This window comes from Amphiura filiformis, chromosome 11 (assembly GCF_039555335.1).
Source record: "Amphiura filiformis chromosome 11, Afil_fr2py, whole genome shotgun sequence".
Taxonomy (NCBI): Eukaryota; Metazoa; Echinodermata; class Ophiuroidea; order Amphilepidida; family Amphiuridae; genus Amphiura; species Amphiura filiformis.
The window spans coordinates 24,461,130-24,590,354 of NC_092638.1; the positions used below are offsets into that span (position 1 = coordinate 24,461,130).

Sequence of the window (129,225 nt, forward strand, 5' to 3'; positions counted from 1 at the left end):
TAATCCTTAAGTTTCCATACCACATCCGCGCCATAACAACTAAGAAAACTGCTGATTATGATCAACAGGGGATGTCAGACATTTTGAGAGTTTCAATTTTGATTATTTCAATCTCAATTTTCAGATAATTGACTTTTTTTATGAAAATAATGAAAGTTTTGGTCAAATTGAAAAGGTGATGAGGGTGGGTGACGATAAAACAAAATGTATGTTTAGGATGACAAGCTTCTTATCTCTGCTGACAAGACCACAAACTTTTACAAACTCCATCCTGATCAATATAACAAATTGATGGAAGACAACATCACCAAATCATATAAGAAAACAACCGAACATACTGAAAAGAATATCACCTCTACTGACAGAAAGATTGCCTCAGACTTAGACCTGGATGACCGCATTGAAATTACCGCTCATAAGCAAGCCTTTGTTACTTTAAAGGATCATAAACCGAACTTCTCTAACAAACCTACATGTCGTCTAATCAACCCTACAAAATCTGAATTAGGGAAAATCAGCAAGAAAATCCTCGATGATATTAATTGCGAGATTCTCAACAAATGTCCTTTCAACCAATGGAAAAACACGGATGCCGTTATTAAGTGGTTTAATGCTATTGATGAGAAACCCTCCAAATCATTCATCGTGTTTGACATATGCGATTTTTATCCATCAATTTCTAAGGAATTAATGCTTGATGCCATCAAATTTGCTTCGTCTTATGTCAACATTTCCCAACAGGACATTGATATAATTCTTCATGCTAAACAATCACTGCTCTATGATAATGACATATCTTGGCGTAAACGTTCTAAATCAAACTTTGACGTAGCTATGGGGAGCTTTGATGGAGCGGAAACCTGTGAATTAGTTGGACTGTACCTACTTTCTCAGCTACAGCAAGTCGGTATTAACATCGGACTATATAGGACGATGGTCTTGCTGTTTGTTCTAAATCTCCCAGACAGGTCGAGCAAATTAAGAAAAACATATGCAAAATCTTCTCAAACAATGGACTCAAAATCACCATTGACGCGAACAAAAAATCAGTGAACTATCTTGATATCAACATGGACCTGAGTGATGGCACATATAAACCATACATGAAGCCGAATAATACACTTCAGTATGTACATAATCAAAGCAACCACCCGCCTTCTATTCTTAAGAACATACCGGAAAGTATAAACATCAGACTATCCAAAATTTCGTCTAATGAGGAAATATTCAACAATGCAGCTCCCGCCTATCAAGATGCACTTAGTAAAAGCGGTTATGATTATAAGCTGAAGTACAGCCCTAAACCTATCAATCATCAACCAGACAAACGCAACAGGAAGCGTAATATCACTTGGTTCAATCCGCCATTCAGTGATACAGTTGAAACTAATGTCGGCCAGAAATTCCTCTCACTCTTGGATAGGTGCTTTCCTCCTGAACATCAACTTCACAAAATCCTCAACAGAAATACCATAAAAATCAGCTACAGTTGCATGCCTAACATGCATCAGATCATTTCTGGACATAACAAATCCATTCAGGCTAATCTCAATGTTTCTTCAACGGATTCTTCTAGACCATGTAACTGTAGGCGCAAATCCGCATGCCCCATGGATGGCAATTGTCTTACACCATCAGTCATTTATCAGGCTTCTGTAACTCGGGATGATACTCAAACAAAGGAATCTTATGTTGGACTAACGGAAGGACCATTCAAAACTAGATTCAACTGCCATACCAGCTCATTCAAGAATGAAAAACAACGTAACGCCACCACTCTCAGCCAATATATATGGTCTTTAAAGGACAAGAATATTAATTACTCAATTGCATGGAGAATAATCACACGTGCCAAAGCCTACTCTCCAAATACAAAGAGATGTAATTTGTGCTTGACTGAAAAATATTATATCATTTGTAAACCACTTATTTCAACTCTTAATAATAGAAATGAACTTGTGAGTGCTTGCAGACATAAGAAGAAGTACTTATTGTGTAACATTTGATACCTTGACTTTTACCAAGGCCTATGCCTTTTTATTGGCACTTTATCATTGACTTTTATAGTCGCTCATAATGTATGTCAAACTTTTTATAGACACTTTAATTAGCTCAATGCTGTGTTTTTGGCCCACCCAGCCAGGTCATGGCCAGGTATATTTTGCTTGTGCTCTCATTCAACTGAGGAGTGTAGGTGTGACAACACCTATACGAAACAGTTCTGTATTGAATGATGATGTAAATAATAAATTCACTACATTTAAAAATATATGTATGTTTAATATATCAATTATTTCAATGAGAATATTGGCCACTGAGACACAATGAGAGAATTTTCATATGCCAGTTTGCTCGAGCCCCAATCACGCCATTTAAATTATAATTTCTCGAGCTTGCATCATTTATTTCTGATCCTCGCATAATTAATTTGTGTTTCGCATTGTCTTACGCCCTGCTAAGGTGAAGCATATAGGGCGCCTCCTTCTTCATTAAGAAATATATTTGGAAGAAATAATAGTCGCGCATGTCCAGTTTCCTCAGGATTTTTGGCCAAAATGAGAATTTTTTTTTAAAAATTTCAAAAATAAAAATCGATATTTGTGAGCAAGGATGTGTGCTTGATTAATTTTGCAAGGGGTCAAATGTCACAAACAAAAAAACCTTGCCCATATACAGTGAAGATCAATTTTTCTGATTTTTTTTTCTTCATGGAATGTAATACTTGCCCCAAATGCGGGGTAACTTTGGTCAGGCTATTTTGAACCCCTTGGGCACCCTTGCGAAATTATTAAAAAATCTTTTTCAACTTCAAGGTGTAGCTAGAAGGGAACCCTAATGTCATAAAAAAGAGTTAATTTGAAATATAATTGGTTTTGTTTGGAAGCAGTGATTTAAAAACTCTGAAAAGTGCCCAAAGTTACCCCGTGACGGTAGGCCTTACATGAGGAAAGTAGTAAATTTACAAAGAAAGTATATGGGAAAATAAAACTATATGATGTGTTTTGTGATAACTATAAAGCTACATAAAGTAAGTTCTTTTCATGTGACATTAAACAAGCTGTGCAACCCGGCTATAAAAAAAAGTCCACTTTTTCAAAACCCGCCCCCCCCGGTCCAAAAAGGTCCAAATTCATTAAGGAATAGGTCACATTTACAAGGAAAAATACATTTACGTGTGTTCTTTTTGCTTGAATGCTTGAAAGGGACAACATTTTTATGTGATAGGCCTACGTAAGTTTTAAAGAAATAATTGATTTTCCAAATATATCAGGTAACAAGACCTTTGTAAATGGTAAATCGCAATCCGGAATGTTGTTGTTGATATGATCTTGCGATGACGTCACGGCGAGCCCCTGCCACACCTACGGAATAGTCTACTTTTAAAAAGGGTACTAAGATCTTATTTTATAATATACTTTAGACTTTACAAGATATGAAAGCTTATCATTTTGATCATTTTAAATAAGTATTTGTTTAATTTTGAGGTAAAATTAATGACCAAGAACAGAAATGCTACTCTGCAACAATACTGTGGGGTGTATAAAATATCTTACCTCGTAATATAATGAGGTTATCCAATCCTGACCTCTGACGTAGAAAATAATGAATGAAATTTGCATACGATAACAGCCGTGGACGCGGTCATGTGGACGAAAACATCCACTCATTATAAAATGCTGCATTGATCTGGTTTAGACCGAATTTCAGCGCGTGTACCGCATTGTAAAATTACCGCAAAATGGCAGGAATTTGCCGTGTTTTAACCCAAAACTTGTCTAGAAACGCAAGGATTGTATCAAACTTGAACTATCCGATTGGAATGAGAACTAAAAGTGCTGCAGCGCAGCCGAATATTGTTGTAGAAAACGAGGAAAAAGATGTGACGTCGACGGGCGGGAATGATCACGTAAGCTCCAGGGCGAAGATTGTTGTATCATCTCCGCCAAATATACACGACATACAGAAACTTGGTGGACATGGACAACCTAATACGATTCAACTTGAATTTATTGACGCTAAAGAAGCCTATAGAAGTAAAACAACATGGGAGATATTTCGTGCAATTGTTGTACTTAGAATGTGTCAATTTGATGCACTGGTTACGTATAATAAGGAGGTAAGAGGGTAAGACATGTAAGAAGATGTTTACGAAATTGTTGTTTCTCCTGCATGCCCGAGTGATTTTCAAACTCAGTCAAAGAGATTATTTTTATTTATATGTAAAGCTATGTAGTAAAATAACATAGGAGTCATCCAGACTGTCTCAAAACTTACTGAAGGAGGCCCTTATTATTTGTTACACATTTACTACTCATTTCTATGTAAAATTGCACGAGTTTGCAAAGGCTTAATTAAAAAATGTCAATGTGGGTCGGGGAGGAGCTACATTATACTAAAAAAAATATATATTTTTGTTTAATATTGCCCCAAAGCTCTACCCCTAGCTTGAATAAGGCTAATGAAACTTGATGTTGAGTTTAGCGTACCATTTTTTCCAGCTCATAATGAGGCAACTATTTCATTATTCATTATTCATTATTTTCCAGATTTCATTATATTCATAATAAAGCCTTTTTCTCAATGATATCCTTATGCGCTTCTGTTCATTCTATTTGGGTATCTTGGGTCCCAATATAATGTCAATAACACATATAACATTCATAAAAATATATCTTGCTTTTTGTTTTTCCAAACTTTAAATCAAGTCTCCTATTTCCACTGACCTCTCCGTATACATTTGAGGATGGAAGGAAATGGGGGGTGACTCATTTATATAATAATAACAAAATCATTGTCACCAATTTGTTAAAAATATAGGGCCTACATGGCTTTCAATAGTATCTTCTAGTTAAATTATTTATAACATAAATCCATCTGGTGAACATAGGTGTAGATCCCGGGGATGGGGGGATAAATCCCCAATATTCTGCTAGGGGATGGTCCATACAATCATCCCCCAATGTTGAAGCCTGTATGTGAGTTTCTGACGAAATTAACCTCATATTTGGCCATTTTATCCTAAAAACCTTTATTCCACTTTTGTACCATATTTCATTGACCAATTTAGCTTCAATATGCCAAAAACATTTGCATGCTAAGAAAATTTTCCAACCCCATCCCCTGCCCCCCCCATGTCAAAAAGAAATCTATGCCACTGCTGGTGAAAACATTTGGCCAGGTTCGGTTCAAATCTAGTCCACCCTGGTATCCCAAAGGTATAATTGAAATAATTGGATAGAGCAAGGGTCAAAGATTGGTATATTTTCAATGCTCAAATATTTAGATGAATTCTTCTAATAAGTAATAGTTTTTGAAGGCTTAAAATACAAAAGAAAGAGGTTTTAAAAATTTTCAGAACAAATTTTCTTGCTGGTTTAGTAGCAATTTTGCACAATAATGAATTATTTTCAGATTTTACATCTCAAACGCGGCACAAAATTCATAACGCGGGCGGGGGACGCTAAACTCAGAATCAAGTTTCAAGTGCCTAAAGTGTTTGCAATGCATTTGTGTTTTATGCGTGATGATGTAAATAAACTTTTTAACATCACAACAATAATTAAATTGAAAATCTCCATTAATTGGGGCCTCCATCTTGGCCTGGTGAGAGCCCGGGGGGTTCACTCGCATACCAAAGTGGTATGCATGCTCGTCCCAGCGCCTCAAAAATGGCCCCTAAATGGCATAATCAGTGCAGAAAAATTTCACTCCTTATTGGCGTACGGCTCTGTAAATCTTATTTTTACCCCTAAAATATGGCGTAATTTGGTCGTAAGAAACTAAAATGGACCTCTAAACGTAAACTCTAAAACAAATTCATTGAAGTTGAAAAAAGATTCCCTAAATGTCGAAACTTTACCTGAAAAGCACCCTTTCTTCTAAAAATGTTGGTGCCGCCACAAGGGTCAAGGCCAAAAATCAACCCTTTTTGATGGGTTCTCCGTATACTTGGAGTCAGGGGTAGCGTTAACCCCCGATCGGGGGTGAATGACCCCCTAAATTTAATATAAATTTTTCACCCTCCATATATTGGGAATGTGCAAGCTCGGGGTGAACTCTGACCCTCTACTTTTGGACCTTTGGACCCCTGACTACACTGCAAAATATTTTTTCACCCCAAGATTTAATTTTCACCCCATGTATTTGGATTTTCTGCAAGCTCGGGAGCGAAAAACACGGAAAAACAACCCCCAACTTTCGGGCCTTAATGCTACCCCTGCTTGGAGTGGTGGCTGAGGATTGCAGTTGATGGTCATGTACTCAGTTTTGGGAACACTGATGATGAGACCCAGGCTTTCTGCTGCAGCCGCTGTTCTGGTCAGCTGTGCCTGTGCCCATGCGGGATGGAAGATTCAAGCAAGGCAATATCATCAGCGAAATCCAAGTCGTTCAAAACCTTGGCAGGATAACGCCTGGAGCGGCGCGGTGTGTTTCAACACCGCTGTTATTCCCCTCGGTAGCCATCGTCATCAAATAATCGATGAGAACAATGAATAGGAATGGGGCCAGAACATCCCCTGCAATACTCCAGTAGTCACTAGGAAGGGATCCGAGATGTTGCCATCTACCAATGTCGGCACTTTGCGAATTAGTATACAGTACACGGTACACCGTACACGTATTGCCTTTACGATGCTCTCAGGGATACCATAGTGCCGCACAACAGAAAACATCATCTTCCTGTTGATTGAATCAAAGGCTTTCTTGAAGTCAATGAATGTTATAGTTAGTGGAAGTTGGTAACTATGGAAAGCCTCCATGATTCTCGGAGGATATGCATTATGATACCACTTTGGTATGCAAGTGACACCCCGGGGGTGAGAGGCACTAGCTACTTCCATAATTTTATATGCCAAAATAATAATTTAGAATTTATTTACATGTAGATCATTATTTTTTCATTTTCTTACCAATTAAAGGGGCATTTCGTGACAGACCACAGCCTCATCGGTCATCCCCCCACTTTTCCCCAAAAAGTTTTTTACACCACTGGATACCTCCCCTTACCAAAGGTCGAGGCCTTATCTAAGCCTCGACTTAGCCTCAGAAAATAAGCCTCATGAATAGCCTCATATCCTTAGCCTCGTCTTAGCCTTACCTTAGCCTCACCTTAGCCTGAAAATTAGCCTAATTATGCAAATTAGATAAGCCTCAAATAATTAGCCTCAAATAATTAGCCTCAAATCATTAGCCTCAAATCATTAGCCTCGCATTATTAGCCTCGTAATATTAGCCTCGTAAATAACTAGCCTCGTCTTAGCCTTACCTTAGCCTCACCTTAGCCTGAAAATTAGCCTAATTATGCAAATTAGATAAGCCTCAAATAATTAGCCTCAAATAATTAGCCTCGTAATATTAGCCTCGTAAATAACTAGCCTCGTCTTAGCCTTATCTTAGCCTCGTCTTAGCCTGAAAATTAGCCTAATTATTTAAATTAGTTAAGCCTCGCAATATTTAGAGGCTAAGCTAAGACAAGGCTAATAATTTGAGGCTATTTTACGAGGCTAAACATTACATGCATGCAGGGACGGTTGGGCTATTTATTGATCCAGCTAGGTGATAAGTGTTACTGATATTTTTGGGGTGTTATGAAGTGGGGGTAGGGTTATTTGGTGAGTTGCATTTGGAGAGTTCCAATATGGTGAGTTGTCAATTGGAAAATCCAACTATGGTGAGTTGTCATTTGGTAAGAGTTCCAATATGGTGCAAGTTGTCACCTTGAGCATACTAGTATTGGAAAGTTTTATTTGTAAAGTTGGGATACGGTGTGCTGTCAATGTTACGGACAGTTGTATTTTGAAGTGGGGGGGGTAATTTGTAGAGTTGTCACCTTTAGCGTATTGGAAGAGTTTATCTTTATGACACGTACACCATATCCCAATGTCACCAAACAACTCTTTTAATATGCTGAAGGTGACAACTCACCATAAGAACTCTCAAAATGACCATCCCCACTTAAAAGTACAAACATCCCCATATACCACATGTCCACATCTCAACTTTTACCAAATAGAACTCCCATATAACTCTTTCAAATCGGGTGTAGGTGAAAACTCACCACACTTGAACTCTCCAGATGACCCTCCCCCACTTCAAAGTAGAAACATCTCCAATACATTGACATATATTGCATGCACACCACTTCATCCCATCTTAACATAACACTTCCAATATATGACAACCTATCATTATTTGAACTTTCCCAACAACATTAACTCACCATATTTTAACTCTCTAAATAACCCACCCCCAATTTAAAGTACAAACATCCCCAAACATCAATTAACATAACACCCTAACAACATCAGTGCAGTAACACGTTTTCACCAGGGTCAGCCAGCATCAAACTGCATGCAGTATACATGTCTGCAGACTACAATACATGCATGTCTGCTGAATTCGACAACCTCAAAAAGGCCATATTTCCTTTATGAAGACAAGCAATAAAATACATACTTTGAAACTTCTGAAAAGCTGATTTTTCTTCCAGAGACATGGTTGCCATGCTCCCCATGAACTAGGCACCAGTAAAAAGCCTAAAATACCCTTTAAACTGTTAATTTTTTCAAAATTTTTGGCAATTCTGAGCAGCATACAGTAGTCTGCTCCCTGACAGTTGGTGACCTCTGACCTATCATGTGACCATATTTTTGAGGCTAATAATAGCCTCAAAAAGTTGAGGTTAATTTTAGCCTCAAAATTAAAGCAGGCCAAGACGAAGTTAATTTTTTAGCCTCAAAAACATTTCAGGCTAAGACGAGGTTAATTTCTTAGCCTTGTCACCGATAAGGTTAATTTCTTAGCCTCGATGGCTAAGTTGAGGTTAATTTTTAGCCTCAAAAGATATCGAGGCCAAGTTGAGGCTAAGGTAAGGCTTATTTAGCCTCGACTTATGGTAAGGGTCTGGCTACATAATGTTTATGTACCAAATATTTCTTGCAGATTAATTCGTTTAGCAAAAATATCGCCAAATTTGAATTTCGTTGGTGCACCAGAATGAAATTGCAACACATTGTCTATGGAGCAGTGTAATACACATAATCATGCATAACTCATAAACGCAAAATCGGAATCAACTGAAATTTTGGAAATAAGCTTTTTTCGTGGATATCTACTGAAAAATATCATAAAAAGAGGATGCTCACGAAATCCTCCTTTAAGGGTAGACGAGGTATTGTTGGTCGAAGCAACCTAAAAATCGATTTTCATTATGTAGATCAATATATTATTGAAAATTAACATCTTGATGTTTTGCAAAAGTTCATTCTACAAATCGTATGCTCTGCAAACTTGCTTAATTTATTGTTGTTAATTAGTTATGTACGTTTTACAAAAGTGTTGTTGTTGTTTCAGCCCTCTTCACAACGTAACTCAAGAACCGCAGCACCTATAAAAGTATATCTGTGATATTTTAATTCTTCTACACGCTCGCTATGAATTGAGCAATGCAGTTTTTGCCAAAGCTCACTACCATTCGTAAAATGCTGTGAACTACCAAATCACAACAGTTTAAAATAATTAATAACCTTAATATAATTGATCAATTTATATTTTTGTTATTTATTTCTTCACAGATAATGAAATTTGCCCAAACTATTTTGGGAAAGAGACTTTTTGAGCGTATCATGAAAGCATCTTTCTACAGCCACTTTATCGCTGGTGAGAATCAAGTCCGCATTCAGCCTACAATAGATAGACTGTCCAAATATGGAGTGGGAGCCATCTTGGATTACAGTGTTGAGGAAGACATATCACACAACAAAGCCGTGGAAGCAGAAATGGAGTAGGTATTAATGGTTTTAGAGAGTGCCTAAATCTGTAATCCTTGCTCAGTTTTTAATTTTTGTGACTTAAAATATAAATCTGTTCAACAGGAGGTCGATCACTGAATCAGGATGTTTTGTTTGCTTTTTTGGCTTATAACCCTAAGACATCTCAGAAAGGCTTGTAATATCGGAAGGAAAAAATTAAATACCGTAATTAAAAAACATTTTGATTTAAGGGGTACTACACCCTGCCCAATTGTGTGCCTATTTTTGCATTTTTCTCAAAAATTATAGAGCATTGGTGACAAGTAAGACATGTATATTATAGGGGCAAGGACTACAACTGCTGCACTGGAAATGTTATTTCAACACAGACAACAGTTGTGGAGTTACAGTCAAAAATGAGGGAAAACCAATATTTGATCAATAAATCAATAACTACTTGCCCTGAGTTGCTGAATTTCAGTGCAGTAGTTGTAGTCCTTACCCCTATAATATACATATCTTACTTGTCACCAATGCGCTATAATTTGTGAGAAAAATGCAAAAAATAGGCACAAAATTAGCCAGGGGTGTAGTACCCCCTTAAAAAAACAAATCAAGTCAAAATCAATCCACAATTCATGCGCAACCAAAAAAACTCAATATTCTTTCTCGAATAAGATTTGACAAAAGCGAAAATTTCTCTTGGGTAGGTATTGCTGGTACAGTAAATTTACATGGCTTGGTTGTTACCAGTAGTGTGACAGGGTCTGACTATGACAGACCCAAAGTCTGTTTACAATGAGACCTGCATCATTTCTCATACTCATAGCACATGCAAATTAAAAAGCATACTTGCAGCATAGATCCTGGGCTTGCAGTCACACTCCAAGAAATAAAGTTGCCTAAATCTGTTATATTAATTATTGTAAATTATTTTCACTTGCTTCATGTATATATTATATTCTACATTTAATGTGATGTGGGTACCTATGTTCTGTGCTTTGTAGGGGTTATTCTTTTCTGTGCCAGCTCAATCAATCATTTCCGAAATGGGTAATTGCACAGGAAATTGTATTTATATAATTCATGCAACATCTGCTTAAGACAGCGTTCAAGATTTGACTTACATTTGGCGGACACGCGTGTGAAAAAAGTATTTAGGGGTGAAAAGAACCAAAATTCTTGAATGTTATATGTTTCCATGGGTAAAATGTCATCTAGTTTCAGATTTTGGCACTTCAAACTCCCTATCTTTTATAGATTTTGAGAAAAAATTATATTTTGGTCCGATTTTGGCCGAAAATGGCCATTTTGGGGTGACAAAATTTTGACTTGCAGATTTCCTGTGAGTATATGAACATAAAACTATCAAATAGTGCCTAATTTTCTATTCTAATTGTGTAACAAGGGTGCAATTGTGATATTAAAAGCATTGAATGGGATCCATATATTTCTTTATTTTTGTAGCAGGGGTAGAAACTTGAGGGTTCGGGTGACAATTGATTTAGAAAAATATACAATATTAGCATCATTTTCAATTTGAAAACGCCATATATCTCCACAATGGTATGAGCTATAGGGATGCTTTAAGTGTTTATTTGCTCAGTATTTCATTAGCTAAATGGTGATATAACAAACAAGTAAGCTAGATCTACAGAAAATAAAATAACTTGCAAAAGTGCTACCCCCACCCCTAAGGATTTTGAGGGCATGAAAAAAGTCACAGATTTTGCAAAAAAAATAAGTCCTTCAAAATTGGGAGGTTTGAGGCTAAACAAAAGACATGTTGCCCTTACCAATGCCTCCCTCTAGAGCAACATGTTTTTGTTTAGCCCTGAGTATCCCCATTTTGAAGGACTTATTTTTTTGCTCCAATTTGGGGACTTCGGGCAGAAATATGCCTGTACAGTGCTATGGGGAAAATTTTCAAGTTGATAATTATGCATTTTTATGTCAGATTCAGTTTCTACACAAAATTTCACCCTAGAAAATGTTCCTTAAAGTAGGATATCTTTCACTTTAAGTTGCACCATTCTGTCCGCCAAACGCAAGTCAAAGCTTGAACGCTGTCTTAAGTTATAGTCAACAGTCAATCATGTTAGTGTGTGCGAGTATAAAATGATTTGAAAAAATCAAAATATGACCAAACATTTCAATTTTTGTAACAAAACATGTTTCACCCAAAACCGAAAGTTTTTTTATGGTAAGTCAGTGTAACTGAAAATATTTTTACAGATTAAAAAAGTGTACAAACATTGACGAAATACTGAAATAGATGAATATTGTGGTGTGATCAAGCAAAATCAGTTGGAAGACAGTAAATTTTTAAATTATCAGTTTCTTTTAAGAATACTACACCTGCCCAATTTGTGCCTATTTTTGCATTTTCTCAAAAATTATAGCGCATTGGTGACAAGTAAGATATGTATATTATAGGGGCAAGGACTACAACTACTGCACTGGAAATTTTTATTTCAGCACAGACAACAGTTGTGGAGTTACAGTCAAAAATGAGGGAAAACCAATATTTGATCAATAAATCAATAACTACTTGCCTTGAGTTGCTGAATTTTCAGTGCAGTAGTTATGTAGTCCTTGCCCCTATAATATACATGTCTTACTTGTCACCAATGCGCTATAATTTTTGAGAAAAATTCAAAAATAGGCACAAAATTGGCCAGGGGTGTAGTACCCCCTTAAACAGGTTTGTAAACAGCAATTTACGAAGCTGCATTTTGCTGAAAACCCCATTGAAATTGAACAACCAATTCATTCAAAAGATATTCATGAGTGAGTATGCCGAGTAAAGAGTTTCCAAAACAACAGGAATCTCTCAAAATCATATGAAATTATATAATCATATTTTTCTTGATCACACCACAATTAAAGAAAGCGCAGTTTTGACATGATCGAAGGCCAAGCACTAAATAAGAATGTCTGGACACTGGACAGTGAATAATTTTGGTATAAATTATGTGATGCATGTTATGTGATGTATACTGGTGCATGACAACATAAATAAAATTTGTTTTCATGTATAATCTTTTGTACAGGGGAATGGGCCATCACAGTCAACAGAGGTACACGTAATATAGGCCTATTGTTGATACTGCATGTTTACTATGTATTCACTTTTTGCGTCACTATGAACATTTTTGTGCTTTGCAAATTTTGGTTCGTTTCACTGGTTTTTTTTATTGGTTTTTTTATTTTAAGTTGACAATTCTGGATCCAACACCTTCACCTCTAATTTTTGCCGTATTTGCTTGGAACATACATGTTTTCATAGTAGCGCAAAAAGTTCCATTATATCTAGGGCCTATAGTATTATTTTTTATTAACCTGGTGCAGGGTGGTGCAATATACAATGCACCTGGGTACTAGCTATAATACTATACCATTTTTCACCCTGTTGCATTTCATTGAGCACAGCTTCTAATTGCTAGCATTCGCACAAATCGCTGGTGTTCACATGCTTTTAAATACGCTGTAGCATGTCAACAGCTACCTCAATGTAAATATTTAAAATGCCATCAGGGTTAAAAATGGTATAATAATAGCTGAGGAAAAATTGCTAACATAATTTTTACCCAATTTGACAGTTTGCTTTTAAAATAAATGAATTAGGCTTGATTTCAGCAATGTATAATTGACAAAGTTTCCCACCAACATTTGTCAACCAAGCTCCACATACTGTTATGGAATCTCTGTTATATGTATGGTGTTCCCCAGGGATGTGAGTGTGGTCCAGCTTTATTTTCTTGCTCTACATCAATGACATCCAAGAAATTAACCATTCAAACATCTGCATTTTCACTGATGACAGCTCATCGTGTACAAAGAAATTTATTACACACCAGATGATCACAAAATTCTGCAACAAGATCTTCAGGCTCTTGCCGATATTTGGCCGTTATGTGTGGCTCATGATTGATGAAATTTAACACCAAGAAATGTGCCATCCTGAGTATCATTCACAAGATGATCCAAGCAACTACCAATTTACAGAATGGTTCTTGGCAGAGTCAACCAACATGATCAGAGGTGTAAGTCTTCCGGGAATTCCGGAAATGTGGCCAAAATAAAAAAAAATTCGAAATGTAAAAAAAAAAGGAAATTTGGCGAGGTGCTCGCCTTTGGCTCGCATGTTTTTCAGGGAGTGGATAGTTACCTCGCTTACACCTCTGCCTGATAAATAGGTGTCAGCATATCCCATCATCTCAACTGGAGCGGTCATTCTCATCAAATCATCAATTTTAAAGCAAACCAAACATTGGGCATTCTTAGAACACTTGCACCATGCCACAAAGATGTGAAGGTTAGAGCCTAGGAGTCATTGCATTGGTATGTTCTCACTTGAAATACACTGCTGAAGTCGGAATCATTACAACTGAAGTGGATTGACTGGAGCAAGTAGTGAGCAGCTGCAAGGTTTGTGCATGCAGACTACTGGTCATAGGACAGTTCCTGTTACACCTCTCCTTAATAACATCGGATGGGATTCCCTTGACACTGGTTGGCTCATTGCACAGACTATCATGTTCTTCAAGATTCACAACCACCTTATCAAAATCAGTTTTCTTCCATTGACTGGCTACCTATCCTACCTATACCTATAGCAAGGCAAGATCTCCTGTTTTTAAGTTTGATCATCCCAATTGCCACAATTGATACTCCTAGCTACTACCCAACATGCCCAAGAAGCACCTAGATGTACAACCAATTATTTATTTATTTATTTATTTATAACATTCGGCCGAAGCCAGGCTAAACCCAATAGTAGTAATAGTGCTCAGAGGCTACTAAATTCAAGGGATGCCTCCAGATATGACGGGACAGGGATATGGGAAGAGGTCCGATTTTAGAAGCAGGAGGAAAACCGAGCACCGGAGAAAAACCTGCGAGGGCGACGAGCATGGATCGGCAACCAAACTCACATGTGGCACCGCTGAGGAATTGAACCCGGGCCACAGTGGTGAGAAGCGAGTGAGAAGACCACTACACTAACCCGCCCTACCAACTAAACTACTACTTTCACTGCCACCTTCAGGGTCTCAGCTCTATATACCTACCATCTGGATTAAGCTTAAGCCCAACCAGCTCCTTGTACCTGTATATTTAATTAATCTTTGGTTTGTTTAGATTTGTTGCTCCTTCACTCTTTTCTTTTTTTGCACCAGCACTGGCTTTGATGTGACTTCACAGCCATTCCAAGTTATTTTTGAGCTCCTAGGAATGTGGTTATTTAAAATGTGGTTTGACATACACCGGTAATAGGGCCTATAAATAATATACTACATGTTTTCTAATTTTAACCGGGTGCAGGGTGGTGCAATATATAGGGCCTATACACATACCGTATTTATAATGTGACCAGGGTGGTGCAGTTATGTACAATGCAAATACTACAACTTTGCAATCCGCTTTTTTTTTTTTTTTTAGAAATTAAGCTTGATGTGTTGATGTTGTTTGCCTAGTTCAATAATGACTAGCAACTACATTTACTAACTTAAAGGAGGATGACTACTAACTTATAAGGAGGATGACTACTAACTTAAAAGGGGATGGTCCAATTTCATCACATACTGACTCATTGCTTGAAGATGTTTCTGAACTTTCTTCTGCCATCGCTATATATTTTAATGCTTTTGTTTCATGTGTAATCTAAGGTAGCTTAGGCTAATGAAAGTTGATTCATTTGTTCCTGTTTCCCACCTGCAGGCATAAACGGTACCGGTATTGAAAAACCAAAATCGATAAGCTATAGTTTGATCCTGAGCTCTTATATATAGGCAGGAAATGTTAGGCTTTGACCACTCTGCCGAAAAAGTAACCGTCTGGCCTATATTTTGTGTGTTTTAAGAAAGTAGACAAAGTACAGGACTTCAATTACCGTAATAATTTGTGATGCTACTGGTGAGATGTCACAAGACAATTCTCAAAATAAAATATTTTAATATTAATCAGTGATATTATAAGGCCCTTCGATTACAAGCTGATCAAAGTATAAGTAAATAAGAAAAATTGTTTTTAGGACAAAATGGATTTTTTGTTTTGTTTTTCGGGAAAATGTCAGTTTCGGTATTGATTTCAAACCGATATAAACACATTATTTTAAAAACTCAACCCCTGAATGAATGAAATACAAATTGTAAGTCTTCAGAATCTATGATGTAAGTCACCTCGTCCAGACGTCCGAGATACAAAAATGTGAAACGGGAACCAAGATCAACTAATTAGCTTCATTCTGTAGTTGGAAGATATTTGTAGAACTTTGTTTACAAGTTTGTGCAGCGCATGTACATTTTTTGCCTCACAATTAATCCAAACAAAACATCTTTAATAGCCCTCTGCTATACCAGGACACTGGAACATCCTGTTCCAGTATGCTGTAATTTCTCAGTGTCAGTTCTAGGGGTGGTGCAATAATCATGTGTACCCCCATGGGTGGTGAATTGTAGCGGGAGGTAAAGATACTTTTGCAGGCCAAAAGGGGAGGGCAAACATTTTTTGGCAGGTCGAAAGGGGACAGGTGAGTTGTGGCAGGTCGAATGGAAGGAGGGGCAAACAATTTTTGGTACAGATGTTTTAGATACCGGGGTACTGTTCAATATTATACCCTAAAAGCTGTAGGAAAACATTAGGAACACGTTCAAATTTATGCAACATTTTCTGCTCGCTGCGCTCAAATTATACGATATGACAATTTAAGGTTTTTAATTGTCGCTCCCAAATATCTTGCATGCGTAAAGGGGAGGCCAAAGATTTTTTTGGCACATTGAAAGGGGGGGTCAAAGTTTTTTTGGCACATCGAAAGGGGGGATTGCAAAAAATTAATGACACGGCCAGAAGGTGAACAAATTTTTGGCAGACCATTTTGAGAATTTGCCACCCCTGGGTGCACATAATTATTACACCACTTAGAAAATATGGGCTTTTTTACTATTTTGATACCAAAATCTCAATTTTGATGAAACTGAAACTTGGGGATGAGGTTGTATATTACATGTAGACCATCCTCCTTTAACTAACATGATAGCATTTTACTAATTGGTAAACTAATATTCTAGTTTCTGTTTGTATACTTTTCAGGTCCTGTATATCAAATGAAGCAAACCCAGAAGAAGGTAAGTTTCAAGGTTGGGTGAACTCATAAATTTTAATGCACTGTGGTAGGGATGCACCGATCCACCCTTTATCATCTGAATCTGCTGATGATTTTGGTTTTTCTAAATCGAATGATCATCGGATACCGATCACGATCAGTACTATATATTCAAGGCATTAGCCAGAGGGGTGCCCAGGTGTCATTTCAATGTGTCATTTCCAGGTGCCATTTCAATTTGGACACCCTAAAATTCTGATTTTTATAATGGAGTGAATAGGAAGTGGACACCCTTGGTAGAAAAAGGTATTTTTGACCATTTTGGACACCCTAAAGACACCCCTCTGGCAATTATGCCTTGATTGTACATACCCAAAGTCCTTGATCAATTAATTAAGGCACCCTCTATCTGGGATCACCAAGTGTAACTAATGGCAAACAGCATGTTTCTACTGAGTACTGAGGGTCCAATTCCATGCCGTGCCGGATAATGGCGGGTTACAAGCCCAGTAGAAACGACACACTGGGTATCAGATGCCAGGTCATGTGCACGCCTTTGTGATCCACCTCTTGAGTTGGACCGTGCTGGTTCAAAGGCGTGTAATCTAGTTGTGTGATCGGTTGCTGGGTAAGGATCCGAGGTCATGCGTGATGGCTAAATTAATTTTATGTTCTACATAATAGCTAGGAATAAATACCAGACCCATCTCAAGCGGAGGTCACTTTAAATCATCCTCAATTAAGTCCCATCCATAATTAAGGAATGTTCTCTGAATATTCCCAAACTATGTGACTTGGGGATGATTTGAAGTGACCTCCACTTAGGAGATTTCTTCCTAGCTATTATGTGAAATGAGACACATGTAGCACCCGACAAGTGCATCGTTTTGATATGGATGTACACATATGACAGTCAATTACTATCCACTTGTAGAATAATGCAATCTTACAGTGAATTTAAGGAAAACAGTAAATTGTGCTTACGCCAGCTGCCATGCTTGGATATTTAAGTTTAGGATAGAACAGTTGATGCCTTGCGCTCATTGAATCTGTTTTCTGTACTTCCGGTTTACAGGAAAAAATGCTGTGCATCGTAAATGCGAGACACAGCTTTTTGGTCTGAGTAGAAACATGCTGCGTAACGGCGGATCAGATTATGATCGGTATTTTATAACCCAAAAAAAAAACAGATCAAAAAGCTTCATGCTCCTTTTTCTAAACATGCTGAAAGAAACTTACCTACCTCTGATAAATGCCTTCAGTAACTTTTTTCAGGATTGATTCTTGCAAACAATTTTAAAATCATGCCTATATCTTCATTCTTGCAATTATGAGTTCAGGAGCATCAATTTTAATTCATGCAAAGTTTGATGATATTGCATCTCTGGGGGTCAAAAATCAGAAAATATTATAATTTACCTAAAATTTTTGGTCAAAATAATAGAAATTTTCAGTGATTTTTTATGTTGGATTTACCAGGGCTATAAAAGTCTGAAGTTGAAGTCATAAATTTTCTCCTAGATATCTCTTGATTCCATCTATCCAGAGTTCTGAAAAATTTAAATTTAATTATTTGAATATTTCTTTCACCAGATGAAGGTCATCTGAAGCAGTACAAGGCGTACCCAGAGTTTGGTGATCGCCGCGAGAATGTTTCCAGTGCCAGGACGTACTTCTACACAGACGAAGCAAAATGCGACCAGAATCTGCGGACTTTGCTCCAATGTGTGGATGCTGCAGGTAATGAGAGTAATATTATGATGATAATAATTTGAAATAAGTTTTGCCATAGAGCATGAGAAAAAATAGAGAGCTTGTGATTTCTAAACTTACATATTCCCGGACGCTCGTAGATCTATTCAAAATCCTGTCACATAAGAGTGATTTTGAATAGATGCACGGGCATATGATATGTACATTTCGAAATCACAACTTATCTATTGTTCTAAACAATGGAAACCAGATGGAACTGGCGCGACTGTCAAGTTTTGATTTCATTTTACATTGGTTTCAAAAACTTTTGTAAAATTAACATTCATGGGTATTTCAATTTTCTAAATTGATCGATTTCACAATGTATTTCAATTTTGTTGGGCAAAGTTAGTGTCTTTTGTTGGAAAATGGATTATATTGTATTATATTGAAAAGTGTATTTTCAGACATTGAGTTGAGTCAGATTCAAAAGTATCATCATAGATGACATGTTTCTATACATGTCTTTTCAGTAACTTTTTCTTCCCTTCATTTTTAACGCCCTGTTGTAAGGGATAACTTCAATTTTTACGGTTTCACAGGCTATATGTAGGTTCAGTGATCATCTAAAACTACTGCACATATGCATATGTGACGTGTCATGTCAAAAGGAGACACTTTTGGGCAGGTTATCAATTTTGAGGTTTTTAAGTATCTTTAATATTGAGATATTTTACTCCACAACACCATTTTTCCCAATGTAATCGGACATTCCTAAGCGAAGATATAGAGTTCGTAATTTATGGTATTATAAAATTGGAAATTGAGATATCGGCCTTTAAAAATATTATTGATAAAGTTGAGAGTAGAAATTACCTTGAAAAATGTCTCAAAAATACAAGATGTCAGTTATATTTTAAACATTAATAACATCACAAATTCGCAACAAACAAAAATTGTAAAAAAATCACCCCGGGCAGATTTTTGGCTATTTCTCCATTTACGATCCTGCCCAAAAGTGTCGACTTTTGACATGACACGTCACATATATTTCATACCTTGGTTTTCAAAATACTGGGATATAGGCCTAGGATACACATAATAGACTCTTAAAAACCTTGAATGGTGGGCATTGTAAAGATGGAGAAAAGTGTGTGAAAAGACTGTTTTTCTTTAAATGGTCATTTTTAAAGCACCATACACATGTAGATGGTAATCAGTCTTTAAGATGCTTGTAGGCTATAAATGTTTGTGCATTTCTGTATGTAGCTCGTACATGTTTGCATACCCCAGTTTTGGTGTAGTAAAATTTCAGGGACTTTTCAAGAAAAGGCGGGTTTTATAATATCATATTATTTCTATTTACAAATCAGTGGCTCTCTAATAAACAAGTTCACATTGTTGTTGGCCATGGATGTCTAGACATACTCCTATTTCTCAGTAATCTATTCTGCACATTTTGTCCTTTCATTAATTGACAATAAAAATATGAACAAAGATGTACCGAAATAATCAACTAATAATGTGCAAATATTTATAGAGCAGCACTTGAAGGACCATTAAACCATGATATCCAACAGCTTGCTTGCACTGTTAACTCAATGACATTTTGACCATTAGCACCCACATGCTTTGCATTGCATTCAAATATCACAGCAAACAAATTCATGTACCCATGCCAGGGAAGCATTTTACAAGGCACCTATGCATAATACAATGCCTTTGTATAAGTCATAGGTAACATAATTATGTGACCAGATCTGATCAATCAGGATAAAGTCGGCAAAAATGAAACTAGGTTAGGCAAAAAGTGAAAAGAAAAAAACCCAATAAAAAACATAAGAAAATGGAGATCTAAAAGGTTCAAAACTTTGCAACCAAGTATTCAAGAGACCTGGGGATTTAACATTGATCAGTTTAGTGCACATTGTCAGTTCTGAGCATTGAGCAAGTTAGTAATTTGGTAGTAACTCAATTTTCACCATTTCAGACTTTGGGCTTAGTGGATCAGATCAGGTCAGGTCACATATGTTTGCTCCATGAACATATTAAATGCTCATAGAGTTGGATTACAAATTCTATGAAGTACAGTGTACTATACATGTAGTGGGGCGAAGTACAGTTTACAAATTCTTTGAGGTGAAGGGACAACTAAAAGAAACAAACATTAGGGATAATTGCATGCAGATAGTTTTAGATGAGTCACAGATATCATCACATGTAATTTTGCATGAATACAACTGACGCTGGGTTTAGTTCTGTGCATGTCCATATTTATTATTAAATGCTGCAAAATAAATTTAAAAAAATACTTGTCAGCAAATCCGATTTTATGCATTCTCTGTTATTCCTCGAACTCCCATGACCTAAAGAATCCTGATTTTCATATTATTGCAAGAGATAATTTCAGGTTACAAATTAAAATTACCAAACAGATGAAAATTGACCTTGTTTTTGTATTAGTTACAGCCAACCTCCTTATTTGGACCTTCAATATATGTCTCTTTCTGCGTTCTAACCAAATGATCTGCAAAGAAAAGCATATATTTTAATTCCATGTCGTCTTGGAATGACAACTCTTTATGTACCAGTACACTACTTTTACATATATTTTAGAGTGTTATATCACCAAAAGTAATGTCTGAGATCTCTATTTTAATATTTTGGATATATTCAATGCAGAATTACACACAATTCCCTTATCCAGAATGTTTCTCACCGTATCCGGCCAATACTTTGCCCCATCATGGCTTGACAAAAGAGGAGGTTGGACTTTGTTATTACCTGTACAGGCTGTATCAAAATGATCGTTCTCCAAGCAATTTTTGGTGTTTTTGAACCAAATGCACCAAATGCACCATTTGATTCACAGGAATTGACCAGACTTTAATCCTTATACTTATTTAGAAGTCTGATCCTTTTTGAGTTGATCCAATGGTGCATTTGCAAGAGGCAGGCATGTCAAAAACACCAAAATTAGATAGTGAACAGATACAGAACAATCTTTTTGATACAGCCTGTACATACATTTGATGGAAACACTCTGTAATGAAAAGGTTCAGTTTTGTCATTTGCAGGAATGAGATTCTCACCATGTACCAGTGAATCAAATGAGATTTGATAAGGCCCTTCATACTTGATTCTGAGTTTCCCATCACCTGCATTTAAAATCATTATTGCAACTTTTGAAGGGAAAAAATAACAAGTGTGTTTAAAAAAAAAATGTGTTTTTGCATTTTTTTTACTCTGAATTCGCTTCACCTAAATATGAATTGAACTAAATTTCTTTCCTTTATTGGGAAGTCTGTATTTAATTCCTCATTTTGAATGATAATGAAACTTGGAAAAATGATGAATAATAAAAAGGTAACAGTACCTCATTTATTTTCTGAAAATATGCGACGCTAAACTCGGGATCAAGCGTGAAGGGCCAAAGAATCTCCAAGTTGGTATTCATACATGTAGAACAGGACTTCCTTAGTCCTGGACGACAATTTTAAGCTTTTATTTGATCGCCGTATGAGTGCCTACGTATATATGTGAGAATGAGTTCTTGTCACCTTACCTCCCTTCTTCAAAGAAAAAACAAGATTATTAACCATTCTATTGCCTACTTTTTGTCTTCCTTCCATTATCCACAATATCTTGCTAGGTGCTACATCTACCGATGGCTTTGCGGCTGTCAAACTTACTGCCCTGGGTAGACCCCAGATGTTGGTAGGTAACCCTGGACATACACACACATAAAGGATATCCTAACACACACCACAAGACCTTATTGCTTTTTTGTTTTTCTTTGCTTTATGCTTTCTCCTGCACTTTTTCAGATCATCAGCAAAGAAAAGTTGATGTCAGAAAGATTTTTTTCCAGGTTTTCAGATTATTATATTTCTTGTTTCAGAATATTAGCAAATTTGTTGCATAATCAACTGTCATCCACTACTTCAGACTCATAAAAGGTTTAAATATAAAAAGAACCAAATTTTTGTGAGTGAGTTGTTACCGGTACTTATTTGGCAATTATTTAACGTGGAAATTTAAAAGATCACATCATTTTTTAAGTCACATTTTGTGGACAAGTGACGGTCTACCACAAATGAGACATGTTCTCACAAAATGAGCGGAAAGTTGGCAGAGAAGAAAAGTAGATTATAATATGGTTCATCGAGTATGTCACAAAACAATAGAAAACAAAAACAAATCTTCATTGAAATATTTACTTTTGAACCCTAAGTCTGAGGGAACAACCTTGGCAAGATATATCACTCTAAAGCTTATTATTTAAGAGATTATGAATATGGCGATAACTCAAAAACATGATTTTTAACTTTCCTCTGATTTTGTGGAAATTTTTGAGATATTGGACTGGCAACCTTTCTTCAAAATAAGCTTTATATTGAATGTCACAAAGTTTGGAAATCCTTTGTATTTCAGAGGGTCATGGGTATTGGACCATATCTCAAAACAAGCTCTGCCAACATTACAACCCATTCGTGGTGAATGTCGCATATAATTATTCAAATTAGGCCTAATATGTCACATGCATACCAATTTCTGAGTAATAGGACAAACTGCTATTCATAAATTTGCTATTTACACACATTCAGAGGTTGTTGAAACTTGAATTTCTCCAATTATAGTGTTGTAGGTTTGATGTTAAACCAACAATCAAATAAACAGCAACCTTTGAGTTTCTGTAAATAGTTGAGGTAAAAGGATTTCCGTAATCCATACAAAAACAAGTTTCAGTTTCAATGTTTGAATTGGCTGAAACAAAGATCCCCCCTTCACTCACTCACAATAAATCTTGAAGTTGATAAGACTAAAAGAGAAAGGGCTTTTTTATGTTTTTGAGTAAATGTAAGTTTATATGGGGATAAAAAGGATACAATTGGATGGAAACTTGACTTGTTTCTGAATAAAATTTATGCACCAATAAAATGACAGTGTTTCTTTTTGTTGTTGTTGTTGTTTTTGGGAGGGCCTAATATAAAATAAGTACATCTCGCGCCTCGCGTTAATATTCATGTACAATTTGTAATATTTGGCCGTGCACAGGGAAAAAAATCCAGAATTTAGATGTTATTTGGGAAGTATTTCAATCCAACAGAATAGTATTGAGCAAAAATTGGGGGTGGAGGATGATTTTGTTATCTTATAGTTTGGTGTAGTGGATCACAGTTGACCAAATTATACAATGACATCAACATTAATTGTTACCCAAATTGATCAACACTTTATTATGTTATTATTTTTGTGATAGAATGTACATAATTATATATTGTATGTAGTTATAATGTTGGTGGTGGGGACTGGTGGCACTACTTAAAATTTTACATGGTATTTTTTTCAAAGAAGTATATGTCAAGGGCTTTATAGCTAAAACTGCACGGTTATACAAACGACCACTTTAAAGGCCATATTGTTTCACATACCGTATTTCGTCGAATAAACGCCCCCGGGGGCGTTCCATTTTCCCAAGGGGGGGGCATTTATTAGAGGTCATTTTTAGCACGAAAATTCCCGTTAAAATCATTAGGTAAGCTTAAAAGTCACGCTAAAATGACGAACTATGACCTTTTGACACTGACTTTTGGTTCACTTCCGGGTTCGGATGCAGATTTTCGCCATTTATTGCTGCTACTCGCGAAAAAGTGAAAAAAGTGGTGGGGGGCGTTTATTTGAGGGGGGGGCGACTATTTGACGAAATACGGTATTTTCACACTCGCTATAAGCGTCCAGTCGTGGCTAGCAATATAATGACGCAGTGGCGTTTTCAGACTCGCTACCAGCGTTTAGTCGCAGCTAGCAACATACAACAAAGTTGCCTTTTCAAGTCAACCGGTTGCGATTTGATGCTGGCGCATGCTACCGACTTATGGGTCAGATATGGGCAATTACTTTTCCAATTAAGCAACGAAAAAAGAAAACGCTGTTCTACGGACCCGACCGACCCAGATTTTGAAGAAATTGGGAAACAGATTTTTCCTGTACAAATGAATGCCAACCCAAATTTCAAAAATTTCAGGAACAACATTTTTTTAAAGTATTTTCCCAAATTGCATCATATTTACAGATTTTGGTGTTTTTTTGGGTCATGTCCGAAAAGAAAAAGAAAGCCCAACAAACCGACCCTACTTGAAAGGTCCGTCAACCCGAAGAACAGGGTGGGTTTTTTTGTCCCCTAAGGGATGGAAGTTTTTGACATTTAAGCCCTTGATGTAATTCTAGTAGTATGGGTATATATATGTAGTGGTACCGTACTATATTGAAATGTGTGAGGATGTTGTGTGATCAGTATGTTGACATGTTCAAATGCAAACATTACATTGTCATGAATACAACAATGGGAAGAATTTTCCTTATATACCTGGTACTAAAATTATTGCAATTTCATTCCAGTAAATTGACCACTAAGATATGTACGTATAATGTAACTTGGCATTTATTCATCAAAAGGAAAAGGAAGTTACAGATGAACATACATTCATGATAGGATTTGTTTTGGCTACATAACATTGTGTTATGATGACAAGAAGATGTCAATGTACTTTTGCTGACATACATGTTCATCATGACTGGTCACATGTATCATCCTCTGCTTAAAGCAGGCAATTACTTCACAACCATTTTACAATTACCCAACCACTGGTGTACTAAATTACACATATGATTGTTATGTTAAACCATGATTATGGTTGAAAAGACATCTGTCTATATATATCTCTTCCTGAATATTTAAAACCAAACTGTCATATATTTACATCACATGTGAATTACAAACTTGCGTGTTGTCCGTTTTCTGTGTTTTATCTTTATAATCAATTTATTTACATCAGGAATAACATTATGTCTTTTTTTTAATAAATTACTCGGAACAAAGATATAAAATTGTGTTGACATATCCTATAATCAGTATGTATTCAAATGTCACACACCCCTACATCGCCCCTGACACAAACATGGGAGTGTTGCACATCTGGTTCATGAGCAGATTCAGGGGGTGGTGGAGGAGGAGGAGGGGTACGACTAGTATCCCCCTTCACATCTATAAATCATGCAAAATCTATTCCATGGTTCACATTTACATGTATTTTATACTTACTAAATGCCAATTAGCACAGCTCATCTCCCCCTACACCTCTCTATCTCTTTTCCCCTTCCAGTATTTTAATCATTTCATAAATATGTAACCAAAAAACACAGAGTCCACCCATTTATAACTTTGGTACTGAAAAAGCCAATATTTCTAACCTCTCATCCCTGTGGTAATTTTTAGCATTTTTCAAATCCAAATCTGCACCTATATGACACTATAATTGTCATTACACTTTAAAGTGTAATTGCACCTGGTCACAATTGACCATTAATACACCCAGTATCACTGATTACTAAGAATGTGTGTTGTTTGTTTGTACTTTTTAGATAAGCAATACTAGATATAAAGCAATAATGCTTCAGCTGCAGATGTGTAGGCTGGTGCAAATGGTTGCCTGGGAGTGGCTCGCAATATAAAGTGGGCAATTAAGGGGTGGTGCAATAATTATGTGTACCCCGGGGTGAATTATAGGGGGGGGCAAAGATTTTTTGGCACATACCAAATCAATTTACCATGTCTGGAATCTAAAATGGAGACACACACTTTTTGTCAGTCTTATTTATAATCAATGAACAGAATTTTTACATATTTCTTAACTGTTTGCTGAAAAATTGGTGAAATTAACATCTTGCATCATTGAGATACATTTTAGGTAAAATTAGTCAAAATAAAACTTGACCAGGAAATGGAAATTATGCATGCCTGATCCTAATATTTTGAAATTACTAAGGCTCTCACCAATTCCCGGGTACCCGGGTTCCCGCCCGTTCTTGGCCTACCCGGGTCCGAATTCACGGGTCAGTACCGGAAAAAAAAAAATTAAATTTTTTTTTTTTTTTTTTTTTTTTTTTTTTTAAATAATTTTTTCGGCGACTTTAGAGAAACCACTGGACCTATTCTGAAGTGCTAGGATCACTTACAGGTAATTTGAAAAAAATTTGAAAAAAAATTACGAAAAAATTACAGTTTGTTAACCTTGCTATGCAAAACCACCAACTAATATTTACCTCTTCATATATTACATATTATAAATGCATGGAAAACCAATGCATTTATAATATGTGATAGATGAAGAGGTAAATATTAGTTAGTGGTTTACATAGCAAGGTTAACAAACTGTAATTTTTTCGTAATTTTTTTTTAATTTTTTTAAGAATTAACTGTGAATGATCCTTATTATCAGCACTTCAGAATAGGTCCAGTGGTTCTTCAAAGTCGCCAAAACTTTTTTTTTTTTTTTTTTTTGATTTTTTTTTTTTTCGTATTTTCGGGTAGGGTAAATACGCCTATTCTCGGTCACTTAAGAAACAACCCGCTCTATTTCTTGTGTAAATAATTATAAAAGTTAGCTATATGGGCGTGCATTCCCCACAACATCCGGTTTAACATACCCTGCATGACATCTTCCATTGAACTTGTATTGGAAGTACAAGGTCAAAAGTTCAAAGTTGACGACAACGCCTATTCTCGGTCACTAAACTCCTATTCTCGGTCACCGTATAGTTTTTCTATACCTATTCTCGGTCATTCTCTTTGGAAGCCTGGTTGATCGGTATGATGCGGTTTTGATAACTTAAACGCATAATAAAAATACGCGTGCAGTATTCTCAGATATATTGACAAGGAGCGATCCTTTCAAAACGGTTTTTTGGCAAAAATTATCGTACCATCCGATCGGGGTCCGAGGTGGTCCTATTTTGTGGGAGCGCACAGCGGAATGCGGTGGCACGCCCGACTAGTCCAGGAGCAAGATCACACAGGGCCCTAAATAAGGAGTTCATTCACCCCCACTACATACAAGGTTTGACACCATAGGTAGTTAGTATGGACCCTCTAGATCACTGCTATAGGTAGGCAGTGGTCTCAAATTGTAGTAACACTTTTTTACAGGTCATTTTATATATGGACGTATAATCACATAAAATCACAAAAAATAGGGCAAAATTAAGGGGTAGGGGAGATATAAATCCCATAACTCAACTGTTACTCATAATAATGAATTTATTTTGGTATGACTATGTAGCTAATTGATTGTTCTAACTTTCTAGTATTATTTGAAAGCAAACCTAGGTTTCATTAGATCATGACTGGAAGTGGCCAGTCCATACACTAGTGGAAAATCAGATTTTTCACAACAATGCGTAGGGTGGGTGTTTTTATGGCACTGGCTTCAAATTTTACTATTGTGCCAATTTCTATTTTCAAAATTAATTAAGCTCCATTTTTTAATTTTGTTTTTAATATCAAGCATATCTATCATGTCTAGGCAAACATTGATGTTCTGGTTCAAATATTTATATAAGTGCATGTTTGCGTGCATGTTGGTTTGTGTTGTGTAGGTTTGGGGTAGGTGGGGTGTGTATGTGGGTGAGGGTGTGTATAGGGTTCGGGTTGGGGTGTTTTACGTGTCTTTTAAGACACGTAAAACACCCCAACATATTAAAATATGTCACTCAGCTGAACTATATAAGTTCCATTAACAAAATTTGTTTGGTAAGTTACCATTCATATAATATTTTGAATATTTATATGTGCGGGTGAGATCAACCACTGCTTGTCAGGAAAATGTAAAAAATAGTTACTTTTCCACATGTAGCAGCGTGTGTAACAATATTAAGGGGTAGGGGAAATATAAACCATCATAACTCAACTTCAACTCATGATAATGAATTCATTTTGGAATTAATATGTAGCTAATTGATTGTTCAAATGTTTTAGTATTATTTTAAAGCAAAACAAACATTATTTGTCAGGTAGATAGACATACAATGTGAGAAAATGTTATTTTTTCATGTATAACCATGTCAAATATGGTATTATTAAGGGTTAGGGGAAATAAAAACCACCATAACTCAACCTTTACTCATAATAATGAATTCATTTTGGTATCAACATGTAGCTAATTGATTGTTTTAACTTTCCAGTATTAAAAAAAAAAAAAAAACCATCAGGTCTACATAAAGTGTGAACAAATGTTAATTTTCCAATGTGTAACAGTGTAAAATATGACAATATTAAAGGGTAGGGACATACAATCCAACATAACTCGATGTTTATTCATTATAATTTATTCATTTTGGCATCAATACATAGCTATTTGGTTCTTGTAATCTTTTAAAGCAAAATGACCATTAGTTGTTAGCTGTATAGACTTAAAAATGTAAAAAAATATCCATTTTTCAAGTGTAGAAGCGTAAAATATGACAATATTAAGGGGTAGGGGACATACAAATCACCAAAACACAGGTCTTACTGATGAAAATGAATTCATACTTTAGGGGCGCCAAATTTACCAATTTAGCATCCAAGCGATGAAAGTCAAAATTTTTGTCAAAAACAGCGCCCTCACAAATTTCAGCCGACAATTTTGCCTCCTTACCAGTTCCGGCCTTGATATTATTCCAACAGCCTGTCACTAATTCACAATCGATTTGAAACATTTATTGAATAGATTTTTTAATGTTGAGGTCCTACTCTGTTGTTCCCATAAAACAAGCACGATTCACTTGAATTTAGTACCCACGAGAGGCTGATACATTTTGCTCAGGCGCTAGTTTTAACCGAACTATACAAGGTTACACCAAATGCGGAAGGATTTAGTGTTGTGCCCCCTTGAAGAATAGCACAATAGCGCTAATAGCACGCTATAAGGTCTAGGTCATTTTAAGAATAGCACAATAGCGCTAATAGCACCCCTCCAAGTGTACAAGAATTATTATTGCGATAATAAATAACATTATTGCGATAATAACGCGCTATATGCCGCCTAAGGCCAAAACAATTTCCAGAGCACAATAGCACTAATAGCACGCTATAAGGCCTAACCATTTTAAGAATAGCACCACAGCGCTAATAGCACGCTATAAGGTCTAACCATAAGAATAGCACAACAGCGCTAATAACACCCCTCCAAGTAATAGGAGAACTCAAAAATAGCATAACCATGATAACTGCGCTAAAATTAACATTTAAAGCTATTTTTAATGTCCCTAATGGTTTTTTCTAAGTCCTCAACAAATAACACTGTCAATTGCACAGATAGCATATCCATGAAAATAGCAGTGCTATTTCTGCTAACATGTATATAAAGTAATGACAAAATTGCGCTAATAGCACGTGTAGGCCCGAGGAGATAGTGTATGTAATCTGCGCAAGTCAGTTATAGCGCCTTTCTCGGTCCAGGGCAGGAACCATTTTTGCCGCCAGAAATGTGACATTGTTGACCCAATTTTTCCGACCGAAAAAGCTCGAAAATCGACAGGTTAGGGGATGGGGTAAGGGGTAGAGGAGGGGGGGGCGGGCGGTCACAAATAATTTCTCCTCGCTCATTTTTATTCGACAAATGGCTATAGGCCTAATTTAAGCCTGCAGAGCAAAATGCAACACTTCTCATGTGCTCATGCATAATCATTTGTAGGACACATGGCAACAACAATGTCAACATAGCTCATACTTGGGAACACTGACCGAGAATAGGAATGCCAACGAAATTCGTATGCCTATTCTCGGACACCCCTGTTTCTATGGGAATTTACATAAACACAACACCAATCATTTGCTATGGTGTTATTTACGATGCAGGTGGATCAACTTGTTAAAATTACAGCTTTAAAATGCATGTACAATTTCGCATCACTGATTATATTACAATATCCCCTCTTAAATGACCTTATTTTTTTTAAATGCCGATATTTCAGGTCACCATACAATCTCAAAATCTATCATTTGAGGTGAACTGTGCTGCCGTGATATTAAAAAGTCACCAAAACCTGCAGCACCGATGCACGGCTAAATGATTCGCTCGAAGACACAGCTGAAATTAAAGCAACGATCGTCAGCGGTTGTTCAAATCGCTAACTGACCGAGAATAGGCGTGTGACCGAGAATAGGCGTATTGACCCTACCCGGATTCCCGCCCGAAAATTCAATCGGGTACCCGAGTACATAATTACCCGTTAGTTGAGAGCCCTAGAAATTACCATAAAAATACACGCCTGTGGACTTAGTAAATTATCAGGATGGATCAGAGCAGCAGAGGTCATCATTTGACTTCACAGAGTCAAGTTTGAAATGACCCACCATATGAGGCATATATTAAGTTGCTTGTAAATAAATTGCATTAAGGTTAGCAGCTATTTTAAACTGTTGTGATTTAGTAGTTCACAGCATCTTGCAAATGGTAGTGAGATTTGGCAAAAATTACATTCATCATTTCATAGTGAGTGTGTAGAAGAATTCAAGTATCATAGATATACTTTTGCAGGCCCTGTGGTTCTTGTTTAATATGTTGTAAAGAGGGCTGAAACAATTAACACTTTAATTAATAAATCAAGCAAGTTTTCACAAGTATATGATTTGTAGAATGAACATTTACAAAACATCAAATTGGTATTTTTCAATGATATATTGATTTAGATAATGAAAATCATTTTTTTTGGCTGCTTCGACCAACAATACCTAGTCTACCCTTAAATGTTTTGATTTTGCATTGACATGCCAATAATTCATGTTGATATCTGTTTGGTATGTAGTATTTAGCAGCCATATGTTTATGTTGTGTGACATGATACGGGAGGCTAATACAGGAGATCATTCATGTATCTCATGGTATTCCTACTATGCCTTGATGCAGAGGTTGGCAGTATTCATGGTGATGAATGACTCTTAGGCCGTATGCAGACTCCGAGTATTAGACGTATAATATTTGATGTAACATATCTACATTATTAAATCCGGCCCATTCTATTTCAAGTAATGTTTTTAAGTTGTAACGAATGTTTGATGACAATATGCTACGTATAATATCTGGTAGAAATATATCGATTTTACGTCATCAAATATTCGTTAGAACTTAAACATTACTGGAAATAGAATGGCAATAGATTAAATAACGTAGCTATGTTACATCAAATATTTTACGTCTAATAAAAGTCTGCATATATACGGCCTTAGAGATAATGTCACAAGTCAGAAGTTGAGAATGCTGATGGGACATGTGCTGAGGTCCAAATAGGTTATACAACCTTTTTCATCAACCAGCTCATTTGATAGATCATATAGGCCATCAATTAAGGCCTATGACTATTAAACCAGTCATTTGATAGATCATAGGCCATCAAGGCCTGTGACTATTAACCCAGTTCATTTGATCGATCAAGGTGTAGGATTTGATCTCATGTTATTCATACTAGTATCTGGCAATCACAGTTGGCCTTTGAAAAGTTTCATGCATTGATTTCGAGATTGATTTTTGGTCAATGCACAGGTAGAATAATTGTAAATTTATTGCACACATATTTTTTTACAAAGCAATGCAAGTGGTACATGTATATTTTATATAAAACGATGCGTATTTTCATATTAAGTCATTTGAATTGCAACTTAAAGCTATAAAGTCCATTTGGCTTCATTCCTGGAGACACGAGTTCATGTGTGACACAAGCACGATCAAAGTAGTCGGCACCACATGGAGAGAGTTAATATACAGGTTACATATGCATATAGATTCTAGCCACTAAGTCGTGCCTGTAAAATAAATAAATGTACAAATAGAAATTATAGTTTACTCCAAGTGAAATGAAGTGGAAGCACATTGTGTAATGCTAACAAAATGAATTACTTGGTTCAGTGGATTCTGCCAGGTATACAGTTATTGGCAACTAGGCTGGTGTATTTGGCACAGGGTGCACCTGCCTTCAAACAATCACTTTCCTCTACTAGGCCTTTGCTCACATAACGCATACACAACACATCTAATGTTATTATAGAGACAAGAAAATAACGATAAAAAATTATATGAATGGCCTTTGATTATCTTGTTGTATGTGGGAATTTGTGCACCCGTGCATCTGCTCCGAAATGTATCTACATTGCTATTTGTATATGCACACTCCCAATTTTTTTCTCTGAGATAAGAGATCGAGAGAACATGCGGGAAAATATCACCATTCTGCTTAGCCGCAGTCTGAGGACATCACAGACTTGGCCAACTTGGAGTGCGAGGCCAGCCTGTCGGTTGTTGACACAATTAACAGGCATGATAATTTTCAATTTTAAAACTGAATTCAGTTTATTTTAATCAAAATTTCTGCAACTTGATTTAATTTCAGCCTGTTTTTGGTACTTTTACCCAATTTCACATACATTTTCCTTTCTTTGAATTTTTTAGGAAAATGCAGTGTCATGCCTAAATTAGAGAACATTTCTGGTCGATGTAGTATAAATAATGACCGAAAAGTAGTGCTGTTCTACTGAGCATTATTAGTGACCTCATAAGCAGTACTTGAGTCTGATATTAAAATGTAGTCATTTGTTTTAATTTTTGTAAAACTAGAGAGTATTTGTTTGTTCAATTGTTATTAGCACTTTGTGCTCTACAGAGCACCCTAATAGAGTACCATTTAAGGGGGTACTACACCCCTGTCCAATTTTGTGCCTATTTTTGCATTTTTCTCAAAAATTATAGCGCATTGGTGACAAGTAAGATATGTATATTATAGGGGCAAGGACTACAACTACTGCACTGGAAATTTTATTTCAACACAGACAACAGTTGTGGAGTTACAGTCAAAAATGAGGGAAAACCAATATTTGATCAATAAATCAATAACTACTTGCCTTGAGTTGCTGAATTTTCAGTGCGGTAGTTGTAGTCCTTGCCCCTAGCATTATTAGTGACCTCATAAGCAGTACTTGAGTCTGATATTAAAATGTAGTCATTTGTTTTAATTTTTGTAAAACTAGAGAGTATTTGTTTGTTCAATTGTTATTAGCACTTTGTGCTCTACAGAACACCCTAATAGAGTACCATTTAAGAGGTACTACACCCTGTCCAATTTTGTGCCTATTTTTTGCATTTTCTCAAAAATTATAGCGCATTGGTGACAAGTAAGATATGTATATTATAGGGGCAAGGACTACAACTACTGCACTGGAAATTTTATTTCAACACAGACAACAGTTGTGGAGTTACAGTCAAAAATGAGGGAAAACCAATATTTGATCAATAAATCAATAACTACTTGCCTTGAGTTGCTGAATTTTCAGTGCGGTAGTTGTAGTCCTTGCCCTATAATATACATATCTTACTTGTCACTAATGCTTATAATTTTTGAGAAAAATGCAAAAATAGGCACAAATTGGCCAGGGTGTAAAACCCCTTAAATAATAATAATAATAACAACAATAACTCATAACAATATAATAACTTAATGATATTAAAAATTAATATAGATTTGAGCATAACGAGTTTGACCAAATGAAAGGATAATAAATTGACCTCCAAAATCATGATCTGAATTAATGGCACAATCAGACTGTCACATACCCAATCCAATTTTAAACTTGCACAAAGTGGGGAGGGGTGGCAACTTTCAAGGGGTTTAGATTTGATGAAAATCATGGGCAAAAAGAGGGCAAAGATTGAATTGTCTAACAAAACCCTAACCCTAACCAAGCCCAAGTTCCCATTGGCTTACATGTTACTTATTTCGACACTCGCCCATGGTGCTAGTATTGAAATCTTTGCATCCATGTTATATTTGGTTGCAAAGTGAATTACAACCTTTTACACTGATTTAGTTTTTATGTATTTTATCGTTTGTTTGCTCCCTATTTTTGTGTGTCCCTCAATCTCACAATTGTTGTCTTTGGCCTGATTGATCAGACCACATCACATTTTACTGTCTTGCAGAGTACACATGAAATGTCATACCTATTGATGTGTACTAACAGAAATAAATAACATACACCATATTTTCTTTCACATTAATTAACACATTTCACATCTATGTTTTTCTTTCAGGCTTCTAACATTACAATCATTTACACTTTCCAACAAACATACACTTCACTCACATGTCCACACAACTTTTTTTGTAATATCATTTCTTCCAGGTTATTCAACATATTAATCAGTTATTTTGCTTATAATGAATAGGAATGTGTCATTTTTATCATTAATTCCATTTTGGGATGTTTTTTTCTTCTACAGTTGAATTTATCAGAGGTCTTGATTCGCACCAGGGACATGTTGATCCAGATGGCCGGTACCGATAAGAATTTGGTGAATGTAAAACTGACTAGGCAACAGGTGCAGAATGAGCTGGAGAAGATGGGGATCCAATCAAGAGATAGCACGGGGGAATGGTTTACGTGGATGGATCATAATAATGACGGGTGAGAATGTAGCGGAGTACTAGGTTACACATGAAACAGACAAATGCTCCTATCATATTGCATTTTTTTAAACTTTTTTGCGCTTCATTTTGTTCGATTGAAAGTGGTTGCCGATATATTGATTAGAAATTGCAGCATGCCCCAGTGCTAAATCATTTTCATTTAATTATTGCCCCAGTGCTAAATCTCTATCATTTTACTTGAAACAGCTTTCTAGCCACAATTGTATGCTGGTATATTATTAGTTAGCGTATTAGGTGAAGCAGAGGTATCGTACGGGAAATACCATGCGCAAAGTGTCACACTGAGTTAAATTAACTGTAGAAAAAAAAAAACGTTCAAAAATATTTTAATTGTAGCAAAATAGGAAAAAATGTTACAAAAATTAGATGACAGTTCCGCGTAGTATGTATCGTGTGCATTTTACACGCCCGCTTTATGCAAATTGTCTTTATATTGTACCTCGCCATATACATGTATCGTGCTTGCGCATAACGCTGTCACTGACTAGATATAAAGCGTAAATACGCACTAACTGACTAGATACAAAAATATATCCGGTTAGCGGTGTTTTTGATGTTTCCCTTAGTGGTATGATAAGTACAATTACTATACCAGCATTGGGCTATTCCAGTTGAAATCCATACACCCTGTCCTGTGGAAGACATGTACCTTAATCTTCAACACATAGATTGTAAATTTCAAATGGGGTTGTACCTGAATATAGGTGACTCCATTTGAAATCTACACCCCCTGTGTGGGAGATTAATGTTATGTCTTCCATAGGGGTGTATGGATTTCAACTGGAATAGCCCAATTGATCACAGCAATTGTTCTGTTATTCCCCGTGACTGCTGATGGAGGTATAATTTAGGAACTTTTCCTGACTGCCAAAACATCAAAAGCAGTACTCTGAATAAATTTACTGGCCTTTTCTACTGCTCTGTTCTTGTGAGACCAAGGCCTGGATAAAACCCACCCCTTGATTTTTGTTGGTGTATTCAAAATACATGTACCTCCCTGGGTGTTGATTGTTTTGCTGAAAATTCTCAGATTTCATATCTGATATGCAAAACATTACCAGATTTCCCCAAAGGATCATTTTTATCCGACAGTACGATCCTGAAAATACCTCCTATTTTGATGATTTTGTGGTCCTTGGTATCGGTAAAAAGAAAATGAACCCTTTTCCACGATATTGAGAATGATCGTGGTTGCAGTGTTTCAGGATAATTGCTCCTCCCAGATTTACATCAATGTACAACCCAAGTTTTGTTAGGTGACCCTGCATTCCACTATTTGTTGGGGAAGTAGTCAATTTGAATCTTCAACCTGTTCTGTTTTTATAGGTGGATTGATCTTTTAGATTGGGACAGACTTATGCATCCTGACGTGACTCTGAAAAAAATATTCACGGCACCAAGAATACAGAAAGGTCAATTGGAGCCATTGCAACTTGTCTTCTCGGAAGAAGAGGAGAGGCAGATGAAGAGGATGTTGCAGAGAACAGATGTGTTAGCCAAGGTAAGCATTGAGTAGAAACGGAAGGACCAGGAGAAGACCAGTTATAAGGATCATGCAGGTATTTGGGTAGTCTCGGTACCAGCCGATTTGTGCTCTTTCCTCACTAAATAAGCCGTATGGCGACAACCTTGTAGTACATCTTTTCTGATTGGCTGAACATGAACTTGGTAAAAAACTGAGGTAAAAATTGGCTGTCAATCAAGCGCTGGGCTTCAGCGCATGCAGCGGTTGATGGACAGCCATGCGGTGATATAAATCCACACAATACATGTGTGTACTCGCTGCGAGTCTCTAACATAAAAGGTGATGTCAGACGATAGGTGCCGCTATAATAATCTAGTCTACAATTTGCGTTTGCTGTATCTACAAATGTTTAGTATTACTTCTACACAAGTCGCATCCTAATTCAGGAGTCATGATTCCATAGCCAATTGAAAACCTTTTAAGTTGGAAATTTATTAACCAATCAGCGATCATCATTTCACGGGTTGTCACAGACGGTTTGTTTAGTGACAAAGGAACCCTAACCCGGCTGGGACCGAGACAAGTATTTGGGAAGGTATGGTACTTAGGCCAGGCCAGATATGTTAGCCTAGCTTCACCTTGAGTTGGAAGAGTATGGAAGAGAGGCCAATGCTGTCTATCTGCTTTTGAAATGTTGCATGAAAGTCACCAAAATAATGGATGAAAATGGGCAGAGGGCAAAGATTGAATTGTCCAACCCTCAAATATAGAGTCCAGCACGATAGTTGGGAATAGATTAACACAGAGTTAGAATGTGCAATCTTGCTTACTCTTATCAAGGTGTGGTTAAGAGAGATTGTGCTGGACACCACATTTAAGTAGTGTCTGTATCGTTTACATGTATGAACTATGATTGATTCATAACCTCATTAATTTACGCGATACATGCGGTCCAATCATCTTTATTTATTTGGCAAAACGCAACGCTGAACGTGGTCACTAATAAACAACAGTGGACCGTCAGCGTAAATATTAGTAACCTCCATGGCGGCTGTGTTGTCGTCCGAACAAATTGCGAGTCGCTGGCCCCGTATTTGGATTATGGCGCAACCATATTTGCACAGCTTGTGATTCGCACTTCTGTTATTGGTCGTCCTGTTTTAGCCTGATCAATTTTTGGAAAGGCAAAAACGTAAACAAATTTTATTTTTGAGGAAAATATCCCTCGGTTCCAAACGCAAAATGTTAAGATTTTTGACAATGCCCTCCAAATAACCGATGCGCAGTTATTAACCGCTAATTAAAGAATGTATTAGGTTAGGTATGTACAATAAAATTTTTGAATGAAATTTGGTTATCAATGTGTGAAACAGAATAGGGCATCACAGGCAAAGGGATAATAGGGGCATGGCAATGTGTGCTGTTGGTATGGGATCAGTTTGAAGGGCAGCATCTAGGGCTATGATTGCCATTGGTTATTTTTTCCCTCACACTTTCCTTACACTTCATCAATAAAACCAACAGAAGATTGTAAAGTATGTACTCTAAAAGTCATGATGTAAATAAGAAATGGTAACTTTTATATCAAAAACTAATTTGTTACAGAGAGCGAGAGATAAAGGAGTGCGTCTGATGATCGATGCGGAGCAGACCTACTTTCAACCAGCCATAAGTCGCCTGGTCATCGAGATGATGAGAAAATTCAACCGTAAATCCCCAGTCATCTTCAACACATACCAGTGCTATCTGAAGGTAAGGGCTATTGGGGTGATCAGGTGTGTGGGTGTGTGTTGATTTCCACTGTGGACTTTTATGGGAGTTAGGGAGTGTTTCACATAATTCAAACCTGAGAACCGAGACTTGACTGCCATCTTGATACAAGCATATCATGGAGCAAAAATTTTGGGGGTACCGTATTTTGTCAAATAGTCACCCCCCTCAAATAAACGCCCCCACCACTTTTTTCAACCAAGATGTTTCAAAAATGCCGATATTTCCATGCTATCTTGTGTAGTAATAGCGTCAATAATTGGCGAAAATCTGGATTGAAACCCGGAAGTGAACCAAAAGTCAGTGTCAAAAGGTCATAGTTCGTCATTTTAGCGTGACTTTTAAGCTTACCTAATGATTTTAACGGGAATTGTCGCGGCTAAAAATGACCTCTAATAAACGCCCCCCCTTTGGAAAATGTAACGCCCCCGGGGGCGTTTATTCGACGAAATACGGTATTTGGTTTCGTTTGGAATACCTGTGAGACAATTGCTGTCATGTGAGCGCGACATTGCATACTTGATGCATTTGAGAGACGCACTTGATGTGATATGTATGCGATACTTAACCAATGAAACACAGAATTGTTTTTGTTCCTCTTCCCTCACCGTCTGCAAGGACCCCAATGCCCCCCAGCTGACGGCGCTATCGTTCATGGTAGTGTATGTAGTCCGGGTTCTCTGGTTTGAATTCTGTGGCGTTTTTTCCTAATGCTAAGACCGTGGACAGCCTTGGTTACAAGATCAATTCCAGAATTATCAGATCTGTTAAAAGTCCATGGTGTGAATGTGAAATGTCAATGTTTTCATGTCCTCGATTACCTGTGTAAATTACAGGGTATCCACAGTTTAGCCTACCTTAAATTTGAATCAGGCTGTTTGGTTCAAAACACTGCTCAATCAATCAAAAGATTGTGGTTATGGGTTTTGTAGAAAGTTTTGATAAAACAAGTAAGTTTAAAGGTTGGTGCAAGACTTAATACAACTGCTGTGGTTAGGCAAAGAGGACATATAGTTAGAGAATAAAGATAGGATTTTGTCTTTTGCCTATCAATATCGTGTCATAATGGATGGGCTGGCCAATATTTTGAGTAGTGGATGCCGGCGCAGCGTATCCACTACGATAAAAATATTGGCCAGCCCATCCATTATGACACGATATTGATAGGCAAAAGACAAAATCCTATCTTTATTCTCATTCTTATTCAGTTTTAATGTAATTGTTGCGAGAAAAACTGCCTTTTTTAGACAAAAATTTAAAGTTACTTTTGTGAGGACAAAAGTTGCGCGATCATTGAGGAGCAACAAGCGTGCGCCGTTAACGTGGCGGCAAGCGCCCTGACTAATATCACTATCAACTATTGTGAGATATTATACACCGAAAACCAATCAAATTACGTGAATTCTTTACAAGACGCACCCATTGAATAAGAATTGATAATAAAGAACTCTTTATTAGTTTGTTGCAATATGTACTTTTTTGACACATGTTCGTGTGATGAGCAGCTATTATTAATGCAAAGAGGAAATCCGTTAACAGTGTATGAGCCACCTCACGAGTTCCAACAAAACTAGATCCCCGACACCAAGATATTACTTCCTTGTTTATTTCCTTATTACTTACTTATTCCTTATGTTTTGTGGGTGAATTTACAATAATGAGCTATTGAGCTTGATTTTTTACAGATTTTCAGGTTAAAGAAATATTGTCAAATGTTTTCATACCAAAATTGGGAACAGCCCATTAGTCTGAAAATGGTTAAAGTTAGATTTAGGTCATTTTGGTCAAGGATATGGTTAGGGTCAGGGAAAGTTTTAAGATTAGAGTTATGGTTTGGTTTTGGGTTTGCATAATTATGTTAAGGGTTAAGAGAAGAACTAATGTTATAGGCTACGGTGATGTTTAGGGTTAGGGTTTATAACCAAGTTTTTGGGGTTTTGGACTAATGACCCTTAGGATTATCAACCTGTAATCCCAAAATTATGTACGTAGGGCCATGGGACCAATATGGAATACTTTTCTGCTCTGTCCAAAACATTGCAAACATTTCTTTGCGTCGATTGTTTCCAAAATGGATAATGTATAAATATGTCTTCATGCAGCTGTGTTAAAACTTAGCGCTTGCAAATTGTGTGTGCCAAGCTGCCCATACACAGCGATCTTGAAATTATACACATTTTTACCTGTCCGATAGCAAAGTAACATAACCCACTTCTGGCGGTCGGTCAGGTGTTAAGATTATGCCCCGTTTATATGGCAATTGTGAATTGCCAGTTTTTTATGCTGTCATTTCTAATTTAATACAAATTAGTAGTACTGGTGGTGCCTTGGCAGCAGCTTTGCCTCACAAAACAAATTAAAGAAAACATTACACTTTAAAACAAACCAATTAACATTCTATATTTTTGTTTGAATTCTTTATACAGCAAGCCTACAATAATCTCACAGTAGACATGGAGCTATCACAACGAGAACATTTCCACTTTGGTGCCAAACTCAAATGCAGGCATATATATGGAGCAAGAGAGGCGCGAGCCCAAGAGATCGGCTACGCAGACCCTATCAACGCCAGCTATGAGGCTACTAATCAGTGCTACCACAAGTGCTTGAACCATATGTTGACAAGTATTAAGAGATACGGGGATATCAACTTGATGGTGGCGTCGCATAATGAGGATACTGTGAGGTTTACAATGAGAAGGTAAGGTCTCTTCCCAGAATCCTTTGCAATATGATGCATCACTGCAAATGACACTCCTATTAGTTCACAGGTTCCCTTTGTTTTCATGTTGAGACTGGCTAAAGATGGGTCGATAGTCTAGAAATAAACATCTTGGATGTGCTCTGTTCAGAGAGGTACTTTTTGTCACTATCGACCCATGTTGCACTAGATAGCAAATCAGTACAGAAAATTGAAATGAGAGAAATGCATTATGGGAAGTGTAAGATATCTTCTCTGGTGGTAAGGTCTTGTATTATAGGAATGCATACTATTACTAGCAGTGTACCCTCATTTAAGTTGAGAGTGCTGTCAATGTGTAAAAGCGGTTTTGCATCATCAGCGTGCAGACAAATCACTCTTCTAGGTTAGCATGTGATTTGAACCTGCATGCCACTGAGAAATACACACATGGCATGTTTTTATGGGGCGAGATATTTGATATTGTCAAGAGTGATCTGTTGGCAATGTGGTGTAATGTTCATCAAAAATTAATTTTAACAAGAAAAACTGATTCTGATGGACTTTACTTGTATCCAAATATATTGTTTACATGATAAAAAATACCTATATTTGATCATATATTTGATCACAAATATTATCCTTGCATACTTTTGAATTGTAGAATGGATGAGTTAAGTATTGGTCCTCAAGATCAACTGGTGTACTTTGGACAGCTCTTAGGCATGTGTGATCAAGTGTCTTTCCCACTCGGTAAGTACTAACTTCCTCAGTCAATTTGTTTGATGTTGGGTTACTGTAATTTTTAAAAATGTGTCTATCCACCACAATGGGCTGTAATGTCGGCATACCTTGTTTTGAGATACAGTACATTGAACATCTCAAAAACAATAGAAAACAAAGGATTTTCCAACTCTTAATGATTTTTACTACCTTGCAAACAAGCAACAGGGACATGTAATATGTGATGGGATCAAACAAAATGAGTCGGATGTCAGGGATATTGATTTTGAGATATAGCCAATAACAGTATTCAACTGCCTTTGTATTTTATTGTTCTGAGCAACACTAAAATGGCCATATCTCTGGAACCGTAAATCAAATTATGATAGGGTTTTCAGCAAAGTAAAGCTCTTGAGAAGGGCCCATGTAATAAAACTGAAAACATAATTTTGATTTTGATCGACATCAGACTCATTTTGCTTGATCGCTTCACATAATCATTATAAAGCCTATTTTAAGGAGAAATTACCTGTCTAATATTTCAGAAATTACCTGTCTAATTCAGAAAGTGAAAATGCACAACATTACAGCCCATTTGTGGTGAATGGTATTCAGATTGACCTTCATTGTCTGTTGCATGCGGTAAAACTATGATCGCGTTCAAGAAGTCATTCTCAGCATCAGCAGTGAGGGTAGATTGTTCCGTGAAATGTGACGGTCTTTAGTGTAATCGCGAAGGCACACAAAGCTCTACCATGTTTACGTGAAGGCACGCAACGATGGTGTGATTGTTAGACATGGCACAATCAAACAATCGGCCCTCATGAATATGCAAGAATTCACAGTATACAATACACGGGGACTTCGACTGTTGATACATGTTCTGTAGTAGTCTGTGGGTAAAACATGATAATATATTTCTGTATTATGGATTAAGGAATAATAAAACACTCACAAAACATAGGTATTACCAAACTAGAGATCTGTGTGTTTTTGTTGCAGAGAGCATGGTTTAGGCATGAACTGGAAATAACCAATAGATATTAACCCCCTGAGCACTACCTGCCGATCTAACCTTGCCTCTGATTGGTCAATTACGGTACATGGACTACATGATATCTTCACTTTAATCACCAATCAGAATGATGCTTTGCAAATAATTCACCCCAAATTTTTTGTGTTGTGAAATTATTCCACAATGTTACTGATTGATATTGATAATGAAAACTGTTTGGCTAATCGGCAGGTAGTTCTCATGGGGTTAAACACTATCAGATCATAATAGAGCTTGTGTACATCAATTCAGGCATCGTGTGAACACATAACATGTCAGCCACATCACAGTGCTAACAGAGGAGCATTTTGACAATAAGATCATTAAATATGTCATTAACAAAAGCATGTACACTCATCTTTACAAGGTGATATCAGCATGTGTGTATTCAAATTAATATTTCCACGCATCCGATTTTTTCTTTATTTCTCTTTCCCAGGACAAAGTGGATATGCGGTATACAAATATGTTCCTTATGGCCCTGTAGCTGATGTATTACCATACTTGACAAGAAGAGCGCAAGAAAACAAGGGCATGTTGAAAGGTGTCGGCAAAGAGCGTAATCTACTATGGCAAGAATTCAAGAGAAGAGTAGTGCAAGGAAAGCTTTTGTATAATCCTTAGTGTGTGTATGTGTGATGTTTCCAGGACATGATGGTCTGTGTGGTTGATCAAATGTATCGGCGTACTTGAGCGCAAGAAAAAAACAGAGAAATGCGGAAAGGCGTCGGTAAAGAGCGTAAAGAAGAATAATGCACAAAAGTTTTTGTAAAACCCATATGATAGTGTGGGGCAAGCCTTGAAATCGCAGACTGGAACCTGGAGGAATTTGTTTTGAACATTCACTATGGACCACAATGGCCTCATCTCAATGCCATAGTTCAATAACCTCAATTAAACACTGGTAGTGCAAAATTTTACCTCAAGTTGCAGAGTATGAGTTTTTTGTACCCAAATTTTCAAAGGTCATTCAATGAATGAACAAATGTATTGGGGTTAAAGAACTATGCCCTGATAGATGAGCATGTTGTAGATCCTAGTGATTGTTCCTGGTTCACTGGGATTTTACAACAACCAGGAGTAATTTCTAAAGAAACAGGAGCATTTTTCAAATAGTAAATTATTTTCTGCATATACAGTACAGCATACCATCACTACTGCATCAAGTGTAAAACTGGAACCGGGAGCAATTTGTTTTTGAAAATTGCTCCTGGTTCATGTGAATTTTACAAAGACCAGGATGGATTGGTGGCTTTGCGAGGGCAAATTTGCTCCTGCTTGTTTCAAGGCGGAATGTGGATGTGTGTGTGTCAGTGCCAATGAAAGTCTGAAGTACAAAGTACTTACACTCTTCTTGCATTGAGGCTTCAGTTTGTGAGTCTAGTTATTATCATACAGTCACATAAACTACAGGTAAATTAAGTAATTCTTGGCCAAGCTGGAACATGTGTGTTGCGTCCATGGAGCATACACGCAATGTAAGGCGCGTGTATGCTTTCTTCTGTACCTATGTGCGTGTGCATTTATCGCGGAGTCACTAGCATTCATAATGATCGAGCTTGGCCCAGAATTACTTAATTTACCTGTAATTCTTTTCTTTTTTTTGTTTCATATACTTATGAACATATGTTATTAAGTTCATGTTTGCCCAGCCGGTGAGGCGCCTGACTTTAATGTGTAACAGTACGAGTTCTAGCCCTGGCAGTGTTAAGTTTTGTTCTTGTGAAAATATTGAGTTACCTTGAAAGGCCCTGGATATAAGCTTGCTGCTAATTGTCCTGCATGATCTTCCTGTACGGAACTCACAGAGCTGATCCTAGCTGTGATGGTTTCTGTAAGTCGACTAGGATGTATGCTGATCTCAAGTTTATGGACATGATTTTTGCACTATATGGCTTTCTATGCCACTTTTTTTTTTAATTTGACAAAGTTCAGGAATAATAAATTATGAGCAGCTACTGATATGCAATATTATATAGAATAAGGTATGGCCTAAACATTATTTTGTAGATATTTACATAGTATGTTTTTGTTATGTATTATGTTAGAATTTATGATTTTTATATTTCCATATATTTTTAGTTCTCCAAATGTTGCAGAGTGTTTTCATTGTTTTATTTATGCATACGCAGATATGCACAGAGGATATATACATCTAGTTTTTTTTGCTTTGCCCACTTTTACGGGTGTTAAGGTGCCTAAATATTTTTGTAGACATTTTGCCTGTATTTTGTAGTGAGTAGTGTACAGTAGTACTTATAGTCCAGTTGCTCTACAAAAAAGAATAAAAGCAAACCACTGTTGCCTCAATTACTGGTAATTATCCCCCTTGACTAGTTTCACCCCCAGCATACCATTAGGCACAAGCCAAAAGTTACTTTCAACGATTTTATTTGTAAGATATCTTACAGGTAGCGAGCTACATTAGAATGTAAGGCCAGTGTGAACAAGACTTGCATGTAAACTCGCATGTAAGCATGACCTTGATGACCCAATCCTATTCTGATTGTATATAATCATGGCATAATTTACCAGTGAAGGTCACTCTTACTTTTGAGTTGGCTTACAAGTAAGTCCCGTGTGGACACACACTCGCTTGTAGCAGAATTTAATTGCTGGCTCGCTTGTAAGTTATATTCGAAAGTAGGGTATCGTCTAAACACACCTATTGTCACATTTCTAAGCCCTTGTTCATCGTTGACAGCTTATCACTAAGGGATCTTCAGGGGTACAATTTTATTTCCATTTGCATAGCAAAATTGGACTATACCTATTTAAGTTAAAGATTTTTAGTTCACATTAAAAAGTGAACAGTATTAAAAAGTGTACAGTACATGGTTTAAAGTTTTGAGTTCCCTTGTAGGACTTGAATTGCACATCTCTGTTCTCAACAAAAGGCTGCTGCAAATTTTGGATGCTGTGCAAAAATACCAAAGAAGCTTTGAATCATTGTCACACTGGTCCTTGTTATTATGCAGGGTTTCCATGGACTCTTGGGAAGTCGTGGACCTTTTAAAAAGCTTGGGGAAAGTCTTGGAATTCCAGAGGGAGCGTGAAAGTCGTGGAATTCTTTTCAAATTGAAAATCTTTGAGGACCCTAATAAATAAGTGGAAAATTTGAAAAGATAGAAGTTTCGTATCTCTGTTTTCTTCTTCTATTTTAAATATGGAAAATCTTTTCAAGTGGCAAAGATATTTGTGCAAGTTTTTTGTTTCCGTCATTGCTCATCAATCTGAATGTCAGATTTTTGACAAAATTATTGCAATTTAAGTTAACCCTCAAAATTGTTCCTCATGTTCAAATGAATGTTAGTAGTGACATGACACAGTCTCAGGTGCTAAGTTCTCTTTTTTGTGTGTTGAGACAGCAAAACTATAGTTTGTAAATTTAGTATGTGTAAGAGATGTATTTGTTCCAGGGTGCACTTAATGTCAAGCGTGTAGAACTTGTGATAAATATTATATAATTATGTACATTTTATTATGAAGGTTGCCTTTAAATTGATTTTACAATAATCTATATTGTTCAACCTATACCCTATTTTTGAGGGAGAAAATATTTAGGATCGGGAAAAGCGCCAAAATTTTCCATTTTGGTTGCATTTTGAAAAATTATATATATATATGGGAAAATGCTTTCAAATTGTGTTTTGTGAAAAGAGGATGATTGGGTCAAAAATTAAAACTCTCTTGACTTTTTTCTACCCCAGTTTTTTTGGCCTTAAGAACTGCTGCACTATTTATTATTGTGTCATTGACTTTTATAGTCAAAGCTAAATTATACAGCACTTTAGGATATAATGCACAGTACAATAAATGTTTATTATATGATATACTTTAATATATTACAATAAATTTTTATTGTATAATTACAATAAATGTTCATTGTATGATATAATTATACATATGTGACACGATCAAGGGAAATGAGTCGGATGTCGCTAATATCGATTTTGAGATATTGGCACAGAAAGTGTTAAAAACCTTTTGTTTTCTATTGTTTTCAGCGATTGATTAATTAATATAACTTTGCAAAGAAAAGTCATATCAACATGGGGTTTTCAGTTTTTGAAAGCTTTAAATGTCCTCTTTAGAAACTTATGTGAAACTCATTTTCGACCAGGGTCGACATGTGACTCATTCCCCTTGATCATGTCACATATTACAATAAATGTTTATTGTATGATATACATATATTACAATAAATGTTTATTGTATGATATTATAATTATACAATGTGTATTGTATGATACAATTATACATATTACAATAAATGATGGTTTTATGATATATACACACTACTATTTATGGTTATTGTATGATATAATTATACAGAATACAATAAATGATTATTGTATGATATACGCATATTACAATAAATGTTTATTGTATGATATATACACATTACATTGTTTATCGCATGATATCATTAAATACATATTACAATAAATGGTTGCTGTATGATATATACATATGGTATAATAATGTGTGAGATATACCGAGGACATTTAAGAATGGTAGAGGCAGATTCACAATGCAGCTGTTGTACTTATGTAAACATGAGTAAATTAAAGCTTATGCATCCTGATCTGATTGAGAGTTGTGATACTGATATTTATGATCTGATCCTAGAAGCAGTTATACCATTCATGTAAAATAATGTAATATAATTGTGTATTTGGTAATTTTCTCTGGACTGTGCCCCTCTTTAATAAGGCTGTGTGGCACATTAGATGACAATAATAAAAATCACACAAAGCAGCTTTTTGACATATGATGCAGTTGACATATTTTATGATCTAATCCAAAAAGCAATTATATCATTGATGTACAAAATTGGGAAGTATCATTTTGTATTCTGTAATTTTTCCCTCGGATAGTGTTTCCTCTATGGCACACAATTCCAAGAATTGGTGCATGGCCTCCAAAGGAAAAGAGGTTTTTCCATCAGGGACCTCAAGGTGGTTCCCTGGACATCTTTGGGCCCAAAATTTCACGTGCAGCTAAAATGGGCCCAACACAAAAAATGATTGAGAATTTGTTATTACCCATGTGTGCCCTCATTATCAATTCAAATGTGTACAAGCTTGTCAACTTTTGCATCAGGAATGAATGCCTTTCATAGAAAAGTTTACTCAGTGCCTGTAAAGAAAAAAAGAGAATATGTATAAATTACAATTGTTTCTACTAACTATATATTTTATGAAATATTTTTAACTGTCAAATAAATAAGCAAGGTCATGTTTATGTGAAAAAATGCAGAAGTTGACAAGTTAGTGCACAGAGGGTCAAGACTTGTTATTATGTTGTAGTTATATTGAAACATAATTCATTTCTCCATAAAATTGGTTTTCAGTGATATTCTTTGGAATTTTCATCAATGTGGTAACAGTCATTTCCAAAGAGCCATAACCTCAATTTTGAAGCACATTGTTGCAAAAATGATACAGGAACAAACCAAATGTTCGATGATGTCCTATAAATGAGTCTAGCTTCCACAAGGGGAGGGTCCAATTATTTATGTACAAAACTAGATCTAGTTCAAATATCGGTCAAAGTTAATCTTTTTGATTTTTCAAAATTTCCCACTTAATGTTTCGGGGAGGGATCGAGCCTCCTAAACGAAAACACGTTTGTTTATGTAAGACATCAGACTTTTGAAGTGAAACTGTAAACATTGATTTTGAACAAAAAGAGAATTAGCTCTGGCAATTTGACACTTATAAAATAGAGAGAACAAACAAATCTGCACTAGTGGGAATCGAACTAGCACTGCACTCAAGATTTGTGTTGTAGAGTTTATCCAACTGCACCAAATGGAACTACAATTAATTGCTGGTGAATCTTTACTAGTCACGATCACTTCCACTCTCAAGTGTCTCAGTGGACAATTACTTATCATATTTAGAAGATGGTCTTAATTCCCGTAAAAGTGATACGGGTATGTGCGACAGTGCCAATTGAGTAAATCTCCCAAATTGTAGCTTTTTAGCCAAAATTTTGATAAGCATGAATTTTCATAGCTTGACACCTATCATTTTGCCCAATTTCAGTTCATTAGACCCAAAAAAGAATCCCCAGTTTTTGCCGCGAAATCAATTCTCAAAATTTGGCGCTCTGTGGCGCTCACCCTTATCAAAATGAAAGTTGTATGTAGGGTCAGAATTTTGTTTCACAGTTGGAGAATCAATCTTGATTGTTGCAGAATAGTTTATTTGCCAGGATCATTTGATTCTTACAAATTAATTTCTGTGTATACTATAAAAGTTAGCAAGAATCAACGGTCAAATCTGTTTTGCGGATTCTCGCCGAAATTATGACCCTAGTATGAACAAAACAATGTTTGTCATGCTTTTTCCTTTTGTTTGGTCACACTCGATTTATGTTTGTGCCTTTATGCAGCTTATGAATATTACTGATACAGGGATGATAAATGAATGTGACTAGGTATACAACATAATGTGCCTTGCATGTCATACAAGGCACAGCCCTCGAATTAACCCACGGCACCGACGGCATATTGCCGTGGGTGCCCACCCCCATTGCCGCAATGCCCTCAAAATATGTCCTTTACCGACGGCAGTCACTTGCCGTGCCCCTAAATGAAGTTGCCGTGGGTGCCCTAGCCGCCAGCCCTGTCCCTTCATTATAAAATCATTAAGAAGTACTGGTTAAATCCCATAAAATTGTGGAAAATTAAATCTAAAATCTTGAACACGATCGCTATTTTGAGCATCGTAACCCAGCTATCAATCACAGTATACACAATAGTTTGTTGTGAATTAATATTCATTACCCCTACGTAAGCTTACATATTCAGCCAATCACATCGGCTTTTATACATTATCTGGTTGCTAGAAATCTGACATTCTGACTTCATTTTCTCGATTGGTCAGAGAAATACCTTCAACGTACTATCGACCAATCAGAAACGCTGTTAGTAACTAAGACTCTCGACCTCGTGTCGTGAACAAAATCTGAGCGCTGGGCAAATCAATTGTTCTCTCGATTATCAAACATTGACTTCCCATTGCAAACCGATGGCGATACCCTTCCGGTCTCGTCTTATCTTGTTCATGTGAGCCCATCTCTAGATATGTTTTGCACGAAATAGTTTTTATCCCGGCGAATTTTATCAATATTATTACCAAAGTTACAGCTGTTTCATCGCTGTTTCGAGTCAGTTTTGTAGCTCAGAACTAGGGATCGCAAAATTTAACTAAATTAAACTGTTAATTTTTGATTGCTTTGTATTATAAAGCAGGTTTTTAAAGCAATCAGGTTAGTTTTAGTGTAAAGTTGAGAGTCAAATTTTACTTTGGTGTCGAATTCAGCTGACGGTATTAAATGCATCTATTCGCTTTTGAAAAATTGCCTTGGTGCCCTTCTCTAATTTTCAACAGTTGCCTTGATGCCCTTTTGAAATATTACAAATTGCCGTGCTGCCTTGCCTTTTCAGTGAAAATCCACGGCAATTATCAACTTGCCCTAAAAAAGTTGCCGTGCCCCTTCAGATCCTTAATTCGAGGGCTGACAAGGCATATTGTACTATGTGTATATTTGTAAGAGAGAAAGTAGCAGAGTGTAGAAATGAAAAATATGCATTGTTAGAGTTGTAAAACCTGTAAAGAGGTACAGTTGTAGCTAGCCAATTTTGAATATATCATAGCACTATACTAGAAATTTCATTTGAATGAAAACAGCTGTCAACAGCGTGATGATTCTCCACTTACACTGTGATGTACTTGTACCGTTGTACTTTGAAATACACGACATACTATTGTGGTCGGATCCACAATCCAGGAAAAAAAAAGTTGGCACATTTGCACTAAACAATGGAGATGTGTGCCCTATCAAAATTGGAGAGGCGAGTGGAACATGCATGCAATATATGTAAAGTACAGACTCCCCCTATATCTCGCCCTTCCCCACTCCCCATCTTTCAATGTTGGAGGGTCTCACAGACCTGTTGACAACATGGCTTGGTCCAACAACATTGAATTGGGGGAGCGGGGGAAGAGATATACCAAAAGACAGGCAAAGTGTGCCAACCTTTTTTTCCTGGATTGCAGCTGTGTTCATTCAATTGAAATTTTGACATTGCAAAAATACATAAAACATTGTCAGTAGCACTGCTGTGAGATAAGAGCACTCTCTAACAGCTCTGTCAATTATTTTTTGAAACTCAAAGGGAGTTTGAAACTCTCCTCTTGGTAATATTGTACATGACCACAACATCTTTGTTAGAAACTCCTCCGCTTATAAACTACAGGGGAGTCAATGTTTAGTACTGAAAAGTTCATGTTATTTATGCAGTGAGATTCCTACACATGTGTGGAAACTTCAGAGCAGTTTCTGAAGCTCTACTCGATTGTGTAGTAAAACTACATGTACATTGTATATTATAGTTGTACAAATTATAAATGTATATATATTATAAGGTAACATATATTTTTACTGGATAAAGTTGACAATGGGTATGTCATGTGTTTGTTGTTTGGATGTGTATGTAGTTAAGGGCTGGGGTATGAACGTTTGGACAGTATTTATTTTGGGACATGAGAGCACATCAGACATATCGAATTGCATTCTGAATACGAAGAATTCTGATATCAAATTATTTTGATTTTTGAAATTCGCAATTTAATACACATTTATGGCAAATCATTAAAAATTGATATTTTTGATATTTAACAGTACTTGAAGTAAACTTAAAAATCTGATGATTTATACTTAAAGTGTATGTAGGTGGGATGAAAAGTTGACGATCAATTGAAAATTTTGACCTTTTAGATTGAAGATATGGATTTTTCTCCCAAAACACCAAAAAAATTAGGTCTTTTGGGGAAAAATCCATATCTTCAATATGAAAGGTCAAAATTTTCAATTGACTGTCAAGGCTTTTCCTCCTGCTACATACACTTTAAAGGTGAACCTCATTGAAAATAAAGTTATATATCAATGGAAAGCTTATGATGCCAGGAAGCAGAAAAGAATATTTTTTATTTGCCTAACGCACCAGGATAGACATAATCTCCATGCAAAGATGGGATATTGGCACCCCCCCCCCTAAATTACAAAACGAAATCGTTCAAATTGGGCGCTTTTCGATGATGACGCCAACACGGGACACACAGTTACTTCCGGGTTTGATTGTAAACACAATGTCCATGCATTACTGTGGCATGCATCGGGCCAATGCACGAACTCAGTCATTGCCAACTTACTTTACATGAAAAATATCTTCAATAAAATAAGAATAACATGAAGGAAACATCATGATCAAATCAAGAATGAAGTTCCTGAATAAAATGTGTGGATTAAAAAAAATGGGAAAGTGCTGGACGGGGTGATTTAGGATAGGCCAAGCCATCCACGATATGCAGGGAATATTACAGTAAAAACGAAAAGCGAATATTCAGCGAAGAACCGAATGAAAACAGATTGCAAAAATAACTGCTAGTGCTACCAGTTCAGATCGTCACACCAAGTTGAGATGAACTTATCACAATGAGAAAATGAAGGAATAGAATAAAGTACATGTACGGGATTTTTTAATTATTTCTTAACTTTACAACCGGTCATGTATGATAGGCGAACTCGTAGATACATACGGGCGGGTGAACTCACTCAGTCGCCGAGTGTTCCGTATCCGCTGACTGTATACGTACTGTACTTGCAGACAAAATGACCGATTTGATATTCACATTCTGATATTTCCAACTTATTGCTACTTCATCAGCAAAATTTATTCCTGTAGATGTTCCAAATATAAGGGCGATTGATCAAATCTGCTGAAACACGGCGCAACTTGAACTTGTGCTACTGGAGAGACGGCGAGTCGCTGTGTTTGCCCACCTTGATCGGTAGCGGCTGCCTGTAATTTCTTCAGCATAAAAGCAGCAATTTACGATCGTAATCCATAAAACATGAATGTTTCACTTTTTCAGTACACTGATGGTAGTATCATTAAAAGAATCGTGACACAAGTGACAATATTTTAATTTTATTCAGATTTCAGAATTCCATCAAATAACGGTCTACTAAGCCTAAATTGTATTTATTTTATAATAAAGTATCTGTTTCTTTCAATCGTGATTGTGTGGAAAGAATGAACCGGGAGAATGTTTTACCGCAATGCGCTATAATATGAAAACCTTTATGGGCTGGATTTGATGAAATCGGCGGGGTTTTTAATTAATTTTTTGATTACTACAAGACGATATTTTTAAAAATCAGATATTTTTAATTGAATCAAGAATAGGGAATGTAACAAACAAGTTATTTAATTTGTTGTTCGATCATGTTTATTCAGTCCATGACATGAACGGTATACAGTAGCAGCAATCATTTGCGCATGGAATTGATCCCAGCGCGAAATTCAAACTCAACTACCCAGTTATACCCAGCCAGTTATGACTGATTTTGTCAAAAATTTACGGAACATTTTCGTGTTGACAATAATTCTATTATTTCTAATATATATAGAAGGAATCAGCAACTTGAAGATTCTTCTCATTTCAAGCCTTATTGTGAAAATCAGACTTGCCGGGCAGCTTGCAAAGTACAGGAAGCAAGTCTTGTTTACATGTTTCCGAGTAGGATCACGTGACTGCGAACCCTGAGCTTACGTCACGAGCATTCTCAAGGTCAAAGACGATTGATTTGGGTGCTTTTGGGCGCCTTAAAAAGACCAAAAATTCATTCATTTTTTTTTAATTTTTCAGCTTTATTGGCCATCAAAAAAATCGGAAAAAATTATTTTTAATATCCTGATATCATAAGCTTTCCATTGATATATAACTTTATTTTCAATGAGGTTCACCTTTAAGAATATATCATTAGATTTATATAATTTACTTGAGGACTGTTATATATCAAAAATTTGAAAAATATCAAATTTTTATAATTTGTCATAAAATTTGTATTATATTGTGATTTTCAAAAATGAAAATTATTTGATATCAGAAAGACATGCTTCAGATTCAGAATGCAATTCGATATGTCTGATGTGCTCTCATGTCCTCAAAAATACTGTCGAAACACAATAAACGCTCATTTTAGATCCCTTAAAGGATTGATAAGACTGGAAATAAAATACTGGGCGGACATATGTGACCAGATCTGGTCCAATCAGGCTAAAGTTGGCAAAATTATGAAATTGTGATATAGGCACAAAATGAGAAGAAAAAACAATAAAAAACGATCAAAAATAAAGAGATCTGGGGATTCAACATCAGTAATTGTAGGTACTGAGCAAGTTTATAGTAACTCAATTTTCAAAATGTCTGACTTTAGTCATGAGTGGATCAGGCAAGAAGTGAGGAGAAAAAACGTAAGAAAATGGACGTATAAAAGGTTCAGAACTTTGCCACCAAGTATTCAAAACACCTGGGGATTCAACATCATTAATTGTATGTACTGAGCAAGTTAGTAATGGTAGGAAGTCAATTTTCAAAATTTCTGACTTCTGAATTTCTGGCCTGAGTGGATCAGATTGGGTCACATATGACAATGAAAACTAGCAGTTTATGGAAAAGAAAAACAAATCATATGGAAATGTTATGCATGTCTGACCCTGCTCATTGTGATTTAATCATGCTAATAATATTATGCCAAAGACGCGTAGAATTGCATTATGGGATATGCAACCAAGCAATATGGGCTAATCCATTTGAGACCCATGCCCATTTGCACCAGGGCGGGCTAATTCCCCCAGGCAGAACTCCTTACCCCAGTAAAAACCCAAAATTACAATTTTGTGCAAAATTTGTTGATATTTCGCCCCTTGAAATTCACTTTGCCCCCCAAACAAAAATCCTGGTGCCGCCACTGCCCACACCCGTACCCCTGTGGAAGATGGCACTAGTATCTCATTTCCTGTTTAATTCAATGTTAATTTGTGTGTGTTTTACCTTACCTTAAAATCTAGCTAAAAGGTTGAAATACTGTTTTATACAATTTATACATTGGAAATTCTGTTTGTAATTCTAAAATCTTCCTCACCATTTTTTTCATTGTTCTTAAACTGTTGAATGGGACATTCCAGTTGAAATCCACATTGGTCAGGGTTATTTATTTTCAAAGTAAATTCAAGCCAATACTCCCCCTGTATTTAGAGCTTCACCTACAGCTGAGTATTTAAAATGGAAGTTCCCCATTTGTCTATTCTGTTTGAAACTCATACTCCCTCTGTAGGAGACGTTATCTTCTACAGGGGTAGTGTGGATTTTAAATGGAATGACTAAAACTTAAATTTAGTTGGAATTCCAAATTCTTCTTGGGGTGTAGTTTTCAGATAGAATAACCCATTGAGTTGTTTTTTGCCTGAGATATGGCTGAAGAAGTATTTAAGTTTTGCAGTCTGCAACATGACAGTATCCTTTCACAAGAACTGTCAGGTCCAATGGATTATTCCCACAGCAGCTGAAAAGAGTATCCCATCATGTATTGCATCTTGATGCTCCATAGCAAATGTATACAAAATATAAACAAGAGCCGCTTAGATATTGAGAGCTATTGATAGATTCACAATACTCTAGGGGTGATATGTTTTCAAACAAAAGTCTAAGCTCCTCTGATTTATGCAAGTAATTGAAAGTGTGGGATTTTGTGTACATTTTCTATGGCACATTCAGTTCTTATGGTATAGAGGCCGTCAGCCTTTTCCGCGAAATCCGCCATCTTGTGGGTACTGCCGTTCTGCATGGCATGCATTAAACATTACGCCCCCGATTACGTGGAAGTCGCAGCGTGTGATGCACCTCTTCAGTCAAGCGTCAACGCGGGGCTCTTAGCAACAAAGCACTCCGTACCCACAAGATGGCGGCGTTGACGTCACAATGACTACCTCTATTGCAAAGCATAATGGGATACTCCCTTTAGCTGCTGTGGATTATTCCCGGGGATTATTCCAGTTAAAATCCATACACGCCCTATCGGAGGACATGACCTTAATCTTCCATACGGGGTGAAGATTTCAAATGGAGTCACCCATTCAGGTAACCTAATTTGAAATTCATACTCCCTGTGTGTAAGATTAAGGTCATGTCTGGGGTGGATGGATTTCAACTGGAATAATCCAATATTGATGAGGTTTTCACAAAAAATGTATTATATAAATTCGGAAGGATTGAGCACAACACAATATTGGTCATGCTCTGCATTTTTGAATCTAAATGTGGAAGTGTGACCAGTCTGTGCCACTTTAGCTCCACAAGTTGGATCTGCTTGCATTTAATATGTCTTTGGTATTATAAGACTAAATTAATTTGTGATTGTAACATACCTGCCAACTGTCCCTATTTAATAGGGGTTGTCCCTATTTTTATTGAAACAACATGAACAAAAAGCATAAAAGAGAGCGGTTTTACCATGTGTCCCTTTTTTTGTGCAAATTTCAGGAATGTCCCTATTTTTTCTCCCATTTGAGATTTTAGGGTCGGCAGGTATGTATTTAACTTAAATGTAATTCAAATCTGAACATAATTACCTCCTCTGATTATTACTAGAGTTCTCATAACAAATCCAGGTACTCACAATTAGTAGTGACATTTTGCAACCTTACTGGCTGGTTGCTTCTTCTTGACTGTCTTAGCTGTAGTGTTGCCAGTTTATTTTTCTTGGATAAGCTGGTTGTATGCATAACTGAGAAAAGTCTAAGTCATGACTAAAACAGCAAGTGCTAGTACTGGATACAGCTCAGTCAAGAAAAAGCAACCAGCCAGTAAGGTTGTGAAACGTCACTACTAATAGTGAGTACCTGGATTTGTTAGTAACATAAACAATCCTGATGAATCTCTTCAATGATTGCCTCCTCTTGTTTGTGATATTGCTATAGAGTGACATTCCTATCTGATGAGCTATGTATACACATTATCAGTGTTTGTGTTATTATTAATAATCATACTCATTCACTAAGGCAATAAATAATTGTTATATTAAAATGCACTTTTGAAAATAAAATTGTTGAGAATAATTCTGGTATACCTTTGTCTTTATGTTAGGCCAAGTAAAATAAAATACAAGTTTCTCGTCCCTGCCCGCCTCCTTTTGGCCGCCGCCTCCTTTTTTTACTATTTACTATTCAAAAAAAAAAAAAAAAAAAAATCGATTTTTTTTTTTTTTTTTTTTTTAATAATTTTTTAAAAAAGTTTTTTAACTGTTTTTCCTACCCTTCCCCAACTCTAACCCACCCCAAACCTTGCTACATGTATACAAACCCACCCAAGCCCAACTAGCCAAACACCCTTGCCCCAACCCCCAAAAGGGAATTAGGGGTAAAATTGATTTCACCCCAAAATCGGACCTATATTTAGCTTTTAAACTTAGTATATGCATGAATATATTAAATACAGTTTCAAGTACTTTATTTAGCCTCATCTCATCAAAATGGCAATTTTTATGGCTAATTATAGGAAGGAGAAACCTTTCACATAATTTTGGAAATTAAAAAATAATTCTAAAATTCTAAAAATACCCAAAAAATACATTCAAGTGCAAAAGCTTAATAAATTTTCTTCTAGGTAAGAATTTTTTTCTTACGTGCTACAGCTTTTTTCTTACAGGTTAGAAATTTGATAAATAGGCCCATGCATGCATTTTGTATATGATGACCTATTTATCAAATTTCTAACGTGAAAAAAAAAAGCTGTTGCATGTAAGAAAAAAATTCTTACCCAGAAGAAAAAGCTTTTGCACTCGAATGTATTAAAACGTTTGTCAAGCTGAAAAAATGTACATTTTCACTGTTTCTGAATTTTGAAACATGCTTAGCAAGTGGACTAAAAATGATACAAATCATTTGTTTTGTTGTCATACATTGCTTCAGTATACTCAAATAGCACAATATCGGTACATTGAACAGCCATATATGGCATGGCGGCCATCTTGGAAAAAATAGCAAAAAATTGAAAAATAGTAAATAGTAAAGCCCTGCCTCCTCCTTTTTTGAAAAAGTCCGGACGAGAAACTTGTTTCTTTTTTTACTTGGCCTTATAAGACTTATGTAGATCTGATGGGATATACGAACAAAATATTTAAATTGTCAAAAGCCTCAAAACTAAGGTGGGCACTAAAATATCTCTCAAGGTGGAAATGCCCTCCTTTGTTTAGAGGTTAATGACTGAATATGATTTTGTTGTAGTACAAATGACAAAAATCAATGTTTGCGCCCTTACTTTTTTCACCCTAACATTTCGGGGGCGTGTATTGTGATGGGAAAAAATTAAAGGGCATGAGCACAGATTTTTGTCATTTGCACGTCAACAAAATGATAAACATAAAACCATTGTTATAAACATATTTTGATACCTTATTCCAGGCGGCAAATGGCATGATAGAGCCGGCAACGAAACCGCCCGGCCGTATGGCATTTTCCATATACTCGGTTAGTTTTGTGGGGTTCATTATCGAACCCCAACGGTTTTAGCATGTATTTATATTATTTATTAACATGGGCTTATTTGTTTGTGATATTTCAAGCGTTTTAAAATTTCAAAATAATCCCATTCAATTACACAGTTGACGATGAAAATTTACTGAATTTAGAGAATGCACGGCGCATACCACCTGCCTTATTCGGCATGATGCGATTTTATTCCACTATAAGCTGTACTCAAATGGTTGAGTTTCAAAAGTGACAAATTTCAGGGATGCAGGTCTTCCGGTTTTCCTTTTTTGCCGGATCCATATCTGGATGATATTTCATCATAAAAAGAGCGAAAAATTTTTTTAGTGGGTGATACCCTCATAGCCTATTCCCTGATCCCTAGTGTTCACTAAAAAGATAGTGCTGCGATCAAGCGTTCGGCTCGCACCATTTCAGGCTTTTTTTTTTCAATGTTCCTTCTTTTTATAAACTAGTCACTTGCATCCCTGAAATTTAGATATTTCCTCCAAGGCAATTTCTGCTACCTATTGTTATGGGTTCAATAAAGCGCAATGGATCAATATCTGTGTGCACCGAGGGATAAGTCAATGCAAATTTATGATGCAAAATGCAATGCAAAAGTGTGACATTTTGGTTGTAATGCAAAAGTGTGATATTTTTTCCAAGGTACCAAGCAAATTGAACATTTTACCAGTACTTTCAATAAGATTTAATTTTGATAGCTTTTAGAAGGTATGTCTTGCCCTGTCTTGAAGCTTGCAAAGATTTTGAAATCCAATATGGAACATGTGTACCCCCCCCCCCATGCAAACTCAATCAAATAAGCTTGAGAATACACATTATGAAATATTATTCACTAATTTAAAGTGTTTAATTACAGAGTTCTTCCAACAAAATGCTTATTACTGGTATTTTTGTAAAAAAAAACCAATTTTTCAAAAGGGAAAATATGTCATTTCTCTGCGAAAAGTACACAGCACAAAAACAAAAATGCATGGTAGCTCAGTACCTTTTTTGCCTAAAGCTAATCGCACCTTTTTTGTAGTATCATGAGAACATGACCGAATTCCAATATATCCAGGGTGGGGCTTACCTTAAGTGGATAGAGCTCAATAATGAAAATAAAACATAATATGGAGTACCTAAAACATGTTCAAGCTTTATTTCCACAGCAGCTTACAAATTACTATTAAACATAACTCATGTTGTGAGGCCGGTCGAGTGCAGATCCGTCGGAACACACTTTTCAATACGGAATAAATGCTAACCTCATTGTGACATCACACAGTGTCATCGCCCTGATATCTTCATGGCAGAAATCGCCACCGCCACGCATGGCCATTTTGTATTGACCTGTTTAATAAGTTTTGAGTCGCATAATGGGCTGAAGGACATCTGACTATTAAGGCTACTGACAATAGCCCCGATTAGCTCGGTGACTGACCTTGCTAGCGTGTGAGTCGAGCATTGACGCCATAGGTCATATGCCTTTAGACTACCTTCACGATTGGCCTATACAATGCGCTATATAATTCGGCAGATATAAATCAGAATTATAGTCAGTTTTTGACTCAAGACGCAAGCTACTCTCTCAAGACGCAAGCTAACGACTATCATATCTGTTCAAAATATATATTCAAGTGCAAGGAACCACATCTGGTTTCTTTATACAAAATCATTTACGGGAGATATTCATCATTTTCTACCCCGGTATCCAAATATTTTCTTCTCATATCAAACTTGTGCATAGTAAATTCACGTGTATCGATTTTTTTTATTTTAGTATCTCTGCTGACAAAGTAATTATTAGCCAGGCGATGTCGGTGTGCATCATCCAAGCAGCAAAGTTCATTTCCCTTTGAAAAGGCATTATCTGACAGATCTGCAGTCGACTATTCTGTTGTACAAAGTACTACATGTAATAAAATAAAATTCTTTCTCTTTCAAGATAATATGCGACGTGTCATGTCAAAAGGAGACACTTTTGGGCAGGTTATCAATTTTGAGGTTTTTGCATATCTTAAATACAGAGATATTTTGCTCCACAACGCCGTTTACCCCAATGAAATCGGACATTCCTAAGCGAAGATATTGAGTTCGTAAGTTAGTATTATAAAATTGAAAATTGAGATATCGGCCTTTAAAAATATTATTGACAATGTTGAGAGTAGGAATTACCTTGAAAAATGTCTCAAAAAATACAAGATGCCAGTTATATTCCGGTCTGAAACTATCAGACAATATTTTAAACATTATCAATATCATAAATTTGCAACAAACTCAAATTGTGAAAAACTCACACCCGGGCAGATTTTTGGCTATTTCTCCATTTACTTAACCTGCCCAAAAGTGTCTCCTTTTGACATGACACGTCACATATAACAAAATAAAATTCCTCTTTACACTATAAAATTCATTATTTTCCTGAATTCAAATTTGTGCATAATTTGGTTTAAAATGAAATTTAAATTTGTGCGTAATTTGGTTTAAAAAAAAATAAGTATCAAACTTAAACACCTACAAGAAAAGAGATTGTTGTCAACCCAGAGAGTTGATGAATGAGTGCAGCAGTCTAAGTTTCATCATGGTCCATAGCTAGTGAGGCATCTGGTTGTAAATCAATGTTGGTATTCCCAAACAAGCTCTGTATGCAAGTCGGATAGTGTGTCTGTTGATATCCAGGTCTCCTTTGCCATGTGATGGAACATAAAGAGCATAATCTTTTGCATGAATTCAATATAGTTTATTGGTTCATTTCAATTTGATTTTACCATCTCAACAATATTTAATGGCGACTACTGAATGACCCTTTGCACCTTAGGTAGGCAAAGTATGGCAAGGGGAGGCACTTAAGTTTGGTTTAGATACAAGAGTGCCACTGTCTTGAAAGTGGGCCAATCAATATACCAATTTTTCAAGAAATTTTGACCTATCGATATTTTTGGCCAAATTTAACACAAATTTTCTTAGTTTTTACAACTTTCCCAAAAAATTTCGGGTAAATTTCAACATTTTTGGCTACAGTGAGTCACAATTGAGCTGTTTTGGGGAACAAATTTAGAAAATAGGACCCATCCATATACCAAAATTAGACTAGAAAAATGGGTCATTGATATACCAAAAGTCTGAAAATACTACCCATCTTGGCAGCACCTCACCGAATGTCCATTTGTTCCGAGTTAGTATGTACATGTCCCGGGCACATGTAGCTACATGTAGGGAAGAGACTCACCTTTGTTCCATAATCATTAACCCTAACCCTACCCGTGGTTTTTGTGCTATCGGAAGGGAAAGAAGGAACGAAAAAGGAGAGAAGATGAAGAAGAAAGTCACTTGGCACCCCCGGGATTCGAACCTGGGACCCCTCGCATGCCACGCAGAAGATCCCCAGCATGTAGCTACACAGGTGACGTTAGCCCGGCAAACGATTCCCTGGGTATATATGACTTGGTCTGATGGCGTCATCAAGTCCCGTGGAATGCATGCACGCAGAGCGTTTTTAATAGTGAGCTTTAGTGAGTCCTAGTTGGGTTAGGGTTAAGAAGGCATATAGGGAAAACATGCATATAGCTTAACCCTAACCCTACCCGTGGTTTTTGTGCTATCGGAAGGGAAAGAAGGAACGAAAAAGGAGAGAAGATGAAGAAAGTCACTTGGCACCCCGGGATTCAACCTGGGACCCCTCGCATGCCACGCAGAAGATCCCCAGCATGTAGCTACACAGGTGACGCGTTGGCCCGCCAACGATTCCCTGGGTATATATGACTTGGTCTGATTAAGTCATCAAGTCCCGTGGAATGCATGCACGCAGAGCGTTTTTAATAGTGAGCTTTAGTGAGTCCTAGTTGGGTTAGGGTTAAGGTATAGGACATTTTTTGTTTTTGCTATAGCCCCCGTATGAAATGTATTTAATTATGTTTGTACTCACTCAGGTAGCATTGTGTGTGAATTTTACATCCAAACTTAGTGCTATTCTTTTTTATGGGCATTTTAGTGTCTAAAATGGCCCAAAATGAGGGTTTTTCAATATTGCCATCCATTTCTAATCGTCACCCCCATAGACTTTACATGTAAAATAAAAAGGCTCATAAAATGTAATAGCACCTAGTTCGGATGTAAAATTCACACAAAATGCTTTTTGAGTGATTACAAAGATAATTAAATACTTTTCATGCTTGGGGCTATGTGGAATTTTTTTAATGTATTCCTTGTACAATGAAATTTCACAATAAAAATGTCCATTGGAAACAAAGGTGTCAACTGTCTCCTAGTGTGATTTGAGCCTGTGTTATCTCCTTGTCATTGATTCACACAATAAGTTTCTTCACTATGTCTGTATATTTCCTGATATGCCGCCATCCACAGTTTTAACAGATGACTAGACGAAAAAGAATAATGGAAAGAAAAACAAAATAACATGAATAGGTGGTCTTCTAACAAGATGTGAATATAGATTCCAAACGATATTAGAATTTTGTGAAAACTTCAGAATGTATTGGACCTCAACCGCTTCCAGAAGTAGGGACAGAATCTGTATTACTGATTTTGATTTCTTCCTAGCAATAAAGAACCCCTCAATTAATGTTAATACCATACTTTTTCATAACATTACATAGAAGTTTATCCCTAGTTTTGAATTGTTTCATTTCATCAGCTTCACTGGCATAAAAATGTAGTTTGATGCTACTTTGTTATTAAAGGGGCTGGCACTTTGTGATCCCCAGACTCATCTGCTCTCCAATTAATCACTCCCAAAAAGTTAATAATTGGTCATTTGAGAAATATATCATCCAATAATCTGTATTTTCAGACTGTCCACAGCCTGAAATTACAACATATGATAGCCTATAAGACGCTATAGTTCACATAAATTATGTGCAAATTCAATTACTGAAAATAAGCTTTTTTCGTGGATATCGATTAAATCATGACCAGGACCTTAAAAAACGCCCTTTTAAATGTCAGGTTCTACATTTATTAGATTGTCAATGTGCTATTCCAGTTGAAATCCATACACCCTCAATGGAAGACATGACCTTAATCTTCCACACAGGGAGTGTAGATTTCAAATGGGTTACCTGAATGGGTGACTCTATTTGAAATCTACACCCATGTGTGAGAGATTAATGTCCATGTCTTCTATAGGGGGTAAGGATATTAACTGAAATACATGTAGCCTATTTGCATGGTTTATTCCCATGCTTGTTCATTAGATGGATGCACCCTATTTAATATTAGCTTTTGATATTTAATTATTTTATTTATTTTTCACCAGACTTACCCGGGTGAAAAATCAATAATACGTCCAAAGGGCGCCTCTACCTAATGTCCCAAATCTGATTTTTATTTTAATGGATATTAGGGTATTCTGGTTTAGGAAGTCACTGATTGTGCATTTTAAAATACTTACCAGTAATTTTCTGCCTTTTGTTTCAATTGGTAGCAACATAATAAATATACAGGACACAAAGCAGAGTCCTGCATACACAGACAGGGTCAGCTTTGGGGAAGTGTGGAGTAACATCTAAAATAAGAAAGAAACAAGAAAAAACATTATTTGTTTATTTGTTTGTATATAATTCTTCTGTCAAGAGATCTAATCAATGTGTTAGCAGCAATTATCTATAGTGCTGATCAGTTGGCACCAAGATAACAGTTTACCCTCCCCCACACACCCACCCACCCACTTGAAGCTAGTTGTTCAGGATATATTCAGGATCTAACAGAAGGCCAAAGGTGTGTGTTTGTCGTCTGCAGTTGACACCTGCATGGAAAAAGTTAAGCATGCTGTGATGGCAAAAAGGTACCGGATGTTACACTTCACAGTGGCGTGGCGTCATAGGGGCAGAGGGAGAGGCACGTGGCCCCCCATCAATCTGAATTTTTTTAATCCCATAGGAAAATGGCCGAAAAATGGCTTGCATCCCCCCCATCAGAACCGGTGCCCCCCACAACCATGGTCAGTGACCCCCAATATGATGAACCAAGCTACGCCATTAACACTTCAGGTTACTTCTGAAGACAATAAAGTGTAAGGGACAACAGGTATAGGTCTTCAATAACCTGGTGTGCTTTTAAGCTCTCCGACGAAGAAAAAAAAGGATACGTATTACGTACTCACCTGGGCAAAGAATGGTGTAACCATGCTTCCAGTTTTTCCCATTGATTTCAAGGTGCCATATGCAAGACCCCTCATATGGGTTGGGTAAACCTGCAGAAACACATAAACACATAATTATATTGGTCTAGCGTTTAAGTATAGGGCTGATAAAGGAGATGTTAAAAGGCCCTCACACTGCTCCTTGTCCATCAGGCCCAGAGGCTCTTGCTATGCCCCTATATCAGTCACAGGTTATCCCTGATCAGCAGCAGTAACACTGGGGGGGGGGGGAAGGGCATGTGAAAATTAGCCCCCTCTCCCCCAGAAATATATTCTGATAATGTCACTGTCCCTGAACAATCATGATTATTCATTGATCGGGTCATAAATAGGCCCTTACAAAACTACATGTAGTATCAAGTCATGAATTTATTTTTGGATTTAAAATGGTGACAAAAAGTTTGTGTTCTGTTCACCTCTGGCGTGTAGACATGCACAGTCTGTAATGCTCCTGATATCATCCCTCTAGCAACAAACAAGTAAACTGTCAACCATAACCTGTCGATTGAAATAAATAAAAGAAACATTCATCCACTGGTGTAGTAGGAGAGTGCAACTTGGGGGGGGGTCCCTACCGAGACTATAGTTTTAAGTAAAAATATACCCTAGCAGGAACCAGATTTCTATAAAATCCTACCCTAACAGAACTAGTTTTCACTATGAGTGTTCAGTTAAAGTCCTCCCTATGAGGGACCGTTTACAAAAACTAGTAACAGGGGGACCTGATGCAAAAAGAAAAAAATCACATACTTTTTTCAGGGCCCCTCTTTCGGACCTAAAATTATTTTCAGGGCCCCCTTTTTGGCCATGAAAAATGAGCATCAACCCCATAGAAAATAGTGTAAAATCATGTTTCTACGAGAAAATTAAGGTGATATAAAAAAAAAACCTTCAGAGGGATAACATTTTCAGGCCTCCCCCTTTTGCACAATATGATAATTTTGTACCAGAAATGACATTTGAAAGTCAAAGCCTCAAAAAGTTATATTTTTGTTTTATTTTCTATCAAAATTCAAAAAAATTATGCAAGACTAGATAGAAGAGGTGAACTTGATATCTCTGGTGGGAGACTCGAGACTAGTGCTAGTCTCTCTTTTTTTCTTTTTTCGGATCGAGCATTGGTTAGAATTCAAGAATCCCCCACACAGGGAGTGTATATATCAATGAAGTTAGTCATCCATTCAGGTAGCCCCATTTGAAATGGGTGAAGGGGGAAGACTTCTCACAGGGGGATGACAGCTCCCACCCCTCCTTGGCTATGCCAAGATGAAGCAGAAGAGGAACGGAGGAAGCTTACCTTGTAGTACACATGAACAGCATGAATATAAATATTCCAGTGATTATAGATTGCACCACCATGGTTTTCTTCCTGCCAATGATGTCTATGATGATCAGGCTGACAAACATGCCTGGAAAGGAAAATAATGGGGTATTCCAGTTGTAATCCATACACCCCCTAGACTTTAATCTCCCACAAAGGGGGTGTAGATTTCAAATGGAGATACCCATTTAGGTAACCTCATTTGAAATTTACACGCCCCATGTGTGAAAGAGTCTATGTCTTCCATTTAATGCAGGATGCATGGATTTCAACTGGATAGCCCAAGACATCATATTTAATAGGTCTAAAATTAACTTCACATTTGTGACCAACTCCAACAAAACCCAGAACAAGTCGCAAGGCATGTTTTTGAGTTATAGGCCTTTAAAGATGACATTCCCATCAAAAAAAATCAAATTTTGGAATTCTTAATTTCATGGTATTTGACTGTGGAAATAAGTGGACTTTCAAATCCTTCAAAGTAATTATTAAAGAGAGGTTTAATTAATCAATAATTGACAGTTAAACTATGATAATCCCTATTCAATCCTGTGTAAGGCAGGAAACTAATCAGCTAATTAGCCTATTACTCAGAATAGCAATTTTGCAAAAATATCAAGGTATCATTTACAAAATCATCCATATCTTGAAAAGTATTGATGCTATGTATATAACTTTTGTATCATTTTGAAGGTTCTTTTCCTATGCTTACATTTTTATTATCATGAAATGTCAAAAATGCAACTTATTCCTGGTTTTGTCAGAACGGGTCACATTTTAAGAACAAGTACTTTGAAAGTCTAGTTATGTAAAATATAATGGTATCGTAAAGCCAAATAAAAAGTAAACATGTTTCACATCCCCTCCCACTTCCTTTTTTGAGGTTTCTTCAATTATATTTTTTGAAAAGTTATAATTGAATTTCAAAAACTAAAAATATGTCTAGGAAGCTTAGATGCTTTCTAAACCTTGCTATAATAAGAAACACTTTTGGATGGTTTTGAGATCATTAGTTTTGAGATCAGTATTTTTACTTTTTTTTTTACTTGGCCTAATTATAACCTTGATATTAAGACTAGAAGAAATGTTAAGATTCAGAGTCATTCATTTATAAATTAAATGTCCAATCAGCAATTTGCTGAACTGGCAGAACACCCTGAAATTCATCAAAACTCAGATTGATTGTCTCATATCAATAGTTAGACAAAATCGTTTGTACAGAAAATCTATGAATGGGCCTAAGTTTAATAGATCTTTTTAAAATACCTGGAAACTCAGCTAGTGTAGTCCATATCATGGATGCATAATCAGCTCTTGTTAAGGAGTCACATGATTCAAGACACCCACCAGTAGAATTTTGTTCTTTACCTAAAATATTGGATAATACAGTACACAACTGAACTATTTCATAAAATTTACTTCATTTTCAGCTATATTCTAAAATGTGCAAACAGGGTAAGCTAGATTAGGTCTGCAACTGTAAGCACCAACTAGCATGATGACAGCACCATATCGGAGCCATCTAGCCAAGGGGGACAACATTTTCAAATTGTCCCACTGACCATCTACCGGGGTACTAAAATGTGTGTAAAGATGTGGACCTACATTAGGATACACACAGTGCATCTGTGGACACCACGGTTGCTGGCTATAACTAGAACAATGCAAATAATGTAAAAAAATGCATTTAAAAGTGGTCCATGTTTGTGGGGTTCAGGGCAGGTCACGGTTAGATAGGAAATTGTGGGGTAGGACCACGGTGTGTGAATTGAAATTGGGTGCGTTTGTCCTCTGATAGTATGGATTAAATCATATGCAGAAAGAGGTCCTCCTTTGCAGGTAGTGGTACACTACACGATTCTTAATGCAGCTGCCTGCACAGGTCCCGGCACAGGTATACCCTCGCCAAGGTACCTGAGTTGTGCACACAAAGTACATATAGTACCAATGCTGCAACTGCAAAGGACCATAGGTCTTCGACAGGACTGGTACTACACTGGTACTGCACAGTACCAGCCAAGTAGGATACCTTGGCAATGGTATACCTGTGCAGGCAGCCCAATAGGAATCTTGTACCTGTAGTGTTCTTACAAACAAGTGTGTGTGGGGATGGGTGGGTGAAATTTTTATGATGTTACCATAGCACATCTCTAATATTTGAAGCCCTCCAATAGGTACAGGGAGCTTCTTTAAAAAAAATGAAAGTAGATTATTAAGCAATTCATATGAAAACAAAAACATATCAATTTATGCGCACCATGTGGCATAGCCAGAGTGGGCCGGGGGTACTGTTTAGATTCTTGAGTGCACTGGGCAAAAGAATAAGGCTAAACACTTCACAACTTCCTTCAGCAACAAATTTTCCGTCTGTACATTATCAAGTTTGTGCTCCCGCGTTCCGAAAACCTGGCTACGCCACTGATGCGCAACACTGTTTAGATAAATATTGGTATTTATACAGCACCATTCACATGTGCACATGCACTTTACATTTATTCCGCTGTCGTTAGAATATGTCAACTGCCATACAATGCCCAAGGCATGCTCATACCTCTGGGTGGCGCTCAATGTACAATATTCATAACAGCTCCCCCATTTCACCCCTGGGTAGAGAGAGGCAAGTAAGGTAAAGTGCCTTGCCCAAGAGCACAACACAATGGCACCGCCGGCGCTGGAAATCGCAATCCACCAATTACAAGGCAAAGCCCGTACCGCTGCGTCAACATGCTCCAAAATAATGTAAAAATGCATTTATAAAAAGCTCTCCATCTCACCTGCACATACGTTTCCCTTTGCGAATAATTCTGATGATAGCAAGATAACACCATAATATACAAACTGCATGGAGAACCAAATAAATACTAGTAATACTGTGGTAAAAGATGTTGTCTTGTCTTGGAAGAGATCTCGAAAGGTTCCTCTCTGGTCCTGGATGGGGAAAAAGATTATTTTGATTATTACTTTCATATCACTAAGCTAAATAAAAACAATGTTATTTCTCAAAGCACTTGGCAGTTCAAAAATATATACTATTTATTGCCAATAGCTATAACACAAGTAGCACAAAAGACCAGGGGATCTCCGTTCATCTTTAAAACCCTCTCCAACCAGGTTGACTGCAGACGACAAGTTTAAAAAAATCAGAAACTTAAAAAAATTCAGAACTGTACATTTTCATGACCATATTTGGAATCAGCTTGAAAAATGCATTAAAATGAGTACTATAAGCCTAGTATTGTTTCAGTGGTTCTTGAGATAGATATCTCAAAACTGGGACATTTTATGTCAAAGCCTTTGGCAAGTATGCAGAGCATTAAAGCTTCTTGCTCAGACCAGTGGCACCATGCTCAGACACAATGTATTAGGCCTATATAAACCCATCAACTTTACCTCCTGTACACCAACTTTAAGAGTCCCTTCAGGTAGTGGTTTCTTGTTAACCTCAGACACTTTCTTGAGCGTTGCCATGGCTTCTTCCCTCTTACCACATGCTGCATAGTAATGGGCACTCTCTGGTAGTATCTGAATATCAAAAGATGTCAAATTTAAAAAAAAAGAGTAACAATTTTCAAATTGTGAGAAAGTGTCATTTAATGTGGACCATTTTGCCATTATAGTCTCATTACCAATGACAAATGTCAAGAGCTTGCATTCAACAGCAATAGCTTAAAATTTGACCTCAAGTTGTAGAGTATGAGTTTTTACCAGCAATGGTCATTCTCGCAGTGTTTCAATATATTGAAATTAAAGAACTTTGTGATGTGGGGATGAGCATGTTTGAGATCCTATTAAGAAGAATATTTCTTTTTATGGTCTGTAAAAGTGGCAATTACCACATGCTGCATAGCAATTTGGCCGTTTGTTGATTTTGAGCTACCGGTACATCCTTTGTTGGTTTAAAATTCACTATTTTGACATTTCTGTCATATACCTCAAATATGAAAAATAATAATTATTGCAGCCCTTTCAAATTATGAAGGCTTTGCAAGTGCAATACCTGATTAACCTCCACAGCTACCGGGGTAGTTTCTTGAAAACAGAAAAAAAGGAAATAGGACCAAATTCGATGTGGTGCCTAACTGTCAAGACAGTTGATGTTTGTTATACTTACGCTGATAAAAAAAAGCTACGTCTCAAAGCCCTTGGTAGCTTCAAAAACGAATGCGCAATGCATTTTTTTTTTTTGTGTGTGTGTTTTTGAAGAATTTTTAAAAACTTATTTTTGAATATTTAAGATGTCATTGCGAGTGTTCAAAAGTACACAGCATAAAATTGTGGTTTGTTTACACAACTGATTTACAAATATCAATTGTTTTACAATCTGAGTATTGAATCAAATACAATACAAACTATCGGTCCACTTTTCCTATTCTACTCCGTATTAAACCAGATGACCTCTACAAACCCATGCGTGCTACGCTATAGGACCAGCAACAGCCGTCGGCGGTTTAGTGTTAAAAATTGGGAAAATGGTAATAGTCACAATTTATGCAGAGGTGTATATGGATTTCATATACATTTGTACACTTTGTGTATTTTTTTCGTGAATTTTGATGGCTGTTATACACACCGCCCGATTTTTTTTGTATGAAAAATACGACAAAATCACCCATACCACAAAACACGCGACCTTGCATAGGACTGAGCTAGTCTCGCAATGCACCAGCAGGTCTCTGTAGAAAAACTGCCCTGGAAAAGTACTGCAGTGTCGCAGCAAATATGCAGAGGTGTCTGAACCTAGTTTACTTCAATAAGTAAACTATAAGCTCCGACCATCAGTTTCAAATTGATAACGGTCAGATATTTCAGTAAGTTTTCAGGTCAAAATATCTGTGCTTGTCACGTCACGTTCACTCAAGGTTATTGAACGCTGTTCTCCACATAGGATATTTTGGTTGGTTGCAGTTTTCAGCGGGTATGATTTTATTATTTTTTTACTACGTGGCATGATTTTATATGCTGCTTCTTTGTTTACTTTAATAAATAATGATTACTCTTACTTATATTTGTCTTTGGATGAACTACAGAAAACATATCAGTTACTACACTTTACATTTCAGCGCATAAAAACTATATATTTGTCTACTCTTTGTAATACCAACCACCTACTGGTGTGAATAATGGTACAGTCTGAATGGATGGTAAATGGTAGCAAGGTCGTCCTTCGTTAAGTTGCTGTTGAACCTGGTATATCATGGAAGGTCGCGATTAACCCAAATTAATAGACGTTCATGGGACAAACGTCACGCCTATGCGCCGCACAGTAGAAAGATTGAATTGAAATTTTCTTCAAAATATTTCTCAGAGTTTCACGATTTTACGGCAAAATTTTTTTTTTTTATTTAAAAGGAAATAAAAGATGAATTTGCCATTTCAGCTGAAATGAACGCTAAGAAAAACAAACTTGTGCGGGGCTTTGATACATTACATTTTAGTACTTACATATGTGCATGCTATATAGATGAGTAATGGGAGTCCAGTGATGAAAACAACATAGCGCCACCCTAATGTTGGCATGACAAAGAGCCCCACCGCTGTGACGTATACAGCTCCTATGACCCAAAAAAACTGAAGCAACATGAAAAATGTTGTTATATTATAATCAGCATGATCAGTATACAAACAGGGTTATTCCGGTTACCACATAATTGGAAGTTCTAAGTGGACACCTTCAGAAATGTTTGTACAAAATATTGTCTCTAAGTGCACCAACAGACAATCAACAATTTTGGTAAAATATATTTATATACACAACAACAACATTTATTAAATTCTTATTCATACACTCTTAGATAGCGAAAACCAATCAGAGCAGGTGTTAGAAAAATCCAAATCATGCATTGATTGTGTATAATATGCATAGGCACGCACTCCGCGTACTACGCGCAGTGCTTTTGGACACATTCATTTTACTTGTGGGTTGGTGCACATACATTTGCTTGTATTTTCCAACATTTTAATGTCAATTTTGTTTTAAAAATAGCAAAAATCATGGAATTTTTTTCTTGCGCATGAAATAGATTACTAAATGCATATCACTTGTTGCTCGAGAAATTGTACAAAATAATGCACTTGTACTGAGATGTATGAGCCCCGGCATCAACATCTCAGTATGTGTGCATTATTATGTACAATTTCACTCCCAGCAAGTGATATGCATTTATTACCCTATAATTATAAATTTGTTTTTGCAAATGTTTATAAAACATTTTGTCAATAACATTGGGGCCTAAATATTTTGCAAAAAGTCATTTTTTATTATTATGTTTGTATGTACCTTTACATGTACATAACTTGACATTTATACATTATCTGGCAATTTTTTAGGTTAACTCACTGATACTACAGTCAGCCAAAATCCTCTGACTTTAGATGGCAAGAACTCAGAATACAGCACATTTCTGAAAAGGAAGGAAATTAATAAATATGAGAAAAAATTAAAAACTTGATAAACATAATCTTAACCTTTTGAGATAAGCCACCAACATAGACCCTATAACATGTATAGTGCTGGTTTAAATAAACCCCATAGTGGTTTCCCCATCTTAATGGCTCGTCTGTACAATTTAACTCTCCCAATCTTAACTCTCGAAATTTGCCAAAAAGTTTGAGAAAAGTTGTCAAAACTGGCAAGTTGTGAAATTTTGACTTTTGGTATAGCCATGGGTCCAAATTGCTATGCAAACCAAACTTGAGTAGGGGAGAGCGGGGAGTGTTCGCCCTATTTTTTTCTGACCAGCCTAGCGATGTCAATTTTAAGGTTAGGGATGACCTGATTAGCCAACATGAAAGCCCTATGTCTTAGCTATATACGACCACAATCCCAGAACTATAGGCCTTACAATAGCAACAGGATAGAGCAAACAAAAAAGTTTTGCAAAGTGGCGAACTTGCCCCATATTGGGGCAGGTTCAGCCCATATGGTGGGGTAAGTTCACCCTAATCACAAAAAAAGGTGTAAACATTGCGTAACAATAACATATTCAATGCAAACATTTAGCAAGAGTATACAGGGCATTCATTCTCTTCTGGGGAATCACTAAATTTGTTGCAGGGGTCGGGTCAGGGTAAAATGTAGGGGTCCAAAGTGAACGTGCCCCTTGTGCACATTTTTGTTTTTTCTTCAGGGTATGCAAAATACAAATCGAACAATGAGTTTATAACTGCATTAAATCTTTAACAAATCCCATATGTTCCAAATACAGATTTCCATTAAAACCATCTGTATTTATGTATCAATGATAATACAACATTGTTAATGCAAGAAAAAATTACGTTTTTGTGTAATTTTTTTGTTTTGGCTGCAGTTCAATGAACACGTCCCTATATGTCGCGTAGCTAATATGAGAAGTTTATAATGACCTATGTCACCTAATTTTGCCATCACCAAATCCCCCGATAGCCGAAGTGCTGAGAAACAAGGGGTGGGCGAACCTGCCCCTAGGGCGAACACTCCCCGCTCTCCCCTACCCACCTTGGTCTGGGGCGGACATTTTAAAAATGAATTTAGGAGAGCAGCAACGACATCACTTGCATTCAAGATGTTAAAACTACATCATATGCAAAATTTGAGGAAATTCGTACGAGTCCATTTTATTTTAGGGCCATTTGTCTATAACTGGTCTTTACATGTAGCCCTATGTAGAGAGTGCCCATTGAGGCGCTATAACCCCATTTTAGGAACAAAATGTGATTTTTTTTAAAACGGACTTGTCGAATTTTCTAAAATTTTCAGAGTAAGTAGTATGAACATGTAGACATATAATCAAGTAGTTGCCCTACCTGCTCTTCTCCGAAAAAATAAAAAGTCCTATACCTCAATGATAATGAAACCTAGGTGATACCCACAGAGTTCTTTTTCGTATGTTAAAATGTGTGTTGTTAGTCAAATTTTAAATGGAAGTGAAAATTCTTCTAGGCCACAGTCATATGACTTTAAGCAATATTCCTTAATTTTTTGGTATATTTGTAAAGTTTACCCCAGGGAGGAGGGTGCTCAGTACAAATGGCCATATGGGGATGTGCCACAAACATGGGTCGCATTTATGGCCATTTGGTCTATCAATGACCCTTTTCTAGGCTAATTTTTAATATGGATGGGGTTTTTTTTTTTTTTTTCAAAAGTTTCCCAATTTTTTTTCTGAAATTTGTATTAAATTTGGCTATATTATTGTGACTTTTGGTATAGCGATATGTTCAAATTTCTTAGAAAATTGGTATATGGATGAGTCCACTTTCATATTGAAGACCTCAGATCAGAACTAAAAGGGGGTTAAGTCACATTGAGTGCGTTTCAAGATAAATGGCAAAAAAGTTTGTTATTTCCCTGTCCATGTAGTTTTGATCCAAGGAGGTGGTTTTTCAATGCAGTTTCAATGCTCTACATCATTATTTCATCATGCATGAGAAATCCGCTCTCAACTAAATTGATATTAAAGGCCTTGGCTCTTACTAACATTGTTCCTTGTTATACAAATGAGCAGTTTATGCTTCTGTAGCTTCTATACAAATATTTCGAAGCCATTTGTTTGTTACCTACCCCCAGAGTTTACCATATCCCAACTTGCAACTAAACAATGCTAAATGGGATCAGCCAAATTAATCATGTTTGTAAGACAACAGAGCATGAAGGTAGGCTACTACCTTCATGAACAGTGCAATTCGTCAGTTGCATCACATACTGTCATATCTCAAAAGGTTGAGATACACTGCAAAATTCAATCATTTTATATATCAATTTTGAGGTATTATCACAATATTACAATCCCATGTCCATTCATAAAAAGAAATAAGTTAAGTGTAATGATCATAAAAATCACTAAAGGTAGCCTTTTGAGATTGACAGTATGTGACCCAGCAAACACAAAACATTTTTAAAATGTTTTAAACTGGTTCTATTTTGGGTTTGGTTTTGGTAAAAATTATTTACTAATTAAATGTCAAGTTATAAAACATTTTGTATGAAAACACACAACAATGTTGTCAAATGTTATTGTAAAATATTTTTTGCAAACTTTTTTTGCCAAATATTTTGTCAACACTTGAATAAAATTATGTTAGAATATTTTGCAGTAAGATTTCAAGAAATGTTTTTGAATGGTATGAAAATGTTTTATACCCTTTTTATATACCCTTTACATAACCCAACATTTAAACATTTTCTTGCAACTTTTTCGAAATCTTTGCGAATAATGTCAAAAACGTTTTGTATTTGCTGGGGATGTGGACGACAAATTTTGAATTAATGGCTCGGCTAGGTAATGACATCATTCCATACTCACACTTGTCCAACACCTCCAATGCAGGCGCCAACAATTCCTCGTAGTATAATGATCCAAATTAACGTAGGTGAAAACGTAGTGAGAACACCATAGTAAAATAAGCAGACACCAACAATGTTCAAGATCTAGAAGAAATCAACCAAAAGCACTCATTGAGTTATTTCTTTTGAAATCTTAAGGTTAGCAACTATTTTAAACTGTTGCGATTTGGTAGTTCACAGCATCTTGCGAATGGTAGTGAGCTTTGGAAAAAATTGCATTGATCATTTCATAGTGAGTGTGTAGAAGAATTCAATCACAGCTCACATACTTTTGTAGGTCCTGAAACAACAACACTTTTATAAAATGTGAATAACTCATAACAACAATAAATCAAGCAAGTACATGTTTTGTAGAATGAACTTTTGCAAAACATCGAAGTGTTCTTTTTCAATAATACATTGATTTGAATAATGAAAATCAATTTTTGGCTGCTTCGACCAACAATACCTAGTCTAGCCTTAAGAACGGAAAGAAATGGAAAGAAGGAAAGAAATTGTCACCTTTTTTATTCTTTACTTTCTTCCTTTATTTTCATCTCTCTCTCTTCCCCTTCTTTGCATTTCTTTTATTTAGAGATTGTCTGTGACCACTTAAGCTCACACTACTTTAACATGTTTAATGACAGATTGATAAAGCACTCTTGTACAAAACATTTTCGTTTATTCGAACTTCATGACCATATTTTTCGGTCTTTTTTATATTTTTATCATGCGATGTCACATGGGAACCTTTACTTTTATCTGCTCCTTTCTTCCTCACCTTTCTACGGCCAAATTTATCAGCAAATTTTCCCAATAGTGGTGCTCCAAGTAGATACCCAAAGAATACGACAGTTGAGATGATAGCCTTTTGCCAATGTTCAAGTTGCCATGTACAGACAAGTTCTGGACCAAGGATACTTAGCAACATCAGTTCACCAGACTCTGTCATCTGTTGACAATTACACCATGCACAGTTATATTAATTATGTTAATAATCCATATTATATTGACCCAACTCAGATTTTGGCTGATTCAGTGGCACTAAATATATTTTTTTCTTTTTATGTTCTTTTTTTGGGAGGGAGTGAAAGTATAAATTCTGGAGGGAGAATCTGCCAAAAAGTGGCAATTTCTTGCTCTGGAGTTGGAAATTTCTCTGAGTTTTAAAAATTTTTGACTGGGGGAAGTTGCAGGGGATCCAAAGATTGGGAAATGACACCCCTCTGCCCATGCCCCCACTATATGTTGGCATTACCGATCTACAGTGCCTACTGATCAAATCTGCTTTACTTACATGTAAGACACTATCAATGAGTGTGAATTGGATTTGAAATCTCCCAAAACCAAGCTGATCTATGGCTTCTTCCACTGTGAACTCAACTGTACATAAAATAAATTATGGAACCATATTATGCATATTAATAACTAAAATCCCTTTAAAAAGGGATGTCGTAGGCCAAGGATGTTCACAATGAGTAACATTGTATTTCCTTTTGTTCCGCAGGAACCATTGGCCCAGTTCAAATACCAGTTCTTAGCATATCCTCTGTTTGTAAAACTTGCTTGAAGTGTGAATTATGTTGTGAGAAAGATACTGGTAAGAGGTAAATGCTGTCTCTTGAACAACATGTTAACAAACATTTGCTTGGTTTAATAGTCATGAGAGTGCATTGAGGCCAGGAGATGTAGGAGAGACATTTACTCTCCGTTTAGTATGTAACAAGGCATTGGTCAATTCTTCAAAATAGACTAAACATGCTAAAGAAAGAACTGGATGAACATCAACCATGAGAGCAGGCAGGTTTTAGAGAAGGTTTCTCAACCATGGACCACCTACTTGCAATAAACCAACTCATAGAAAAGTCAAACGAATACCAACTTGACGTATTGGATTTATTGATTACGAGAAAGCATTTGATTCCGTAGAACATCAGGATCTCTTCCAAGCATTGAGAAATAGGTATAAATGAAGGGTATGTTTGTATTCTGGAGGATATATACACAGATGCAACATCTCGAATCCATCTGGATACTGACGTTTTTAAAATTGTTAAGATATCCAGAGGAGTTAGACAAGGAGATACGTTGTCACCAAATATATTCACTGCAGCTATGGAGGCTATCTTCAAAAAAGCTACCTTTGGATGAAAGAGGAATCAATGTTGATGGAGAAAAATTAACAGACCTCCGATTTGCAGATGACGTTGCCCTTACTACCTCAACAGTGGAGGATATGGAAATACAACTTAATGACTTGAACAAAGAAAGCAAGAAGGTGGGATTGAAAATGCACAAAGGAAAAACAAAATATATGACAAATATGGCAACAGATAAAAAGATCGTTATTGAAGATCAGGAAATTGAAAGAGTTGAGGAGTATAAATATCTGGGCCAAACACTGAGGTTAAAGGATTGTTCGAAGGAAGAAATATTGAGAGGATAAAAGCAGGATGGAGTTGCTTTGGAAGACATAAAGAAATCTTATGCAACAAAAATATACCCATGTCACTCAGAAGGAAAGTATATAATCAATGTGTCCTTCCAACAATGACGTATGGCTCTGAAACATGGTCATTAACTAAATACTTAGAAACTAAACTACAATCCGCTCAAAGAGCAATGGAGCGGCAAATGTTAAACATCTCACTGCGAGACAAAGTAAGGTGCTCAACCATCAGACAGCTGACCGGTGTTGCAGACATTTTGAGAAAAATCAAACAATCAAAATGGAGATGGGCTGGACATGTTGCCAGAAGAAATGATAACAGATGGACAAAGAGATTGTTAGAATGGCAACCAAGAATGGGAAAAAGAAGAAGAGGTCGACAGAAGAGGAGGTGGAGAGATGATATAACATCATATATTGGTACAACATGGGCGAGAGTAGTATTAGATAGAAAGGTATGGAGTGATCATGAGGAGGGCTACATCCAACAGTTGATTGACATAGCCTAGATAGATAGAAGGCATTGGTCCTGCTATTTGACATCACATTCGGTTGGTTCAAGTAATGAGTTTTAGGATTGGTTTTGGTCATGTGGTTTCCTATTATCTTAAGCTCTTGACTGACATTATTACCGATAGGCCTATCTGTACCCTTTGTTAGAAAGTTAAAACTATTTTTTTTTATCTTTCGACAGCCATAGTGTTACTGCCTATGATTTATTAACAAATTACACAATATAAAAGATGGCTGATTTTATGATATAAATTTTTAATAAAATTCCCTTTAAAAGGAAAGCCAGCCTCAATGTAGAAGAGGTCTTGTAATTAGTTTTGGTCAATGTGAAAGGCATTTTTAGGATCACGCTTACATCTACATGACAGTCCACCAAACCATCAACGATGAGAACATGCACACTGAAACAGCAGAAAACATTAATTCCTAATCTCATGTCAACTCTTTTAATTCATTACATGTACTCCAAATTGTTCTGGTCTGTTTGTTTTGTTGTTGTTGTTGTTGTCGTTGGGTTTTTTGTCTTTTCAGCTTTTTACCCACGATATCTCAATTTCCAATTTTGTAATACCACAACTTACGAACTCAATATCTTCGCTTAGGAATGTCCGATTTCACTGCTTTCGATATATACACTGCGGTTTGAGTTAACTTACATGTACATTTTATTTTAAAATAACTTAATTAATTCGCAATGTATAGTTTAAGCCTACTATATTATAATAGATAGTGGCCAGCACATTTATAAAGGACTGGTTACTCACTACAATCTTCACTCTTAAACTGTGTTTTTCTGAATGTGCTGATCATGTTGATTGCTAGTCGGAAACTCCTGCGAAGCTATGGACATGGCATCTTACATACTCCATTCTATAACAGTCTGCCTAGTGCCTTGTGTGTTTTCTCTTCAATCATTTTGTTGAATGTAATTTTATGAATCAAATAGTTATGTGTCATTTTATTTATAATAAAGAAGTTATTAAATTAATAAAGTAAGACAATTTATTTATCTATAAGTGCATGTCAAATGGGGTACATTGTTCAATACTATATGCATAAATTATGCCCATATTATAGCTAGGCCCTAAAAACTTTATTTTGCATCGGATTTTTCCCGTTGAAAAGACAAAACTGATGTTTATGATAGCAACCATTTCATCAATAACATTTTGAGTCATTTTATCCATAAAACGACACAGGATATGATAGATAACTAGGGCCTACTTTCACATCAATATGGTCCATATGATCACAGATTGTTGAGAATCTGTGATATGATCCGAGGATATGATGAAGATTTTGATTCTATAGATCTGTTATCAACATGATATCACGCTGTTCAGTGGTCAAGGAGTAAGGACCCCGGTCAAGGACACTGATATGACATCATAGGTGATGTCAGATTTTCTTCTGCTGACCATATGAATTATGATGCTATATATATTAACTATTATTGTTACATTTAGGCCTTTAAACTTTTAAAGTCATAATTAATTAGTTCAAACACAACTTTGGTAATACTCACCCGTTTTCGTTCGTTGAAACGGCAAAAAATACTTACTTTTCCTAACAAATCGAATTAAAATATTTTAAAAAAAATTTAACCACAAAAAGTAAAAAAAAAAATCATTCCAATACCACTAAAATATAATCTCTTGAGTAAACTGACCCCAAACCTGAAACAGGTACCAGCCCGAATGGGCTGGCGAAAACCAAAAAGGACAAATAGAAAGTTAAAACTTGTAGAAAGCAGTTTCAGTTTTCATTTCAGTTTGTTACATATTCATGTGACCGCAGAATCTGTTGGTTTGCAGTTACCTTGATCAAAATATGCAAAAGTGTTTTGCAGTGCAATATTCATGAGTAGGTAAATCAAATAAGTCAATCTACATTTGAAACATGGTGTAGATGTTCAATATTATTTCCCTGTAAGAAAATATTGACAATCAAAATATTTTCCCAGAGATTACAAAAGAATATACACTCGAGTGATATGATACACTTCTATTCATATGCATATCACATACTGGATGATCAATTGAAGCTATGTGATTTTGGATATAGGCTAGTTGACTTTTATTCAAATTATTTATTGCACACAAAAATTAGAAAACCTTCGGGTTCAGGGTGGTAGACCTGAAGCCAGTAGCTCAGGAAAAATAGTTTCCCCTATTTCCCTTCACATAGTGTATACATATTGGGTTATGGAGTCTCAGACAAACTTATTTGGTAAGTTTGCTTACCTGGACCCGGGCCTGGACCTTCAGCTGTAGCTTGTCCACCTTCCAATCCATTCATAGGTTTATCACCATCACCAGAATCACCTTTGTCTAATTGTCTACTGTTATTGGTTGAAAAGTCCAGTTGGCCATTGTTTTGTGGGTCATTTTGCACCCCATTTATTGTTTCATTTGCAGGCGTACCATTGGCTGATTCTGATGACTGGTGAGATGCTCTTGTACCACCATCACCATGGTAACTGTGAGTCTCCTGTTTGTTGTCGGGTTTATTTGAGTTCCTTACGTTCATACTGTGATAATTGGCACCAGTGAAGTCAGTATCATCTTGTAGTTGGCCATATTCTACAAATGGTTCCATTTGGTTTAGTTGTGTTGTCTATATACTCTAGAAAACCTTGACCAAAATTGATAAGGACACATTATACATTGTAATTGCTTTGTAGACAAGATATTATTAAAGGGAAAATTTCAGATTTTCTAAACAAAATATTTTTCACTCTAAAAACATTATTAACAATATTTAAGCAACACTCTGTTAACACTTTGTCCTTTTATGTAACACATTATTCCATTAAATTTGTAATACAGGGTGAGTCAAAAAAGTGCAATAGAGAAAAGAATCCATTTTTATTTAAGAACCGAGTTGAACTTTTTAGGTTTTAAAACATTTTATAAATAACATATCCATCAGTGATCTTGTGTGAAAAAATCAAGGAATTAGCATTTACCGTCTTGTTTTTATGACACATTTTATAGCGATACCAAATTTTAATGTTTGTCCAAGAGACATCTAAAATTTGAAAGTCAGCCCACTCTGTGTAAGGTAGATTTGGAACAACTGCCATTTACTTAACCTCATTGGCATTGAAATAAATTTGTGCACCCAAAGTGTTATTGTCCTTGGTCTTGTTTAAGGAGAAGAAACATGATTTATTTGTTGTTATTTTCATTTTCCCTTTCCTTTAAAGATGTTTATTCTCTATCAAAAACAATATACATATACATTCGTAGGCGGGTTTTTCAAATGTCGAAATGAAATGCGCTCAAATTGAAGTGGAGTGAATTGCAAAATATCCAGTAAGTTGGACATATTGGGTTAAAAAAACTGAAGTTGGAGTCGAGTGAGGTATGAAGGGCTTAAAGTAATTTTAGAAAGTTTGTTTGAACAGAAAAAAAAGAAATTAAAGTAAGCAAAACTCAACCTTATTTAAGTTAAAGTCAGTTTCAGAGCTGGTGCCTTTATCATGCATTGTGTGCTCTCATTAAAAATACATGGTACCTCATGGACAAATAATGAAATTGGGTATTGCAGCAAAAGGACTCATAAAAATTAAACGGTAGTAGCGAGTCACTTCATTTTTTCACAGAAGGTGACTATTGAGTGTGGCATTTATAAAAACTTTCAATAATGGGAATGTTCATCTTGGTTCTTACAAAAATATTGATTCTTTGCTCTATTGCACTTTTTTTGACTCACCCTGTACTTATCTTCACATTAACACATTACATTACATTTTTGATTTCAGTTTAAAACTTTTGATCCAAACACAAGAAAGTTATTCCTACATTAGAATTTTCGGACGGTTACTCCATCCTTCATCAGGGAGACTGACACTGCGATAGTTTAATATAATTAAAATCATCAGGTCGTGACCTTTTTGACCATAGACTTAATATGATTAAAATCATCAGGTCGTGACCTTTTTGACCATAGACTTAATATGATTAAAATCATCAGGTCGTGACCTTTTTGACCATAGACTTAATATGATTAAAATCATCAGGTCGTGACCTTTTTGACCATAGACTTAATATGATTAAAATCATCAGGTCGTGACCTTTTTGACCTTAGACTTGATCACAGTCTCATAGACTCCTGGAAGTTTGAACCTGCCACTTGATCTTTGTTGAGAGACAACCATGTTACACTTTAGCACTATTTTTAATAGATGAGTTGACTTCTGACGTCATTGCCTGGCAGTATGCGCACACATCAGAACAATTTCCATTGTGTTTTGCCTGGCAGTATGCACGTGCATCATATTTTGTTCAGGGCCTGTGCTTTTAAAACTCCCGCCATATCACAATAAGGCTATTGAACAGTGTAGTGGTTGTAGGAAATTTGCTCAAGCATATCGATCCCTTGCCATTGTTGATAAACATTGAGGAATTTGAATTTGAATTTTGAATTTGAATTTAGATTGTCATCAATATATATTGTTGAAAGAATAATATTATCAACTCATCTGTATGTTCAAATGATGTCCAATATTATATTGTTGAAAGAATAATATTATCAACTCATCTATATGTTCCAATGTGTTAATGAATACCCATCTTCATTAACATGTTAATGTGTTAAAATTATGAACATTTGAACGTGTGAAAAATAGTGTGAAAGTTAAAATAATTTAAACCAATAATTTGACAATTTGTAGATGCTTTTTTTGGCACATTATATGGGGTGGGGGCAGGGGGGGCAGAGTTCCCCCCTGACAAAAAATGAAAGAATAAAGTGCCCCTCTGACAAAAAATAAAAGGGAAAATTAGGAGGGCAAAGGAAAAGAAAAGTACCGAAATTCAGCCCGAAAATACACAATTTTTCCACGCTACGCGCACATATTGCATTATATTTTAAGCCCTTTCCATCCTGATAATGGGTGAAAATAGTGTCAAATACCAATTTTTTGCGAGCTACGCGTGCACATCGTCCCAATAAAGCCTTTTGCCTCTATGTATTGTATGATGCAACTGTAATTTTTTTCGTCTGTGCCCCAAAAATTTTATTTTGCCCCCCTGACCAAAAAAGCTGGCTGCGCCCCTGCATGACTAGACCCTCCCTCGGGTCCGTGGAGAACGACTGGTAATGTAGATTACATAGCATTAAAAATCAACCCAATACAGCGTGGGGAGCGGTCACTGAATTTTAGCGTTCAATGTAGGAGGTGTGATTAGTGTAGTGGCATCAATTTTGTAGAAAGAGGAATTGGTTTTAGGCGCTGGGAAGTGGTTTTGGTCGCTGTGTATTTAGAATCGGGGTGGGGTGGGGTGGTGAAGGACTATGGCATATTTTGATAGGCTATTGTGTAATTATGTATCGGTCCATTATCCAGGCCGGACCGAACCGAGACTGTGGGACAGTCTACTGCATGACATGAAAGAAAGAATTACATATTTAACTGTATGCAATGTTATATGAATGGTTCAATTCCCATTCATGCATGCTGCCAGATCAAGGCTCTCCTCACACCTGGCGGAACCATGCAATGGGTGAAATACAGCTGGGTGACCACAAAAAAATCTGTCATAGAGTGACCAGTATGATGCATGCCTGTAATTTGTAAAAAAAAAGTTTAAAAGTGACCTACCTTTAATATTTCAATTTCTCCAAGTAGTTCTGATGAACATATCAGTGTGGCATGTACACATCTTAGTACATATGACCCTCAGTCACTGTATTATATTATTTACCATGTCATTGCCACATTATCACAAAAACAAAATTGCATGCAAGTAGAGCTACAGAACAAAATTTTCTATTTATAGACAGCAATAATCCAGGTTGCCAAAATTTTGCACCCAATTGTTTGTCAAATTATCCTAAAAATCACCCAATTTTTTCTCTTAAAGGCATATATTGGAATGTCATCTTTCCCTGGGTAAGATCTTACACCAGGCCAGCCCATGGCCAGAGGGTAACATGAGTAGGTTTGTTTCACCTTGAAGGCAAGGATAGTCTTGCTAATATGGGCTAACTTTCCCTAGGCCATCCAATATGACATAAATTAGTAGGACTACAACTGGTATCTACTGTTCAGTTTATACTCCTATTTCCACATCTGTTAATTTTATATGGGCCTTTAAGCATTGGCTTTTAACAGAACAGGAAATTACCGGGGAAATTACTGAAAATCACTAGTGCCAATTATGTCACAAAGACACCCAATGTTTCTTAACCATTGCTTTTTGGAATTGGTCAAAAGTTGCCAGAAGAAATCTTCAAAGTCACCCAATTGGGCTATGTATTTTGAAGTTTGGTAACACTGGCAATAATCATCCTATATTCTGTGCTGCTCACCAAAGCATGTAATATCTCTTTTTGATAGTTCACCTGACCTGACAGACCTTTCTTACGCTTGAATGAGCATCTAAGTCACCTTGGTTTTAAAGTAATTATTTTAGCAAATGTTAAAGGCCCCTACACACTCCCATGTTATGTAGAATATTTTGATGTCTAATAATGGGCAGCTTTTGAAAATTAACAGTAATAATTGTTGGAAATTGTGGAAATAAGACAAATGATGCAAATGATAGTAGTATCTAAAACAATATCAAAACTTTATTTCCACAAGGCTTGGAATTGTTTACGTAGGCCCCTATTGTTATGATCACAGCACATTGTTGAATAGAACTTAAATGAAAGTATACTTTACCATGACACAAGGGAAAAAGCGGTAAAACAAGCAAAATCGCTCAAAAACGCTAAGTTCGCCAAAATGTCCCAAAATTTCTGTTAAGTAAGCTTATAATCTGAAAAAAGAGTCGAGATTCTGCAAATAATGTGCAAATAATGTGAAATAATGTGCGATTTACCGCTTTTTCCCTTGTGACATGGGGGCTTCTTACTTGCAGATGATTTTACATGCAGAACTCAAACAGGTGATTAAACCATTGGGCTATTCCAGTTAAAATCCATACACCCCTATGGAAGACATGCCTTAATCTTCCACACAGGAGTGTGAATTTCAAATGAAGTTACCTGAATAGGCGATTCCATTTGATATCTACAGCCGTGTGTGCGCGATTGAGGTCATGACCTCCATCTAGGGGGTGTATGCATGTCAAATGGAATAGCCCATTGGCTGCAAGAGTGTGGCAGTCAAATTTCACTGTATCAGCTACACATTGAGTTTGTACAGTACACAGCCTGTGGAGCAAAATATCGATTTCAATTTTTTGCGGCTTTTTTTTTTTTTTTTTATCTCGAAAGCCCTAAGTAATATGCGCGTTCTCGTTGCGAAACTTTGATCCGGAACCAATTCTAATTTTTTGACGCCAGAGGAAACAAGCACTTAAAAAACCAAAAAAATGCATTTGAAGTTTTAATTTTACATGGAACCCTATGCAAAATATACAAGTTGGAGTCCAAATTGAGCTATATGCTACACATTGGCTGCCTTGAGATTCCAGTGGTTAAAAATATGAGTGATTTTGAACGCTTCAAATTTTCAGCCCCCCTGCAGATTTTTTTTTTTTTTTTTTTTTTTAAAGGCGAGTGATTTCAAACAGACTTAAATATTGAAATCCTTCAAATCCTACAAAAGAAGAAATGTTGGGCATTCCATTTGAATTCCATACTCCCCACCCGGCAAGACATCTTCCACACAGGGAGTGTGAATATCAAATGGAGTTGCCTGAATGGGTGACCATATTTGATATCTACACTCCTCTGTGCAAGATTGACGCCATGACCTCCATCTAGAGGGTGTAAGGATTTTAACTGGAACAGCCCATTGGTTGCATTTCACACATATGACATACAAGGTATGCTGGTAAATCACAGTGTCAGCACATTGTGTACTTTGGCGATGTGGAGCAAATTTGATTTAAATTTCCCGCTTTTTTTACACTCCTCTGTGCAAGATTGACGTCATGACCTCCATCTAGAGGGTGTAAGGATTTTAACTGGAACAGCCCATTAAGCATTTGCTGCATTTCACACATCGGACATACAAGGTAGGCTGGTAAATCACTGAGTGTAAGCACATTGTGTACTTTGGAACCTGTGGAGCAAATTTGATTTAAATTTCCCGCTTCTTTCGAAAGCCCTAAGTAATATCTTGCGTTCTCGTATGAAACTTTGATCCGAATCAATTCTAATTTTTTGACGCCAGAGGAAAAAAGCACTTGAAATACAAAAAAAAGCCATTTAAAGTTTGAATTCTCCCATTGAACCCTGTGGTAAAGCCACATTTTGGAATTCAAATTGGACAATATCCTACATATTGACTGCCTTAAAATTGCAGGGGTTGAAACATTTTTTTTTTTTGACCCCCCCAATGCATTTTTTTTTCCCTTCAAAAAATTTGGTGTATGGCGGGTGATACAGGCCCCATGACACAAGGGAAAAAGCGGTAAAACAAGCAAAATCTCTCAAAAACGCTAAGTTCGCCAAAATTTCCCACAATTTCTGTTAAGTAAGCTTATAATCTGAAAAAAGAGTCGAGATTCTGCAAATAATGTGCAAATAATGTGAAATTATTTCCCTTGTGACATGGGGGCTTTTATATACTGCGCTAAAAATGTATCCTTACACTTGGAAGAAAAATCCTAACTTTAAAACTAAACTATATTTGGGTAAATTTATTTGTTTAATAGATGCACTATTTAATCCGGCACATTATGACACTAATGGGACTTCAAGAAGCAAAGTTACAAGCATTTAAAACAAAAGGAACAAAAGAAAACTGAAACAATATACAAAATATATATCAAATGACCCCTTTTTCTAGGCTAATTTTGATATATGGATGGGTCCTTTTTAAAAAACAAATCTCATTTTTTTCTGAAAATATGCCAATTTTGCTTCAATCTAGCCAAAATTTTTGAAATTTCATCAAAAAAAAAGGGGGAAATTTGTAAAAACCAAGACAAAATTTGGGTTAAATTTGGTCGAAAATTTTGACTTTTGGTATATATCGATGGGTCCAAATTTCTTAAAAAATACATTACTAAAATTCATAAGCCATTATTGTAATAACATTGGATTGATTGAGCCCATATTTTTTGGTCGAGCTAAGAATTTAAAATACTGGACGAGACGTAGTCAAGTCCAATATTTTAAAACTCATAGCGAGACCAACAAATATTGGACGTAAAACATCCAATTTTATCATTATTATGTTCTGGATCCAATATTTTCACACTTGGATTCATCCAAACATAATAATAAACATGGATTCATAAAAAATATTATATAAAACACATAAATAAGTCAGTAGAATATCTTTCAAGATGCTATTTACATTATACACTATTGATTAAAACTGGTGAAAATATACCCTTTAGTAATACTGCTTAAAAGTTTGCATATTTGTTGAGTTTATATCAATGTTAATATATTGTTCCATAATTTCACACCACTATAACTGAGTAATGATCTAAAACATTCCATAACATAACCATTAACTGAAGGTGGCAACTGATCGGCAGCTGCTTGTCTTGTGTTAAGTAGTCTGACTCGCAATAGTGGGGACACACGATCAAGGGGGGTGAGCGGCGAAGCCGCGATGAGCCGTGAAGTGGCGAGAGCGAGCCGTGAGCCGCAAAGCCGCGATCCGAGTGTGTGGTTCCCAGTACTTTCTCTCCCTATGGATAATACAGGTACACGGTCTGTAACACAGACTATGTATTAAGGGGCTGTGCAATAATAACGAGCCCCCACCAGGGGGGGTCAAATTGCTCACCAAAAATTGCTACCCCCACTCTCAGCCCGCTAAAAATTGCTTCCCCCCCTCTCGGCCCACCAAAAAATCCCCCCTTTGCACATGCCAAATTTTTTGGTTCCCAATTTGCAAACTTTAAATGGTCTAGATATATGAATACATGAATACAAAAGCCACCTAAGTCCATGCGAAGTTATTTTGAGAGAAAAACCAGTGTATCATTTTAATTCCTTCAGTTAGATTTAGGCCTACCTGGTCAATATGGTAAGTTTTACGTGCAAATGAGTGGATTAACCTGTATTAGGTATGACGATTAGCATTTCAGGGACTTCGTGGGGTTCATTTTAAATTTTGGACTTAGGTGGTTTTTTGAATCATATACAAAGACAACAATGTTAGAATGAGATTACCACTAGTAAGATAATACAAAATAAAGCACACAGGTATGTATAATGTTGATAAGCATTCTGCCATGTAATATAAACCACACACTTTCCTTTATTAAACCCATTTTTTGTTCAAAAGTCATTCTCTAGCAATGAATGTGTTACAAGTGGACTTTTATACATACTGGATTTCAATCAATGTGTTACAAGACTCAAATCATGGAATTGGGTGATTCTTTCATACATGCTATTTTTCACATGTCCAATAGACACAGAGAATGAATTTGAGTTGTTCTTTCATGCATATGACAGGCCTATGTATAGCAACAATTTCCCATGCTTAACTCAATTTGGCCAAAGTATGGACTTGGGTGGCTTTTGTATTCATATATTCATATGATGCCAGCAGAGCGAGCAGGAACTTTTGCATATTTTAACATTTGTGTAATGTTTTTTTTGCTAAGCCTTTTTAGGACTTTTTTGCCTTTGTACACTTTGAAAGTCTGGATTTCCAAAAATCATGGCTGGATAAAAAATGTGGAAATCTGAACTCCTCTACATGGGGTATGCATCTATTTTCGGAATAGCCCAATTAGCCAGGCCTGAAGTCCTTCCTGTCCTGAACACCTCTGATGGTTTTAGGAGACTAGGTGTTGTCTTCTATCTTCATCACTCTTTATGCATATCTATTTTCTGATATACTGCAGTTTTATAAGATGACTAGAATGTGAATAAGAAAGAAATAATGAAATCAATGACAAAACAGAAACAGGTAATCTGATCAATTTGAAGATATGCTACAGATAACATGTGAAAAGTTAACAGCTAGACTTAAACCCAATATTTTGGTTCACCTCAAGTTCGTTAGTGACATATAATGCGTAATTTGCTCTCCATGAGTATCGAATCGCACGCATAAAGTTAAAATGCGCTGAGTGTACACGCATGCGTACAGAGGCGACTTTATTGGCACGATTATGGCCTAACTGCAAAAAAAGCATTGACGCTACCACCGAACTTGAGGTGAACCAAATCATAACCATACCGCATACTACAAAATACTACTCTACAAAGTGACGACAACACCAAGCATCCCCCGGCCCATTTAATCCGATTGCATGATCATCCGAAATCACATACACACAAAATCGTCTGTCGGGCAATGTTCACACTTGTGGCTTGCTACCTCTGGTCTGCTCCGCACCTGAGGGGTCAGTTGCTAAAACCTGGGGGCAAAAAAACAACTTTTCTCTTCCCTGGTTTTGAAGAATGAACTTTTCTCTTCATCTTCTTTCTTGCTTCTTTCCTTTTTTTTTTCCCTTGCCAAAAAGTAGATGAGGAGTTATAAGATAAGCCTAACATGTCCTTCGTCAAGGCCTTATTTAACAGCCAGGACTTCATTTATCCTGTTCGTCTTAAACCCATTTCTAAAGTGTAACACCAGTGGTGTAAAAATAAAATGGCGCATTGCTTAATAATACCTACCAGTAATTTTCTGCCTTTTGTTTCAATTGGTAGCAAGATAATAAATATACAGGATACAAAACAGAATCCTCCATACACAGACAGGGTCAGCTTTGGGGAAGTGTGCAGTAACATCTAAAATGAGAAAGAAACAAGAAAAAAAAAAGTTTTATGACCTTTAGCTAACTGGGTGTTCACTATTATCAAGTGAAGTGTATTCTGAGTCTATTCTGGTCCACATCCTCAGTTGAAGGCATTCATCGCCAATGCACACATCTACTCACCTGGGCAAAAAACGGTGTAACCATGCTTCCAGTTTTTCCCATTGATTTCAAGGCACCATAGGCAAGACCCCTCATATGGGTTGGGTAAACCTACAGTAACACATAAACAAAATATCAGTCATAGGGATTCCCTAAACAGTCATGAAACTGTGGTGCAACTATAGCAATGCTACTGTGAAATTACTAAGGCCTAAAAAAATTGTTTGATTGGCGTAACATAAAAAAAAAAATTAGGGTAGGTAGGTAGGGATTAAAAAAAAAAATTCAAGGATATTCTCTGTGATAAAAAGTTATCAATGCAACTTTTAAAGATGTAAATTGTGTTTGATAAAGGCCTTGGATCTTTTTTTCTTCTTTTTTTTAAATTACCTTTTTTATTTCCTTTATTTTCCTTTTGCAAAAAAAAAAAAGAAGAGAAAAATTTCTACCCAGCAAACACAAAACGTTTTCGACATCATTCGCAAAAGGTTATAAAAGGTTGTCAGAAAACGCTTAAATGTCGAGTTATATAAAGGGTACATTAATGGTATAAAACGTTTTCATAACATTAAATAACATTTGTTGGTAATTTACTGCATAGCAAACACAAATATTTTACAGAAAACATTTAAATGTCGGGTTATATAAAGGGTATAAAAACGTTTTAATAACATTCCCAAAACATTTTTGAAAACTTGGTACAAATCATTCTAAACAGAATCTTATTTTGGGGTTGAAATAATATTTTGCAAAAAATGTTTGCCCAAAATATTTACAATAATGTTTTTAAAATGTTTTTACGACCTTTATATAACCCGACATTTAAATGTTATTAAAACGTTTTGTAAAAAACATTTTAAGAACATTTCTGTGTTTGCTGAATGCAAATATTTTAACATAATGTTATTTAAGTGTTGACAAAATATTTGGCCAAAAATGTTTGCAAAAATAGTTTACAATGACATTTCGAAAACATTTAAAAAATATTGTTGTAGTGTGTTTTCATACAAAACGTTTTAAAACGATTTCATGACCTTTATATATAAACCCGACATTTTAATGTTATTAAAACGTTTTTACCTAAACCAAAACCCAAAATATAACTTATTTAAAACGTTTTAAAAACGTTTTTGTGTTTGCTGGGTAGGGTCGGGCCTAATTTTAGGGTAGGTCGGTTACGCCAACTTACATTTTTCTTTAGGCCTAATGGCGTAACCAGAGGGCAGGGAAGCATTTGATTTGGCTTCCCAGTCAGGACCCCCCTTGATACATGTGACCTGGTGCATGGTGCAGCAGCAACCCTCCCATAAAAAAATTTCCACATAAGTCCACTATTTGCTTTTTATTTTTTAAACAATGGTTCAAAAGTGGGAGAAAAAATTACAAAAGGTTCACTTTTTTTTGACAATGCTAATCAAAAGTCCAAAACTGCTTTGGGCCCTATGCCCTGTCCCCGGAAAAAATCATTGTGCCGCCACCGCCACTGTAATGATCTCAAGTTTATCATCAAAATGGTGTAAATTAAAAATATCATTTATGTATGAAATAAAGTATATTCACCTCAGGTGTGTAGACATGCACAGTCTGTAAAGCGCCACCTATCATCCCTCTCGCAACAAACAAATACACTGTCAACCAAAACCTGTGGATTTAAATCAATAAAAGAGTTATATAACATATCAACTAGAATTACGCGGTTCATAATTAAAGTGGGCCCCCAGCAGTGGGCGTAGCCAGATTTTCGAACCGGGGGGCACAACTTGAAAATGTACTGACGGAAAAAAAATTTTGCTGACGGAAGATGTTAATTGTTGACCCAATTTCTTTTTGTCCAGTGCGCCGCTCAAGAATCTATAAAAAGTGTGTGTGGGGTGTGGGGGTGAATTTTGCAACATCAGCATGCAAAGAGGGAAGCGTCACATCCAAATTTGGAAGTATTACAAAATATGTATTCGTTATTTCTTCACTCTGTATAAGCAGCTAGTGCACACTAATTTTCCTACTGTTGACCCCATTTTTTACCCAACACTCTTAGTGTGCTGATGGCCTCAGATGAACCAACAGCCATAACACCAGTGGCCCCACACAAACGGATTGTAAACACAAAGAGTACTGCTCCTCAAGAACTCTCAAGCCCAACCAGTTACCTCAACGGTGTGACAATGTGACTTATGCGAGTTCAAGCCCCAGCAAACTTGGAAGTCCCTGCTTGTTCTTGTTAAATAATTGCATGAACTTGAAATCCCACAAGCAACTAACTGCTTATTATCTCAGTTAGCAGTACAAGAACTCTTGGAGCCAATCCTGTGATGGTTATTCTAGATTTAGGTTGACTAAGGTACTGTGTTTTATAAAGCTGTAAACCCTGAATGATGCCAAATGGTTTATATTGTGTGTCTTGAGCCATAGTGATCAGCGAATTCCTGTAAATGTATGCTGAGCAGGGGCAGCGCCAGGGTTCAGTTCAGTTCAGTTCAGTTTATTTCATCCATTCAAAATACATGTTAACATAATACAGAATAATATTTTCTTGTATAAAACAGTGTGGAACATTTTAAATTATATGACAAAAGTATGAGAAACAGAGGATGAGGATGCCACCAAACGCACAGCGTGATGACGTGGCACCCTATACATAGTGTTTCAATTTTACAATAAGCAAAACAAAATTTAATACATTAGGAAAAAAACGAACAAAGACAAACAAGCCTTGTAAGTAGAGAAAATACAAGATTTACCAATGCAAAATTCAAAGTATACAATGCATATTAAATAAGAAATAATTTTATAACCAGTAGGCATATCTAGAATATTAAGTCATTTTAGGCAATTTCCAAAATATTACATGAAAAAGATGTATTGTAAATGTAACAAGTATTGGATATAGGCCTACAACCTTGAAAACAAAACATGTATGCATGAGCAAATCAGAGGCCTAAATCCAACATTTACATGTGAATTTGTAAAAAGGCTAGTACCTACAAAGTAAATGATAAATATAGCAAATGATAATGATATTCAATATTGGAGTTACATACAAAAAAATTGTTGGAAAATAATTTATTGGGGACAAACTCCAACCAAGATCTACCCTCAATGCAGAGGGACAATATAACACAAACACACGAAAACAAGTACAATCTGAGATATATTTTAATATAGTAATAATAATAGAAATATAAAAAAATATTTGATCCATTAGCCAGAAATGTAGCTACTGATGAGATGCTTTTTAAAATCAGTTTTGAAGGATGACACAGAGGGGCTGGATTTGATTGACTGGGGGAGTGAATTCCATAGTAGAGCACCTTGAATCTTAATGGTATTATCAGCAAGTTTTGTTTTGGTTAAATTGACATGGAATTACTGGCTTGTCTTGTGAGGTGATCGTGAATACTTGCGTTTGTAATGAACAAGTTATTTAGAGACAAGTCAGTTGGAAATAATTTGTGGTGGGAATTGAACATGAACGTTCCAGTTGGTGAAAATGTATATCTTGAATCTTAAGTGTGTTAAGTTGCTTGAAGAGGGGTTCTGTGTGGGCCAGCCAAAGGGAGTTAGTGCACGTGGGATGATTCTTTTTGGAGGAGAAAAGTGATTCAAGGTACGAGTTGTTTTGTCAGCCCAGATAATATTGCAGTATGAAATATAGGGAACTGCAAAGGTGTTGTAAAGTGTAAATAAGGATTCCTGAGGAAGAAAAGGACGAACTTTACTTAATAATGCCATTATATTTAGAGACTATTTTAGATATATGGGACGTATGAGATTTCCAGGAAAGATTATCGTCAATTAGTATGCCAAGAAATTTGCTTGTGTGGACTTTTTCTAGTTTATTATTATTAATATGAATATTAATTTCCTTTTGATGTTTGGTAGTATGTTTATTTTTAAAAATCATGAAATTAGTTTTTTTAACATTTAATGAGAGTTTATTTAGCTTAAACCAGTTGGAGATAGTTTCCAATTCATTATTAATCAGGGTTTCGAGAGAATTTTCGTCCTTGTGAGAAAAGAGGATATTTGTGTCATCTGCAAAAATGATGAAGTCAGCTGTGGTAGAACAAAGGGGAAGATCATTAATGTAAATTAGAAACAAAAGTGGACCTAATATCGATCCTTGCGGGACACCGCATGTGATTGATGTCATTTCAGATGAGGTTTGATTGAATACAACGAACTGTTTCCTGTTATTAAGATAACTACGGATCCAATTATTAGCAATTCCTCTAATGCCGTAAGTGTCAAGTTTATTTAAAAGAATTTCATGGTTGAGCGTGTCAAAAGCTTTGCTGAGATCAAGGAAAATACCTACAGTGTGAATTTTATTATCTAAATTCTGGGTAATTATGCTATAAAGTTCATTAATTGCCATATAGGTTGATCGTTTTTGCCTGAATCCAAATTGGTTGGTACTAAAGAATGTTGTGCGATGAAATGAAATCATGGATTCGGTTATAAATAACCTTTTCAAGTAATTTAGAAATGGCTGGAAGGATTGAAATTGGTCTGTAATTGGAAAAATCATGGGTGTCACCAGATTTAAAGATTGGTGTCACTTTGGCAATTTTGAGTTTATCAGGAACTAAGCCATATTTAATTGAAATATTGAAAATGTGGCAGAGGACCATGCTGACATTGTTTATGATTGATTTCAATAAGATAGTGCTGATGCCATCCATGCCTGAACTATGGCTTGATTTTAGGTTAGCACATAATTTAATTAGTTCCTCCGGTGTTGTTGGGGATATAAAAATGCTATTCATTAGTGGCGGTTTTGATGGAGCCTGAAAATCGCCACATGGAGGTGGAATTTTATCAGCAAGGGAAGCACCAATGGGTATTTTGATATCAGCAAGGGAAGCACCAAAGGGTATTTTGATAGGGGGGGCAAAACAATTGTGGAAATTTTGTGTGCAGCGCAAAAGCGTTTCCCGTTGCGCTTGCGCGACGCAGGGGGGTGTAGAAAATTTTCAAAATGAAAGCACAAATGAAGCCATTTGATGCACCATTTTCACCCTTTTTAGGGTTATTTATTTTTTATGGATTTCATTCACGGGCCCGACTTTCAGCCCACTGGTTTTAGGCATGGACCTACTCAATTAGTAAATCTAGCACCTTTTGGCAACAAAATAAGTTCATGGTACAAATGTACACGAAGTGAAATAAGGTGGAAACGTTAAATAAAGAAAAAATATGGCACTTTTTAGGCTAAAATGACCAAATATGAGGTACTTTGGTCAGAAACCCACATACAGGCGTCAACATTGGGGAATGATTGTATGGACCATCTACCCAATCAAAATATTGGGGTGATTTATACCCCACACCCCGGTCGGATCTCGCCTCTGGTCGCAACGCGTGTATGTTAAGTCAGGTACATTGTATATGATATGCCGGGTTTTTTTTTTTTATAAATTGGCACGATAAAATGATATGAATGGGGGGGGTGTCTTGAGGTTGGAAATATTTCAAATTGAAAGCCGCAATCAAGAGCATAGGCGGGAGGTAGTTGCCCCCTATGATCACTAAAAGCCGAAAAGGCCCAAAATATAAAAACCAACAACTTTAAAACCGCGTAGGTCAGTTCCACAAGGGGCAAGATGTCCGAAGGAGGAGTTTCCACCTTCTAACCATGGCCAGGGAGGGCAATGGCTCCTTTTCTTCTCCTCCTCCTCTCTTTTTCTCCCCTCCCTTTTCTCTCTCCTCCTTCTCTTTCTCTTTTTCCTTCCTTTTACCTCTTTTTTGAAAATTCATAGGGGGGGGGGGGCAATTGCCCCCCTTGCCCCCCCTGTGGCGCCGCCCCTGATGCTGAGGCAAGTTGTGCGAAGCACTCCAAATCATTGTTTTATATATATTTTTTTTATAAAACAATGTTGTTGTGAATGTGATAATATCCTGAACAACCATGATGAAGGAATGAAAGGAAGAACAAAAGGAGGGAAAAAAGAAAGAAGGAAGCTGATCTTACCTTGATGTGCACATAAACAGCATGAATATAAATATTCCAGCGATTATAGATTGCACCACCATAGTTTTCTTCCTGCCTATTACGTCTATGATGATTAAGGTGATCAATGCACCTGTTCAAGGGAATAACATAAATAATTATGAGTCATAGAGAAAAAAAGATAATTATTCAAATTTTGTACGAGTTTCTATCCTAAATGAACAGCACAACTTATATATTTTTTCCTTCCAAAAATCAAACAGGCTAACCCAGGGGCTATATTAATCGTGCCTCTCTGGCACGTTTCAGTGCAGTGAGAATAGAAATCCGTGCAGTGAGAATACAAAATCCGTGCTTAAAATAGTTCTATACTAGTTTCGCCAAAAAAATTACTAAGAAATTAAAAAAGTTCCTCCACAAAGTAAAAGATTGATCTAGTCGGGAAATCCTATATCCTATATTGTATAGTTTGTGGTGATCAGTCAAACATTCAATTGGCAGGGGAAATCACGCAAATATTGCCTCACAACGCCTCTAGTAACGCCCTTTCCTCCCAATTTTTCGGTCACTCGTGGGGGAAAGCCTTGGACGAGAAAATCCGCAACATGCATGGGGGCGGCTCCATCTACCGGACAAAAATTGTCCAAACTTGCCCTGTGCATCTTCTTTTTTAGACCGTTAAACACCTTAATTTGGGGCAAAAATAGTGTAATGTTGCAAATTACCACAACATATCACCTTTGTTTTTGCTAAAATAGTGTAAAATGGAAAGGTTTTGCATGCTTTTTGCGCGCTTCGTGCGCAATTGTCCCAGTAAAACACGCCAAAAGTTGTGACCATCAAGAACATTTTCATCGCCGCTCATCGCTGATATGCCACCGGCCGGGGACACCAATAAAAAAGCAAGTGCGCAGCCTGTATGGAATGCAGACCTGGTAACAGAGGCGCAGCTTGATAATCCCTCTGGCTCAATATCGGGACTTTTTATAATCAGAATTTACAATATTTTTGGCCAAATTAGTGTGAAAAAGGCTAAAAGCAAGACTTTCCTCAACATGCTCAAAGAAACCATTAAAGACCATATAATTTATTTATTTGCGATATCTTAGTAGAGAGGAGTCCAGATCAGTGAAAAAAGCACTGCTTAACCATATGATAATCATTTAAAAAAATTGATTGGTTTTTTTCATTTGCTAAATGCATGTGGAATCAGTCGGTTCTTCTAGGTGCTTACAAGGTAAAGGTATAGAGGTAAATACTAAATTAAACACTTTCAACCCTAAACTAAAAACTAATCACTTAATGATGAGCACATCAAATCATATGGGTATTAAACATATATACAGGGTGAGTAAAAAAAGTGCAATAGGTCAACGAATAAATATTCAAGTAAGAACCAAGTTGAACTTTTCCATTATTGAAACTTTTTATAAATGCCACACTCAATATTGACCTTTTGTGAAAAAAAAAAAAAGTGAACCCTTTAACTTTTATGAGTCATTTTACGGCGATACCCATTTTAACTCTTTGTCCACGAGGCACCATGTAATTTGAATGAGAGCACACAATGCGAAATAAAGACACCAGATCTGAAACTGGCTTTAACTTAAATCAAGGTTGATTTTTGCGTTCTTTCAATTCCTTTTTTCGGTTCAAACTAACTTTCTAATATTACTTCATACCTTACCCAACTCCAACTCCAATTTTTCAATTCCCTGCAATGTGTCCAACTTTACTGGATATTTTGTAATTCACACAACTTCAATTTGCACGCATTCCTTTTGACATATGAAAAACCTGCCCATAAATTTGTATGCTTCTTTTATAGAAAATGAATATTTTTAATGTAAGGGTAAATATGAAAATAACAACAAATAAAAGTAATGTTTCCTTTAGTGGATAATTAAATCTGGTCAACCAGAAAAACTCACTTTTTTGGTCAGATGGAATCACTGACGTTTCGGCCAAAACCTTTGGCCTTCAGCTGCGTGGCTGATTTAGTTTCATCCGTGGTCAATCGATGAGGAAGTTGCTTGATGACCCGATCCCAACCATGTGACAGATTCACTCTAACGCCTCGCTCCTGTTGAGTGACGGTTGTTCGGCTCGTACCCACACTGCGTCTCGTTCAAACCAACGGGGTTCACGGTCCAAAATGAATCTGTCACATGGTTGGGATCGGGTCATCAAGCAACTTCCTCATCGATTGACCTCGGATGACCCTAAATCATCCACCCAGCTGAAGGCCAAAGGTTTTGGCCAAACGTCGGTGATTCCATCTGACCAAAAAAGTGAGTTTTTCTGGTTGACCAGATTTAATTATCCACTAATTGATCAAATCCCAGATGACTGAAAGTATACACAGTGTTAATGTTTCCTTTAGTTATACAAGACCAGGGACAATAAAACGTTGGGTGCTCCATTCTACTTCAGTGCCAATGAGGTTAAGAAAATGGCAGTAGTTCCAAATCTACCTTACAAAGAGTGTGCTGACATTCAAAATTTATATGTCTCGTGGACAACCATTGAAATTGGGTATCGCTGTAAAAATGAATATATGTGTTTTAAATCCTAAAAGTTCAATCTGGTTAAAAAATAAAGATGGATTCTTTGCACTATTGCTGTTTTACTCACCCTGTATATTGATTGTAGAAAATAAACACCCTGTTTATGGACTGAACATCTAGTGTTTTTTAAAACTTAAAATTTGAGAACTATAGACATTTAGTTCATGAAGAGTGTGTTTAATCTTTTGTAATGAAATTTGTATGCAACTTTTCTATGCAATTAGCCGACAACTTAAACTTATGCACCTTTGCATCACTTTAAGTTGCAGAAATATTATCACATTTTGAGAACTTTACGCTACCATGGCTACTGTGCGAGGTTAAGGGATGGTAGGGACATGTGTGCATTTCATTCAAAATTTAATAAAGAGGTTCTGTGTACCAGGGGCGGCGCCACAGGGGGGGCAAGGGGGGCAATTGCCCCCCCCTATGATTTTCAAAAAAAGAGGTAAAAGGAAGGAAAAAGAGAAAGAGAAGAAGGAGAGAGAAAAGGGAGGGGAGAAAAGAGAGGAGAGAGAAGAAGAAAAGGAGCCATTCCCCTCCCTGGCCATGGTTAGAAGGCGGGAAACTCCCCTTCGGACATCTTGCCCCTTGTGGAATGCTGACCTACGAAGTTTTAAAGTGGTTGGTTGTTATATTTTGGGCCCATTTTCGGCAAATGTCCCCCCATAAATGTCACATGGCCTCTCTTGCCTTCTCCCAACTTCTTTCCCAACATGGCAAATGTTGTCCTTTTCTGACTGAAAAAGCATAAAAAATTGAGTTTTTTTCACTCGCTACGCTCGCAAAGTGGACCTTTTCGGCGTTTAGTGATCATGGGGGGCGACTACCTCCCGCCTATGCTCTTGATTGCAGCTTTCAATTTGAAATATTTCCAACCTCAAGACACCCCCATTCCTATCATTTTATCGTGCCAATTTATATTTAAAAAAAAAAGCCCGGCATATCATATACAATGCAACTGACTTAACATCTGACCCGGAGTGTGGGGTCAGACCCGGAGTGTAGATCTGACCCGGAGCGTGGGGTATAAATCCTCCCCAATATTTTGATAGGGTAGATGGTCCATCATCCCCCAATGTTGACGCCTGTATGTGGGTTTCTGACCAAAGTAACCTCATATTTGGCCATTTTAGCCTACAAAGTGCCAAATTTTTTCGCTCTTCGCGCGACTTTATTTAACATTTCCACCATATTTCACTTTGTGCACATTTGTACCATGAACTTATTTTGTTGCCAAAAGGTGCTGGATTTACTAATTGAGTAGGCCTCCATGCCTAAAACCAGCGGGCTGAAAGTCGGGCCCGTGAATGAAATCCATAAAAATATGCGGTTGGAAAATAAATAAATATGGTGCATCAAATGACTTCATTTGTGCTTTCATTTTGGAAATTTTATAAATTCTGAGGGGGGCACATCCCCCCTCAGACACCCCCCTGCGTCGCGCAAGCACGACGAGCAGCGATTTCGCGCTGCATACAAAATTTCCAAAATTGTTTTGCCCCCCCTATCAAAATACCCTGGCGCCGCCCCTGCTGTGTACTTTTATGGAGTTATCAAATATGATAATTCAATTAAATGGAATGACATTTTAAATGAAACCTAGCCTTCTGAGTAAATCAAAAGGATTTTTTGTTCTTATTACATTTTACAGATATTAATTAATTTTGTGCAATTGTAGGCACCTGTGTGCATTTATGCATTTTTGCCGAGTTTGTATTCGTTTTTGCATATCAATACCATCAATACCATAAACTTAATGACATTTATGATGTTAGTGTGTACTTTCATGGAGCTGTAGGTAATTAAAAATAATGACAAGTCAATTAAATGAATTAGTGAAATTTTCAACTTTAAGTGCATTAGATTGATAAGCATTACTTCGAGAACTGTTCAATGTCAAAAATATCATTTTTTAATAATTTGTCATAAAATTTGTATTATATCGCAAATTTCAAAAATACAAAATTATTTGATATCAGTTAAGGGGGGGTCGATCTTTTGTGCGTAATTATAGAGGGCCAGGGGATTCACGCTATCATTAAAAAAATTATTTGAAGAAGTCAAAGAGCCCTAGGAATAAAAACTGTAGTGTAATTCACGCCAGATACAATTTCTTTATACGACAAAAATTAATTTTTGTAATCGATCAAAAAACAAACGTTTATATCAATTTTTAATTTAGCCTGAATCCGTAAATATGGTATCTCTCGCCTTTTTTAGGTCAAGGCTATTTTTACCATTATGTAGCGAACCATTGTTGAAGCTATTTCACATACATGTACAAAACATTGTAGAGAAAGAATGAGGACATATGGTGTTGAAATATCTTTTGTTGATTTCGAATGATAATGTCATGAAGTCGTAAATTTTAAGGTCAAATTCCTAAAACCAAAACAAAACAATGCAACGCAGATAATTCCTGACTTACGCAATTTCATCATCACATCAGTGTCTTTATTATTTGTTTGAAACCTTTCCCAAACGTTCGTGCTATTTATGCATAAAACGGCTAATCTATCTTTACAAAACGCGTCTTTTTTAGTAAACAAAAGGCTAAAGATGGCATTATGAGATTTATCTTTTATCATTACACTCATTCGCTCATCTGCCACGGTGGCCGAGTGCTAAAGCGCTAGACGCGTAATCGAAGGAAGTTTAGAATCGCTGGTTCGAGTCCCAACGAAGCCTGTGGAAACTGTTTTTCTTCAAAATTCATGATCGCATTCCGAAATGAGTCACTTGTCGGTAAATCATGGATCGTATCCTTAAGGCTATTCCTTGTATTCAGAATGCAATTTGGTATGTCTGAGTGATGTGCTCTCAGCTCTGAGCCCTTAACGTCAAAAATGAGTCCGTAAAATGCGTGATTTTAACGCGTGATTTGTAAAATTTTACAGAACTCGAGGGGAGACAACCCTCTGCCAGCAACCCTTTCCTCAAGCTTGTCTCCGCTAGCTGATCCTTTAGATTTTACGTTTGCTAACGTGCAGTGACTTTTTCTTTTAAAATAGCCCTGGGCTAACCAATTACAGCAGGGCGAAATCACACTATGTGCAAATATTTCCACGTTCCGCTCGTGGAATGGAACAATCCATCTTTCACCTCGTGATTATATTTCACCATCACACTCATAGACAGTTAATATTTGTATAATAAGTGTTATTCTACCATTGTTACATTTATACAAAAAGTAGTGGTAGAGAGAGAGAGAGAGAGGCTATTGTTTGACTGAGAAATTTATTTTTAAAACTTTTCTGTTTATATGAGGTTGAGATCATCCATAAAAATTCATATGAATATTTAAATCAAAATTTTCATAGCATTTTGTAATATTTTAGGCCCTATTACAGTGAATTTTGTAATTTTCGTGCATTTCCAGCATGTATCAGTCATCCCACCTACGCATGCGCAGATTGTTGTTTGATTTGCACCAGTTATCATCATACTGAGTACCAGCTCTCACACGTGACCAGTCATTATATTTTAATCTGTTTCATTTTGGAGATAATTAATGTCATTTGTAATAACTGCTTTTTCATTTTCGCCATTTTTGCAGAATAATGTTGCTTCCATTCAAGCCCTAAAGTTGTCAAAGTTCCCAGGCGTCCCATTTCCACCCAAGTTTAATGGGAAGTCTCATATTTTGCCAAAAGCAAAAATTAGCCATATGCACTTTGTACTTTTGCTGTTCTCGGACATTTTAAACATGTGATAATGTGCCTTTGCTGTAATTTAAAAGGCCCGCCTTTTTGCGTGATTTGACAGTGTCTCTAGACCATTAATATTATGGTATTATGCTGTGACGTAATCATGTGTGTGATATAATTTTTACATGACTGTTGTTTGAAAGACAAAGTTACAGTGTTTATGTGATCATTGAGAAATGCCATGAAAACAATTAACCATATATGGCGTCACAAGTCAACTCTTATTACATACTGACCCACCCTCGTAGGCCCCTACATAAAAAAGATTGTTACTCTTGATGTACCTGGGAACTCAGCTAATGTGGTCCATATCAAAGATACATAATCAGGGCTGGTCAGAGACTGACATGATTCAAAACACCCACTAGCAGCATTTTGTTCTGCACCTAAAAATAACAAACAAATAAACAAACAGATCCTTAAAACTACAGCTCAGTACACCATATACCATGCATACAGGTTATAGAGGACTGGTACTAAACTGAAGGACTATAGATAATAACATCGCTGCTCTTCTCCATCTGACTCATTAGCTCAGTTGGTAGAGCATCAGTCCGGTAGTAACAAGCTCCCAGGTTCAAATCCTGGATGGTCAGTGATATTTTTATAACACATAGCATGATAACCGAGGACACCCAGCAACTGAGGATGTCCGAGCTTTCAGTATATCATTGCAAACAACATAAGAATGAATACAAGGCCATTACATGTCTTGTGTAAAGTCTGGTCTCAGTTATATAGCAGGTGGGTCCACAGTTTGAAGCTTAACTTTGGGTGTGCAAGGTCCTTGGGCTATTCCATTTAAAGTCCGCACTACCCCTGCGGAAGATTTAGCTAAAATCTTCCACAGAGGGAGTATAAGTTTTGAATAGAATAGACAATTGGGTAACTTCCATTTGAAATACTCACTCCACTTGTGGAAGATATAGGTATAGCCATAATACAGGGGGAGTATATGTTTCAAAATGATTAACACTGGTTAATTACATTTGAAAAACACACTCCCCCTGTGGAAGATATTGCCAAAATCTTCCACAGGGTAGGCCTGTTATTGACACATGATTTCTAATTCAACCCTTTGTCAGGGAAAAAAAGTACAACAATCGACATGTGTCGAACCTTGTAATGAGATTTAAAAAATGCTGAAAAAAGGTGATAGATAAGCTTAAAATCATGCCGATATGAGTTATGATTGCCGACTTCCGGTGTAAACATACTTCCTGGTTTGTTCTACTTCCGGGTTCAGGTCAACTTCGGGAGGTAATTTTTGACTTTCTGATGAAAACATGATCGTACGGTAAGCTTATTCGGACAAAATAGCATGGACATTTCATTTTTTTCCTTTTTGATATGTGTCGTAAAGTGTCGAAAAAGGACAATTTATTTTGACATGTCGGACTTAGGGTCATATCGACGATAATACGACACATACGACAGTCGATAACAGGCCTACTACAGGGGTAGTGTGGATTTCAACTGGAAGAGCCCCTTGGTTAGATAAGAAAAGTGTTTACAAGTAAGGGTGTGTGTTATATGGTATTATTGCAGAACACTGCTAGCTCCAATCCAGAGTTTTTCGGAACTAGAGATAGATGCCGTTGGTGGCGTCTGGCCAGATGAAGGGGGCTATACCCGGCTACCTGTACATATATAGACCCGTGACATCACGCAGACGTCACAGGTTTATTACATCTGTCGATTAAATGTACTTTTTTGGCCCAGGTCTATGCTGTTTCGTATATTTATCAGCGTTTCCAACCCCATTCTAAGGCATTCCATGTGTTACAATGTCAAAATTGTGGCTACGTCAAAGATATCTCGGGCATCTCAGAGCATTACCTGGTTTTTCCATATGAAAGTAATTGTGTTCCATCAAAGCTTTCGTCGTGTGCTGCCACCTAGCGGTGGTTCCGGGAACGTTGCGTCCAGCATTTTTTTTTTTGTTAAGCATCCCTATTTAAGTCGGCCATCTCACCTGCACATACGTTTCCCTTTGCAAATAATTCCGATGACAGTAAGATAACACCATAGTATACAAACTGCATGGAGAACCAAATAAATACTAGTAATACTGTGGTAATTGACGTTGTCTTGTCTAGGAAGAGATCTCCAAAGGTTCCTCTCTGGTCCTGCAAAAGGAAAGGGAGGAAAATGAAAAAAAAAATGATTGCCTCGCTTCTTCCTGGGGGAGGGGGGACTGGTAACAATAGCTAACAATGGCTCCCTCTTATAGGGCAATTTCCAGTGGCGGCACCACGGGGGGGGGCATGAGGGGCAAATGCCCCCCAGTCAGAACTCTTGCCCCCCCTGTTGCCCCCCAGTAAAAACCCCAAAATTACGAAAATTTTCACCTTTTTGCGGTAATTTTACGCAAAAATTTGTTGATTTTGCTCCCCTGAAATTCACTTTGCCCCTCAATGCCCCCCGGAAAAAAAATTCCTGGCGCCGCCACTGGCAATTTCTGGTATAAGAATGTGTTATTCTTGTAAATTTTTCGATAAAATACCCCAATATCCGGAGCCCAAATTTCATGTTTTCGAAATTTTGTTAAAATTTTGTCAAATTTGGCCAAAAAACTGAGCCTTGGGTATAAAATGGAGTCAAAATTTGTATATGGGCATGCCCCTACTCATGTACTCACCCGTCACTTTCCTTCCTAGATCTAACTAGTCAAGTTGGTACGGTGCTTGGCTCGATAGATGATCATGGTGTTCCAGTCCACATTTACATGATAGTCTAAGCTAGTTTAAGTCAAGTATTTGAAGGGGCTGTGTGAGATTTCATCAAACAACACCAAACATATGTTCTTGAATTTTTTCCAATAACCCCAAACAACCCCTAGAATTATGGATCAACCCCCTTTGGCTTCTGTTTTGGACACTTACACACTTTTTGTTTAAAGCCTTAATGTACGATCTTTTTTCAGAATATACCTTTATTTTTTCAAAACCGATTTTTTTGGCATATGTTCCAACTTAAATCTATGAGCAAACTGTCAAATTCACCCTATTTGTAGTAAAACGGGATGATTTTCTGTTGGTCAGACATATTATCATAATTTTTCAGATTATGATAATATGTCGGAATGATCGCATATCGTAGTCTCCTACGTAGCCAGTTTGGTTACGCTCCTCCACATGTGGAGGGAGCGTAACCAAACTGGCTGCGTAGAGGACTCACTCCGAGGCCACACTCGCCGTCCTAATCCAAAAAGTGTGAGATATTTCGAGTGATAGAGGTGAAGTTTGTGATGTCGTTTCTTTGCAAATTCCCAATGTTTTTTGCGTCCAAATGTATTTATTAATGATTGCATATCATCATTTTGGAAGAAAAAAAGAAAAATTTAAAAATTTAAAAGATCGTAAATTAAGGCTTTAAGTGTCCATACAGTTCATGATGCATGCAAATTTGACATCCCCCATCCTGTTTATGCCCCTGTCAACTGTACCTCCTGTAAACCAACTTTAAGGGTCCCTTCAGGCAGCGGTTTCTTATTAACCTCCGACACTTTCTTGAGCGTTGCCATGGCTTCTTCCCTCTTACCACATGCTGCATAGTAATGGGCACTTTCTGGTAGTATCTAAATATCAAAAGATGTCAAATTAAAAAAAATTGTATTAGTCGTATAATTTTCAATATTTTGCCAAAAAAGTGTCACTGAAAATGGACCATTTTGCCATTATCCTCATTCCCAATGACATAGTTCAAGAACCTCCATCAATAGCCTTAGCTCAAAATTTGACCTCAAGGGAATGGAGAATGAGTTCTTGCCCCCAACAGCTGCAAAGATCATAATATATTGAGGTTAAGGAACTGTGTGATATGGGGATGAATATGTTTGAGATCCTAAGGGGTGGTACAAAGAGTACTGGCTTTAAAAAAAGTGACACATGGATCTGATTGGGCTATTCCAGTTGAAATCCACACTACCCCTGTGAAAGATTTCGGAAATATCTTCCACAGAGGGAGTATGTTTTTCAAATATAATTGGTCAGAGTTAATCATTTTGAAACCCATACTCCCTCTGTATTATGGCTTTACCTATACCTTCCATAACTGGAGTAAGCATTTCAAATGGGAGTTACCCAATTGTCTAATTCTATTCAAAAGTCATACTCCCTCTGTGGAAGACTTCAGCTAAATCTTCCACAGGGGTAGTGTGGATTTTAAATGGAATAGCCCATTACAGAGATCAGCTAAACAGGTCTTGCCCTTCTTGATACCAAAGAAATAATTTTGTATAATAAATGTCAAATAACTGGCACACACATTCATTGTGTGGTGTGTATTCATCTCGGAGAACATGTTTACCCCATGAGAACTACCTGCTGATTGGCCAAACTAAATATTGTGTCCAATTTTGAACCAATCAAGGAGGGTATTAATAAGATCATCTGCAAATGCAAGTTTGACCATAAATAGTTTAAAACCCAGTCATAATTGGCAACCAATCAGAAATGCTGTTAGATGACCAGTAGTGTCCAGTGGGTTAAGAAAAGTAACATACGAGGGCTGGTCAATAAGTTCCCGCAACTACACACTAAAAACTACGGGTTATATTTTCCGTGGTCATTTTGAATTGACCCCGTTTGGGGTTGTTTTAACCCTTCAAGGGGGTTGTACTGTTTTAATTTGACCACATTCACGAGGTCATTTTAGCCACGACGAACGTGGTCAAAAACTTAGTGGTCATTTTGCCGATACCGTCGCGCATTGATATCAGTTTCAATCTTCAGCTTTGAAAATCTCAATTCATAAATGAGTTTAAACATGAGCTGCAATTAAAGTTTGTTGATTAATAAATAAAACTAATTTTTTGACCGAAGTTACCCAATTTGTCAACTTTATAATGACTTGCATTTCGGAACTATTTGCACACACGGTGTGCATCGGCTCACGTGGTCACATCAGCGCCATATTTGTTCTGATTGTGCAGCTCAGTGGATTGTCGTGTGTGCTTGTCTGCATGATGGAATATGAAAAGTTAGTTGAAAAGTGAGATTGCAAGGATGCATAGACCCTTGTCTATGCACGCAGACTCATTCCAATTTCATGCTGTCGTGGCTGGTGTCTTGGCTGCAGTTGTTATAAGCTTATATCATGTAAGCTTATAATATGTGAACTGTCATAGGCAATGACTGACTGTGTGTGAGTGTGATACACAGATGCATTTTGTAGTTTGCTGTTTATGTAATGCTTTCTCTGTGCAGAAACACACTTATGTCCTGGTGGGACCAGCATGACCATAGGCCTACTAAAAAAATCCAAACAACCCCTAAATGTGGTTATTGAGTAACCCTATAAAACAACCCTTTCAAATGGGTCATTTCATTTGACCCCGAAATGAGGTCATTAAGTAACCCAATAAGGCAACCCTTTTGAAGGGGTCATTTCATTTGACCCCGAAATGTGGTAATATTTTGACCCCAATGGGGTTACTATTTGACCCAAATACGTAGTCATTGCAATGACCCGACCAATGGGGTCAAAATGACCCCCGTTAGTGGTATGGTGTTTAGTTGATAACTATGCTGGGGTCAAAAATGACCCCGTTTGGGTCATTTTTTGACCCCGTAGTTTTAAGTGTGTATGGTGTATCTCCGCTCATGCATGACTTGGATGGCTGTTACTTACGCTAAATTCAAGTTTGTACTTTTGTCTTTCAAAACGAATATGTATTAGCGATGCTGAATGCTTGGTTACGTAATGACATTAGCGTAAACACAATAGCGTATGGGCACTGCCTGATTTATGGTGAAAAGTAGTCAAGAAAATCTCGCGCCAAATTGAGGTATTGTTACATAATTCCAAATATCTCGAGAATAAAAGTATAGAATCTGGCACGGTTTTTGCAGCTTTATAGACCGATAACATAGGCATGATGCTGGACTCTTTTTAGACACCATTTTTATTAAAGAAAAGAAATTGTGTTGAATATCTCCAATTTTGAGTAGGCTTTATCACCCATTGTTCTTTACATAATAAGAGATAGAAAAGATTAATCGATGACAAAATTTAATCAATGGTACCTGGTTTGATTGGGTATCTACTGATTATAAAAAAGGGAGGTCCCACACACTTAAAACTACGGGGTCAAAAATTTTTTGACCCCAGCATAGTTATCAACTAAACACCATACCACTAACGGGGTCATTTTGACCCCATTGGTCGGGGTCATTGCAATGACTACATATTTGGGTCAAATAGTAACCCCATTGGGGTCAAAATATTACCACATTTCGGGTCAAATGAAATGACCCTTCAAAAGGGTTGCCTTATTGGGTTACTTAATGACCTCATTTCGGGTCAAATGAAATGACCCATTTGAAAGGGTTGTTTTATAGGGTTACTCAATAACCACATTTAGGGGTTGTTTGGATTTTTTAGTAGGCCTATGGTCATGCTGGTCCCACCAGGACATAAGTGTGTTTCTGCACAGAGAAAGCATTACATAAACAGCAAACTGCAAAATGCGCCTGTGTATCACACTCACACACAGTCAGTCATCGCCTATGACAGTTCACGATTATAAGCTTACATGATATAAGCTTATAACAACTGCAGCCAAGACACCAGCCACGACAGCATGAAATTGAATGAATCTGCGTGCATAGACAAGGGTCTATGCATCCTTGCAGTCTCACTTTTCAACTAACTTTTCATATTCCATCATGGAGACCAGCGCACACGGCAATTCGCTGAGCTGCACAATCAGAACAAGTATGGCGCTGATGTGACCATTTGAGCCGATGCACACCGTGTGTGCAAATAGTTCAAATGCAAGTCATTATAAAGTTGACAAATTGGGTAACTTCGGTCAAAAAATTAGTTTTATTTATTAATCAACAAACATTAATTGCAGCTCATGTTTAAACTCATTTATGAATTGAGATTTTCAAAGCGGAAGATTGAAACTGATATCAATGCGCCGACGGTATCGGCAAAATGACCACTAAGTTTTTGACCACGCTCGTCAGTGGCTAAAATGACCTCGTGAATGTGGTCAAATTAAAACAGTACAACCCCCTTGAAGGGTCAAAACAACCCCAAACGTGGTCAATTCAAAATGACCACGAAAAATATAACCCCGTAGTTTTTAGTGTGCAGTGGTGAAACCATAAACATTTCTTTCATAATGAACACTTAATTTCAAAAGGTCTTGTTTTTGTAATTAAAGTAGCACACCATAGAGAGGCTCTGGATTGAATAAGAAATTTGAATTTCAAAAGGTGTGTCTAATTTTAGCATAAGACTTGGTATAGCAATTCACTCATACAGCTACTGTTCCAAACCTTGTATTAGTCATATTTTCAGCGTTTTGATGAAATTTTACTTTTTCATACATTTTGGTACTTTCAATCATGCATACCATCAACGCATGACGCATATTTCTATTTTTGTTGCAACAAATTCTATTGTCCTGACTATGATCTCTAATACCATACCAATAACCATATTTGGTTTTGTTTTATTTTGAAGATAATTTGGATTCTTTCTTCTGCCGTGTGGGCTCTTTTTTTTTCATGATTTTCACACCATTTTTGCTTGTTGTTATAGGCCTATTTTTGGTGAAGTTCAAAGACGGTCCCTTTCCTCATCTGTTGACGGATACATTTCTTCTTTCACAATTATCAATTGAATATACTCAGATTACCTCATACCAAAAATAAGGCCTGTAAACTGCTTTGGTCCTTACTTCTGCTTCTTTTTATTACACGTTCCTCAAAGCCAATTCAATTTTCTCGCAAATGTTGACAATTGTCAGTGTACATAATAGCAATGACTTTGTGCAAATGAGATTACATAATTAATGGTACTCTGATACTAATTGTTGTGCGTTTTGAAAGACAAAGGTACAAACTTTATTGATCGTAAGTAACAGTTATCTAAGTCATGCATGAGCGGAGATAAATAATGGTTGCGGGATATTATTGACCAACCCTCGTATGCATGAATCTTATCCCTACGGCCACTCATACATGTATATAAAAGTTCTAAGCATCCACGTGAAAGAAAACAAGGATTTAGGGTGGTTTTGAAAAGCAAAACAGGGATCCGTGCAGATCCACGATTAGGGTCTCAAAACAGTCATTTTAATAGAAGGGGTGTTTTTTTAAAGGACGATCCTCACTTAGGGTAGTTTTTTAAATGACCCAATTAACAGCCATTAGTGGTGACATATTTATCAAGTTATTCAGCACAAAAGAGCGGTTTCCGAGTGATTTTACAAACTAGATTTTTTAAAATCTGAATGACACTCATAGTCATAGCGACACATGCAATGTCTATCCTTGTTTAGGGGCAAATTTCATACCAATTCCTCGCTTAGGGTGCTTTTATAATGTCTATCCTTGTTTAGCATGTTTAGGGACAACTTTCAAACCAATTCATCACTTTTTTAGGGCTAGTTTGACCAATTTTCGACATCCTAGCTTAGGGTCATTTTTGAAAGTTAATTCATGTGGATGCTTACAACTTACGGGGATCTTATCACAGATATCAGCTAAACAGGTCTTGAGGCTCTTGATGCCAAAGAAATAATTTTGTAAAACAAATGTCACAGAGTGCCGCGCCTATTCATTTTGTGGTGCAAATTGTCTCTGATAACATGTTAGACATGTTACAAACAATGCCTCAGTTATATGAGGATTAACTTCCACAGCTGGTTTTTTAAAACTGAAAAAAAAACAAAAAAATTCAAAACTTTTAACAGTTAATGTTTGTTACTTACATATGTGCATGCAATATAGATGAGTAATGGGAGCCCAGTGATGAAAACAACATAGCGCCACCCTAATGTTGGCATGACAAAGAGCCCCACCGCTGTGACATATACAGCTCCAAAGATCCATGATAACTGAGAAAAGATGAAAAACTTGTTATACAGGGTTCAAAAGAATATGCCCCTAAAATTGCAAAACATTTCTTTGCATAACTTGACGTACATTTTGTTGATTTGAAAAATTCAAAAAGCTGTCAATAGAAGAATCTTTTGCTACCCTCCCAAAGTTGCCCCATTTCCAAAAACAATTTTTTTGGTCAAAAATAATCACATTTTCCACAAATGGTGCTTTCAGAAAAAGTTGCATGCTTTTAAAAATCGTGTAATGTACGAGGGTTGATTTAATGGCGTTTTTGTTTTCTTCATTTTTATTTATGCAATCATTTTGCAGTATAAAACAATGATTCATTGACATGTACAGGGTTTTTCTAGAAGGTTTTATTAAGCCGGTGTTTAAAAATGGTAAAATCAATTTAGGATCATTTCTTTGCATAACTTGACATTCATTTTGTTGATTTGAAAAATTCAAAAAGCTGTGAATAGAAGAATCATTTTGCTACCCTCCCAAACTGATTCCTAGTGATAATTTTGAAACAACTGCTGATTAAAAACTTAAATGAAAACCTCATTTTTGACTGTACAGCACGAATGAGCCGTAAATGTCCTAAATTTTATTCTGAGTTACAGTATAAAATGTGCATTAAGGTCATATTCATCGGTACCTCAAGTTGGTGCAACATCTATCTCATTTGATAGTCAAACACCAATCAATAATCCTATTGTTGAAGAGGATAATAAGCTTCTACCTTAGATGGCTATAGAATTTTTAATAGCTCTGGTCTTTGTTTGCTTTGGCTAAATCCTGTTCAAGTGGTGGGTTACCAGGCATTGTATTTTGTATAGGTATGTATAACCAACAATTAACAATGAGAGACTTTCTTGAACCTCCTCGTTGACTTCGGGATGATTTGAAATGAATTTGAAAGTTTGTGCTATCTACGACCTATCGTTACGGAGTTATTCTATACATAAACCTCATTTTTGGGTAAAAATGGCACATTTCGGCTGTACAGAGGTAAAAATTTCAACTTGCTCCTAGTTTTGTTGAAGGGCAACTGATTTGCTACATTAGACCCATCTTTCTTAAAGCCATATTATAACATTTTCAAACAAAATAGATTAGCATTTCTTTGCCATAAAATGTTAGCGTTTACTGTCAGATATATCCCCTTTTATTTTTGAGCCGAACAACTACGGCAAAGCAAAGAAAATTGGAATTTACTACCAGCACACATGTCGCCAATACGTACCACTCCTTCGGTCATGTTGTGGTACGACCCTTTGTTGTGTATATCACCGTCCCATACGCCCGTGTATACGTATTTTGTGTTATGAACATCGTGTATGCGTTCGACTAATAATTCCATCGTAATAATAAAGCGCCGGTTCCGGCGTTTTATTCAAAATCTCGGATTTTGACAAAACTACAGCACCTAGAGTCTTGATTTTTGGTATTTGGTTTAATAAAGTACAATTTAATCGTGTAAAAAAAGGAATTTTAAAAATTCAGTGAGGGTGTCTTCCTCAGCAAATGTTATAATATGGCTTTAAGTTTGTCACATAATATAAGTTGATAAGATTGTCATGTATCATGATGGTTATAAAATTGCAGATGAAGCAGTTGTTGCTAAAAAAAATAACAAAACATGCTTTGGTTTTTTTTTTTATTAATGAATAGGTTTACTCACTGATACTGCAGTAAGCCAAAACCCTCTGTCTTTGGAAGGCAAGAACTCAGAATACAGCACATTTCTGAAAAGTAAGTAAATAAGTAAGTAAGTAAATAAGTCAATCGATCAATCAATCAATCAATCAATCAATCCATCAATAAATAAATAAATAAATAAATTAATTAATTAATTAATTAATTAATAAACAAATAAACAAATAAATATATAAATAAATAAATAAAAATTATAAATAAATAAATAAAATTCAGATGCAAAATGGGATAATACTGTGCAGCAGGAAATTTTTGTGAAGTTTCTATTTTCATGCTCATTTTTTAAAAGCACAAATTTATAAGCCTGTGAAAATATTTTTTTAACTGTTTGAAAACATGACTACAAGAAACCGCAAAAGTGTTAAAAATCACAAGTGGGTGTATAAAATTCAAATGGAACTGCCTAATGTGTTACTTCCATTTGAAATTCATACACCCCTGTAGTAGATATTTCCAACATCTTCCACAGGGGTAGTGTGGATTTTGAATTGAATTGCCCAATAATTATGCATGACAAATTTTGAATGGAAGTGAATTTTTATGATATAGGTCAGGTAATCAAATGAATATTACTATACCTCATAAATATTTATTAGGTAATCCAGACATCTTATTGGTTAATAACACCAGCGTCAGTGTATTTTGACTACTTCCCCGTGCCTGTGCAATTACGCTCAGACGGGGAAGTAGTAAAAACTTCCGCACCCCTACTACCACACGGTGTCTCAACCCCGTGCGTCACCGTTCCTTCAGACGTCGCCTTATACTACACACGGCAATTCTACAGATGCGTTTATCATGAAAATGGCATCTGCTGCAGTTATTTTTTTTATTTACTAATTCTTTTTGACGCCTTCTTCGTTTTGGCCCCCTTCTTCTTCCGCTGCCCTTCTTTTGGCCGCCCTGCTTTTTTACCCCGGGGCTCGCGCACCAAAGGCCCCCAAAATACGCCAAGATGGTATTCAAAACTGCTGGTCCCTTGATGTTGGATGATCTGATTACTTCCCTCTGCTGACACGTCGGGAAGTAGTCAAATCATCCAACACCTCGGGACCAGCACTTTTGACTACTTCCCCTCAAAACATGTTGTATTTGTATACTATACAATGCCTGGAGAATGTTTAAAACACTTTATTTGAAAAATACAAGAAGATTAGAAAGAAAAAAAAACAAAATGATATTTTCGCTACTCACACTTGTCCAGCACCTCCATCACAAGCGCCAACAATTCCACGCAATACAGTTATCCAAATAAACGTTGGTGAAAATGCAGTCAGAGCACCATAATAAAATAAGCAAACAGCAACAATATTTAAGATCTAGATGAGAGAAATGAATCAAAACAAATTTAAGACACAAGAACATAAACTAACAACTTTAAATGGATAATCAGATTTTCAGTATGTATGTTTCACCAAACTGGAGGGGGGGGCACTCAAATAGTAAAGTGACATGCACATGCATCCACTACTTATAAAATAAGGAAGGGGCTTTCTGGGGCTAAATATGGTCTTTTTTGGGAAAATGCTAAAAATGGGGACCTTTTTGGAATATTCCAAAATGGTTCTTCCGTGCACAGACTCTTAAAACTATATCTTTTGGGGGGTTGATGTTGTAACAGTAGCAATTTGTCTACAAAAAAGGTCTCAAGTTCAGGGTCGGATCCAGGACTTTTTGATAGAGGGGGCGCCTTTTGGTCGACGACGAAAAAAATGGTGTTAAGGGGGTTACCCCCTGAAAACTCAACGGTTTGGGCCCATTGTTTGCTGTTCATGGCGAATTTGTTCATTTTTAAAAATTTCTTTCATTTTTGTATTTTAAGTTAGGCTGGCGCCCGTTGTTAGTTAAAAAATAGAGGGGGCGCGTGCCGGCTGCGCCCCCCTAAATCCGCCCCTGAAGTTGGGAGTATATAATTGGCCTAAAGATCCTAAAAATGGTTTGAGGGAGGGGCAGATTCTAAAAATTAGAAAACTGAAACAAAAATTTTATGCTGGGTCCATTCTTTTTTATTTCTCACCTTTCTACGGCCAAATTTATCAGCAAATTTCCCCCATAGTGGTGCTCCTAGTAGATACCCAAAGAATACAACAGTCGAGATGATAGCTTCCTGCCAATGCTCAAGGTGCCAGCTACAGACAAGTTCTGGACCAAGGATACTCAACAACATCACCTCACCAGCCTCACTCATCTATAGAAAGATTTTAAAGCAATAATGTAAAACATTCAAATTTTAATTTTGGTTTTTCTTTCCCAACATTATTACATAATACCATATTGTTCCTAATAAGTGCCCAGTCTCTATAAGAGACGTCTCATAGTAGTTTAACCCCATGAGAACTACCTGCTGATTGGCCAAAAAGAAGTTTTCATTATCAATTGGACCAATCAGCAACATTGTTAGAATAATTTCATCACGCAAAAAAATTGGGGTGAATTATTTGCAAAGCTCCATTCTGATTGGTGATTAAAGTAAAGATATCATGTAATTGACGAATCAGAGGCAAAGTTAGATCGGCAGGTAGTGCTCAGGGGATTTAAAAGGTCAGGACAGGTATACATGTATGGGTGATTAGAGATATCACGAGAACCGCCCAATCCAAGAACCGAGAATCTACTCCCCATTCCAGAAAAATACAGAACTAATTTTTTTGGATTAAAAAATATTATCCGGATTTGCCAAATGAAACATAGCCTAATCCTAATCCTAACTGGGATTAAAAGTCTATTTTAATATTTGGTCGATTTTTAGAAATAAGGGCCAAAAACATGCATTTTAGGGTGTTTTTCGACCTTCTTCATATTCTGTAACAATCAGGCCCAAAGACTTAATGAAGACTAATTTCAAATTATGCATTCTAATTTTTGGAAAACACATTTTCCAATCTTTTTCATAACCAATTAGGAAAAATAAGATATAATATTAATATTATGAGCTAACTCTTAGCCTATACTCAATATTTTGAATGCTTAGACTTGTGCAAAGTCTAACAATTTTGTCACTACAATTGTAAGAAAATATGCAAAAAATTGTATGTTTTTGGACCATTCTACCTCAAATTGCAAAAATATTAAAATTTTACTTTTATTGCCAGTTAGGACTAACTTAGGATTAGGATTTAGCTAGGTTTCATTTGGCAAAACAGGATAATATTTTTTTAATCCAAAAAAATTAGTGCTGTATTTTTCTGGAATGGGGAGTATATAGTTCAATCTATTTATGACTGATCACATTACTTCTTTGAAATGCATGACTATTTTTTGCATTTCTTACATGTAAGACGCTATCAATGAGAGTGAATTGGATTTGAAATCTCCCAAAACCAAGCTGGTCTATGGCTTCTTCCACTGTGAACTCAACTGTACATGGGAACAAAAAGATATTATAAAGCTGTAATTGTTTGTTTGTATGATTAACATTTTTATGACGAGTAAGACAGTGGACCAGGACAATGGACCAGCATCGGAATTTTCAATACACTGGCACATTTTTTGCCATTAAACATACATGTTATAATTGAAGACAAAGATAATAAAAATTCCTTTAAAAGGAATAGGGTGGGCAAATGAAAAATTGTCAAGAGAAATGAAAGAATGAGTAAGTCAAGTTCACAATTAAAAACAGGGAAAATATGACACAACATCGATTTCCAATAGGGGAATAACACAAACGTATAAACAAAGTTAAAAGAGTGTTTAACTTTATACGCTTATACGCTTTGTTATTCCCCATTGGAGGTTGTATCATATTTTCCTGATTTTAATCTGATCTATTGCTTATCCTTTGTTCTCTGCTGGTCAGTTGGAACAGATTTTCCCTGTTTTTATATTAACCCTTCACATCATAACACAGGATGTTTTATGTTAACATTTTATATAAAACATGGTTATAAAACTTTTGTAGATAATAGTTATTTAAAACATTTTCGTAATCATACCTAGAGGGTTTTTTTTTATCATCAGATAGAAAGACTTCTGCTCATCTTCTCTGGTGAGACAACAGGGCTGGGGTATCTCTCCATATCAAAGTTTAAAAATCTGTCATATCAATTTCCTCAATATGTTGTATTGCAACTTATGAGGGGAAATGTTTGATTTTACAATATTTCGATATTATTTTTTAACTTTGTAACTTTATTATGATTAACATAACTGTATTTCAAAGCGTCAAACTATTATCATTATTTTGTCCCAACAAAAATAATCCAGGGAATAAAATATTCATTCATATGTTTATTAATTTTATTCAACCTGGGCCATTTCTACTGGTGTACATGTATTCTAATAATTTGTCTATAATACCTTGTACAAGCATCAGCAAACACTATTTGTCACAAGATTTGAAAAGTAAATAGCCTTTGTACACACTGAACATACAAGCTGTATTCAAGTACATGCCGAAGCTGTCAGTATAAAATGATATATATGACCTTCACGATGCTATTAATTTAGCCCAAAGATTAGGAAAACTAGCAAAACTGGTGAACTGGTACTGTTCAAATAAAAACATCTGCAAATCTTGCTGCAATTTCCAAAAAGTATTTCTTTTACTTAAATAATTATTTTTGTTATTTCTTTTAATACAAACATATTACTGCCTATGACGACTTTATCGTATTACTTACATATCAAAATCAAGTAATAATTACAAAACTCGCCAGTAAACTATCACCTCTGTGGGTGTTTGGGATATAACCCGCACGAATATTTTCTCAACACTGCGGTATGTGAAAAAGTAGGTCAATAGTCAGAGAATACAGGGTGAGACTATAGTTTGCGTCTGACGTCACTGTCAATCAAATTACCTACGATTCTTGATTGGTTAATAGTGCTTAAAAGGAAGGTCATTTATCTGGTGCCGATCGGAGAAGGAATAGCACAAAATGGCAAAAAATTACATACTTTTACAAGGCAAAAGGCAACTTTTCTAGGCATTGTTGACATGGTGCCTTTGAGAAAGAAAGTTTTCTACTATAAAGACCTAACTTTTGAGATGGTTTGTATGTTTGAAGGTGCAAAATTAACAATAAGGCACCCGGTTTTATCGCCGCGTTCAGCAACTCATATCATCACGACACTTGTAAACAAACTGCTCGAGTTTGATTAACAGATGACGTTAGATGCAAACTTGTCTTTTTATCTCTGTCTTCCAGTATAAATGTACTTGATTATATCAACTAGCATTGTTAACCCTCTCCTCACGGGTGTCGACTGCAGACGACAAGTTCCAAATTTTCTTTTAAAATTTTTTTCAGAATTGTACATTGTCATGACCGAATCAGGTTGTAAAATGCATTAAAATAAGTACAAACAAGCCTTGTATTGGTTCAGTGGTTATTGAGATAGCTCTTTATAATTATTTTGATACAGGGCCGTAGCAAGCGGGGCGGCCGGGGATGCCATGGCCGCCCCACTTTTTGAGAAATTTGTTGTTTTTTCTTTATATCTTTATTTTAATTTGGGCATATATTTGTATTTTGCCGCCCCACATTTGTGATGGCCGCCCCACATTTTTCAACCTTGCTACGGCCCTGTTTTGAGAAAAAATAAACCAACTTGACCTTTTTTATGATGAAGCCTATGGCTAGCACACATAGCATTAAGGATGGAAACAGCTATAAATTACACAAGGGAAGTTCATTGTATAATGCATTGTGGAGCCATAGATCTAGGCTTTAATAAATGGGTGACTTACCAAAATTGTTTGACCCATATTTGTTTAGTGTGCATACTTGGGGGCAGCACTTCAATATGAAATGGATATAGGTGTAGGGCTGACACTTTCATAGTAAGGGGCATTTGGTGAGAGCAAACTGTACAAAATATGGGGACATTGGGTGAGAACATGATTTTTGGCATTCGGTGAGAGCAAAGTGTAAAAAATATGGGGTCATTGGGTGAGAAAATGACCCTTTTTTTAAATGGATACTTTGGGTGAGAACCGAAACAGTGCCACAGAAACCTCGAACATTGAATTTCTAGTTCTAAATGGCTTCAAATGTTTGTTTGTTTTTTCAAAATAAGCAACAAAATCAGTGATAAATGAAAGTTGCTGTTCAAATTATTGAAAAATAAGGGTCTTTGGGTGACAGATCAAATGGAAAAATAGGGGGTCTTCGGGTGACAGAGCATGGTGTTCGTAAACAAATATGGGGTCTTTGGGTGACAGTGACACTGAAAAAGAGGGTCTTAACAGCCCTACATACATGTCATCTCCTAAGTGGGAGTGCCCCCCGGATGTGCATATATCTTTATTTGTCTTTAGTTATATATCTTATTTTATAAATAAGTACATAAAGATCAGCCTAATAACGATTGGCAAGCAATACATGCATCAGTGATGATAAAGGCACCGGAATGAACTAGCAATTATCTTCATTTTACCTCATTTGTTTGACTCAAAATTAAAAGGAGACATAATGTGATAGTGAAAACTAACATTTTGTGGAAAACAAATAAAATCTATTCTTATGGAATAAAGTCAATAAACACTTTGGTCCGTATTCACTAAACAAGTTAAACCAGGTCCAACTTTAAGATCTGGTCTAAGCGTCTTACTATGGAGATTAGTTCCATGGAGAAGGAACTTTTTGGTATAATAGGCCTACATGTCTTGTTCTGTACTAGTTCCTGTTAACATAGGTTTAAGGGCAACATGTAGTTTAAAGCCATAGACTGGAAGAATCAAAGACATCATGAATAATGTATTATTGCTTCTGGATCTGTTGACTGATCACCCTATCCACCATGCAATCTGGCAAATTTCTGTTCTTATAGCACTCAGTATGCAAACACAAACTTCTGCCAAATTCTTTCTTTATAAAAGTATAATTATATAATTATGTTTTGGCCACCATTAGTAACATTCCAATATGGCCAATTGCCATATTGTTACATAAGAAGCCTATAGATTAGGTGACCTCAATGTTTATCAACAAAGGCAAGGGACTGGTATATCGATATGCTCAAGTGAACCTCATGCAACCACTACACTGTTCAATAGCCTTATTGTGATGTGGCGGGAGTTTTAAAAACACGTTTCCTGAACAAAATATGATGCGCATGCATACTGCCAGGCAAAAACAATGGAAATTGTGATGATGCGTGCGCATACTGTCAGGCATTGACATCAGAAGTCAACTCATCTATACCAAGTCTAAGTTCTCCCCATCTAATTTCTATGGCTAGTTCACTTACCTGGACCATCAGCTGAAGCTTGACCATCTCCCAATTTCGGTTTATTGCCAACACCATCATCACAAGACCCATACTGAGAATGAGTATGTCCAGTGGTATCATCAATGTGGTCACATTTGTCAAAGTACCTCTTAGTCTTGATTGTAAAGTCCAGTTGGCCATCATTTTGTGGGCTGTATTGCACCCCATTTATTGTTTCATTTACAGGCCTACCATTGGCTAATTCTGATGACTGGTGATATGCCTTTGTATCACCATCACTGTGGTAACTGCGAGTCTCCATTTTGTTCATAGGTTCATTAAAGTTCCTCACGTCCATACTGTGATAATTGGCACCAGTCGACTCCGTATCATCTTGTAGCTGTTGGTGATATTCTACAAATGGTTCCATTTGGTTTAGGGACCGTTCACAAACACTTGTTGGGGGGTCTGATGCAAAAAAATTTTATCGCGAAAATTTTTCGGGGCTCCCCCTTTTCAGACCTCAAAAATGTGTAGTCATTTTTACAGGGACCCCAGTGCCGTGTGCTTAAAGGGGGGGGGGCATGTGCCCCCCTCTTTTGTTGGTCATTCGGGGATATTTGGGGGAAAATGCTAAAACCGCAACTTACACACCTAAATCAGACTCCATTCGGGGGAACTGAACAACCTGGCCCCCCACTTTCAATGTGCTGCGCACGCCACTGAGGGACCCCCCCTTAAGAGGGTACCCTTAGGAGGGACAAAACTTTTCAGGGCCCCCCTTTTTGCATCAGGCCCCCCTAACAAGTGTTTGTGAATGGTCCCTTACTTGTAATGTTACTCTAGATAACCTTGACCAAAAATAGATGTTATTGTTTATCTGCTGTGGGCGATTCGTATGTTCGTGTAAACAGTCATTCCATATGGAGACACACTTGAGTCCTGATGGAACCAGGCTCAAAAAATGCTCAAGCCAGGTTAAAACGCCTATATAAGCATAATGGGATACTGGCCTAAGTGGAAAGAAAAAAAACAGATAGGACAAAGTTCATAGTTTGACACAGGCCCGTATGCAGGATTTCATTTGGGGGGTAGCTGATTTTGACTTTTTTCCAAGGGGCCGGGGTGTGGATTTTGTGAAAAGTGGACTTTCTTCCCAAAATTTGGACCTTTTTTTGTCCAAAAAGGTGTAAAAAAACTGATTTTTGGGGACTTTTTGCATACTTTTCCAAATCCCCCCTGCATACGGGCCTAGTTTGACACATGAAACACCAACACTGGAGGGCAAAAGTGAATTTTAGGGACAATATCTTAACACTATTTGCCTAAAATCTACTTAAGCTGGTGGTACGCCACTGAAAGGTTATGAAATCACTGACATGACATGAGAAGAATACTCATTTTTGAAATCAAGATTTTTGTCACAAGTTTGTGCCCCTTTTCCAAAAACCTGGCCCACTGCCATGGACAATACTGATACAGTACAGGGCATCAAGCCAGCACTTGCAGAAATATTGGAATAGGCCTACATCAATTGGAATAAAAATATGGGAATAATTTAGGACAGCAGAAGTCAAATACAGTGGGTATCAGAGACGCGTAAAGCCCCAAAGATCTTTAATTTTCACTTGATATGTGCATCATTTTTTACTGGGCGAAAAATAGAGGTCAGTAAAATTTACCCACTGACCTGCTGAAAAATATGACAGCTGAGCACGAACCGTGCAGAAATTTTACATGTTACATATAATTCACAAGTGCAAGTGAAAAAAAAAGCTCCAAAACATTTTCCTAATTTTGAAACAAATTCATCAGGTTTGGTAATTAACAAATGAAAAGAGGTTTTCTTTTGTCAAAACCAATTTGAAGAAAACTTGCTAGTTTTTCTTGCTAACAGTTTGTCAGTGAACCACTGACTTTATCAACGCTTGTTGTTTATGATTAGCCAACAACTGATGACTGGCGGGAAGTTTTGTCCCTTCCGGTAGTGATGTTAGTCTTACTAGCAGTCTTCAAAAGTGGATCATACATGTGACTAATAGATTGTAGATCCCATCGATTCAGATCAGGAAGAGGGTTGAGGAGTAATGAACAGAGACGAGGGGATCTACAATCTAAGTCACATGTATGATCTACTTTTGAAGACTGCTAGTAAGACTAACAATGCTACCGGAGTGACATAATTTCCCACCAGTCATCAGTTGTTGGATCATCGCAACGACAACAAGCTTTGATAAAGTCAGTGGTTCACCAACAAAACTGTTAGCAAGAAAAACTAGCAAGTTTTTTTCAAATTGGTTTTAACAAAAAGAAAAAAATAACTCTTTTAAAACATTTTCTTAAGTTGGAAAAAATACGACATTTTGTAACAATACAGGAAAATATAATATCATATCCAGTGGTGGCACCTGGAATATTTTTAGGGGGGTATTTGGGGAAGTGAAATTCACAGGGGACAAAATCAACAAATTTTGCTCAAAATTGCCGCCTAAAGTAGAAATGTTCGTAATTTTGGGTTTTTACTGGGGTAGCAACTGGGGGGGGGGGAGTTCTGACTGGGGGTATTTTTCACCCTGGTGCAGCCACTGATCACTGTTGGAAAAATTATATTGATTGAGACATCTGCAAAAGCTATAGTTAATTTACTCACCTGTAATATATACCAACATAGTCAGGATGAACATCTCATAGTGGCATGAATCATGGACATAATAATAATAGTGCTACTGTATGTCATAATGAAAACTTTATAAACATCTCAAAAAAAGTAATTACCCCCTTTAAATACTAGTAGTAATAGCCATTGTTCAAAAATGGGCTATTGTATCACAAATCTGTAAAATGTGTTCTAAGCCGAATTTATTTTTGCACATTTGGACACCTCATTTCTAGCAATTGACTAAATATTGATGTCACAGCATACATTTAAATCAATGTAACCCAAGATTTGAAAGTTGCAGTAAATTCTATTGATTTGTATTCAGTTTAATGGAAGGAAATCTGGGCAATGATATCCTGAGTGTTTTTGTATTGTTGTAAGAGCAACTTTCAAATCTGGACCTCACTACGTTCAATTGACCGGTGTTTTATTGTTTTCTGGGCTATCCTATCAAATGTGACACGATCTGGTTCATGGGGGCCAAAGGCATTTTTGAAAATTGAGTTACTGTAACTATTACCTTATACAAACATTAGGCTATCATATGTGACCGTCCACTGCGAATGAGCCGTAAATTCCTCCCCCCGGTCAATTTTGTTTCATTTTGTGTTTAAAGAATAAACATCATAAACTTAAAAATGGTATATCACTTGACTTCAAACGATATCCAGAAGCGGGGTTATGGTTTGTTAAACTTTGCTCCTTCAACAAAATTATAGCTTTTTACGTTTTTACATGTGTCTCTTTTTCCACATTGTTGGCAATAAATATCAAACAGTCATAATTGGCGGTCATTTCAAATCATCCCCAGTCAACGAGGTTTAAGAAAGTTCTCTCATTGTTAATTGTTGGTTATGCATACCTGTACAAAATACAATGCCTGGTAACACACCACTTGAACAGGATTTAGCAATATAAGCAAACAAAGACCAGAGCTATTGTTAAAAGTTCTATAGCCATCTAAGGTAAAAGCTTATTATCCACTTCAACAATAGGATTATTGATTACTTTTTGACTATCGAAATGAGACGGATGTCGGGCCAGCTGAAGTTACCGATGAATATGACCTTCGTACACATTTTACACCGTAACTCAGAATACAATTTAGGGAATTTACGGCTCATTTGTGCTGCCGGGTCACATATACCGAAAACACCAAAGGTCTAGCATACTTGGTTCTAAAGTTATGAAGTTTTGTGATGTCTAATTTCTTATGTATTTCATTGTTTTTTACTCCATATTTTTGCCTTTATCTCAATTTCAAATGTACCGCCTTTGGCCCCCATGGACCAGATCGTGTCACAAATGAGGTGTCAAAATGCGCAGAAATAAATTCCGCTTCCAACGTATTTTACAGATTTGTAATACAATAGTCCATTTTTGAATAATGGCCATTATTTAAAGGGGGGTAATTACTTTTTTGAGATGTTTATTATATAAGCCAGCAGTCTGGGAGATTGTTACCTTGACTCTGTGGCCTATATCATGTGGTCCACATTCATTGTATGGTAAACATCAGCTACATACTAGTTGCATTGGTTGCTCCACAGTCAGTTCTGATGACGTCACCGATTTTAACTCAACACATTGGCCAAGTTCAATTGGAACACTGTTTTTTAAGCTAAAAAAACATACTACTGCTTTACAATAGGAACGAGGCTTATTATATCATAAGCTGGAGAATTAAAGTGACATGTCAACTCTTTACTCCAAGTTCGTAAGACCTTTTGTTTTTCATATACCATGCACAGAGATATTTTGAGGCCAAATGGGAAATAGGCCTACTCCATTTAATAAGAAGTTGTCAGACATAAACTTGCATAAACTTATCAAGTTAAAAAAAAAAACACCATACAGCTATGCAAATCACTTGAAGTTCATTCACTCATTGACTTAAATAATTATACCATAAGCGTAGATCACGGTGGGATGGGGGATCAATCTCCCCAATATTTTGATGGGGGTGGTCCATACAATCGCACCGCCCCCCCCCCCCAAGTTGACGCCTGTATGTGGGTTTTTGACCAAATTAACGCCATATTTGGTTATTTATTTTACCCTAAAAAGTGCCACTTTTTGCACACTTTGCGCATTTATTACACTTTTGCACCATGTTTCACTTCAATGTAGCAAATGTTTTCACACACTTTGCGCGCATTGGTACCAAAACCTTTTTCTGTCATCAAAATCTATAGATGAGGTGACTTCTCACGTCAATGCCTGGCAGTAAGTGCACGCATCATCACAATTTCCATTGTTTTTTGTCTGGCAGTACATGTGCGCACATCATATTTTACACCCCCAGCTAGGTACTGTAATGCTCTCCGATTCTTCTTTCTTCTGCCAACAAACTTCAAAATGCTTATTCTCCTACATGTTACACCCTACAATTAAGTAACTTGCACATATGCATTTCCTGGACATCTGTAAGGGGTATGGGGCTCAAACTTGGTGACAACAAACTTAATGATCAGGGGAACACTTTGCAGGGGTCAGGTCAAAGGTTATATGGGGTCAAATCTTATAATTTCATTTTCTGGATATCTGTAAGGGGTTTGGGGCTCAAACTCAGTGACAACAAATCTCATGAACAGGGGAACATTTTGCAGAGGTCAGGACAGAGGTCAAATCTTTCTGGACATCTATAAGGCGTACGGGGCTCAAACTCGGTGACAACAAACTAGATGAACAGGGGAACATTTTTGGAACATTTTGTATGGGTCAGGTCAAAGGTCATCTGGGGTCAAATCTTAAAATAGCATTTTCTGAACATCTGTAAGAAGTACGGGACTCAAACTCGGTGACAACAAACCTCATGACCAGGGGAACATTTTGCAGGGGTCAGATACCTCCACAACACCAACACGCCCCAGCTAGTTTTGTGGTCTATGACCACCATTTGCCACTAGTTAAAACTTCCATCACATCACAATAAGGCTATATTGAACATTGTAGTGGTTGCACGGGGATCACACAAGCATATCAATATACCAGTCCCTTGCCTTTGTTGATAAACATTGAGGTCACCTCATCTATAGGCCAACCAGAACCACTACTTATTAGGCCTATATTTGTCTTTTATTCATCGGTGAATGACCATTTTGTTCCCTATAATTATAGTGCGTTGTGAAGTAGCAAAACTTTCTTTATATATGGCCTCGTTCGCGCCTGGACAGTTCTATTGATTTTATCAAGTAAAAGGCTATCCCCTCTTACAACCTATGGAGGTCTAATGAGGTGTCACCAAACTTGGGACAGATAATAGCCTTTTCTTTGCAAATCTTATTGAATTAATGGCCAAAGGAATTTCAATAGAAAGTGAAGGTCTCGTCACTATAGCATAGTTGGGTGTTTTATTATTGCTCAGATAACACTTACTAAGCCCAAAATTTGACTTTCTTACATAATCTGAACAAAAGTCCCAGATAGAGCCCTGACTAGAAAGTACTTTTGGGTGCTAATTATGGCAATACTATTAACCTACCTAATAGCTCCTAACATTGCATTATATATGTAATACAGGTAGGCCATATACATACAAAATACATTACACATCTCAAAGGAGGTGCCTAGTACGCTCGCGTGGTAAAAATTGAGTTAGATTGAAATTCCCCTGGACAAGGAACTTACTGCTAATTTGTCTCGTTGTAACCCGAACGAAACTCGGGGAGCTGATCCTGGTTGCAAAGGTTATTTGTGGAAAACTGATAATATCTTTTACTGATAACATACCTCTTTAGGTGATCGCAAGATCATAATGTTATAACAGTAATATCCCATGTAGGTGGTAACAGAAGATCTTTGTCTTTAAATTTCATCTTTCTTCATAATGCCAAAATCTTACCAAGATATGTCATCTAAAAGATACAGTTACTGTTAACAAATATTAATAAAAGTTTGTCATATTTACATACCTGTGTGACAGAAAAACATTAACAGCAAGATTTATAATTAAAGACAAAGATAAAGACAATTTATCGCGTCTGACGTCACCTGTCAATCAAACTTGAGCACGGTTTGTTTACAAAGTGTCGTGATGATGACTTGCTGAACGCGGATTTATAACCGGGCGCCAGTATTGTTAATTTTGCACCTTTCGACATGCAAACCATCTCAAAAGTTAGGTCTTTATAGTAGGAAACTTTCTTTGGTGAATGCACCATGTCCACAATGCCTAGACAAGCTGCTTTTTGCCTTGTAACAGTACGAAATTTTTCGCCATTTGCTGCTATTCCTTTTCTCCGATCAGCACCAGATAGATCGGCCTTCCTTTTACGCGCTGAATAACCTGTGTAAACCAATCAACGATCGTAATTGACAGTGACATCAGACGCGATAAATTGCATTTATCTCTGTCTTTAATTATAGTTGGTTGTAGTCTTCATCAGTAGCTAGTATTTATATGTTAACCACTGATGCAGAGAACAACAAAAGAACTTTTGTGTCGAAAGTCACACAGGCTATACCAAAAAGTTTTATGGGGGTAGCTCGACCTTTTCATGAATAAATCAGGCTGTTACATATGGATTTGAAGTGGAATAACCCAATTTGTGTGTCAAATCATCTAAAAAGTTTTCTCTTGCCAATTGGTGTTATTAAAAATAGAACAGGAATTCACTGCAATGGCCATGCTATTCACTATGGATCACAATAGCCTCATCCCAATGCCATAGTTCAATAACCTCAATTAAACAATAATAGTGCAAAATTTGACCTCAAGTTACAGATTATGAATTTTTGTACTCAAAATTTCAAAGGTCATGCAATTAATGTACAAAATATATTGGGTAAAAGAACTGTGCATTGATAGATGAGCATGTTGTGGATCCTAGCGATTCCAGATTAAATCCTTGCATACACCCCCTATGGAAGACCCTAATGGCCTTAATATCCCATACAGGGGGTGTAGATTGCAAATGGGAGTCTCCATTCAGGTAACCCCATTTGAAATGTACACTTTTTGCATGGAAGATTTAATTCTTGTCTGCCATAGGGGGTGTATGGAATTCAACTGGAATAGCCCATATTGGCCCAATGACAAGAAAATGAGGGAATAGCCAATGGGTCAAAAGTTGTATAGGAGAAGATTTCATATGTCGCCCAATTGGGCTTCCAAATCATAGTTTGGTAGGCCTATTAGGCCTATGTAATGAAATTATTAGTTTCCCATCACCCACCTGCATCACCTTTTCAATTTGACCAAAAGTCAATTATCTGGAAATTGAGATGGAAATAATCAAAATTGAAACTCTCAAAATGTCTGACATCCCCTGCTGATCATAATCAGCAGTTTCTCTTAGTTGTAGGGGTAGAGTATGTGGTATATAATGGAAATTTAAGGATTACCTCGTGAGTCGTCATGTTTCTAACGATTACAAACATTGCACATTTCTTTTCATTTTAATAAAAACATATTCAAATCTTTTCTCAATCTGTTGTAAAATGTCTAGTGTAATGATGATCTAAGCATTAATACCTGTTTTGAGATGGTCTTTCATCAACACTATGGGTAATAGCCATGTAAATGAAAGTTTTCAGTTGACGATATTGACATTTTCCAAAATAATGAATAATGAAATCATGACCTCATATTTCACTGAAAAAAATGTGACAGGAAACTAATCATTTCATTTCATTAGCCTTACTGTAACAATACTCAGCCTGTTTATTTCCTGCTCATTAAAGCATGGAATTGTATCACTGTAATTGTTCAATGAACCAGAGTAGAGACCTGACAGACCTATGGAAAACTTTATTTGTGATTTGTGAACTTGATTTTGTTATCGGGTTATTCTTGTTGAAATCCATATACCCTCTATGGAAGACATGACCTTAAAGGCCCATTCAGTGATTTAATCTTCGGGACAACCATAAAAATCAGATTTTGGTACCTTTGTCATTGTATAGATGTGCTGACATATATTCTGCTAGTAGTTCAGCCGAAAACCATGTATTAAAGACAAAATAAGACATCTTACATGAATCTGTAATTTATATACTGACAGTATATAAATCAGCTACATGTATTTCAATGGAGTTTCAACTTTGACAATAATGCTGTCTACTTGTATTTTGCCCAATTTTTCATTTCAGATATACCAAATGACGTACAATTTTAACCAATTAATATCCTTCGCTTTTAAGGAATTTCGTCACAAGTTTTATTTTTTTTTATACTTTCGCTTTGATCACTGAATGGGACTTTAATCTCTCACATGGGGTGAGGCAAAATCAATAACAAAATGTTCAAAATTTTGTGTTTTTACTGTGGGGGAATCTGGGGGAAAAGTCCTGACTGAAGGGGTTATTTGCCTCCTACTGCATATGGGGTGTGTGGCTAGCCTATTTAGAATGGTCATACAACCCTGGAAAGCTGAAAAACTTTGTTCCATAGACTCAGTAATATAGCCAGCCCCCCCCCCCCCCACTCGGAGAAAGTGACCCTTGACAAAATATTTAAAGAAAAAATTGGGAAGGCAAAGGAAAAGAAAAGGGAAAAGCAGCCTGTTTCCTCCAAAATTCACGCCAATCATTATCATGAACCAAAATAGTGTTAAAAATTTTGCGCACATTGTCCCAATAATGCCCTTTTTTGGAAGCTCAAAGATGGTATATGTATTATATTCCACTGATGATAACGGTTCAAAATGATGCAACCAGATTTGTTTTTTGTCTTTGGTTTTAAAAAATCAGGTCAACAGTTTGAAGAAATAATGAATACATGTAGCCCAAATACTTCTAATATTGGATGTGACCCTCCAACATTTGGGGGGGGGCTGAAAATTGAAGAAAAAAAATTGGTTGCCTGAGGAGGGTTTCCCCCCTCGGAGTCAGAAAATGTGCAAAATATAGGTCACGAATACCCATTTCCCCTCTATTTTATCACAATTTTGTAACTTCACCTAGGATTATTGGTGAGGGTGGCTGAAAGGTATTCAAGCCCTCGCACCAAAAAATTATTGAGGGGGGTTGGGGGGGACTTCCATCAACAAAAATATTTCCGTCGGTACATTTACAAGTTAGAACACTGTTGAATTCAACAAAAAATGTCAAACTTAAACATTGTTTGTACATGTCGGTCTGCAAATTTTATATCAACATTTTTATAACTCATCCAATCCAATGTTATCCAATAATGTTTCATTT

General features: G+C 36.6%; 3 protein-coding genes across 4 annotated transcripts; 1 reads left to right on the forward strand and 2 right to left on the reverse strand.

Moving 5' to 3' along the window:
• The first annotated feature begins 3,652 nt into the window (after positions 1-3,652).
• Positions 3,653-43,434, forward strand: LOC140164606 (proline dehydrogenase 1, mitochondrial-like). Of its 2 annotated transcripts, XM_072187931.1 has the most exons (12): positions 3,653-4,117; positions 9,576-9,784; positions 12,806-12,832; positions 16,845-16,879; positions 18,451-18,597; positions 22,202-22,266; positions 34,641-34,825; positions 36,175-36,349; positions 37,919-38,065; positions 40,510-40,784; positions 41,428-41,516; positions 42,980-43,434. In XM_072187931.1, the coding sequence occupies exons 1-12, from the start codon at positions 3,740-3,742 to the stop codon at positions 43,162-43,164; spliced, it is 1,917 nt and encodes a 638-aa protein (XP_072044032.1). In that variant the 5' UTR covers positions 3,653-3,739; the 3' UTR covers positions 43,165-43,434. The 2 variants fall into 2 exon arrangements, with proteins under 2 accessions (XP_072044032.1, XP_072044033.1); XM_072187932.1 differs by lacking the exon at positions 12,806-12,832 and having other exon boundaries at positions 3,654-4,117.
• An 18,239-nt stretch (positions 43,435-61,673) lies between these two features.
• On the reverse strand, positions 61,674-83,515 carry LOC140164608 (synaptic vesicle 2-related protein-like). Its single transcript, XM_072187934.1, has 15 exons — positions 83,284-83,515; positions 79,919-80,309; positions 76,011-76,096; positions 75,495-75,665; positions 74,694-74,818; positions 71,750-71,813; positions 70,855-70,980; positions 68,803-68,934; positions 68,187-68,340; positions 66,679-66,780; positions 65,389-65,500; positions 64,508-64,589; positions 64,053-64,142; positions 63,342-63,455; positions 61,674-62,309 (listed from the first exon to the last, which is right to left on the reverse strand). Exons 2-15 carry the CDS (start codon positions 80,271-80,273, stop codon positions 62,259-62,261), a joined length of 1,764 nt encoding a protein of 587 aa, XP_072044035.1. The 5' UTR covers positions 80,274-80,309; positions 83,284-83,515; the 3' UTR covers positions 61,674-62,258.
• Positions 83,516-86,208: 2,693 nt separating this feature from the next.
• Positions 86,209-119,918, reverse strand: LOC140164607 (synaptic vesicle 2-related protein-like). The gene is made up of 14 exons (XM_072187933.1): positions 119,460-119,918; positions 115,537-115,622; positions 114,283-114,453; positions 113,460-113,584; positions 112,231-112,294; positions 110,432-110,557; positions 105,149-105,280; positions 103,676-103,829; positions 101,985-102,086; positions 95,445-95,556; positions 91,034-91,115; positions 89,495-89,584; positions 89,232-89,345; positions 86,209-88,466 (listed from the first exon to the last, which is right to left on the reverse strand). The coding sequence occupies exons 1-14, from the start codon at positions 119,848-119,850 to the stop codon at positions 88,416-88,418; spliced, it is 1,800 nt and encodes a 599-aa protein (XP_072044034.1). The 5' UTR covers positions 119,851-119,918; the 3' UTR covers positions 86,209-88,415.
• Between the last annotated feature and the right edge of the window lie 9,307 nt (positions 119,919-129,225).

Coding starts and splice junctions, on each gene's coding strand:
- LOC140164608 (XM_072187934.1), bottom strand. CDS start 80,273: ATGGAACCATTTGTAGAATATGGCCAACTACAAGATGATACTGACTTC. Junction 76,097..79,918: donor AGGTCCAGGCCCGGGTCCAG/GTAAGCAAACTT, acceptor TTTTATGTACAG/TTGAGTTCACAGTGGAAGAA. Junction 62,310..63,341: donor CAAAAGGCAGAAAATTACTG/GTAAGTATTTTA, acceptor TTTTTCGTCTAG/TCATCTGTTAAAACTGTGGA.
- LOC140164606 (XM_072187931.1), top strand. CDS start 3,740: ATGGCAGGAATTTGCCGTGTTTTAACCCAAAACTTGTCTAGAAACGCA. Junction 9,785..12,805: donor GCCGTGGAAGCAGAAATGGA/GTAGGTATTAAT, acceptor TCTTTTGTACAG/GGGAATGGGCCATCACAGTC. Junction 12,833..16,844: donor GGCCATCACAGTCAACAGAG/GTACACGTAATA, acceptor TATACTTTTCAG/GTCCTGTATATCAAATGAAG.
- LOC140164607 (XM_072187933.1), bottom strand. CDS start 119,850: ATGGAACCATTTGTAGAATATCACCAACAGCTACAAGATGATACGGAG. Junction 95,557..101,984: donor CACATTAGCTGAGTTCCCAG/GTACATCAAGAG, acceptor TCCCTTGAACAG/GTGCATTGATCACCTTAATC. Junction 88,467..89,231: donor CAAAAGGCAGAAAATTACTG/GTAGGTATTATT, acceptor TTCACATTCTAG/TCATCTTATAAAACTGCAGT.